The 144,179-nt window shown below is 42.3% G+C and overlaps 2 protein-coding genes across 2 annotated transcripts; both read right to left on the bottom strand.

Annotated features, from left to right (window-relative positions):
• Positions 1-40,125: 40,125 nt before the first annotated feature.
• LOC308259452 (5-formyltetrahydrofolate cyclo-ligase) lies at positions 40,126-110,362 on the bottom strand (the record flags this gene model as incomplete). The annotated part of the gene is made up of 3 exons (XM_080690470.1): positions 40,126-40,358; positions 100,928-101,189; positions 110,246-110,362. 3 exons carry the CDS (start codon positions 110,360-110,362, stop codon positions 40,126-40,128), a joined length of 612 nt encoding a protein of 203 aa, XP_080546596.1.
• Positions 110,363-124,005: 13,643 nt separating this feature from the next.
• On the bottom strand, positions 124,006-134,182 carry BCL2A1 (BCL2 related protein A1; the record flags this gene model as incomplete). The annotated part of the gene is made up of 2 exons (XM_080693147.1): positions 124,006-124,113; positions 133,763-134,182. 2 exons carry the CDS (start codon positions 134,180-134,182, stop codon positions 124,006-124,008), a joined length of 528 nt encoding a protein of 175 aa, XP_080549273.1.
• Positions 134,183-144,179: the final 9,997 nt, after the last annotated feature.

Genomic DNA, 144,179 nt, shown 5'->3' on the forward strand with positions numbered 1-144,179 from the left:
CACCACAGCGATTTTAGAGCATTTTTATCACTCTAAAATGAAATACCTTACCCATTAGTGGTTATCCTTCCCCCACCCACCCACCAGCAGCCAGCTCTGAACAGCATCTGAGGATGTAGCTACTCTGGACCTTTCATACAAATGGAACTACATAATCCATGGCCTTCTGTGTCTGGCTTCTTTAACTAAGGTCCACCCATGTTGTAGCAGGTACCAGCACTTTCCTCCTTTGCCTGGCTGAATAATACTCTATTGTATGGATATATAAAATTGTATTTCTACATTCATCTGTTGATGGATATTTGGGTTGTTTCTCAACTGAGGCTGTTTTTATTCTAGTTATCTATGCATGCTCATGTGTAAGCTTTCGTGAGGATGTATTTTCATATCTCTTATTTATTGGGTCACAAAATGACTCCAGGATAATATTTTGAGGAACTGCCAGTTAATTGTGCTAGTTGCTAGATTCTGCATCACCACCAGCAATGTAGGAGGGTTACAATTTCTTCACACCCTCATCACTTACTATGTCTTTTATTGGTTTAGCCATACAAGTGATTATGGAGTGGCACTTTGTCACTGATTTGCATTGACCTAATGATTAATGATTTGTGCATCTTTTCATGTGTCTATTGGCCCTCTGTGTATCTTATCTGGAGGAATATTTATTTAGATCATTTACCCATTTTAATTAGGTTATTTATCCATTTACTGTTGAGTTGTAAATTTCTTATCAGATATATGACTTACAGATATCTTTCATTCCATAGTCTTTTCACTTTCTTGAGTGATATCCTCTGAAACACAGAGTAAATGCTAATTTTATAAAGTCCAATATATTTACTTTTTCATTTGTCTCATTTGCTTTTGGTTTCATTTCTAAGAAGCCATTATCTGACAAGCTGCCTGCTGTCCTAAACTCAAGATCCTGTGTGGGAGAGGGAAACGGGGAAGGAGCCAGAGAAAGCCCACCAAGTGCAGTGTGCATTATGTCACCATCACTACCAACAGCATTATGATGTGGGATTATAATGCACCAACAAAAGTATAAAACAAACTTAAAAAAGAAACTATTTTCTAGCTCAAGGTGAAGAAGATTTACTTCTGTTTTCTTCTAAAAAATTTTGTCAGTTTAGTGCTTACATTGAGGTATTTGATGTATTTCAAGTTAGTTTTTGCATGTGCTATGAGGTAAGAGTCTAACTTCACTTTTTGGCATGTGGATATCCAGTTGTCCCAGCATACTTTGTTGAAGAGATAATTCCTTGCACGTTTATTTGTCTTAGCACCCTTATCAAAAAATTAGACATACCCGCAATCCCAGCACTTGGGAGGCTAAAACAGGAGGATCACAGATTTGAAGCCAGCCTCAGCAACTTAGCGAGAGTCTATTTTAAAACAAAAAGTAGGCTGGGCGTGGTGGTGCATGCTTGTAATCCTCGCACTTGGGAGGCGAAGACAGGAGGAAGGTTGGAAGCCAGCCTCGCTGGCTTAAGAGACCCTGTTTCCAAATAAAAATATAAAAATAGGTCTGGGAGTGTAGCTCAGAGGTATAAAGGTTTCCAGGAACCCCAGTATCACGAATAAATAAATAAATAATAAATAAATAAATAAATAAATAAATAGTAAAAAGGGCTGGAGTGTAAGTTGAAAATAGAAACCCTCTGGGCTCAAAGGTACCCAAAAATAAAATAGGACTGGGGATATAGCTCAGAGGTAGAACCTCTCTGGGTTCACTCACCAATAATATGCATACACACACACACACACACACACACACACACACACACTGATTTGAGAAGTCAACTGGCCATAAAAGTATAAAAGTGGGGGGGGGTTATTTCTAGATGCTCAATTTTATATTATTGATGTATGTGTTTATTCCTCTGTTATACCACACTTCTTCAATTATCATAGCATATTTTGAAGTTGAGACATATGACTTCTCCAATCTCTCTCCTCACCACAACCACTGCCCAGCTATTCTGGGCTCTAGACATTGCTATACATATTTTATGATCAGCATATCAATATCTGCAAAAACATCAGAATTTTTATAAGAACTGACCTTTTGTACATTTTGCATGTCCTCCCTCGTTTTGATTCATTTGGTTTCAATGATATGTTCATGTTTGGATATCTGGGTCAAAATGTACTTCATTGAGCTAAAGACATTGTGTTGTTTGCTCCTGTGATTTCTAAAAGACACCCCAAAGTTAATAAAGTCCCCTAATTGCCAGTGAGGCAAACCAGTCTGAATTCCCTACATCACCCATGAACTCACACTATAGACACGAAGGTGCAGAAGGCCTACGAGTGGTGACAAATCTCCTCTCCAACCCCCATTACACATATGCTCATCAACTAGAAACCCTGATTATTGCAATCAATATTCTGGGGACAGACATATACATAAATCATCCCTGTCACTAAATTATATTTGTCCTGGCATGCCTCTCACTTCTCTCAGTCTCTCTTTTTTCTGTCTGTCTGTCTGTCTGTCTGTCTGTCAGTCTGTCTCTCCTTTTCTGTCAATTTCTCTCCCTCACACACACTCACATGCATATGCACATGCACACACACGTGTTTGCACACACATACACACAGTTTCAAACTTTCACTGTGGAGAATTTAAACTTCTTAATAAGCTCGATCATGTGTAGAAAAATGCTTTTTTTTTCCTTTTTAGGATAATAGCTTCCATGAGGCGTCTGGCAAATGAATACTCAGCTATGGGGCTTCTTTAAATGATTGGTTTCTGATTGTACAGAAACAACTATGAACAAGGAATACATATTATATAGGCAAGATTTGCATGACAAATTAGACTAGCAGACCTTAACTTCTCTTTTCTTGGCAAAAACATGATAGGGTATGGCTTACTCTGATTAAACTTACACATTTGCATAGATTTCGGCTGTCTCTTGGCGAATTAATTACCCATATATCCAAATGCATCATGTAGAAAATGACTCTCACAGCTATGTCCTAATCATGGACTAACCTCGCTTTAAGTAAGTTTGGGTTTTTTCCTTCTAATGAACTTGAAGGGGAAGCTAGCTATGAATAGTTGAAATCCAGGCTCAGTCATAAACTAATGTTTCTTTGTAAGATTCATCCTTTGGATACCAAACTTTCACTTTGTATATTTCATACACAGTAACCATATTGCTGCACACGCAGACTTATTTCTACAGTTTCACTTGTGGTGCCTCTTTGTTTTAAAAAAGGGAAGAGCCAGGCATGGTGGCCCATGCTTGAAATCTCAGTACTTGGGAGGCTGAGGCTAAATTATTTAAATAGTGTCAAAACCACGGGTATAAGAGCACGTTAAAAATTTAACTTTGGCCGGGCGTGGTGGCCCACGCTTGTAATCCCTGCGCTTGGGAGGCGGAGACAGGAGGATCGCGCAGGTTCGAAGCCAGCCGTGCTGGCGTAAGAGACCCTGTTTCAAAAATATAAAATAGGTCTGGGAGTGTAGCCCGGAGGAAGAAGGGCTTCCAGGAACCCCAGTACCACCAAAAAAAAAAAAAAAAAAAATTTAACTTTGCAGCTGGGCATGGTGATGCACACTTGGTATCCCCCCGCTTGGGAGGCTGAGACAGGAGGGTCACACAGGTTTGAAGCCAGCCTCAGCTACTGAGTGAGGCTCTCTGCAACTTAGTGAGACCCTGTTTCCAAATAAAGTATAAAATAGGTCTGGGAGTATAGCTTGGAGGTAGAAAAAGCCCCTGGGTTCCACCCACCCCCAACACCACACACACAAAAAACTAAACTTTGCCATTAATTAGACCTAAACATCACTTGGAAAGTAAGAGATCTAACTTTCTGATGATTTTTAAGGCACCCTAGTGATTGTTCCTATAAATAGTGGCACCGCATCATCAGAAAAACCCAGTGCTTCTACAAATGCTAAGATAATGAGTGCCTTTCCTAGAGTTTCCTATGGACCAGAGGGCCACAGGAGGAAGATGCTAATCAGAGTGATGGAAATCAATTCAAGTGGGGTGTGGTGGCATATATTTGGGGACTGGTTTTAGAGGTGCTTTGTTCATTAATAATATTTTCTAAGCTGGCATATGCTTGTAATCCCAGTCCTGAGACAAGAGAATGGCAGTTAATCAGCCGACCTCGGCTATTTACTGACATGGTTTTAAAATAAAGAATAAAAAATAGGGCTAGGGGTATAGCTCAGAGGTAGAATGCCCCTAGGTTCAATCCCCAACACCACTAAATAAATAAATAAATGAAAGTAAGTGAAATAAAGTAATTTACATAAATGATGCTTAATAAGCTATTGTAGGAAAAATGTTATTTGTTATGATTGTGACAATTATCATTGTTGTTATTATTCTTATCAGTGTAGAAATCCAGAGGCCTCTATTCTGCTCTCTGGCTGTGCTATGTCTAGTTTTCTGATATTTTGTAGGTCCTTGTCCAAAAGTGACAGAACCTGGCCTTTTGCTTTGGGCTATATAACGGGCAGAGCAGGAATTCTATCTCACAAGAAAGAATAAAAGAAGCTCTCATCTTTCCTGAGTTGAATACAACAGGTCATTGGCCTTGAGTTTAACCTTTGGAGGTTGATTGCAAGATCTTACATTATCAATTTTTCAAACCCTTTTCCTCCCACCCTTACTGTCCTCTACCTACCTGTCCCCACTATCAGAAAAGCTGAGCCAAAGGTGGGATGGGCCAAAGCAAAGCAAAACAAAAAACAAAAAACAAGGGACAGAAAAGAAAGATCAAGGAGAGAATTGTTTTATGTTGTTGTTGTTGTTGTTGTTGTTGTTGTTGTTGTTGTTGTTGTGTTGAAATCTGGGGATGGAACCTAGGGGCATTCTACCTCCGAGCTACACCCCCAGTTTTTTAGTCTTTATTTTGAAACAGGGTCTCATTGAGTTGCAGAGGGCCTCACTAACTAGCTGAGGCTGTCCACGAACCGTGATCCTCAGGTTTCAGCCTCCCAAATGCTGGGATTACAAGCGTGCGCCACCATGTCCGGCGAGAGGAGTTATTTCATGTGAAGGGAGATCTATTTTTTTCTTAATAGACTTGACAGAAATATCAGTTGGAGTTGCTTCATCATCAAAGATGATGTCAGCTGTCATTGGAGCAGGGAGGTCTTTGTCTTGGAGTGTTGAGTCAGAGCATCAGGCTACTTGGTAGGGATCTTGTCACATGACATGCAGGGGATGCTGAACTTAATAACCTATAAGGTCTATAATTCTAGAGTTACTCGATTCAGTGTAAACACAGGTCTGGACACTTCTAGTATCTTAGAGTTGGAATGATCCTGAGCCCTACCTTTTGAAGGTCAAATGTAATTGTATGTAAATTATTGTATTTTGACTCTTACTTAGATGCCTCTTATTCTAGACCTTGAGAGATGCTCTAGTGACCAGCCAGGCCTCAGCCCTGACCTTCCCAAGGGTCCTGGCACTTTTCTGTTTATTTTTGTATGTGCTTGTTTTGTTTTGTTTTGTGCTAGAGATTGAGTGCAGGAGGGTTCTACACTCCTGTCCCTTTTTAATTTTTTAACAGGTCTCACTAATTTGCTGAGACTGACTTCAAACCTGTCTCAGCAGCCCAAGTATTGGAATTATAAGCATTTACCACCACATCACCACATCTGACTTTCTTTTTTTTTTGGTACTGGATCTTGAACCCAGGGACATTTGACATTTGAGCCATGCTTCCTGCACTTTTCACTTTGTTTGCTTGTTTGTTTGTTTGTTTGTTTGTTTGTTTGTTTTGGGTGGTACTGGGGGTGGAACTCAGGGGCTTTTTTTTTTTACCTCCAGGCTATACTCCCAGACCTATTTTATATTTTATTTGGAAACAGGGTCATACTAAGTTTCTGAGAGCCTCACTAAGTAGCTGAGGCTGGCTGCAAACCTGTGTGATCCTCCTGTCTCAGCCTCCCAAGTGCTGGGATTACAAGTGTGCGCCACCACGCCCAGCCACTTTGTTTATTTTTGAAACAGGGTCTAACAAAGTAGCTGAGGATCTCACTAAATTGCTGTCTGTCCTTGAGCCCAGGATCTTCCTGTCTCAGCCTCCCAAGCCACTGGAGTTATAGGCATATGCCACCACACCTGGCACAATAGCGCTCTTGTAGATGTGGCCCCCTCAATGAGACACATGGGGCACTGGGCTGCCTTCAGAGACTATGGCTGCTCCTGCTCCACAACAGCCATCCATGCTTGAGGCTAAGGCAGCCACTTCCCAGCACCAGGAGTGAGTCATCACCATGCTAGGAAAGGAGACGCCCAGAGAAGCATGGAGGTTCCACACTATAAGGAGGCCACACATGAAGGCTGGCATCCCACACCCCCTAGGAATTCAGAAGAGTCAGTAGCTTTCCAGGGATGCACTGGGGAAACAGCAAGTATGAAGGAAGAGGTATGTGCTGATGGGGACCTTCTTATGGAAGTGCACACCCTGTCCTGTTGTACTTTTTGGCCACCATCATTCTGGGAAGTCATCAACATACTCTACCTTCCTTTGACACTGCCCTCACTCACTGTGGTTCAATCCCAGCCTCCTGCACTCCACACCCTTATTGTCATCCAGGTCATCTATGACCTTGATGCTGCCAAATCCAAAGAACACTTCTCCAGGACCTTCCAAGCTGGTATATCAAACCTGACCTTTCCACAGCATCTGGAGGGCTAGTCCTTCTGATCTCTTTTCTTTGCTTTCTCTCAAATCTCTTTTTGTTCTTAATCCCTTCACACAATTCCTTCAACATCTATTGAGTACCAAATGTATGCCAGGCACTGAGCAACAGCACTGGAAATACAGTGGTGATCAAGCAGGCTTCTTTACAATCCTGCTAGAACCTGTCCTTCGATGGGAGTCACGTGTTCACCAAATAGCTTCCAAATTGCAACGTTAACAACTGGTTCATTACAGAGATACAGTGCAGCTAAGTAAGTCTATCCAGGAGAATTTGACCTGCTCAAGAAAGTCAAGAAAATCAGGGGGAGGATAAAATGGTGACTGTGGGACACAGCACGTCTCAGTAGCTATAACAAATGAAAATCTACTGCTGAAAAGGCAGCTCCTTGACAAGCAAAACAAAGCAGTGAAGATACATATGAATGAAAATCTAAAAAGGGAACCATGCTGGGCATGGTGGTGCACGCTTGTAACCCCCGCGCTTGGGAGGCGGAGACAGTAGGACTGCGCAGTTTCGAAGCCAGCCTTGCTGGCTCAAAAGACCCTGTTTCCAAATAAAAATATATAAAAAGTAGTATATAAAAAGTAGGTCTTGGAGTGTAGCCTGGAGGTAGAAGGGCTTCCAGGAACCCCAGTACCACCAAAAAAAAAAAAAAAGGAACCATGGCAGAATAATATCTAATCGTCATAATATGAAGTCAATAGCAAAGAGCATGAGTGTAAGGCTGACTTGGTGTGGGGGCTGGCTCCATCTTGGGCCACAGCCTGAAGCTCAACTGCCAGCTCCGCAGCCCCAAGAAATCGCGGCAAGAAAACCAAGGACTTGAGGTGAAGTAAGTGGCGGCAGAACTCCAACATTTTAAGTGATCAGTGCCATGCCTTACAGAGGGAGAAAAAGATCCAAAATCCCATACACTCACCAGAACCCTGCACCCGCAGCAGCACACTGCACCTTCTAGAGATGTAGGCCCTCAAGACAGTTAAGTATCTGTCTGTCTCAGCTGACAGCAACCCAGAGCAGCCCCAGGTACCCTGGTGGCTAAGATTTGGCAGTCCACCCTTGAGGTAGTCAGGTTATAACCTACAGAGATGCCGAAGAGACCCAGAGTGCCTTGGTGAAAGTACCCACACAGGTCACAGGGAACCACTCTGAGATAACACTGGACACCCTATGTAAGTGCAGGTAGGAAGGTGCAGGCCCAGGGCAGGAAAATGCAAAACCATGAACTTACATGGAACTCATTAACAGTGACTCCCACTGCCCTGAAACCCGAGCACAAAGTGGTGAGAGGTCAGAGAGGGACACAAACAACTTAAAAAGTGAGTCCAAAAACTGACAATAGGTTCCTGAGAGATTGGAACATGAAAGATACTGGAACATGCTCCAGAACCCTACTATGTATTCACTATCTCAACCAGACACTACTTTATTATATTTAAACTCTTACTCAACTTAATCATATCATCTACTTTACCCTATTCCTATACCCATCACCCCAGCTCCTCCCCCCTCACCTAACTCTCACCATTTTAAACAACACTACTTCCCCGTGCATGAACCAGCTATCACCTCTAAATCCCTACAGCTAATATTGCATCAGAGAGGTGATCCACGGGAAAGCATAACCAGACAACAAAGATAAACTAACCACAGCCAATAGAAGGAAACACTCAATGGACAGCACATCAAGGTTTAAAAACCGCATAGGTCACAAACTGTTCTGCCCACAACGCTGAGCTGACTTTTTATAAAAGTAGTGGCAGATAGAATACCTGACCTTAACACCTGAAACCCATCAACATCACCATAATACCAAGCAAAAGAAACCCCAGAGCAGCTCAGTATTTATGACCTATAGATAGAAGAACAGTGGAGTGACAGTAGACAGTCTTTAGGGTTAATATCAAAGTGTGAGTGGCAGCTGGAAGCATCTCTCCAAACAGCAATCTGGAACAGCACCTATCAACAACAACTCAAAAAAAAAAAAAAAAAAAGAAGAAGAAGAAGATGCCAAGACAACAGAAGCACAAACCCAAGAATTCTAAAAATATGAGAATTAGGAACAGTAAAGAAATAAGGGAAATCATGAATACTGACCTACAAGAAATGCAAGAAGGAGAATTTTGAATTCTGATCTTCAATATGAAAAAAGGCCTCACAGTAAGTGTGCAGGAAATGAAAGAGGGAATTGAGACATTAAGAATGAATCAGAAAGAGGCCTGGAATGAAATGAAAGAGTCAATAAATGAAATAAAGACAGCAATAGAAAGGAATTCTGGAAGATTCAATGAAATGAAAATCAGAATATCACTGTGAAAAGACAGTTCATTCATAATCGAAAGCACAGTCAACAGTATACAGAAGCCATCACAAGAACAGAACCTAAGCATCCAACAACTATGGAACAATATGAAATGTCCTAAAATGGATAAAAAGGCATTGAACAAAGGACAGAGGCACAGACCAAGAGTATCTGTAAACTCTACAGAGAGATAATTTCAGAGAATTCTCCAAACATGGAAAGAGACTTGGATATCCATGTATAGGAGACACACAGAACACTATTAAGACAAGATCAAAGAAGGACCTCCCCACACCATGTAATAATCAAAATGACCAATGTAGAGGCTAAGGAAAAAATCTTAAAAGCAAAGCAGTGAGAACAAAAGAACAGGTAACATACAGGGACAAAACAATAAAAATCATTCCAGAGCTTTACAACCCAAGTCATGAATGCCAGGAGAGACTGGTATGATGTAATACAGACCATAGAAGAAAAATCTTCCAACTAAAACTGCTATATCCAGCAATATATGATGAAGAAATAAAAGTATTTCAGATAAAAAGAATCTCAAAAAGTTAGTCAAGACTAAGACAGCACTGGAAAAAATATTTAAAGAAATAAATCATAAAGAAGAAAAAAAAAAGCAAATTTTAGACCAAAAAAGAGATGAATTAGATCAGCAGGGCAACTAAGCAAAGAAGAATAACATCATATCAAACAGATTATAGAGCAGAAAATGACAGAAAACAAATCATGTCTCAATAATAACACTGAATGTCAAAGGGCTTAATTCATCAATTAAAACACATAGACAGTATGAATTAAAAAACATAATCCAAATATATGCTGCTTACAAGAAACTCACCTTATAGCCAAAGATATTCATAGGCTAAAAGTGAAAGGATGGAAAAGATATATTATGCCAGTGGAGACCAAAAATAAGCAGGGGTAGAAATGCTGAAATCCAATAAAGCAGACTTTAAGCTAAAACACATCAGAAGAGACATGCAGGGAACTTCCTATTATTAAAGGGAACAATTTGGCAAGAAGATATAATGATAGTAAATGTTTATGCCCCAAATATGGATGCAATCACATTTGTAAAACAAACTCTTCAGAACATCCTATCTCAAATAGACCCAAATACAATAATATTGGGAGACTAAAACATACCACTCATACAACTAGATCGATCATTAGGGCAAAAGATGAGTAACAACAAACTAAAGAAAACTATAAACCAAATAGACCTAATAGACATATACAGAATATTTTAACCAGGAACAGCAGAATATACGTTCTTCTCAGCAGCCCATAGAACCTTCTTCAAAATAGATCACATCCTGGGCCACAAAGCAAGTACTAGCGAATTCAAAAGATGTAATATAATTTCCTGCATCTTTTCAGATCACAAAGGAATGAAAGTAGAAATCAACAACAGGAATACCAAAAGAAACTATATAACTACATGGAAATTGAATGATACACTATTAAATGTGGAGTGGGTAAGATCAGAAATTAGGGGAGAATAAAAAATGTCTGGAATTAAATGAAAATAGAGACACAACATGCCAAAATCTATAGGACACTTTAGAGGTGGTGTTAAGATGAAAGTTTATAGCATTGAGTGCCCACATAAGAAAAACAAAGAGTGACCAAATAAACAACCTAATGACACATCTGAAGGGCCTGAAAAACAGCAACAGTCTAATCGCAAAGCCAGCAGGAGATAGGAAATAATTAAAATCAGAACAGAAATAAATGAAATAGAGAATTAAAATAAATAATACAAATGATCAACAAAACAAAAAGCTGGTTCTTTGAAAAGATTAATAATAAGATTGGTAAACCTCTGGCCAACCTAACCAAAAGAAAGATATTCAGCTCAAATCATTAAAATCAGATATGAAAAAGAAGACATCAGCCGGGCATAGTGGTGCATGCTTGTAATCCCAAAATTCAGGAGGCTGAGACTAGAGGATTGTGATTCTTGGACACCCTCAGCTACTTAGTGAAGCTTTCTGCAATTTAGTGAGACCCTATTTCAAAATAAAGAATGAAAAATAGGGCAGGCGGTGTAGCTCAGAGGTCAAATGAGCCTGGGTTCAATCCCCAGACATATTAAAAAGAAGAAGAAGAAAAGAAAGAAAAAGAAAAAAAGAGACATCACCATAGACATTGAGAAAAATCAAAGGATTATCAGAAACTATTTTGACAATTTATACTCCATACACTAGAAAACATGGAAGAAATCGATAGATTTCTAAGCACATATAACCTACCTAAATTGAACCAAGAGGACATACCAAGCCTAAACCAACCAATAGCAAGCAAAGAAATAGAAGCAGCAATAAAAATTCTGCCATCAAAAAAAAAAAATCCCAGGCCTAGATGCATTTACAACTGAATTCTACAAAACTTTCAGAGAAGAACTAATTTCAATACTTCACAGTTTGCTCTGGGAAACCAAAAGAGATGGAATTCTTCCAAACTCCTTCTATGAGGCCAGTATCACATTAATCCCAAAACCAAATAAAGATACCTCAAGAAAAGAAAATTACAGACTAATATCCTTGATGAACATAGATGCAAAAATTCTAAACAAAATACTAGCTATAAACATTCAAAACCATATCAAGAGACTTGTACACCATGACCAAGTTGGTTTCATCCCAGAAAAGCAAGACTGGTTCAACATACATAAATCAATACACGTTATTTGCCACATAAATAGAACTGAGAACAAAAACTGCATGATCATATCAACAGATGCTGAAAAAGCATTTGACAAAATCCAACACCCATTCATGTTAAAATCACTGTAGAAAATTGGAATAGAAGGAACATATTTCAACATCATTAAGGCAGTATACAATAAACCCAAAGCCAACATCATATTGAATGGAGAAAAACTGCAAGAATTTCCTCTAAAATCAGGAACAAGACAAGGATGCCCATTATCACCACTCCTTTTCATTATAGTCCTCAAGACTCTTGCCACAGCAATAAGAGAAGGAAATCAAAGGAATTCAAATAGGAAGAGAGGAATTAAAACTATCCTTATTTGCAGATGACATGATCCTTTATCTAGAAGACCAAAAGAACTCAACCAAAAACTACTAGAGCTGATTAACCAATTCAGCAAGCTGCAGGATACAAAATCAACCTAAAGAAATCATCTGCTTTTCTATATGCTCACAAGGAATCCACAAAGAAAAAAAAATAAAACAATTCCATTCACAATAACCTCAAAACCAATAAAATACCAAGGAACAAAACTAACCAAAGACATAAAAGACCTCTAAAATGATAACTATAAAACATTAAAGAAAGAAATTTAAGAAGACCTTGGAAGATGGAAAGATCTCCCTTGTTCATAATAGGCAGAATAAATATCATCAAAATGGCTCTTCTGCCAAAAGTGATCTACAGATTCAATGCAATTCCTATCAAAATACCAACGACATTCTTTACAGACCTAGGAAAATCAATCAAGAATTTGATATGAAGGAATACAAATAGCCAGAATAGCTAAAACAATTCTAAGCAATAAGAAACATGCAGGAGGCATCACAATTCTTGACTTCAAATTAATCTACAGAGCAATAGTAGTTCAAACAGCATAGTATTAGCACAACAAAAGGCATAAAGACAAATAGAACAGAATAGAAGATACAGAATAGAAGATACAGTCAGTTGATCTTTGGTAAAGGGGCCAAATTCATATGCTGGAGAAAAGACATCCTTTTCAATAGATGGTGCTGGGACAAATGGCTATCCATTTGTAGAAGATGAAACTAAATCCTTACCTCTCACCATGCACAGGAATCAACTTGAGATGGATCAAAGACCTCAAAATCAGACCAGAGACTATGAAGCTATTAGAGAAAGGAATAGGTTCAACACCCCAACATATAGGCACCTGGTAGTAACTTCCTCAACAAGACCTCCAAAGTGCAGGAAATTAAAAAAAAGAATTAACAAGTGGGATGGCATCAAACTAAAACTGAATTGAATAGACACTCACAAAAGAAGAGATACAAATGGCCAATAAATACATGAAAAAAAATTCAACATCATTAGCAATCAGAGAGATGTAAATCAAACTACACTGAGATTACATCTAACCCCAATCAGAGTGGCAAGCATAAAGAAGTCAAATAACAAAAAATGCTGGTGAGAATTTGGGTAAATAGGAACTTTTTTACACTGTTGGTGGTAATGCAAACTAGTTCAGCACCCATGGAGACCAGTGTGGAGATTCCTAGAAAACTGGGAATGGATCCACTCTACGATCTGGCTCTACTACTACTGGGTATCTTTCCAAAGGGGTTGAAATCAGAGAACTACAATAATATATGTATACCCACATTCATAGCAGCACAATTCACAATAGCCAAAATAGGTAACTAACCTAGGTCTCCATCAACAGACAGATGGACTGCAAAATTATGGGAAATACACGCAATGGAATTCTACTCAGCAATAAAGAAGAACAAAATCATGTCATTCATAAGAAGATGGAAAGACCTAGAGAACATTATGTTAAGCAAGATTAGCCAAGCACAGCAAGAGAAAGGATATATGTTTTCTCTAATATGCTCAAGCTAGGGAGTATTAGGGATCCCAGAGGGACTCCAGATAATGGAGGGGAAACCTCAGCGAAGCCAGGACAGAAGGGCAGGGGAGGAAGAAGGCTGAGGTTCATTAATGGAAGAGTTACATGCGACTATGTGTGTACATGTGAATATAACATTGTTAACCTGGACACTCAGTATTGGGAGTGAGGGAAAAGTGGAGGCCGGAGGGACACCAAGTACTGTGTGTGTATACATATGTCACTGTCAACAGGATCCAAATTATGATGTGAGACTATAGTGCACCAATAAAAAATAAATAAAAATAAAGAAAGAAAAGAAAATTAGCCCTAGGGCAGTGGTAGCTGCTGGGCTCTGAAGGATGGGTGGCTATTAACTAAATGGTCACCCTGAGGAAGGTCAGGTGATTTTAGGCAGAAGGAAAAGCCCATGGAAAAGTCATTCAGAAGAAGGCTGGAAGGTCTAAGTTTTCTTTCCCTAGACACAGGGCCTGAGTCAGGGATTCTGGTGTGTGACTCATGGAGGAATGGCCTCAGGAGAAGGGAGCAAGAGAGGAGCTAAGCCAGCAGGTGTTCTCTGCTGGAGCCTAGCTTCAGCCTGACGCCACGGCCAGCTCCCCGTGGGAATGACACCAGAGCTGGTACCCCTTAAAGCAGGGGAATGGGCTTTTGTACTTGCTCCTATGTAAGCCAGTCATTGGCTATGGGCTTCCTGGGGAAGTAGCTCCCCTGTAGTCTGGGTGCCCAGCCCTGTAAGGAAATCTGAGGAGGCAAGCAACAATCGGAGCTGGAGCGGCTGAAATCCTACGTGGATTCCGAGCAGAAGGAAGCGCTTCTGGCTCCGAGGCCCTCAGCTAAGTGCTTCCCCATCTGTCCCTCTCACCCTGGGTTTTCTTTCCTTTAAAGTCTTTTCATGACTCTCTGGCTACTCACACACCTTATCTACATCTCCATCTCTCAGGCCCCAGGCCAGTGTTCCATTCAAGATGCAGCCCCATCTTCCTGGATATTGGGCTTATAGATTGGGTAACAGCATCATCTCCACCCCTCCAACAAAAGAAGAACAGAAGGAGTCAAGTTCAGAGAATCCTGGAAGTGCACGAGATTGATGAGGCTGGGAGGACAGACTAAGACTGGTCACCTGGGGAAGGTGGTAAGTCAGGAGCCACGGAAGTGAGTAACCAGGAGTGTCAGAGCTGAAGTGGAAGGAGAGCCCAGGGAGAGAGTGCCTCCAGCCCAGAGGCCAGCAGGACAGAGAAGCCTGGCGTGCTGGAGTGTGTGGCCACGGCAGAAACAGACATGGAAGAGTGGATTCCCCTGGGAAGCTGGCAAGCTGCCCATGGCGGCCCCACCACACCAGACTTGTGGGCTGTAGCTTAATAGAAGCTTTTCTGGATTTTCATAGTAACTCCCACTGAGCTAACACTCAGATTTTGTTTAACCATTAAACACCAAAGCAGAGAACGAAGCAAGCATCAGCAGGGGTTAAGATTTTTAACTATTGTTTAAATTACATATACATGTATATAGTACAACAAATTTTATCGATGTGCTCATGCTAAAATACACAGCTGTAACAATTCAACTCCATTCCCAGGCCTATGCAATTGTCACAAGCCAATTTCAGATCCTTGTATATATAGGATGAGACAAATATAGCAATCCTTTATCAAACAACCATTTTAAGCTTTGCATACTTTATTTACACAGTGCTAGGTTTTACATAAATCACCTTTTAAAATCCTTTGAACAATATCCAGGAAGGTATTTATTCTACAGATGAGAAAAGCGAATTTCAGAGAGGTTATCAAGCTGGCATGTGGCAGAAACTGAATATAAACTCAGATATTCATTTTGACCACAAAAAAAAAATTTACAACAGAAACATCAGATCTGGCATATATGCAAATGAAGTTGGTTCTGCTCAAATATGCCCCCTGGCAACCACAGAAGAGCCTTCCTTAGAAGGAGCTTGCTGAACCGAAGCAGTCTTTCCAACATTCATGGTACAGTCAAGGCAAAAGGCTGGAGCAGATTCTCACAATCATTGGGAACAAAAGGTGATTAGTCATGAGGGATGCAGGTGGGCTGAGAGCATAGTTATCTTCTTGTCTCCTCTCTATGGGGTAATATACTCTTCCCAACTCTGTCATGTGTGTCTCTTCCAACTCCCTGAGTTCAAGGTGGCTACCCATGCTGCCTCTCTTCCTGTCCAGTGCTTTTGGCTCAAAAAGTGGATATGTGGCCCAAGTAAGATAAATCAGAGATTCTCTGTAGGATTTAGAGAACCCTTCTCTAAATAAGAAGGTAACTGAGCCAAGGCATGGTGGTGCACACTTGTAATCCCAGCACTTGGGAGGCTGAGACAGGAGGACTGCACAGGTTCAAAGCCAACCTCAGGTACTTAGACTCTCAGCAACTTAGTGAGACCCTGTTTCCAAATAAATACAAAATAGGTCTGAGAGTATAGCCCAGAGGTAGAAAAGCCCCTGGGTTCTACTCCCAGTACCACAAAAAAAAAAGATAACCCTAATTTGGTAAAAAAGGGTAAATAATTTAAATAGTCACCTCACCAAAGATGACAAACAAGTGGCAAGTCAGTACATGAAAATATGCTTGATGTTGTTAATGATTGAGGAGATGAAATTTTAAACCACATTGAGATGCCCCTACATGCTCACTAGAAAGGCTAACATTAAAGACTGATAATATCAAGTGTTGACAAGGATGCATTGCTAATACAAAATGGCATATCCCCTTTGGAAAAGTTTGATGCTTCCTTATAAAATTAAACATGTACTGACTCTCCAGCTCAGCAACACTACCCCTACTTACCCATGATATATGGAAATATAATTTCACACGAGGCTTGTACTTTATTCAGCAATAGAACTCCAGAATCCATCAGTTACTGAAATGATAAACAGATTGTGGTATATCACATAATAGAGTACTACTCAGCAATAAAAATGGAAAACTACTGGCATATTGCAGAGTATGGATAATGCCTGAAAGCCTCCTGCTAAGTTAAAGAGCCAGCAAACAATCACAAAGAACCAACAGACATGCATATAGATTTCTCTGAAACTTACACAACACAAAACAATGAGAGAAAGGGAATTAGTGACAGCAGAAACTCGGTGCAGGAAGAAGCCCAATGACAAAGGCCCACAAGGGTATCTATCGTGACGGTGACGAGTGTCCTGTATCATGACCGTGGTGGTGGTTACATGACTATATCTTTGTCAAAACTCATCAAATTGTTCCTTCTAATTTTATAAATTGTATTAAATGTCTATTATCTCAATAAAGTTAATTTTCTTGGTACTGGGGATGGAACCCAGGGGCATTCTGCCTCCAAGCTACACCCTTGCTCCTTTCTGCTCCTTCCCGCTTCTCCTTCCGGTGGCCGCTTCCTACTCCAGACTCTCCCAAACCCTGGAGGCCTTCTTCCAGCTCCCCCGACTTAGCCCCATCTCCCGGCCATGAACCCTCACCACACCACGCCCTGCTCCTTCAGAGCACTTGCTGCAGGAAAGGTACACACCTGCTTGCTGGATAACTTGCCCCTTTCCGGAGCATCTCCTCTATTAGACTGAGATTCCAACACCAACAGAGTCCTTGAGCCACACTTCGAACGGAGGCTGAGGGGCATTCAATAACAGTAGTTGTGTAACTTTTTGAAAAAAGGTTTGAAGCCAGGCAGGCTGGCATGTGCTTGTAATCCCAGTACTTGGGAGGCTGAAACAGGGAGATGGCAGGCTCTCGCCTAACCTCAGCAACTTAGTAAAGCCTTCTGCAACTTAGTGAGTCCCTGTTCCCAAATTAAAAATAAAATAGGGCTGGGGTGTAGCTCAGAGGTAGAATGCCCCTGGGTTCAATCCTCAGTAGCATAACAATGGGAGGGGGTGAAATAACAGTGCAAGAGGGAAAATACTAGAAGAAAGTCACAGCAAAGACAGAGAAGGAGACAAATGCTCCTTTGGCCCTCCTTCACCTTCCCTGTGGACTCCTCTCACCCCATCCCACCTCTTTGCCCAGCCAGCAGACAAAGAACCATGCTGGGAGTTCTGGAGCCCATCTGGCTGGGGAACAGTCACTCTGCCAGGGCTCTGAGGACGCACCTGGTACTCGTCCAGCAGCAAAATGACTCCAAATAATAACCAGTGTGGCCAAGCCTTCTCGCTCCTCTCCCCACCCTGGAGCGAACCTCACCACATTCCAGTGCCATCTGCATCTGCACAGCCTGCCACACTCCCCCTGGCTGGAGGGGCCCTGTTGGCAGCAGAGGTCCTGGTCCACCGTGGGACCAGCACCCATACTAGGTAGGTGGGCACAAGTTGAACATATGATCTGGGTCAGGGACGCGGTACCAGGCGTTAAGTCCCATAGAAGGTGTAGGAGACAAGAAGTCTCCATGGGATGGTGGGAGAGAGGCCAGCTCTGAGTGAATCTGCCCTTAATTGAAAACTGCCCCATAACAATAAAGGGATGGTGTTGTGCTAGCACTGGGGGCATCCCAAATCCAGAAGATAAAACTGAGACAGGTGAGGAGTCTGGCTCAGTATCTTCAGGTCCAGCTTGGCTGGTATATCAGTCAGCTTTCCATTGCTGTGACAACATGCCTGTGGAAAACAGCTAAGGGGAGGGAAGAGGTGTTTTGACTCATGGTTTCAGAGAGTTCAGCCCATGGCCACTTGGCTCACTGATTCTAGGCCTGTGGTAAGAGTGGACATCATGGCTGGGAGTTGGGTAGGGGTCACTACATGGTGTCTGAGAAGGGAAAGGGAGGCCAGGGACAAGATATAGTCCCCAGTGAGCCCTTCTCTTCAACTAGACCCAACAGCAGTTTCCACCACCTCTCAGTAGTTCAACCAGCTATAAATCCATTAACAGGTTAATGCTTTTGTGAGATCAGAGCCTCATGATCCAAGCATTTCCCAAACCCCCACCTCCCAAAACTGAAGCCCTGGACCAAGCTTTCAACACTTTAAACACATAGAGCCTTTGGGGAACATTTCATGTTTACCCATGATGACTGGAGAAGGGGGACAGCTGTGGGTCCTCATGTACCAACCAGGTGAGGACAACAGGCCTAAATTAGCACAAGGCCATCACCCAAGCAAGGAGGGTGAAAACATAGGGTGTGAGAGGCCACAGCACTACTCAGCTGCAGCGGGGCCTTGGGCCAGACCCGGCTGCTGCATGTGCACTGGACCAGGCCCACTCTCCTCCCCAGGGTGCAGGGAACATCAGGGGGAAAGCAGAGCTCATAGTGAGAAGGTGTGGGTGTGGATTGCAGTGCAACCCTCACCCACTCTGTGGCCTCAGGTAAGTCACTGGACTGCTCTAAGCCTTCATATCTAGACAATGGGAATTGTAAACCCCGCCTCCCAGGGTTGAGGGGAAGATGTTCAGATAAAGAGTCTGTCATGCCAACCAACAGGCAAGGTTCTGGGGATATAACCTTGAGTGAAACCAGGCACGGCTATTGTCCTGATGGGGCCAGGGACTGGGGAAAGAGGTGGACACTAGGTGGCTTCTTTTATTATCACAAACTGAAAAAAAGTTCTAGGGTTAAAAAGCATGAGAAGCTGGAGTGTGGGCAAGAGGAGGCCTTGGCCTAGTGTGGGAAGGGAGGAGGTGCCGGGGTCTCCCAGGCAGATGACCGTGGGTGGAGTTCTGAAGTCTGAAGAGGGAGCAAAGGCCTGGGCAAGGGCAGAGAGCTGGGACCTGAGCAGCAGCACTTGCAGGGAGCCTGAGAGGAGAGACTGAGTGTGGAGGGCAGGGCTGGGATCCCAGAGGGCACCATAAACCCGACGGGAAGTGGCACCAGCATCTCAGGGCCGGCTTAGCAACCACCAAATGGCAACCTTCAGTATCACAGGTGAAAGTGCATCCAGCAGGAAGCAGAGCCCAATGCCTGCACCTTCTCTGGGGATGCTTCCTAGAGTATTCAGACATTCCCCAAGAGCGTAGCACAACCTCTATGGCTTCTCTTAGTTCCAAAATCTTTACCCCTGGACCCCCCTGTGGGGCATCAGTCTGTTTCTCCTGGGAAGCTTGGCAAGTCCTGAGGACCACGGGGTTCCACCCAGCCAGGGTTATCAGAGGGAGGATGCAGTTATAGGAGGTCCCTCACCCACCCTGCCCAGCACCTACCCTCTCTGCTCACTCAAAGGGACAGAGCAAGGTTTTTGCTCTCTGAAACCACCTTGTCCGATGACCAGCAGGGATCTTCATTATCTATTCACTGAGTTCCTCCTCAGGCTCCCTGGTGCGGCAGAGCCACTGTCCCTGCGCACCACAGCTGTAACTTCATAAAAAAGAGGATGCGGTACGACGGTCTCCATCTCTCAGCTGCTTTAGATTCCTGCATCCTCTGCTTCATCTCTCTCAGAGCGTGTGATTAAGCCAAAAGAGCCTGGAAAACCCCCATTCTGATCAATAATTCAAAATGCTGGTTTCCTCTGACATTTTTTTTTCATTACTAATCTCCGGGTCAGGCATTCATAAATTCTCCAGGATGGAATTCCCTGCTGGGGCACTAAAGTAGAATGAATGGCGTATTTGGGTAATTATGTATTTTTTAATTATCCCTCTCTTTCCCTCTAAGTGGCCAGAAAAAAAAATTGTGTATAAATAAAGGAAAATGTTATAGTCTCACGAGTTAGGCATTTGTAAAGAAGGAGATTCAAATGAGGATACAAATTAGAGAAGCAGGGAACATTTTAAGTATTTGCTGAGTCAAGAAAGACCCATTTAGAAAGAGGTGAAAATAGTTCAAGCACAGTTTAGAAATTCCTGACGTGACATTTCAGCTTTATAATGAGCATCGCTGAGGTGTCAGTAGCCTGGCTTGCTGCACACTCTTCCTCCTCCTCTGCCTCAGCCCGTCCTGCAGGAGACATTGCTGGTGGCTCAGCTGAGAGCCATTCTCTCCTCAGTATTCTAGATTAACAACAGAAGCCTGATTGTATGGCAATAGGTCCAAATAAGCATACCTCCCAATTCTATTGCAGCCAGGGGTGACCAGGACAATCAATCTGGCCAGTGAGATGTAAACAGAAGTCTACTCTATGGGAAATTATGGATAACAAACCTGACCCCACTAGCAGATGCCTGTCTTCACCTCGCTCACCTCCTCCCATCTGGGACACGGAAGTCATAACGGCAGAGTCTTGCAACTATGAAGACAGAGTCCATGTGTAAACAGTGGAAAAGCAGAGCCAGAGACTCTTACTTTCTCCCTGGAGCAGTTGCACCAGCCCTGAAAAGGCTTCAGTGGAATTTGTATCACGGGTCAAAGAAACTGCTGGGTGTTCAAGCCATTGTCGGATGGGTTTTCTGTTACACGCAGCCATTTCTTGACATTGGTACATTCACAGAGCTAAGTCATCCCAATTTACGTGAGCTCCCCTCTCTGCACCCAACAATGTCACAGACTCTGGAACCTAAGAGAAGGCTTCAGCAAGTCCTCGATGGAAAAGTGGCCCCACCTCTTAACCAGAGAGGATGATGTGTGCAGCTGTGTTGGCTCCACCCACCTGCGAGCTGGAAGTGCAAAGCTGAAGATGGTTTCCCGAAGCCTTGCTCTCCACAGCTACGGTCAAACCTTCTCTTATGGTTCCAGCCCCACAGAGCACTTGCTGGAGCCCTTGCTCCTCAAATCCCTCTACACAGCACAGTGTCTGGTGACCCAGGATACCTGAGCTCATTTGAGCTCATTACCATCCTTCTCAGAACAGCCTCCTGTCTAGGGCTGTCCAGCACTCCTCTCTGGCTTTTCTCCATACTGCACTGGATCTTCCACCACAGTCACTACTACTCCCTCTCCTACTCTGCCTTGTTGAGTCTGTTTCCACAGGACCCAGTCTGTCTTCCTTTAATTCTCCCAGTGACCTCCTCCAGGCCCATGGCTGTGCCTATGAGCTGGTGACTCAAACATCAACCTCTAACCCCTTACATCTCTTCTCAGCTCCAGCCTGATACTGCCACTGGGATGTCTTATAAGAATCTTCAGTATAACGTATGAAGACTTAAATTATTATTTCATGAAAGTCAAAACCATAATGAGATGCCACTTCTCATTCATAATGACTGTTACCAGAAAATACAGAATAACAAATGGGGGTCTTCCTGACTGAGCTCCCCACATCCTTTTTTCTCCCCCAGGACTCCTACTATCCATTCTCACTACAGCAACCAAAACAAACCACCCCCCCCAGCTTAATACCTTTCCATGGCTGCCAACTGCACCTCAAGTCCAAATGGTTTGTCCTTGCAGCTTCGTAGAACCCCGAAACTCTCCAACTACAAACCACATGCCCCGGGGTCTGCTATTCTCCAGCCAAAGTGGACTAGAGCAAATGAGAGCCTTTGCCAGTCCGTCCCCTCCCTGGAATGCTTTTCCACTGGTCTTAGTGTGAGACCAGCTATCTTATACTTTGGGTCTCACTTGAAAGTCATTCCCTCAGAGAGACTTTGGCCCCCTGACTAGAGTAGTCCCAGCAGGAATTCTCTAACACAGCATCCATCTGTCACTATGTGTCCGCTGTCTTGTTTAATGTGTTTTCCTACTAAACTGGGAAGTCCAGAAAGGAAACAAGATCTTTGTCTTGGTCACCACTTACCCAGCCAGTACCTGGCTCACAGCAGGTACTCTGTTAGTGTTTACTGACTGAATAAAAACACGGATACTATTAAATTCTCTTGACTCTGCTAGACATCAGCAGCTTCCACTCAAGATTAAAGTGATTTTCCTCTCTACCAACCTTAGCTACATGCAAAAGTTGTGCTTCTCCCCAGGAACTTGAGGCCTGTGGTCTGGACCTGTTAGTTCCAAAGGAAAGAATGCTTCCAGCAGCAATTCCACTGACCTCAGAGAAAAGTAAACATCACCCCAAGACAAAAACAGAGACTTCACCTGCTCCCCTGGGGAAAGGGCTGGTGGCTATTTTATTATATGTGAGTTGCTTGCATTGTGTTACACAGAAGTATGATTTTGTTGCTGTCTTTATGTGGAAAATAAGTATGGTTTAATTGATGAGTGTGGTGCCAGGTTGACAAAAGTGGACCACAGTGGCTTTCTGATGTGATAACTTGGTTAAGCTGAACTACATTTCCCAGAATTCCCCTTCCTCTGGGTTTCTGGTGAGGACAGGGCACACAAGAGAGCCTTGTAGCAGACCTGAAGCGAAGCAGTAACCATTTGTCTTTTACTTTGCCACTGATTTGACTCATAGCCAGGTCTTGCACCTGCTCTATCTCCCCAAAATCTGCTCCAGTTTCTCCAATTCCCAGCCAGCTATGTAATAGGGATCAGTTCCAGAATGAAGGGCCCTGGCTCCTGCAAAACACCCACGCTGTCAAGGTCACGAGTCTAGTCCATCCCTGTAGTCTCCAGCTTGTGCCTGTGAGTTTCCACATGTCCTTGTTCTCTCCTAATTATATCCACCTTCCCTTCCCAGCCACCTGGTCTGTGGATTTCAACCTGTAGCACCAAAAAGTCAAATTCTTAGTCCTGTAACAAACCAGATACCCCTACACACACACACACACACACACACACACACACGTAGGATCTCCTCATGGTTTTGCTCCTCTGATTGAACCCCTGACTCATACTCTTAGTACCTACTAAATGTGCATTATTCTTGAAGTGCTATGGGATGGATGGACATAAAACTGTCTAGAGCTCCTGTTAAAATGGAAGAAAAATGTGCTCAAATTAGTTAAACAGGAGGAACTAGAGATCAAAGGGCACAACAGGGGCATAAACACCATACTCTGTGGCCATAAAAGCAACAAAGACTTTGCAGACACCCAGACTGAAGTGTAATCCCGGCTCCACCACCTACAGCTGTGTGACGTTGGTAATGTCACCCAGAGTTGTCTTAGCTTCTACTTCCCTCTCTGGACGGGAGCTTCAGAGGAAGGAAAAGACACTACCTTGATGGGGGGAACATACCAGGAAAGGCTTCATATTAAAGGATGTGATGTTTCAACTGAACCTTGCGAGAGCACCAGCCAGCATACCGTTCTTCCATCTCATGTAGGAGTTAATGCATTTTCATGAGATACAGTGGGAAAAGGTCATTCTGCAAATATTCACAAGCAATTTCATGAAACAGTGGGCTCTCGTCCATCTGCTGTAACAAACTGGCTGCATAGCCTTAAGCACTCTGCATTCGATGAAATTATAGTTCCCACCAGGGATATGTCATATTTTTTGAGTCTGAAATGAAAAGATATACCGTATACTGTATACATAGACCTATTATGCTGGGGAAAGTATCAGTGCCAGTTTTGGTGTTTATGGAAGATCAGTGATAAATCAACCTATATAATCTACAACTGACTATCTCGTTTGTTCTTTAATGTTCCACTGATATTTTGATAATGAAGGAATTTCACATAAAACAAGTAGACTGATGAACTTTGATCTTTCCCATTATTGGATAATAAAATTGGGTATGTGCAGTAATTAAAAGGCTTGTGATAAAAGAGTAAATAGTTTCATATTGAGCTTCTCTCATAAACTGAGGAGTTCAGCTAGGGGAAAATAGGAATCAAAAACAGCCCTGAAGGCAGGAAAACTATGTGTGGGCCTTTTTGTTGTTGTTGTTTTGTTTTGTTTCGGTAGAAGAAAAAGTATTTATGAAGAAAATATAACATGCCAGTGAGGGCTAATATTATGGCCTGGGGGGGGGGGGTTCTGAGATAAAGATTTCAGTTTTAAACATTAAGCTTTGACTTGTGAGCAAGCAGGAAGTAGCTGCTTGATTTTTACTTAATGAGTTCATTTCTTCTGAGTTATCTTGAGATCGGCTCATCTATCACACATTCTTCATTGCTGCCCATTCTGCAGAAATGCAGACTTGCAACTTACACACAAGTCCACACGTGCCAAATATTGGTTTCTAGGCTTTCTAGTAATAGCTGTCATGTCTGCTTCCAACCTTCAAAGAATCTAAGTCTCTCCTTTGATAGCTAGGCTGGCTCTTATTCCTTTCTTCACGCCTCCACATCCTGGAATTTGACCCCCAGGACCCTGAGCTGGAAGCTACCACCCTAGGACATCTCCTCCAGCAGCTCACAGTTCTCTTAATCATTGCTTTTGGGCTTTTCCAGCCCTTCTCTTAGGCCTGTCTCAGTCTTGGTCTTGGCCTCCTAACACCAACCTTGTAGACTACCTGCCCAGCTGTATCTCAGCCACTATGTTAGGTCATTACACCGGCCATTCTGGTTCCTTTAGTTCCTAGCTCTTCATTGGCCTTTAAGAAGCTTTCCTTTGCATTAATTATAATAATAATAATAATAATAATAATAATAATAATGTGAGTTTTTAGATTATCAACTGATGATAAAAATAGCCAACAGCCTACAGAGTACTGATCTACAAGGTACAGTTGTGAGGATAAAACAATGGTTAGAAAAGACCTCAGGGAATGTTACAACATGAGGCAAGAGCCACCTGTTGTACAAATGAAGAGACTTTCCCTCAAAGAGCCAAGGTGACCTGTCCAGTGACTTAAGAGAACAACAGGCAAATTTAGGGCTAGAAAGCAAGCCAGTCTTCCACTGTGCTAGTGATCAGCATTCTTGTTTTCTTGTGCTCTTTCTTAATCATCATGTTTCTTAGATTTTTATATACAATAAAACAGATGGCTATGTTAACATTTGGTATATATTATTCCATTAAATTTTTTTACATCCTGCTCCCCATAATACAATTATTAGGATTTAATGCTCTGTAACTTAATAAAAAAAAACTTAGAGCATAAACATCCCCCCTCTTTATATGTGTGTCAACGATGTTTTTAATGCAATAGTGTGCAACTGGTATAGATGCACCAGTCTCCTACTATTCTATGGCTGCGTTTTATTAGAAAGCAGTTCTCACTCTTTAGTTGGCCCCCTTCCACTTAACATCCCTGTACTTACTTCCGCAGTTAGCATACATTATTTCACTGGGATAAATTCCCTAAGGTAGAATGGCAGGACCGAAGGTCATAGAAATTATACTTTTATTGCATTTTGACAATTTATTCTCCAGAAAACCTAAAAAAAATATATGCTCTCACAGCAGAATATGAGCATCACTTCCTTTGTATTATAGACAAAACATTTGTGTTTTATCATTTACTTTGTTTCAGTTCTTTGATAAAATGAGAAGTTAAATATTTCTCATATATTTATGTCTATTTGTGTCTCTTCTTTTCTGAATTTCCTGGCCATGTTCTTTGGGTTGAGTGTGTGTGTGTGTGTGTGTGTGTGTGTGTGTGTGTGTGTGTGTGTTACTGAGGATTTGACCCAGGGGTGTTCTACCTCTGAGTTATACCCTTAGCTCTATTTTATTTTTTATTTTAAAACAAGGTCTCACTAAGTAGCCTATGGACTTGCTATATTGCTGAGACTGGGCTTGAACCTGAGTCTGATATCATCCTTCTCAGCTTCCCAAGTACTGAGATTACAGATGTGCACTACTATCCTTTGTCTGGGCACACTTTGTTTTCTTATTGATTTGGGTAGCACTTACTAGGAAGCTCATATATTAGGACAATCAGAGAACTCTAAAGCGGGATGAATCTTCAAGAGTCAGAGAACTAGAAGAACTGTCTTACTAATGGCCCACACAAAAAGGAATTAGATAATTCACCCTCCTGTCTGAGCTCTTCCTCTGCTGAGCGGTGATCCAGGAATCTTCTGTGACAGGTGGGAAGGTACATGAGCGGGGCTACTGCCTCTGGGATTGGGAGGAAGAAGGGGTCTGGGACAGGGACCAGAACTGCACTGGTGTCCTCATGCCACCCATAGGCAGGTCAAGCCTAATTTGGAGAAATATAAGCAGATACACTTCAGCCCCCAAGGAAACTTACATTAGCAGAGGAAAGAGAGGGGACATGTGACTGCTCTAACTCAGGAACCTCCCAAGTCCTCTGGTTTCATCCCTGAGCTGACGTCAGGTTCCTTCCTAGAACAGGTTCCTGCTTCTACACAAAAGCCAGTGCAAAATAATTTACTTCTAAGAGGCAAATCATTGCCTCTTATACTGAACTGTTGGCAAAAGACCAATCATTTTTCATCTCTGATTAAAATGTCATTGGAAGAAATTAAAAATAATTCAGCAAAGGATTAAGTTTCCTTGTGGACTTAAGTGCATCTGTTATCGTTTGTCAGCTTTGGAAAGTTTCTGGTCTCTATCTCTAAAGATTATGTCTGTTCCATTTCTTCTTCTTTTTTTTTTTTCAGGACTCCAACTAGACATGTCCTGGACCTGTTCACCAGGTCCCTTTAGTCTTGTTCAGTCCTCTGACAAGCTACTGCTCAGTCCTTACCAAGTGAGGGTCTTTGTGAAAAGAGCTTGCTAGAACTATAGACTTCTTTACTTTTTCCTGGAAATTGTGGTTCAGCATGTCTGGGGTAGGGCCATAAAACCAACATTCTTAAACCAAGGTCTCAAGTGATGAGACTTTCTTATGATGTGGCAAAAAGTTGATTTTTTTCCCAGTGCATCTCATTTTAAAATCACCTGGGGAGATTAAAAGACCAATAACTAAGGAGTTCCATTTCAGCCTGTGACCAACTAATTTATTCAAATCAACTCTTCTACCAAGAACCGAGAGGAATGCTAAACAAAACAAAATATAATTTCATTTGAAAGCATCGAGGAGCTCTCATATGTGGTAAGGTCTTACAGCATCAAGATATCAGAAAGAAATGACAGAAAGGAACCTAATATTTGGCACAGCTTTTTGCCTTGAGGCATGTGTTGATGCTCAAGGAAAACCTAAAAGCTAAGAAGCCGTGCTTTTGATCAGTGAGAAAGACAAATGGAGAAATGACATACAAACTGGCAGCCAAAGGGCCATGAAGCTAAACAGAGACACGGTAGTTCGGCTGCCCTGGGGAGCAAAACTGAGTTCAGGGATCACCAAGAAAGAGACACCCTGGTATATACCCACAAAAATAAATAGGTCAACATTTGTGAAAAACAAAACCTGGCTTCCAACCTGCTCCATCCCAGACTCGATTATGACAATGTTCCCCACCCTAATTTCAAAAGGCAAAAGAAGCTGGGCCTGGTGGCGCACGCTTGTAATCCCCGCGCTTGGGAGGCTGAGACAGGAGGATCGCGCAGGTTCAAAGCCAGCCTCAGCTACTTGGTGAGGCTCTCAGCAAGTTAGTGAGACCCTGTTTCCAATTAAATATAAAATGCGTCTAGGAGTATAGCCCGGAGGTAGAAAGCCTCTGGGTTCCACCCCCAGTACCACCAAAAAAATAAAAAAATAAAAATAAGCAAACAGAAAAATCTTACAAGCAATTGAAGTTAAAAACTAAAATTTTAATTTATTGATTTGTTACTTAATTTGCTTTCATTATTTTTAATGGCCAATTACACCAGACCTTCTGATATTTGGACCAGTGTTGGGGTCTCCGCCCTGCCCCCACAAGAGCCTGCAGGCCTTGGGCAACAAGATGTTGCAGACATTCTGCTGCAAGGGAGGTGCTGCGGTTTGCCCCTTGGGCCACGCTAGGCCCAGGGCACTTCCGTACCATGCTCAGGGCATGGACAAACCTCCAATAGGTAGACAAGGGCATGGGCCTACCTAACCTTTACCCCTATTGGCTGGCTGCTTGGCGCGCTGGAATTCCCCCCACCTACTTTTGCTTTAAAAGAACCGCTTTGTTCCTCAATAAACGAGACCTCGCTTGACCTGGCTCCTGGCTCCGTGTGCTTCTTTGGTGCTGTCAGTACTCATCATCTTGTGCAGCCCCACCGCTGTCGGGCTGGTCCTGACAGACCAGGGCATGGGATAAAGGGAGGATGATTTTTACCAATGTATATTGTAAAGCACAGTATTAGTCCATTTTCTGTTGCTAATAACACAACTCCATGGACTAGGTAAGTTACAAAGAAAAGAGGTGTGTTTGCATTCATGGCTCTGGTCCAAGGTTGAGGGGCTTCATCTAGTTATGGTCCCTTAGCTGGCAGACAGCGTCCTGAGGCAGCTCAGGGTATCGATCACAGTAAGTCACAAGGTGCAGATGTGGAAGAAGGGCGTGTGTGTGTGTGTGTGTGTGTTCTAGTCTCTGTCCCTCTTCTTAGAACGTTGCTAGCAATATTCAGTCCTAAGGGCTCCTGATGACTTTATCTTGCCTGATCCTAAATACCACAGTTGGATTAAGTTTCCACCCTCTTGATACCTCACCACAGATATTAAATTCCAACAGCAGTTTCAGAGGGAACACACTATTCAAACCATAGTAAGCACTGCTAGAGATTTCAATTTAGTCAACCTGGGACAAGGTCCATGATTCAGCATTTTCTGTAATTCATCGAGGTGATTCCAAGGTAAATGTTCACACAATTTCTCAAATCCAAATCTATCTTTAGCCCATTATAACTAAGGACACTGAAGCCCAGCAGGGAAGATTGAGGTCACTGAAGGCTACACTGCAAGTCAGGGCAGGACCACAGAGGGCACACGGTGGGGCAATTCCAAGAAGCAGTTCTTACCTGGTACCTGCAAGCATCCCAGACCTCAGCAGGGAGGGCAGGTGCCACACATCTCTAAGGAAAGACAGCAGGAAGGAATTGAAAATACCTGATCGCTTCTACATGATAGACATGGCATGAGGCACCTTGACAGATTTCCTTTAATTCTAAAACTGAGCCTAAGGCTACACCATTTATCCAACTTAACCATATGCCAGATACTGTATTACATGCTTTATCTATGATCTCTTTTAACCTTTGCTACAAACCTATGAGGTAGATACTATTATTACTCCACACTTATAAAGAGGCACAGAGAAGGTAAGTACCTTACCAAGGTCACACGGAGATTAAGTGGGGTCAGGATCTGAAAACCATCAATCCTGATTTCAGAGTCTATACATATCTCCTATGTTATACTGCCACTACCTAGCTCCCCCATCCCTAGCCACCTACTAATTCTCATGCACTTACCCCACATGCTAGAAGGCTTTTTTAACCCCCCCCCCATTTAGATTTTTTTTTGGTGATGGGTAACCTATAGAGAAGGGACACAGAACCAGGAATTGGAAACCCTAGCTTATCACCCTGGCTCTGCCACTCCATTCTGTGATTTTCACCTAGGTTCCTTCCCTCCAGTAGCCACCAATGTCTTCAGCTAGTAAACACACACCTATCTCAGGATTATGGTGAGGATTAAATGCCTTTGGAAGCCAGTCAGTAGCCCCACAAGGTGATCTTCAGTGTGGCTGACATGGAAGGGATCAATTTGGGTTCTACTGTGCTTGGAAAGACCTGGGCGCTTCGTCTGCAGGGTCACTGACTACCGTGTGGATGGCTCCTAAGAAGCTGTATGGCTCAGCCTGCAGGGCCATCTGTGCTGCGGACCATGGTGTGCCGCGCTGTTCATTTCCGTGAGAGCTGACTCCTGCCGGAGGGGGACTCTCCTCTCCAATACCTGCGCAGCCAACAACTCCCCGATTATTAAATGGCTCGCCTAGCTGCACTTGTCTTATAAAATAGAAAAAGCAGCCATGCAGCTATCTCTAAGTTTTTCAATAAACTTGAAAATCTGATCATCTCATTCTCTGAAATTTTCCTTCTGGTGGCTGATATTGATAGGACCTTTAAAAAACTTTTATCTAAGCTTTAATAAAAGACTGAGGGATTAAATGGTAGGAAAAATGCTTTCACAGGTAATACTAATACAGGCAGGATTGCTTCTGAACTGTCAAGAGGATGAGGTGTGGGACCCTTCCCTCTCCCTCTCCGTTACCTCCTGTCTCATGGGAATGGAGGGGTGAACCCCACCTTCACCTCTTAAGCAGCTATCCTTCACCTAGCATCCCTAAGGGATTTCTATAATTTTTAGGAATCCTTTATAGCCCCTCAGCCCCTCGCAGAATGTTCCTATGAAAATGTCTAATAATCGTGTGACAGAGACCCTTTCTTTGCAGATAAGCCTATGGTAGAGGGGGGCAAATAGAGAGAGGGTTGGAAGGAGCTGATTCCTAATAGGCCTGACCAGAGAGGATGGGCTACAGCAGCTACCCTCATCCTGGCACAGGGCTCCCTGGTGGGAGGACCAATGAGACCTCTATAGCAGCCTCTCTGGCCTTGTGAGGACAGCTTAGCGTGATAAGCTAGCACAGATCCTGAATGGGAAACCAAAGCCCAGCTCCACAGGAAGGGAGAACTCTCTGAGCCTTCTGATCTTGGACCGAGCCACTGTCTTTTTATATCTGCCACAAATCCACAGAAGCCCTATGGACTCAAGTACTTAAGGGAACTCAAGACACCAGGTCCAAAGAGAGCCAGAAACCCTCCCTTCCCCAGAACTCTAAATGAAGAGCAAGGAACAGTGCACTGAAAGATCACGGGCTTTAAATTCAGAGAGGAGCTGGGTGTGGTGCATGCTTGTAATCCCAGTACTTGGGAGACTGAGATAGGAGGATCGAAGGTTCACGGCCAGCCTCAGCTACTTAGTGAGACCCTCTGCAACTTAGTGAAACCCTGTTTCAAAATAAAAAAAATAAGTCGGGCGTGGTGGCGCACGCTTGTATTCCCCGTGCTTGGGAGGCGGAGACAGGAGGATAGCACTGGTTCGGAGCCAGCCTCGCTGGCTTAAGAGACCCTGTTTCCAAATGAAAAACTAGGTCTGGAAGTATAGCCCGGAGGTAGAAGGGTTCCAGGAACCCCAGTACCACCAAATAAATAAATAAATAAATAGGGCTGGGGGGTAGCTCAGAGGTAGAATAATCCTAGGTTCAATCCGCAGTACCATACACACACACCAAAAAAAAAAAAAAAAAAAAAATCAAAGACTTGGTCCAGATCCTGAGCTACCATTCATTTGAAATATGGCTTTGGTTTTCTATAAAATAGAGATGGTGATACCTCATAGTGAGATCAAATTGAATATGCTAATATATGTAAATGAAAGTAGTTACTTTGCATGTCCATAGTCCTGGCTCCTGTGTTCCTGTGGAAGGCCTTTGGCTAGAGTAACACGCCTGTCCTACCTTACCACCTCCCCTCACACCTCCCTATGTCAGCTGGTAAGTTTTGCAGAAGGAAGTGAACATGTTCAGTCAGACCCCTCTGGTTTCTTTCTTCTGTATCTGACGCTGTGTAGAAAGTGTTCTGTTCACAAGCTGTGCTCCTTCCCCTGCTAGGAGGGCCAGCAGAGACCTAGACTGTGTGCTCTTGACTGGCAGAAAGATAGGTGTGTCTGCTTCAGGGGCGTCATGTCAGGAGGCGGCATATCTAAGTTACATGCATCCATCCATTATTGAGCAAGCTGATCTTTTGACCTACCCCCATCTGACCATGTGTCTCCTTTTATGTGTGTATATGGGGGGTACATTCCAAGAACCCCAGTAGATTCCTGAAACCATGGCTAGTACTGAATCCTAAATATACTATGTGTTCTCCTATTCATACCTACCATGAAGTCTAATTTATAAATTAAGCACAGTAAGAGATTAGCAATAATAAAATAGAGCTATATCAATATACCTTAGTGAAATTATGCAAATGTGGGCTCTCTCTCCCAAAATATCTTATGATATTGCACTTTCCCTTCTTGCGATGATATGAGATGTTGTAAGTCTATGTGATGAGACGATATGAGGTGACTGATGAAGGTATTGTGGCACAGTGTTGGGCTATGATGCTTCAGGGCACTGTGATACTGTGACAGCTGAGTAATAACACAGCTGCTATATGGTGGATATTACTGGACAAGGGGATGGTTCACACTGGAGGAGGATGGATTGAGACAACACAAGATTTCATCACACTACTCACAGCAGTATGCAACTTAAAACTTATGAATTGTTTACTTCTAGAAGTTTCCATTTAACACTTTTGGACTATAGGTGGCTGTAGGTAATTGGAAACCATGGAAAATGAACTAGTGTGCCATGGTCCAAGGGTCATGTGTTGCTTCTCTTTCCCATCTACTAATCCAGGTGGTTCTGTTCACAAGGCCCCGACACCCAACCGAAACTTGGCCAGATCCTCCCTCCCAGAATACTGCATACTAAGCAGAGATGCCTTGGTAGTATGCAAGAAAAAACAAAGTTGGTTTTTTGGGGGGTTTTTTGTTTGTTTGTTTGTTTGTTTTTGTTTGTTTGTTTGTTTTTTGCGGGTCTGGGGATGGAACCCAGGGGCATTCGACCTCCAAGCTACGCCTCCTGCCCAATTTTTTTATTCTTTATTTTGAAACAGGGTCTCACTAAGTTACAGAGGGCTTCACTATGTAGCTGAGGCTGTCTGCGAACCGTGATCCTCTGATCTCAGCCTCCCGAATGCTGGGATTACAAGCGTGCGCCACCATGCCTGGCAAAACCAAGTTCTGCCATGAAGACCTCTAATGTTGCCCTGCTTTATGTCCTTCCTGAGGCTTTTGTTTGGATCAATTCTGCAAACTCCCCAGTACCATTGTCATAGGTCAAGTTCCACAGAAATGGACTGAGTTGGATACGTGTCGATGGAAAGCTCATTTAAGCTCTCAGGAACAATGTCTGTGAGGGAGGGAAGGAAATAGGATTGGGCAGAGGCTTGGAACTGGAATGTAGCTGTGTAGTGCACAGGCCTCAGGCCAATTCCCCAGGGACCTGGAGCTGGGATGGCCCTTCATACTGTTCTGACATGAAGCCATGGGCCTGAGCCTTCATACCTACACAATAACCAGGTATTGGGTATAAGGTGCCAACAGGAAGGGGCTGCAACCTTGGGCAAGGTTTAACTAAGAACAATTGCACCGAGGGCCTCACCTCTGAACTGCTAGCAGACAACATCTTGTCATAGAAAAGCATACCTCAGCCTTGAAGAGGAGTCGGGAGGCATGCCATAACATCTACTACCCTGTCTCATAGTTCTTTTTTCCTCCTAAGTTTAGTCTAGCTTGAAAGCAAAATACAGCTGTATAAGTAGCTAATACATTCAGATACAAAATAATTCCAGACTACAAACTCCAATTTACCTCCTGCTCTTAGTCTTGCTCAACAGCATCTAAATCAAGGTTTATATGTCTACTTCTTGTCCCCTCCTATCCAAAAGTCAAAACAAGACCATAGACTCCCATCAATGGGAACATCATGCAGGCTGTGAACCAGTGTGGAGTTCTGCTTGACAATCAGTCTATGCCTGTTAGCTTTCCACTTAGAGTAACCATTTAGAGAAGGAGGTTAGTTAGATGGGACATTTCCCTTTGTATACCGTTTCTGCAGTGTCTTTAAAGCAGGGGCAGTGGGTGACATGTATCAATGGATGACACAGTCTAAAGAGAAGTAACAGTGACGGACATGTCATTTTAGCCTGGGTCCCAGGAAATCAGCACTCAGGACAAGGAACTGCATGCAGAAAGTAGATTTCGGAAAGCAATACTCAGACAAAAGAGTAGAGGCCTGGGAAGAGGGAAACAGAAAAGGCAAGGCCAATCTAAGGGTGAATTATCTAACTGGTCACCACTGTGGGCACTGGGACTGGTGGTCTCCTTCAGGTTGGAAGAGGAAAAAATTTCTTCCTTGGCTTCTGAACTGCACTGGTCAAGTTCTGCCCTCAAGATGTCAATATCTTCACACTTTCAGGCTTGCTCGTGCACCAGAATGACTAAGAGGGCTCTTGCCAGGCTCTTACTCAGATGTGACATTCCAGGGTTGAAAGCCATGTGGAGAGGGGCTGTATGCAGCTAATTTGCTATACCAATGGCTGGAGTAAATAAAAGTGCTCTGAGAGAATGTGCGTGAAGCACAAGAGGTGTTTACCACACACACATCCATGCAGATTTACCAACAGGTAGCCAGAATGCCTCTTGAACTATCACATTATAGCCCCAGGCTGTACTAGAAAAAAAAATAAGCGGTTAAGCAGATTCTCTGAAATAAAGGAATCTGTAGGTAAACCAAATGCTAAGTCATGTTCCTTCCCTCCCACATGATTCCTTGCCAACATTTCGAGCCAAGTAAAGGTCCTTCAAGAACATCAGAGTGTTTGCCAAATGAGATATTTGCCTTCTGGAGTTCTCAGACACCTGGCGTCACCACAGCATCTGGGAAGAGGGCAGCAAGAGTTCCTGGGAGAGCTCAGCACACGACTTCTGGCATTTGGGGAGGTAGCAGAAGTCTGAAAGTTGTGGACTGTCTGGAGAGGCCCTCATGAGGACAGCAAGAATGGGCAGCCAAGGAGCTGGTGACAGACACTTGTAGTTTAGTGGGCCAGGCAGGCAAGTAGCCACCTCAAAGAAAAACTAGACTTGAGCCTTTCTTAAAGGACCATAGCTAGGAGGGCTGCCAACTGGGGCTGGAAGACTTTCGGAGGTCAGCCAGAGAGTGGAATGCTACATACACTCCCAGCAGAGGTTCTCTGTCAAACCCACCAAGCAGCTCTAAGGAAAATCACCCGGGGACACGGCACTCAAGAGCCACTGATGGCCAGCTGACACTAGTGCTGACCCAGGCCAGCTCTGCTGCTTTAACTGTCAGAACCTTCAGAATTAGAAGGATGTGGATGGAGGAAACTGGAATGCTACAGCAAGACCCCTCCCCAGTGCTAAGCTGGGAGGGAAATGGGTATAGAAGAAACAGCACAAAGCTCGATGAGTGAAGTTTTGATCTATTTTTGCACTAAACGTGTGTGTGTGTGTGTGTGTGTGGTGCTGGGGATGGAACCCAGAGACTTTTTACCTTCGGGCTACACTCCCAGACCTATTTTCTTAGTGGAGCATCCTAACTAGCTCCTCTCTGGTGCGGTGCTTTTACTTTAGCATTGCAATAAGCCTTCTAGCACTGCAACTAAGTGTTCTGGCTCTTTATTTCCATACTAGAGGATGGAACTCAGGGGCATTCTACCTCCGAGCTATGCTCCCAGCCTTATTTTTTTATTCTTTATTTTGAAACAGGGTCTCACTGAGTTGCAAAGAGCCTAAGTAGCAGAGACTGTCCATGAACCACGATCCTCCTGTCTCAGCCTCCCAAATGCTGGAATTCTAAAAATGCGGCACCACACCTAGCATTTCTACCATAATAGTTTTGGTGTCCTACCATGCATCTTGCAAGGTCAGTAGGCCTCCCCAAGCAGTATCAAAACCTCTTGGATGGCTGGGAATCACATGCTGCAAAGATCTTTTTGACTGTGGAGCATCCTGGGCCACAACTTAGCTACGGCTGAATCTCCAGGGAAGGAGGATGGTCCCTATAACTAGTGTAGGGCAGACAGGAGGAACTCTGGACCTCTCTCAAGCTTGCTAAGGCTCAGTGATGGCTGGTAAGCTACCTGGAGACTCACACCCTACAGAATAATGTTTTTCACCACCTATTGCCCCTCAAGCAGGACTAAGTCAATGTCATGGTTAAGATCCAGGGAAACCTACCCTGATCTTGTAAGACACCCCCAGTGAGTACTCGTCAATTTTTTCTGCACCAAAAATGGAACACTCTTTTAAAAGCTCCATGGAAAGCTGAGCATGGAGAAAGCATCCATCTTCTTATGTGCCTGTTGTGCCCTTAGCAGACCCTTTGTCCTTTTTGTAGATAAATGCAACAATGGGAGCCATGAGGATCTTTGTCCTCTGGGTTCTAGTCCTGCTCCTTTGTTACCTGACAGAACATAGTCCTTTCACACTATTAGGATTCAGGAACGAGGAATGTCTATGGGTAGTTGTTACTGCTCTCCTGGCATTCTTAGGTCTTTATCCCCATCTAACTCATGCCACATTCTCCTTAAAGTGTAAAATATATATATATAATCTTTCCATACTCGATATCTTAGCCCTCATAGCCACCTTTCATCCATGGCTGCTGGGAGTGTTAGGGAGCTACATTGGTTTATCAATCGAAAATACCAGTGATATTTTTGAGTTCAACGTCCAGACCTTAAAGAAGAAAGCTCTCATTCTTTTTCTGCACTCTACAAATAGACCACAGTTTAGGCAAGATATATAAAACAAAACTGGGTTAATATATTCATACACACACACACACACACACACACACACACACACACACACACATATTCAGGAAACCAAGCTAACTTGGATTCAAGCCTTATGCTTAATCCTGTTTAAAAATGCACCCCTTTTATCTGCAGGACCTCATCCCTCCAGAAAGACCTCAAAAGGGAGGAAAAAGAGCTTAAGCTACTTACAGAGTTGGATTTTTCCCTTACCCCTCTTCTTCTGTCTTTCTGTACTAAGATAATTTTGCTATTCAAGGTTGCTTGGAGGTTTGTTGTCTTAGTCTTAGCTAAAATGTAAACATCTGAAAAGAAAAACTAACTCTTTGAATTCCAGGGCACTGTAAAACTTGGATAGATGATTTTAATTTGTTTCTTATTTTGTTTTAAAAGTTTACAAAATTCGCCAGGCGTGGTGGTGCATGCTTGTAATCCCTGTGCTTGGGAGGCAGAGACAGGAGGATCGCGCAGGTTCGAAGCCAGCAGAGCTGGCTTAAAAGACCCTGTTTCCAAAAATAAAATAGGTCTGGGAGGGTAGCCCGAAGGTCAAAAGGCTTCCAGGAACCCCACTACCACAAAAAAAAAAAAGTTTACAAAATGCTTTCAAAATACAAAGTTAAGAGAGAAATTAAAGCAAACGAGAAACTACTATGTAAAAATAAGAGAGAAATGTAAAAAGTACACGAGTGTGAGAAGTTTTGGTAAGAAAGAATAAAAAGTAAGAAGAGTATTTTAGGAATAAAGTTTATCCTATGATTGTCCCAAATGAGAAGAAAAGACTAGGATAAAATCAGAATGTTAAAAGCAAGTCGCAAAAGGTTTGAGTACATCACAGAGTGTTTGTGGAAGATGACACTTATAAGAGGAATACCACATGTATGACAAAGATGGTTATATTTAAAGATTATTTAAATGGTTTACAGTGAGGTTCTATTAAACCTACCTCTTTTGAGACTTCATACTCATATTTGGTCCATATTTACTAAATCATATGGTCAAGTTTGTCTCCAACAGGACTAAAGCCATTAAATTCCAAATGGTGCTCCAGATAGAACCACGAATGAACAAACACCAGGGTCCCTTGGATGGTCACGGAGACCTGAGACATTCCTACATGTGACATGTTGGTTGCATACCTCCCTAAAACTGATATATGGAGATGAAGTGGGGCAACATTCAAACTGGCTCATTTTCTCAAAATTTTATTGGCTATTTATATTGTGCTGTGGCCTGTGGTAGGTCAAAAAGCAACCCATGAGTTTAGCAGAGAGTGTATCTTTGAGGAGCTGTAGACCAACACAGAAATTAAGCATATACACGTGGGACTGAAATGCCACATGAGCAACTCAAGTTCAATGATCTCAAGAAGAACAAACAACTGGGGCCAAAACTGAGCTTCTCCCTGCATCAAGCTGTCCAAGCCTTGAAATATTATCAGTCTCTTAGTAAGACACTGATTAAATTTTGTTTTTGTGCATAGGTGGACTAGAACCTTGTACAGCTAGCCTTCTAGTTAAATTAGGCACAGTTAGTTCCATAGAATATACACCATAGACCTATATTGGACCTCTTATGTTTCCAAATCCCCAAGACTAAGAATTGCTTCTGCTCAGACCTAGTTGCTGTTTCTGTCCCTCCTACCTGGATTGTCCCTTCACCTGAGATCCTCATTATTCTGGCTCCATGTTGACCTGCATTTCCTAGATTGAAGGCTTTGATCCCAGCCTTTGCTTATGTTCTAGTCAGAATGACAATGTTGCCATCACCTGTATCGTCAGAAGGTCCCTCCCAATACCCTCTGCACAAAGAGCACTGTGTATTACTGATCACTAGGAACTGGCTCTCTTTCCAGGTGAGAGACTTTGCAACCCTCTGACTTTCTTAATTTTCAGCACCCTACCTTTTCTGGCTAGTTGACTCCGTTCTCTTGAGGAGCTGGGGAACAGACTCTAAATGCTCTCCTCTGGTAGAAGAAGAACACAGATTGAGTTGACTAGGGCAAGCAAAACTTAGCAGACCCGCAGCAGCTGAGGAATTTTAGTTTAGCCATTTAAAACCAACAGCCATGTCAAGTATATTAAGATACACCTTAACCTTGTAGTTGAAGTAACATTTAACAAGACTCTTAACTAGTATAAAAATGTGCCTTTATAGGTTGTAGAAATTCCATTTTTCTTCTATTTATCATCATACATCCTAAATTGTACAAATATACCTTGAGCAAAATTGACTTCTTTAAATTTTCTTTCCTGTGCATGAAATACAAAATTGTATACTCAGTATGTGAAGTTCTTTGCCACTCACAGTCTGGTGACTGTGACATGACATGACAATAACACATGTAAGATAACATGATAAGGTCAGCAGCCAAAGCTGTTTAAACTAGGGAAGGAACTTGCTTGGGAAAACAGGAAGCCTTTACACAGGAGGTGAAGCAATAGTGGAGTCTTGTACTTTTCCAGACAAACAAAAGAATTAAGTATTGCAGAAGGAATGCTCACATAGTGCCTAGGGCAGAAGTGGACAGAAATACTCAGAACTCGGTGCAAGAGAACACGGTGGTGGGGAGAGAAGAGGCCAGAGGAAGGAAGGGGGAGGCCTCTTGTGAAGGGCTGTAGCATACTCTAAGGCATCTGGCTGTTACCCAGTGGGCTCTGAACATCACCCACACACTCCCAGGAATGCTTCTTCATCAGATTAGTGTTTTATAAGATCACTCAGAAATAAACTGGAGGTAAAAGAGGACAGATATGAGATTCTTGCCTGGTTCTGCTTACAAGGGCTGAGGAGCTGGATGAAAGGAGAAGCAGGACAGTGGAGAGAGCAGATGTCAGAGTCACCTCAGAGGCAAGACCCACAGAGCTGGCAACAGGCTGAGACGGGAGGAGTGGAGAGCTGCAGCCACGGAGACTCCTGGGTTTCAACTTTCATTTTGGAAACAGAACCCATAAGTGAACAGGAACAAGTCCTAACGTATCAGACAGCAGACCTTAAACTCATAATGGGCTGACACATGAAACAGCAGCAATGGGAACCAATGAGTTGAATAAAATATTTAAATCACAAAAAGTTCCCACCTACTAACTACCAAGAGCAACAAAGTGGCAAACATAAAATTTCAGGGTAAATAAGTTGTGATAAAATGGCATACTATTCTCAAGGAACTTTGTAGCAAAACACATATCCTAAAATCAATACTCACCAAGTCTCCATATGCTTGCCAGAGACTGCCCAGGCCCCAAGACAGGACATAATAAAATACAGTGTCCACCCCCAGTGTGTTCACCCTCCTCTTATACCCTGAGGCAGAACACAGTTCCTCCTAAATATTTAAATTAAACTACAAAGCAGAAAGATCAACTTATCTCTTTAATACCAGAAATTTAGGCTGAAAATCAAATGATGATAGACCTCCATTTTAGTTAATATTCTAGTATTCACACTTTTATTGATTTTCAAAAATTGGTTTTATGTTAGATATTTTATACATACAATAAAAATAGTCAACTTCATGTGCAATTTTAACTAATATTTTGACAAGGGGAAAACACATTTATTTCTTTAAGACAAAACATTGATATGGCTGTCGTCACTTGGACTTAAGACGCTGTGGAGTCTTCGTAAAGGACTTCATCTACCTTCATGTCGTGTTCATCCACTGGGACCTGCGGGCAAATCTGCTCTTTGAAAGCCAAGGCCATGGTGTAGGGTTTTGTGTCCTGGAACTGCAGGCAGCGCTTCAGGTAGGTGTCATAGTAGCCCTTGCCCCTCCCCAGACGGTTGCCTTGTTGGTCAAACCCAAGACCTGGCATGAAGATGAGATCGAGTCCCCCTGTGGAAAAGAGGTACAAATTCAAGGAGATTCATGGTTTCTGCAAGATCACCTGGTGATGGGATATGGTTTTTATTTTTAATGACATCTATTCTTTCTCTGATTTCTAAAGAAATACATGATCACTATTCAAAGTCCCAAACTACCAGAGTAGTACCAAATAAAATGAAATAGTTACTCAGTAATTCAGTAAGTCCTTCATCCATCCTTCTGGTAGTTCCTTTACATATACCTATATAAAAATGTCAAGTTCCCAGGCCCCATTCTAGTTTAAGAGATAGGGTCCAAGAACTTCCTTTTCTCTTGCATCCAGGTGAGTCTACATAACTGTCGGTGTTGTGAACCAATGCGCCAGAAGTGGAGGAGTAGAAGAAGGTCAGGGAGAAGCTGGAAAGGACAGAGTTGTTTTTGAAGTCGGTGGGCAGGAGGTTAGCTTCTGAGAGTGCCGTGCACTTCAGATTACCTACTCCTCTTCATTCCCCTCCCACTGGAGAGGCAAGGCCAGGTGTCACGCTTCCCCAGATGCATGTGAGAGTGGGCTTTGACCTACTCAGAGACATTCTGAAAGCATTCAGTGGGACCCATAACTGGTCCTCTGACTAGGATCCCCTAAATAACACACGGAGAACTGGCCAGGTAATCATGGGTACAGAATAGGCTGATGGAACAGGTTGGAAGGGTCTTGAAGGCTACAAAAACCCACACTCAGTGATGGATACATGGTGATTCCCAAGAAGAAAGCAATAAAGATCATTAGGTGAAAAACCTCTGTGGATTTTATGTGCCTCTGGAAGGGAGGACAAGGTACCAGGACTAGCATGAGAGCCGTGGTACATATCTAGCCCTTGGTCTGCCTGGAGCCTTCCCGTAAAGATCTTGGCCTTCCGGAGGGCGTCCTACAGGCTTCTAGATATTTTACAGATTAGTCCTGGACTAGCCGCTAAGACAGCATTGCTGGCAAGACATCCCAGTGTCGGAAGCCAAGAACACTCTGGAACAGAGTGCAGGAGTAGAGAAGATCTACTGCCAGCTAGACCAGTGTCTGCCATCAGCAGCTGTTCTGACTTCCTGCTGAACCGTGAGGTGAACTCAGCTTCTCTCTTGCTACCAGAAAACACCTGTCAACCCTGCCTGCCAAAATCCAGCAGGGCAGATCTCAAGTTACAGTCATAACCTTTCTGTATAAACTTGCCTGTCTGTTCTGATCCACACTTACTAAAAGGGCCCTGGCCCCTGACCCCTGAGCTGTGTCTTTCCTCCCTGTCCCTGTCCAGCTCATATCTCTCTCTCTCTCTCTCTCTCTCTCTCTCTCTCTCTCTCTCTCTCTCTCTCGATGGACAGTGGCCTGTGCACTTAGACTTTGCTCCCTCCAGTCTCGTCCAGTGGCCAGAGTATCCTCAGCCTTGAAATTCAGCTGGTTTTTCTACACACACCTTTTAAGGTTCCAGCTTCTTTGCAGCGTGTAGAGGTCCTCTGGCTGCAGGCTGCAAAGTCCTCTGGGGAACAGTTCCTGCTCCTCAGGAGATGGCAGCTCAATTAACAAAATATGTGCATGTGTAACATACATTCTAGTGTAAGGCAGCAGTTTCTGTCATTTGCCCAAAAAGCAACAGAGATAACAGGTGCTAGAGACTTCAGCAGAGAGAAAGTAATTCTAGCTGATGGCCAGGGACGAACTCACCAGGAACTTTGACTTGACCTGGATTTGTAAAGCTACGTCAGCGTTGTGTCGGTACATCTCAGACATCAGGAAGGGTGGCATGAGCAGAGTTACAGGAAGGAAGGAGTGGTTTATTTGCTAGGGCAGAAGGATTGTGCGTAAGAGAAACAGAAGACTTGAATGTGCATTCCTCTTGTGCATTGCGAATGGGAGAATAAGATAGCGCACCGTTGGAGAAAACAGTATGCAGGTTCCTCGAAGAATTAAGAACAAAACTACCCTAGGATCCAGCAACCTCACTTCTGAGTATCTATCCAGAAGAATTAAAATCAGGGTCTCGATGTGTAGGTTCATGTTGATTGTAGCATTATTCACATTTCATGGGCAAAAGCAACCTGGGTGGGTGTGGTGGCACAAGCCTGTGATCCCAGTACTTAGATGACTGAGACAGGAAGATCTCAGGTTTTAGAATAGCCTCAGCAGTATAGTCAGGCTCTCAGCAACCTACTGAGAGTGTTTCAAAACAAAAAATGAAAAAGGGCTGGAGGTGTAACTCAGAGGTAGAATGCCCCCATGTTCAATCTTCAGTACCACATTCACACACACACACACACACACACACACACACACACAATGTGGTACATGTATACAATGGAATATTATTTGGCCCTGAAAAATGAAATCCTGCAAAATACTACAATATCAATGAGCCGTGAGGGCGTATGCTAAGTAAAATAATTTAGACACAAAGTGACAGACACTGGAGCTAAAGATGTAGCTCAGTAGTACAGTGCTTGCCTAACACGCATGAGGCCTTGGATTTGATCCCTAGCACTAAAAAAAAAAAAAAAAGACAAACAGTGTGATTCCACTTATATGAGGTAGCACAGTCATCAAACTTTTAAAAACATAAAGTAAAATGGCAGTTACCAGGAGCTAGAGGAAGAGGGAAATTGGGAGATGCTGTTCAATAGGTGCGGAATGTCAGTCATGGAAAAAAAAAAGTTCTAGAAATCTGCTGTACAATGTTGTGTTTAGAGTTACCCAACTTTATGGTACACTTGCAAATTTTAAGAGGGGAGAGATCATGTTATGAATTACTTAACACAATAAGACTGAGAAGACAAGGGAGCAAAAAGTAAACAAAAGGAATGTTCAGAATGTCTACCCGAGTCAAAACACAAGACAGAGAAGGCAGAATCTTGGACCATCTGCATTTAGGTAGCTGGAAAAGGAAAATAAAGAAACAGAAAGGTAATAAAACATTTTCAGTTCCCTCAGTGAGACTCAATCTTGCTCCCTCTATCCTTGTTACTCTCCCTGTATTCTGAGTCCAGCTTTAACTGAAGCCCACCTTACCCTACAACTAACTGTACCTGTGTCTGTCTACCCCGCTGGACAGCAAATTTCCTTGCAGGCCATATTTCTTCCGAGTCATTTTCACGCTTGAATTTTAATAGAATTCTAGACCAAAGAAACCCTGAAGGATGAGTATATTATCTGCAAATGAATGTCCTGGCCAGACATTCCCCACTTCGATTACTCCGAGGTATATAGATACGGATCGAGGAAGCAACATTATGGGATAAGAAAATAATGAAAGTATACCTTTATGCAGTCGCTTGTTAAAAGTGACCTCTACAATGTTGAAAAACAACAACAACAAAAAGAATGGCCTTTAGATTACTGGGTGGGTAGCATAAGGCTCTGAAATGGCCCTTCACAAGTAGGTAAGGGTCTGACATCCTATGTGGGATACTGGCTGTTGGACCCTTGGCCTAAAGAATTGCTACTACTTCTTCTTTCAACCCCGGCTTCAGCTTCTTCGGAGTCCCTTCTTGGTCTGCTCTTGCATCTGCCACCTGGTGAATCCAAGCATCTTCCTGTCGCGCGCAGTGACGACTCTTACACGATCTTCCTCAAGCAGTTTTATTACCCCAGGTTCTTGTACAGTTCCCGCAAATCTTCTTCCCGTAAATCTTCTCTTCTCTTCCCTTTCCCCCCAGAGATCTTTCCCTTATATAGAGCCCAACAGCCAATCAGCAGACTGTTCACGTGCACAACTCATGGCAACAGCCAGTCCATTGGCTGTTGCCCTATGGCATGCGGTGTTCCCGTGTATCTCATGCTCTTGTCGTCACTTCCTGAAAGCTGTTTACCACCTAAGTGCTCTGGGGAAGATTTCCGCTCAGCGCCATCTTAGCTCTCGGACTTACTGGCTGATGGGCGGGGCCCGTCACAGTTCCCCCTTTTTTGTTTTTTCAGACAGGAGAGGACAGAGGACTCAACCCCTGTATGTTTGGAAGGGGCTTCTAGGCCCACCACCTTTTGCCAGGGACGGGACAAGAATCAGTGGCAACCCGTATGCAGTTGAGCATGCCCTCCTCGGGATGCACCCTCCCGGGGTCCCGAGTGCAGTCCTAGCTGGCATCCTGTCATTAAGACTTTCCCATCGCCGCAAGCCATATTTGAGGGGATTGTCCCAACTCCATGGCTGCAAATGCCTGAGCTATGAGCACTTGATCTGTAGCGCGCTGACGGATTAGTTTTCTAAGACAATAGAGACATAAGATACACAGTAAGACCAGACAAAGACCAAGAGCACCCAGTCCAGCCCACTCTTTTAAATGACGAGCTGCTTGTTGGATCCAGGACATCAAGGTGCGGGCCATCACCGGGTCAACTTGAGTAGTATTGGTTTTGATGATCTCCAACCGCAACCGTCTTGTCAAATTGTCAAATTTCGATGACCGGTTATCTGTAGGATATGCAGAAAGCTCGCAAGAAAGATTAGCGGCAATAAACGCATTATCATTAATCATGACAAGGGGAGCTAAATCCGTGCAACTGCCATTTATCCCACAAAGAAGCCACAGATCAAATAGGTTAGAATGAAAGGCCATGGTCAGGCTCTAATAAGTAAAATTATAACCTGCAAAAGTAGAATTTGCTCCTGTGCCAATTTTAAGGGGAAAAGGTAAAAGGATTAAGCGGGGAAGAACTTGAGCAGAATGACTCAAAGGCAATAGAAAAGAAAAAGCAGTCAAAAGCCCCCATTGTGGATCACTTCCTATCCTTGGAATTCCACAGTATCATGGTCCCCAAAAGAATCAGTCGATGGCTCATCATCCTTTTGTTTCACCAGACGAGTCAGCCGCTCTGGAACCCAGACAGGATCGGCGCCGTTCTGTGGAAACACACAAACAGAGCCTCTGGCCCATGTGAGCACTGGGTCAGGTCCCCTCCATTGCCCTGTGAGGGCATCCTTCCAACGCACGAAACCCTGGCTCGTACCCGAGGGGGCAAAATGACGATCGGCAGCAGTCTTGCCATTGACATCTAATTGCAAAAAATTCAAAGTAAAAAGGGCTAAGGATAGGCGCTGCTTCGGTTTCATATTGGTTCCAATTCCCTCTTTTTGTTTTATCAAGCATTCTTTAAGAGTACGATGGGCGCGTTCCACAATACCCTGTCCCTGAGGGTTGTACGGAAGGCCATGCTTTAGAGTTATTCCCATCTGTGAACAAAAAGATGTGAATTTTTGGGAAGTATAAGCCGGGCCATTATCAGTTTTTATTTCTTTAGGCATATTCCATGCTGCCCAGGCCTCAAGGCAATGATTGACGACGTCATGTGCCTTTTCCCCGGCATGAGCAGATGCATGAATAATTCCAGAGACAGTATCTATGGAAACATGGATATATTTCAATTTTCCAAATTCAGATATGTGAGTTACATCCATTTGCCAGAGATGTAGAGGGAGCAAGCCTCGTGGGCAAATGCCCACATGTGAGGGGTGTAAAAAAGGGGCACAGGCATTACAGGTTTTTACAATTTCCCGAGCCTGATGTCGAGGGATTTTAAATCGCTGTTGTAATGTTTTAGAATTTACATGATATTGACGGTGAAATGCCTGTGCCTGTTGCATTTGAGTAAGAGAAAAAATCATATGTATCTTGGTGAGTTTATCTACTAGATCATTTCCATATGTAATAGGGCCAGGTAATCCAGTATGTGCCCTAACGTGCTGGATAAAGAATGGTGTCTTTCTTAAATGTATATAAATCTGGATTTGGCTAGCCATAGAATGAATAGGAGTATGTAAAGAGAGTTGACCCGCACATTCAAGCGATCTAACCAGATTAACCACATATTGTGAATCTGATAATAAATTGAAAGGAGAAGAAACTCTCTTAAAAATTTCTAAAACAATATTTAATTCAACCAGTTGTGGAGAGGTATGTGAATATTGGATGATAACAGGATCGCTTCCCTCTATTAGGTAGGCCCCCACACCAGTTTTGGATCCATCAGTAAAAATGTTAATTGCATTAGCTACAGGTTTGTTTTTAGTGACCAATGGGAAAATGAGAGGATGTTCCAGAACAAAATGTAACAATGGATCTTTGGGAAGATGATTGTCTATTTCACCACTGAAAGAGCACATAAGTATAGCCCAATCATCAATAGTGGCTACCAGCGTTTGTACTTGCAGAGCAGTGTACGGTACCACCAGCTTATCGGGCGTTCTGCCAAAGTGTTGGATGCACTGCTGAATGGCTTTAAGGGCAAGGCTTGCTACACTGGTGGGATAATATTCAACTACCTTTTGAGGGGAGACTTTGGGGTGAATCCAAAGAAGGGGTCCTTGTTGCCAAAGAACACTAGTAGGCTGTTTTTCAGTGGCCAGGATACAAGCCCATAATGGCTGTCCAGGGGTCACTCGACGGAGAGACGCTTTCGTAAGTGCTTGTTCTACTAATTGTAACGCATGGCGGGCCTCATCGGTAAGGACGCGAGGAGAATCTAATTGAGGATTGCCTACGAGCAGATTATATAAAGGTTTCAAGGCATGGTTAGGAATTTGTAAAAAGGGTCGAACCCAATTAATGTCTCCCAACAGTTTTTGGAAATCATTGAGGGTTTTTAATTGATCAGTGCGGATGATTAATTTTTGAGGCAGGACTGCATGGGGGAGAACAATGTTGCCAAGAAAGTGTATATTTTCTCCTCTTTGTACCTTTTCTGAGGCGATGAATAATTGATGAGTTTCCAAAATCTTTACAAGGTGACAATAAGCCTCCTCAAGTATGGAGGGATTTTTTGTGGTTAACAAAATGTCATCCATGTAATGAATACACCGAATTTCTGGAAATTTGGTTTTTACGGGCTCAAGAGCACTATTTACATATAATTGACAGAGGGTAGGGCTATTGGCCATTCCTTGTGGGAGGACCACCCATTCATATCTACTGTCAATTTCCTCTTGATTAATAGAGGGAACAGTAAAAGCAAAACGAGGAGTATCCGCAGGATTTAAAGGGATGGAGAAAAAACAATCTTTTATATCTATGCTGATAAGTGGCCACTCCTTCGGAATAGCAGAGAGGAGTGGAAGCCCTCGTTGGACTGGCCCCATAATCTGCATTTGGCTATTTATGGCTCGGAGGTCGTGTAATAACCTCCATTTTCCAGATTTTTTCTTTATCACAAAAATCGGGGTATTCCAAGGAGAGGTGGATGGCCGGATATGGCCTAACTGTAATTGCTCTTGTACTAATTTCCTTGTTACTTCAAGCTTTTCACGGGAGAGAGGCCACTGAGGAACCCATACTGGATCTCCCGTCTTCCAGGTAATGGGAATTGCCTCCTCAGTGGCTACTGCACAAAACCCAGTTCCTCGCGACCACTCTTTTCTTTAGTAGGAATTGGGCTTTTACGTCCCTGGAGGTGTTTTCCCAGCCCGTAGGAAGGGTGGTAGCCCTGGCGAAGGAGAATATTATGGGCTTGGGGGAAATAAGATGTATTTTGTAAGGAATATCCCATGTCCACTAATAAATCTCTTCCCCAGAGGGAAACTGGCAGCTCCAGCACATAGGGTTCAAACTGCCCCTTATGTCCCTCCTGATCTTTCCAATGTAAAGCCCTAGCACTGAGGTCAGGGGTTTTAGCATAACCCAAACCTCTAAGTTCTCCGGTAGCCTTTTGAGTGGGCCATGAAGATGACCAATCTTTACAGGCGATGACACTTTTATCTGCCCCAGTATCTAAAAGTCCTAGGATTTGCTTGCCTTCCACGTCCAAGGTTATCAAGGGACGAGTTCCCATATCAAAGGCAAGAGATATTAACTCATTTCCTGAAGAACCGAACCCACCAATACCGCGTCGTCCCTCTGCTGAAGGAAACATACCATGTAGACTGGGAAGCAAAAGTAACTGTGCCACTCTATCCCCAGGGGAAATGGCAACGATACCCCGGGGCGCTGAAACCATCACTTTGATGATACCGGTATAATCCTCATCTATAACCCCCGGATGGACTACAAGTCCTTTCATGGTAGAGGAAGACCTTCCAAAAAGTAAGCCAACAGAATTAGGTGGCAGAGGACCTTGAAAATCTGTTTCAATAATTTGAACCCCCATTTGTGGCGTTAATACCAGCCTGGAGGTGGCACAGAGGTCCAATCCTGCCGAACCTGGAGTGGCTCGCCGGACTGTTCCGGAGGCTGTAAATTGGGCCACTGAGGTGGCTGTGTCTCCATGGCCCCATACACCTGAGGGTTCCCATATTTTTGTGGGCCCTGGGAACGAGGGCCCGCCCTCCCGTTTTTTGTCTGAGTATTTGATGATTGCTTTCCAGTATAGGGCAAGGGGTTGCCATCGATATCTTTAACCGAACGGCACTCAAAAGTAGGATGCCTTCCTTTTCTACATCGACGACAATACTCAGGAGGAGAAGGATAAGATTGGGACGCCCTACACTTAGGACAATCTCGTTTTAAGTGTCCTGTCGCTCCACAGGAAAAACAATTGCCATTTTTGGTACTATTCTTACTTTGTTGTCCGGAGGCCTGTATAATGGCTGCAGCAAGTCCTGAATTGGTTAAGGGTCCTCCGAGTTCCCTGCACACCTTCATCCACACCTCTAGGCCTTTATGTTTGTAAGGAGTGATGGCCTGTCTGCATTCTTTAGTGCATTGCTCATAGACCAATTGTTTAATGAGCGGCATGGCCGCGTCAGAATCCCCAAAAATTCTTCCCGCAGCCTCTACTAGACGGGCAACGAAGTCTGAAAAGGGTTCAGTCAATCCTTGAGTAATCTTTGTAAGGTTACCAGATACCTCTCCTTTGTTAGGGAGGGCCTTCCAGGCCTGGGTAGCGAGTCTGTTGATTTGTTCATACACCTGTTGTGGATACCCAAGCTGTTGATTAGCAAATCGTCCTTGGCCCATCAGCATGTCTATATCCCAGGCTGAATTTCCTGCTGCTCGATTACGTGCAGCTTGTTCAGTGGCATATTCTATATAATAAGCTTTCCAATCCAAATATTGGCCAGGATTTAAGGTGGCCCTAACCAAATTTTGCCAGTCTCCTGGGGTCATGGCATAGCGATGTAAACTCTCTATTATTGCTATAGTGAAAGCAGCTGACGACCCATATGTGCGAACTGACTCTGCGAGATGCTTAACTATTTTAAAGTCCAAAGGCTCATGATAACGATTTCCCCCCTCCTGCAGCTGGAAAACTGGGAAAGCTTGATTTGCTAAAAAAATTCCCGCATCTCTCCACATCTGACTACTAAAAGAGACACCTTCTCCTGCTCTGGGCGCAGAAGGGTTATACGGAGGAGGCGAAATTTCCTCTTTAATCAGTTCAAAAGCTTTCACTTGTTTACAAATGGCCTCTAATTCCTCCTCAGATTCATCCTCCCCCTCTGACTCTGAATCCTCCTCACTGGCCACTTTAGAGGAAGTTGAACGTTCCTCTTTTACACCGTCTAAAGCTGCCTGGCCCTCCTGCACAAATCTTCTAAAGCGCCTTTCTTCCAAACAGGCACGAATCAGCCGACAAAGCGGCCGAGTCCCTCCTGTGACAATACCTTGTTCTTCGGCGCGTTCTACGTCTCTTCCCAATTTATCCCAGCTTGCTAAAGAAAGATTCCCTGATACTGTAAACCATGGCGCTACCCTATCTATTTGTTCGAGAAAATCTTGTATTGTCTTGTCCCTAAGCTTTAGGCCTCTACTTTTCAACAAAGCTTTCAATGCTTTATGCAATGGGTGAGATGGACTATTTCCCATCTTGTCGAATCAGGACCAGCCCGATTCTCTAACTTGCTTACACTAAAAAATATCCTCCTTAATGGAGCCCCCTTTGATCGGGGAAAATACAGCGCTGTTCCTCGCTTTTCCGCGAGCCTCGCTTATCCGCGAGCCTTATTTACTAAATATCCTCCTTAATGGAGCCCCCTTTGATCGGGGAAAATAACCCTCCGTAAACGGAGCCTCCTCCTCCCTTTTCGGAGTCAAGGAGTACTTACCAGCCGGCTGCCCTGGACTGCCGAGGTTCTGATCAAAGCGAAGGTCCCCGTACGGGCCAACCACTTGTCGCGCGCAGTGACGACTCTTACACGATCTTCCTCAAGCAGTTTTATTACCCCAGGTTCTTGTACAGTTCCCGCAAATCTTCTTCCCGTAAATCTTCTCTTCTCTTCCCTTTCCCCCCAGAGATCTTTCCCTTATATAGAGCCCAACAGCCAATCAGCAGACTGTTCACGTGCACAACTCATGGCAACAGCCAGTCCATTGGCTGTTGCCCTATGGCATGCGGTGTTCCCGTGTATCTCATGCTCTTGTCGTCACTTCCTGAAAGCTGTTTACCACCTAAGTGCTCTGGGGAAGATTTCCGCTCAGCGCCATCTTAGCTCTCGGACTTACTGGCTGATGGGCGGGGCCCGTCACATCTTCCCAAGCCTGCAATGCACTCTGCTTGGTTCCACCCAGTTGTTGGCATTCCTGAAGTTCTTCCTACGTCTTAGTGCTCTCACCACGTGCACTACCTCGTATCCATCTATCCCCCACACACACACAGAGCTGGGGCCCTTTATGTTCTTAAAACATTCACAACACAATGCTGACTGCTTTCCATCCCCAAAGGCAAAGAATCCCTACAGCATGAAGATGAGGTACGAGTTCAATACGCGTTCTTTGCACCTGCCAATCCCACCCTGTGGGCCAAGCCCACTAGTAAAGGTAGATCCTAGACTCACTCTAACATACCACAAAGTCGAAACTCGGTGGGGAAAACCGGCAAAAACCCTTCAGTCCACACGCATTTTTTAATTTATTTCTGTGTGTGGTACTGGGGAATGAACCCAGGGGCGGGCGTTGGTTCTTCCTCCGAGCTCTACTCCCAGCCCTATTTTATCCTTTATTTTGAAACTGGATCTCATTAAGTTGCTGAGGCTGCCCACAAACCCACCATCCTCCTGGCTCAGCCTCCCAAGTACTGGGATTATAAGCGTGCGCCATAGCCCGGCTACAAATTTTCTTCATACGATTCTGGCACGGCTCTGTTTTCAAATCAAAGGCTCATTGACAGAGGGCAGTGACCTTGGCACAATGTACAAGAAGAGACCTTCATCCTGATTTTGTTTAATCCCCATCAGGGTTACACCAAGATGCTCAGAAAGCTCTCTGGAAACCTGACTGTTCTGCTGAGTCAGCGTTGGCTGCTTGCCTTCCTCTAGCACCGCTGGCTTTCTGATGCAAACTTCCTCTCCCAATGTGTCTGCAAACATTTTCTTTTCATCTGGTTCTGCTCTGAAATACTGGCAAACCCTGAAGGCAATCTGGTGTGGCAATGAGGGGCCCTGAGGCCATGTCTGAGCTGTATGACCACAGGCGAGCCACTGCCCAATTCATGTTAATTTTTTTTTCATCTGTAAAATAGAGTTGGTTATGGAAGGTAAATCAGATAATACCTAAAAACTCTCCAGCAAAGCACCTATTTATGATTATTACGCTTAAAAACAAAAACGATTACAAGTGATAGTTAAGAACTATCAAGAGAGAGTTAAGGCACTATTTCTCAAACCAGCTGACAAGAAAAGAAATAGGGTTTCTTCAGACTTAAAGTTGTCATTTGCTTTTAATCAGATCTTTTACAATCTTACCTTTAAAACTGGCTCTTACTTATTCTCCCAGTTTTAGAATTCAGCAGGGACAAAAGGGAACAAGAAAAACCAAAGGAGACTAAGGTTGTAGAATAGGGATGAGCAACTTTTTCCTATAAATGATGAAAATAAATAATTTAGCCTTTGCAGGCCACATGTCTGTGTAATAACTGCTTAACTCTGCCAGATACTATTGGAAGAAAGGAAAACAATCTTTCTATGAAATTTACATAGTAACTGGCAGGCTTCTGTTTTGTAACTGTAGCTTAGGCATATATTTTGTAACTTTGGTACACCCATCTACATGCTCCACTCTGGGTTGTACTGGTTTCAAGTTTTTCTCTGCCCAGTGAAAACTAGTCAACCGGATCAGACTGTACAAGCCATATTCCAGCCAATGGGGAATGACGAAGTGACGTTCACATCAGGAGATAAAAGGCTGAGCAGCTGCCGCCCAGCGTGCTTGCACCCTTCTGCACAGAAACAAATTGCCTTGCTGAGGTACTTTTGATTCCATGAGTTTTTATTTTCAGCTTCTCTAAAATCTGTTTCTAACACCTGGGGGTGCATCCAGGATTCTGGACACTTGGGTGAGTGTCATGGGCTCCCCACTCGAGGGGGATGCAGCCTACTGCCTCCATGTGGTGGCCCTGGGTGCTGGAGACAACTTGGCAGGTCCCTACCTGGCTGAGACCTGGTGGTAAAAGTCTCTTGGCAATGTGGGAAAAGACCTAAGCAAATACTGCAGCCGGTATACAGCAAATACTGACAATCAAATAATTTCATGCAGAAACCAAGGTAAGAAACACCACAGGAGGCGATAATGAGCGTTGACTTCATGGCCAGGTCATTCAAGGGCTGTGGGAATGTGAATGAGGCGTGATTAAAGACAGGGAGCAAGGTGGAGTTCTGAACTGCGGGTCCACTTGCAGCTACGTGTGGCGTGATGGCTGCCCCAGGAACATAGCTAGGAGTTGTACCCATCTGCCTATCAGTAAGAAGCACCTGAGACTCCCTTGAGGAAGAGGCCCAGTGACAAATGAAGTATCTCGGCAGAGTACTAGAGACCTCTGAAAAGGGGGTGGGCCTCTCCTAACACTCAGAGTCAGGTGTCCAGAACAGAGAACAAGCAAAGTACATAAAGTTCTGATCAGAAAAAAAAAAAAAAAGAGGGAGAGAGCCGGGCGTGGTGGCGCACACTTGTAATCCCCACGCTTGGGAGGCTGAGACAGGAGGATCACACAGGTTCAAAGCCAGCCTCAGCCACTTAGTGAGGCTCTCAGCAACTTAGTGAGACCCTGTTTCCAAATAAAATATAAAATAGGTCTAAGAGTATAGCCCAGAGGTAGAAAGCCTCTGGGTTCTACCCCCTGTACCACCAAAATAATAACAATAATAATAATGATGATGAAGAAGAAGAGGAGGAAGAGGAGGAGGAGGAAGAGGAAGAGGAAGAAGAAGAAAAAGAAGAAGAAGAAGAAGAAGAAGAAGAAGAAGAAGAAGAAGAAGAAGAAGAAGAAGCAGCAGCAGCAGCAGCAGCAGCAGCAGCAGCAGCCGGGCATGGTGACGCACGCTTGTAATCCCCGCGCTTGGGAGGCAGAGACAGGAGGACCACGCAGGTTCGAAGCCAGCCGCGGGCGCTGGCTTAGGAGACCCTTTTTCCAAATAAAAATTTAAAAATAGGTCTGGAAGTGTAGCCTGGAGGTAGAAGGGCTTCCAGGAACCCCAGTACTACTACTACTACTACTACTACTACTACTAATAATAATAATAATAATAATAATAATGAAAATATTCCCTCAGACAGCCACCTGGGTTAATGCTTAAATACTGGGGAGAAAATCCAAGAACTTAGGGCAAAAAGAAACAAAGGATAATTAAGTGTTATTGTTCCATCTAGCCCCACAAGCCCCCATTACAGCTGGCTGTCTTTTGTCAGAAGTTAGGCCAGATGAGAATTGGATATATTAATTACAGATCAATGAGTGCTCATAAACTTAAGAAAAATTATTCAAAATACCTTCTAGTTCACACGATTTATAAATCTTTAACAAATAAGTTTATCTAAGTTTCATAAAGTTAAAGATGTTATTAAAAATGATTTTTATCCAGGTGTGGTGGTGCACGCTTGCAATCCCAGCATTTGGGAGGCTGAGACAGGAGGACTGTGGTTTGCAGACAGCCTCAGCCTCTCAGTGAGGCCTTCTGCAACTTAGTGAGACCTTGTTTCAAAAATAGGGCTGCAGGTATAGCCTGGAGGTAGAATGCCCCTGGGCTTCATCCCCAGTACTGCAAAAAAATATTTTTTTATTAAAAAAAAATTATATATATATATACATACATATATATATTATATATATATATATTGGCCAGGCTAGTCAATTAAGATTGTATTGGTTTATTAGGATGGTCTGATTAAATGGGAATAAAAAAATCTCAAATAGCAAAGTATTCAAACTGCACTGCGGATATTGATGTTAGCATTCGGCAAGTTGTACACTGAATTTTGAGGGGGAAAAAAGTAAAGCAGAAAGTTTTTATAAATTTGCATTTTGGTCAGAAAGGCATGTGTAAAACTGGGGTCCAGAGAGATGGGGTTCTTAAAAAAAAAAAGGTAAATGGCTGAAGGGACATCAAATGATAAAGGCAGAAGTTCATGTTATACACCTAGTACCACTCTCGCTTCCCCCTCACCCCAGCTCCTCTGAGGTGGACACACTCATTCACAAAGTAGATAAGGTCACTCTGAGTAAGGAAAGGTCCACAGTGGGCGAGGCCACAGAGACCCAGGGAGCTGCGGAGGAGGAGGCCCTACGACCACACCCTCCCAGCAGGAGATCATGGAAGTACAGGTACAGCCCAGTTAGACCACATCAAGCCGGCCAGGCCTTGAGCCCACCCAGGATCCCCGGTCACTATGGGCTGCCAGAATGTGGAGGACAAGCAGAGACTAAGGAGATGCGGGGGCTCCAAAACACCGAAAATGACGTCAGCGGCCGATTTGAGGCAATCTCACAACTGTGCTGAGTCTGCCATGTTCCAGGGGGTCAGCCAGAGTTAAAATTAAGGTGAGCTCAATGACAGTATTTTAAAAAAAGAAAAAGAGTTAAAGCAAAAGGAAACCCAATACATAAAAAAGAAATTTATTGATATGCGGATGTATTTTAATTTAAAAAAAAAAGGTTAAAAGGAAGAGGAAAGGATTTTGCATGACAATATTTTTGTCCTAAATGACTGAATTGTCCCATAGGGGAAAAGAAAGATGAGAACAAAACTGAAAGTTAAGCAAACTAGAGCGAATTCGAGGAAACTGCAAGTGATTTGTAAAGGATAAGACACATAAAAGAAATTGTATATCTTTGGTTATAATTAAGAAGAATTATTTAAAGGGTTTTCTAAGAGTTTCATTAAAGCTTTAACTCTATATTTAAAACAACTAAGTTTTCTTAAGATGTTGATCTTTTCCTTGTAAAATTTTATAAATAAATAAAAAAAAACTAGCCTAGAAAACATTATAGCCTGCTTTCCAGGCCATGGAAATGTTATGATAGCCACTGCCTGGAAAACAGGCTATAATGTCGATGCCTATTCATTAAAAAGGACTAGTGAGACTGAGCTTCTAGTTATTCAACACCTAAGACTTGAAAAAAAATCAGGAAATAAAAGGGTTAGGAAAACACATCCAATATTTTTGCCCCCGCCCTCCAAGGTCAAGTGGAACCCAGGGAATGAATGATGGAGTTCCCGAGGTTCTGTAAACTCTGGTAAGTCACCAAAGCTCCCCATTAGAGAGATGTGGAGACCCCCAAAACTGAGAACCACCCATTCATATTCTATGGAAGGAGGGACACTGGAGAGGGCAAACGTCCCCTATGCTTCCAGGGACGCCATGTGGTCAGCGAGACCATTGACCCATCCTGGCAGATGGCACAACTCGTAGAGGAAAAGCCTCACAAAGTCCCTCAGAGTAATTCTGAGGAGCCTTGACTGACCTTAACAGTAAAATAATTTTATAAAAAGTTAGCTTGGCCTCACGTAGGGCTACCCATTTGGTCTTGAATACCCAACAGAAAAGTTTAACCAGAAACAAGTGTTCTATTCTAGGGTAAAAGAGCCATACTCTTTTAAAAGACCAGCCACATAATTTAAATATCTTCTGACTCTGGCTCCCCTCTATATCCTACATTATAATTTATAGTGGTGCTTCTGCTTTTAGGCTCACAGAAGAAAGTATATGGCACTGGTGTCCAAAACTTGAGTCTTTATATTTGCAGGTCCAAGACCACCGACACCAAAGAAGAAACAAGACACTTGATTTACAGACGGCTCTGCCAAATACGTAAAAACAAAAGACAGATAGTCATGGATAACCTTTATAAGAAAATTATTAGTACCAGTGGAAAGAGTATTAGTAGTCAATATGCTAAATTATATGGTATGTTGTTTGTCTTTAAATGTAGAGTGAATTAATTATTTATATTGTATGGAAGGGACAGCTAAACAACTGGATGCCACCTGTCAGATGACATGAGAAAATAGACTAGCTCTATATATGGATGAACCACCCTAGCAAATGAGCTTGCTGAAAGCTCAGAAAATGGTTTGGTAAATGAAGAGAATAATGATATCTGTCTTGACATCCCTTATCATTGTTATAAGAATGATGATTCTGGTAAGATAGTGTATAGGAGGATTGTTCCAGGATTAATCCAGAGACTTACAGAGACTGCCATTACTAAACGGCCTCCAAAAATCGGATTCTACCACTATGAAAGCAGCCATTGATAATATATAAATGAATGAGCATAGCTGTGGCCCGATATAATTTTATTTACAAAAACAAATAGAGGGCCAGATTTGGCCCACGGGCTGCAGTGTGCTAACCCTTGACATAGATAAAAGGAGAGAGAGTTTCAGAAAAAGAGGAGCATTGACAGTACCAAATTAGTAGAATGGGTAAATTGGGTCTAAGAACTAGAAAACCATTAGAGTAGGAATAATTTAAAAGGTGAGAGATAAGAACAGATGCTAAGCTGAAGCTTCATCAACCAAAAAAAAAAAAGACCTAGGAATTACGTAAGCCTTGAAAGGAAGTGCAAGAAACATTATTTTTCTTTTCTTTTTTTTATTTTACCTCCAAGCTACAGTACCAGTCCTTTCTAGGATTCACGCCAGGCATGGTGGCACAGGCTTGTAATCCCAGCATTCAGGAGGCAGAGACTGGAGGACCGTGGTTCGCCAGTAGCCTCAACTACTTAGCAAGGCCCTTCGCAACCCAGTGAGACCCTGTTTCAAAAATAAAAAGACTAAAAACTAGGGCTGGGGGTGTAGCTTGGAAATGAATTGCCCCTGGGTTCCTTCCCGAGAGAGAGAGAGAGAGAGAGAGAGAGAGAGACGCTCACTAAATCCCATGCACTGAAATCCTCTTGAACCTAAAATCCTCCTCTCTCAGCCTTCCAAGTACTGGTATTCCAGGTAGGAGCCACTGAGCCTGAGTAGGAAAGAGGATTTTATAAATGCTTTTACTTATTCTTAGGTCTGAAAACTAGGCTTTGAGGATTCAGTTTACTTTCACAAAATATACTTTATAACTCTGGCCAGCGAGGCAGCAATCTAGTATGTATAAACTTAATATGTATAAAGCATGTTTATACATACTTTATAACCTTAGAACTCTGGCCCAGAGGCAGCCCACTAATGCCTCCTAGGATGCCCTGAGCTCAGACTCTGGCCTAAGCTTTTCAGAATGTAATCAGTTCAGCCAGTGGACAACTTTGCCCTAATGTGGAAAAGAAGGCTGAAAATAATAAGTGTTAGAACCTAGAAAGTACATAGAACTTTCTACTATACTTTCAACAGGTACTGCTATTATATACCCTCCTCTTTCTAATTTTTTTTTTGGGGGGGGTTGGTACTGGGGTTCCTGGCAGCCCTTCTACCTCCTGGCTACACTCCCAGACCTATTTTTATGCTTTTTAAATTTGAAAACAGGGTCTCTTAAGCCAGCACGGCTGGCTTCGAATCTGCGCAATCCTCCTGTCTCCGCCTCCCAAGCGCGGGGATTACAAGTGTGAGCCACCACGCCCGGCATCTTTCTAATTCTTTTTAACCTAACATTTCATGGTCACATCTTCTACAAACTCTTCCTCAGGAACTTCATGTGTCAGTACCTCCTCCAGTTACTCCTCTGCGCTACAGCCAGAGTTCTCTTCTCCTCTTGTAATTCTGAATGTGCCGTTCCTCCTGAAAGTTCATCTGTTTATCCAGCCTCCAGTCACTCCTGGTCCCAATCCTAAAATGAAGCCTTCAGCCTGGCTCCTCCTTGCTCACAATGTAGCCAACCACAACCTCTTAAAGATGACCTTCACTTTCCTCTTCTCCAGGTAGACAGAATCCACTGCCGGCTCATCCCCATTACCTTTCCACACCATCTCCCACAGCACCCTGGTAACTAACACCAGTTAAGTGGATTGATTCCCTGTCTCACAAACCCGCCTCATGATTTCCTGCCTGTGTGTCTTTGCTCCTCTTCTGCTGCTCTCCACTCCTCTGAGAGCTTTCTACTCTTTTCTTAGCCCAGCAGTCTTCATGTAACGAACTTCAGTGAGCCTGCCATCGAATCATCCCATCCACTCACTGTGGTGACCAGCTTTTATCCTACACAGCAAGAATGGCTGTGATCAGCCGGGCGTGGTGAAGCACCCACCCTTGTAATCCCAGGATTTGGGAGTCTGAGATAGAAGGATCACAGGTTCACAGCCAGCCTCAGCTTCTTAGTGAAGACCTTTGCAACTTAGTGAGATACCGTTTCAAAATAAAGAATAAAAAATAGAGATGGGGGTGTAGCTGGATGGTAGAATGTCCTTGGGTTCCATCCCCAAGTACCACAAAAGAGAAAAGAATGCCTATGATACATTAAGTAGTAGGAATCCTTATCCCCTCATTCCAGGAAGAATTTTTTTCCCCCTAGAGAGATGTTATGCTCAATTCTATTCACTATGAAAGAAAAAGAGTAAGAGATAAATGAGTGGCCCTTTGACCATGTTTATCTTAGTTTCCTGACTATATCCAGTAGTCACTTGTTCAGACCGTGCCGTGAGATGCCTAATTCTGAACCAAAGTGCAGCTTTTACAAGAGGAAAACAACACAGAGACCAGCATTCTTTAAATGCCTGTAACATGTTGGGCACCATGCTAAACCCTAAGGATCAGAGGAGGAAAAGGTTTTATTCATCTACCAGTAAAGTCAGGAAGGCAGATATCATCAGCTCTGTTTCATAGAACCTGATGCTCAGAGAGGTCACACTCGTCCTATGATCATTCAGCCATGAGATAAAGCCGTCCCAGGTGACTAGTGACTCAACAATTTACACTGCTCTCATTGCCAAAAGGTAGAGTGGGATTAAACAAACATTGGAGGGAACACGACAAGGCCGAATGCCTTAGAGACGAAGAGCTCTGCCTGTCCAGAGTGTACGGGATTCTAGACAGGATGCCCAGGCCTGATTCTCAGCACCATCATGTATTAGCTATGAAACGCCAATCAAAGCACCTTCACCTAACACTTAGAATGAAGAAGCATTATGATGTAGACAGTCTCTGAGCTATTACACCAAATGTCAACGTCATCGATTGTTACATGCCTACTGGTTGGGTCTTGTAGCAGATTGCAGAGGCAAAGGCACTTGCATCAAACATACTTCTAAAACATGAGGAAGCTGAAATCCTAAAATAAAGTGCAGGACCAGTAATTCATGATAGCTGTTGTGGCAGAATTCTAAAAAATCAATACAATATGCTTTGAACTTATTATGGTTGCCTTAGAAAAAAACAGATTGAAGCACAACCCCTTGAATCAATCCCTCATAGTAAGACAGTACAGAGTGTACAAGACAACAAACCAACCATTTAAGTGACTACAATGATAAAACATATTCAAACTCAGATTATATATACAAGCCGGACATTGAAAAATATATATTTCCCTGCAAATCCGTATTGCATTTAAAGAGTAGTCAACTAAACCACCTAATGTAGACTGGTGTTTTTTAAAATTATATTGTAAATGTACCTTCGCACTACCTGCTATGTTTAATCACAACATATTGTAGTCATGTGGGAATTTCCATGTAAAATCAAACACACTGTAGCAAGAATCATCTACTAAAGACATGATTTTCCGTAACTGATCATTCCTGCATTATTTCAAAATCCTTTCTTTCAGCACGGGCACTGGCATTTGCATCAAAATACAGGAACTGCCTAGCTTTAAAGCATCTTTTCAAAATACCAACCTTCTAGGGTGTATTCATTTCGAGTCACCCCTCCATGCCAGTCTGGTATGGAGCTGTATTTCTACTTTCTGTATTTCTATCTTTCTAATAAACTTCTTTAAATCTTCAAAATAAAATAAAATGAAATACCAACCTTCTAGCATGCCAAGGACAAGAGCCCTGTAGGCAGTCTAGCACAGCAGTTGAGTATGTGGACTTTCAGAGGACTGTCTCAGTTCAAATCTCACAACTACCAGTATTAGCTAGGAAACATCAGTCAAGTTACTGAACCTTTCCTTAAACCCTGATTTCTGGGATAGGAATGATAATATTGGATATGAAAAATAACAATACCTAATTTATAGAGTGACTAAGTAAAGAAATAAAGGAGGAGCCGGGCGTGGTGGCGCACACTTGTAATCCCAATACTTGGGGAGGCTGAGACTGAAGGATCGTGCAAGTTTGAAGCCAGCCTCAGCTATAGTGAGGCTCTCAGCAACTTAGTGAGACCCTGTTTCCAAATAAAATATAAAATAAGTCTGCGAGTGTAGGTCAGAGGTAGAAAACCCCTGGGTTCCATCCCCAGTACCAAAAATAGAAAAAAGAAAAAAAGGAGATGTGTAAAAATCTAGTAATTACTCTATAAATGCTAGCTTATATTCTACTCAGGGATGTGAGTAATGCCTTCTCTTTCTGCTGACTCTGAAAGTTACTTCTCTTTGAACCGTTAACACCCATCTTTCAGTGGAGATGTAATGTAGATTTTGTATGAGCCCAAACCACCTCCCAAGGCAGGCCTAGCTCTCCACTGCCCCCTTCTGCCAACTAGAAATGTGCAGGCGACAGACATCCTCTAGAGACATTGTCAAGAGACAGCTTCAGCCCTGAGCACAGCAGGAGCCATGTCTCTGACACAGAGCTGATGGACAAGCATTCGTCCATTACAAACAGCCCTGCCCTTCAGAGGAGCACCTTTTACAAGCCAACAACAACAGAGTTACTCTTCTACACAGCTTTTTGATGCTTTCACCCAGTGCCAGAGACATGTCCTCATTTCATTGGCCTGGCAGTCCCATGAGGAAGTATTTTTGTTACAGGGTGATGATCTCTCCAGATATAAATGTTATAAGGTGACTATCTCCTCCTCCATTCTTGCTTTTTCTGAGACACAGATTTCAAATGGAAAGTACAAATAGAAGCAGTATGAGATTTATTCAGGGAGGAGGGTACAGTGCATGAGAACGGGAAAGCCCAGATTCAAATAAAATTATAAAGGGGTTATATTCCGGAGAAAGGGTCCAAAAAAGGCAACTTCCCAGAGCAGAAAATAGCACAGAAGAAAGGGGTTGCCCTGCAGAGAAAGGGTATGGAACGAATACCTCTCTGGAGTGGAAAAATGGCAGCAAGTCGTCCATGTGTTAACCCCCCCCCCCCGACACACACACACACCACACATGTGCATTTAGGGAGGCCACTGTCTCTTTTGGTGCTACAATTTAGTGCCTCTGTGTACTACACTTTCACCATGTTGAAACCTTCCTCCTGGTGCCTAAGTGAACCCCGGGAAGAGGATATGCATGCAGTCAGCTTAGCCTTTTGATGGCCCCCAGGTTCTCTAACTGAAGCTAAGCAGAGTCCTGTACTTCCATTAATTAGAGCTGACTTAACTTTCCCTCAGATCTGTCCCAATCTTGCTCTACTCATTTCCATCTAGCTACCTAACATTATTGTCTACTTTTTCCAAGTGGGAAAGCCCAGATTCAAAGCGATGTTGTGAAAAGCCAGTGTCGTGCTGGCACAGAATCTGTAAGGCTAGATTTGAGCTCTGGTGCTCCCGTTGGCCGGGGAAGCATCAGAGTTCTTTGTTCCCTGCCTGGAGAGCAATCCGAATGAGCAACATTGGGCAGGCTCAGTCAGGCTGGACACAGTGTCTATGCCAGGCAAGTCAGGGCCACGCGGGGGACAGGCGGCACACGACTGGGGAAAGGGCAGTGGTTTAATAAAGGGATAACGCACATGGCAGGTAGCACTTAAGAAGTTACTCTGGGAAGCCTTGACCACCACTAGGCCTTAATGGTGTAAGGGATTAGGACGGGAACACATGGTGACGGCACCAAAAAAGCCACACTTAGAGGGACTGCAAGAAAGCCGTGTGAATGAGGTACCGGGGTGGGAGGATCAAAACCCCACCTCACTCTGCAGCACCTTCTCTCTCTCTCTCGCTCTCTCTCTCTCTCTCCCCCTCCCTCAGTGCCTTTTCAGGGTTGGGGGGCTGGGAATTGAGCCTGGGGGTATTCTACCTCTGAGCTACACCCCTACCCCCATTATTTTATTTTTATTTTGAGATAGGGTCTTGCTAGGTTGATGAAAGTCTCACTTGTTGCTGAGGCTGTTCTCGAACCTATGATCCTCCTATCTCAGCCTCCCAAGTACTAGGATTACAAGTATGCACCACCAACCCAGCTCCTTGGTGCCTTCTGATGCCATGTAGTTCTCTAAACTTAACCTTCTGAGCTCTGAGCAAGCGAAAAGGCAAAGTGTGGGTCTGCAGGAGGCTAAACAAAGAGGCATAGAAAAATTTAAACATAGTTATACCTCTGAAATTGTGAGCCCTAAATAAACCTTTCTCCATCCAAGTTGTGCTTGTTAGGTATTTTAGTCACAGCCATGAAAAAGATGACTAGTAGTAACTCCTTGTATATTCTGTGTGACACAGTCAAGAAAAAAAGCCAGTCACAAAAAGACAAATATTATATGATTAAATCAGATGTCTACAATAGTTAAGCTCAGAGAAATAAAAAGCAGAATGGAAACTGCTAAGGGACTAGAGAGAGGGTAGAAAGGGGAATTGTTTAGTGGGTACAGAATTTCAGGTCTGCAAGGTGAAAATTTCTAGAAATAATGTTGTACAATAATTTGACTATATTTACCACTACTGATGTGTTCACTTAAAAATTATTAAGATAGTAAATTTTGTAGTATCGGTTTCTTAACTACAGTAATAAAGAAGGAAAGCCAGGCATGGTGGCACATGCTCATAATCCCAGCATTTGGGAGGCTGAGACAGGAGGATGGTGGTTCGCGTACAGCCTCAAGACCCTTTGCAACTCAGTGAGACCCTGCTTCAAAATCAAAGAATAAAATTTTTTTTAAAAAAAAAAGGGCTGGGAGTGTAGCTCAGAGGTAGAATGCCCCTGGGTTCCATTCCCACTACCACAAAAAAAAATAAATAAATAAAAATAAAGAAAAAAGGAAGGAAGGAAAGAAATGAACAAACAAAAAAGAATGAAGCACTAGGCAAAGTCTGGAGGGCAGCCCATCCCATGGCACAGGTTCATGAGCTGTTGTGCTCAAGGAAGAATGGTTTACTCCTGAGAGCAGTGAAAAAGAGTTTCTTCAAATACAGAAATAAAATGGTAGTTTGGGGGCTTTTGCTATTTTTCTCATTTTTAGATGAGTCCTTAAAGTCATTATTCTAAATAATTACAGCATTGCATAATTCTTAAGTCATAGAAGCTTAGCAAAATAGAAACTTCCCTCTGGCTTCCACTTTTTTTTCACACCAAGACAAATGGACACTTGAAAGTCCTGCAACCTCTCTGCTTCAGTACATTTAACTAAAATGAAATTATATGGTACATTATATTTCTTTGCTTGCTCTCTTCTTCCATGCCTAGGAGGACTCATAGCTCAGCTAATACGAGCTTTGTGCCATCTAGAACAAATTCTATTACTGCAAGTCTAAGATAAAGTAACCTATTGCTTTCAAATAATAGCACCTGCATTTTATATAATGTTCTTTTCCAATGAATTCCAAGTGGTTTTTTCACTTCAGCTAGCCTTGCTATTTGCTTCAATAAGTCTTTTCTGGTGGGTAAGAAACTTGCTCTTGAAACCCTTAATGTGCTCTGAAATTTGCTAGAGCAGCTTAAAAAAAGGAAGGAGAAAAATGATTTCAGAAGTTTGCACCTCAATCAGAATTCAATTAAATCAAGTCAATAAATAGCCATTAATAATAACTCAGTACATGGAAGGTTCTGTTCATAGGACAAAGAGAAAAGCAACTCCTAATAAAGACCAAACAATTTGGTTAAATAAAAATGCACTTACTAGTTTTTGGGGTCTCTTAAGTATAAGATCATGTTATCTATAGAGATCATTTCAGTTCTTCTCCTACTTGTACTCCTTTGATTTCCTTCTCTTGCTGTCCCATGCCTGGCAAGAGTCTTGAATAGTATATTGAACAGGAGTGGTGATAGTGGGCATCCTTGTCTTTTTCCTGATTTTAAAGAGAATTCTTACAGTTTTCTCCATTCCGTATGATTTTGGTTGTGGGTTTATTGTACATTGTCTTTATGATGTTGAAGTAAGTTCCTTCTAACGCCAGTTTTCTACAGTGTTTTTAAATGAAGGGGTGCGAGATTTTGTCAAATTTTTTTCAGCATCTATTGAAATGATCATGTGATTTTTGTCCTTAGTTCTATTTATGTGGTGAATTACATGGATTGTTTTTCATATACTAAACCAGCCTTGCATCCCTGGAATGAACCTGTCTTGGTCATGATGTATACTTTTCTTGATATGGTTCCCTGGAATGAACCTGTCTTGGTCATGATGTATACTTTTCTTGATATGGTTTTGAATGCACGTTGCTAGTATTTTGTTTAGAAATTTTGTGTCTAAGTTCATCAATGATAATTGGTCTGTACTTTTCTTTCCTTGGGCTTTCTGTATTCAATTTTGGTATTAATGTGATGTTGGCTTCATAGAATGTGTTTGAGAGAATCTTGTCCCTATTTCATAAAATATTTTGAGAAGTTTTGGGATTAGATCTTCTATAAAGGTTTTATAATATTTGACTGGGAGTTCATCTGGGCCAGGGCTTTTCTTTGATGGTATCCTCTTTATTGTTGTTTCAATCTCTTTGCTTGCTATTGGTCAGCTTAAATTTTCTACACCCTCTTCAATCAGTTTAGGAAGATTGTATATGTCTATATGTCTAGAAATTGGTCAATTTCTTCTAGGCTTTCCATTTTGTTGGAGTATAGTTGTCGTTGGTGATATCACCTTTTTCATCTCCTATCTTAGTAATTTGGGCAGATTCTTTTGGTTCGATTGGCTAATAATTTATCTAATTTGTTTATTGAGAAACCAGATTTTGTTTTGTTGGTCTTATGTATTGATTTTTTTTATCTCTACTTCATTGATTTCTGCCCTGATTTTAATGATTTATTGTCTTCTAGCTTTGAGGTTTGACTGTTTCTACTTTTCAAAGGCTTTGAAGTATGTCCTTAGGTTGTTTATTTGGTGATTTTCTGTTCTTATGTGAGTGTTCAGTGCTATGAATTCTCCTCTTAATAATGTCTTCAAAGTATCCCAGGGATTTTGATATGTTGTGTCTCTATTTTCATTTGATTCTAGTACGTGTTTTTTTTTTTTTTACTTCTTCCTTTATTTCTTCTATAATTCAGTCCTCATTCAAAAGTATGGCATTCAATGTTCATGTATTTATGTAATTTCTCTAGATTTTCTTATTGTCAATTTCTACTATCACTTAATTATGGTATGAAAAGATGCAAGAAATTCTGTCACAGTTTTTTAATTTGCTACTGCTTGCTTTGTGGCCAAGGACATAGTATGTATTGTGTATTCAGCTGTAGTTAATAAATTCAGCAAAATGTCTGGATTCAAAATGAATCTAAAAAAATCAGAGGCTTTTCTATATGCCAATCGTGAATCCACTGGAAAAAAATTCAGAAAACATTCCATTTATAATAACCTAGAACTTAATAAAATACCTAGGACTAAATCTAGTCAAAGAGGTAAAAGATATCTACAATGAAAACTATAAAACACTAGAGGAAGAAATTGAAGATTTTAGAAGATGGAAAGATCTCCCAGGTTCTTGGATAGGCAGAATAAATATCAAAATGAACCTCATACCAAAAGTATTCCTATTAAAATACCCTGGTCATTCTTCACAAATCTAGAAAAACCAATCCTTAAATTCATATGAACAACAAAAGATCTAGAATAGCCAAACAGTTCTCGGCAATAAGAACCATGCAGAAAGTATCACAATACCTAATTTCAAACTATACTACAGAGCCTTAGTAATAAAAAATAGCATGGTATTGGCACAAAAAAACACACAAACCGCCAGGCGTGGTGGTGCACGCTTGTAATTCCCATGCTTGGGAGGCAGAGACAGGAGGATCGTGCAGGTTAGCCGTGCTGGCTTAAGAGACCCTGTTTCCAAATATTAAAAAAAGGTATGAAATAGGTCTGGGAGTGTAGCCCGGAGGTAGAAGGGCTTCCAGGAACCCCAGTGCCACCAAAAAAAAAAAAAAAAAAAAAACAAAACCCACAAACCAATGGAGCAAAACAGAAGATTCAGAAACAAATTAAAAGGGACCAAAAACATACCCTGGAAAAAAGCCTTTTCACCAAATGGTGTTGGTAAAACTGGTTATCCATAGGTAGAAAAATGGAAATAAATCCCACCTTCTCTCCCTGCACAGGTGTCAACTCAATATGGATCAAAGATCTGGAAATTAGACCAGACTTTTGCAGTTATTTGAAGAGGGCATAGGACCAATGCTCCAACATATAGGCATGGGTAAAAACTTCCTCAATAAAACCCCCAAAGCACAAGAAATTAAAACAAGGATTAATACATGGGATTATATTAAACTGAAGAGATTCTGTACAGCACAAAAAACTATTGAGAACCTTAAGAGAAAGCCAGCAGAATGGGAGAAGATCTTTGCTAACTACTCCTCTGAGAGAAGACTAATATCTAGAATATATAAAGAACTCAAGAGTTGGGCATGGTGGCACACTCTCGTAATCCCAGCATTCGGGAGGTGGAGACCAGAGGATCATGATTCCCGAACAGGACAGCCTTAGCTACTTAGTGAGGCCCTGCACAATTCAGTGAGACTCTGTTTCAAAGAATAAAAGACTAAAAACTAGGGCTAGGAGTGTAGCTCAGAAGTAGAATGCCCCTGGGTTCCCTCACCAGTACCAAAAAAACCCTCAAGAAACTTATTGCCAAATAAACCATATAATCCAATCAAAAATGGGAAACTGAACGAGACATTTCACAAAAGAAAAAATACAAATGGCCAATAAACATATTAAAAAATGTTTAAAATCATTAGCAATCATAGAGATGCAAATCAAAACTATGAGATTTCACCTAACCCCAATTAGAATGGCAATCATCAAAAACACAAATAATAATAAATGCCAGTGGAGATGTGGAGAAGTAGGAACTCTGATATATTGGTGAGACTGCAAATTAGTGCAACCACTTTAGAAAACAGTGGGGGAAGGTCCTGAGAAGAATGGAAATGAACCTACCATATGATTCAGTTATACCACTCCTGGGTATCTACCCAAAAGAACTGAAACCAGCCGGGCGTGGTGGCACGCGCTTGTAATCTCCGCGCTTGGGAGGCAGAGACAGGAGGATCACGCAGGTTCGAAGCCAGCCGCCCGCGCTGGCTTTGGAGACCCTGTTTCCAAATTAAAAAGTATAAAAAAATAGGTCTGGGAGTATAGCCTGGAGGTAGAAGGGCTTCCAGGAACCCAGTACCACCAAAAAAAAAAAAAAAAAAGAACTGAAACCAGACTATCGTAGTAACACATACATATCTATGTTTATAGCAGCATAATTCATATTTGTCAAACTATGGAACCAGCCTAGGTATCCATCAACAGATGAGTGGATTATAAAATTATGGGACATACAACAATAAAAAGAACAAAATGATGCCATATGCACAGAAATGAAATGTGTTCAGAGCCAGTGAACAGTTCCCTTTGGAAGGATTTATGAATGAAATAAAAGCATGACCAGAAGGATACATTTAGACCAAGATGAAAAATGCTTCCACCAGAAAAATAAGAAATCTATTTAATTCTGCAAGTGGAACCAGTGGATCCCTTGATCAGCCCCTGAAAGGAAAATGAAGTAGACACCAGAGGCTACAGTGAGCCAAGCTGAGTCTCTAGGAAAACAAAACTCTACTGGATGTGGGAAAGGAACAGGATGAGCAAATGGTATCATTGTGAGATTCTAGGAATGACCAACTAAGTCTTTGCTGCAATTTTAAACTCTTCATAGACTATTCCTAAACAGTCTCATTCCTAATAAAATTTGCTATAAAAGTGTCCACTGTGAGACTGGTGAGAAAAATAAACACTTGAAAGTTACCCAATAAGGCAAAGTTTTCCTTTTGCTAAAGGGTATGCAATGGACACAAAGCCTAGGAAGCATGCACCCAGAGCAGGAACTCTGCCTGGCTTCACCCTTGACACCATCCTGCCCCTTGACCTGATGGGTGATGCCTTGGGCTCACAATTCAGCATGATTACACATTTTAACTTTCTAATCTCATCCACATACAGCACTGTAAGCTGAGGGTTTCCAAAAATTTGAGAGACAGAAGCTAATTTTAAAATGGGGGCAAAAAGGGTGTCATAAAACAGAAGTTAACACAAAATGGAGATGTTGTTGTTTGCAGTTTGAAGAAAATATTTTATATTTCTTATACCATCAATTCATATTATAGCAAAAATTTATAAGGGGGATTCCTAAGAAGGCTCTTACTGATCATGTCTCTGGGCTACAAACAAGCCCCCATACTCCAGGCACCAGTAGGCTATACCTTCACTTATCAAACAAGACAAATGATTTTCCCTTAAAGTCTTCTGAGGTCTTAAAAAGAGTGCATAGATAAGTATATATTACATAGTAATATATAGATAAGTATATATTAGTACATAGATAAGTATATATTACAATAATATTCTGATTTCCATCCCTTTGGAAAGATACAGAGAAGTGGTATAGCTAGATCATATGGTGTTCCATTCCCAACTTCCTGAGGAATCACCACACTGATCTCCATAGCAGCTGTACTAATTTGCAATCCTGCCAACAGTGCAGAAGAGTTCCTATTTCTCCACACCCTTGCCAGTATTGATGGTTGTTTGCCTTTTTGATGTCTGCCGTTCTGATTAGAGTAAAATGGAATCTTGGTGTAGTTTTGATTTGTACCTCCCTGATAGCTAATGATGTGGAACATTTTCTCACGTATTTATTGGCCATTTGTACCTCTTCTTTTGTGAAGTGTCGATTTAGCACAATTGCCCATTTCTTGATTGGGTGTTATTTTGGTATAAAGCACATTTCACAACAGCCAAACTATGGAACCAACCTAGATGTCCATTAACTGATGAGTGAATTACAAAATTATGGGATATACACTCAGTGGAATTCTACTCAGCAATAAAGAAGAACAAAATAATGTAATTTGCAGGAAAATAGATGGACCTGGAGAACATTATGTTGACATTAGCCAGTCACAGAAAATGAAGGGTCCTCTGTTTTCGCTCATATGCAGAAGCTAGAGAGTAATTAGGATACCAGAGGAATGTCAGATAATGGAAGAGAAACTCCAGCCGAGCCAGGGAGGTGGTCTAGGGATGAGGCGGGGAGAGGGTATCAATGAAGGAACCATTTCCACTGATAGTATGCATATATGTGAGAATGCCAATGCCAATCTCAATGCCCTGCATGGGGAAAGGGGGAATGAGGAGGGAGCCAGGGGAAAGCTCACCAAATATTGTGTGCATGTGTGTCACCATCACTATGAACCACATTATGATGTGAGACTATAATGCACCAATAAAAGTATAAAAGAAGAAGTAGCACAAAGGAGTTTCTCTTTAGAAATAGAACTGTTCTGTATCTTACTGTTGTGGTGGTACCAAGAATCTATACATGTTCGAAAATTGCATAGAAATGTGCATACATACACCAGAATGAATACCTGTAGCCAGGCAAGGTGGTGCCTGTTTGTAATCCTACTACTTGGGAGGCTGGGACAGGAGGATCAAAGGTTCATGGCTAGCCTCAGCTACTTAGTAAGGCCATCTACAATGTAGTGAGGCCCTGTTTCAAAATAAAGAATAAAAAACAGAGCTGGGTAGAGCTCAGTGGTAGAATGCCTTTGGGTTCCAACCCCAGTTCCACACACACAAAAAAAAAAATTTAAAGAATGAATACATGTAAAAATTGATGAAATGTTAATAAAGTCTGGAGATTGCACCCAGGTCAATTTCCTGACTTTTGTGTTGTCCAAACTTTTGTAAAATGTTTCTATTGAGTAAAACTGTATGAAGGATGCACTCACCGCAGCATTTCTGAAACTTATCATTTCAGAATAAAATGTTTAAAGTTTATAGGAAGCTCAGTGTGGTGTTGCACACCTGTAATCCCAGCACTTGGGAGGCTATGACAGGGGGATCACAAGTCTAAGGACAGCCTCAGAAAATTAGCAAGACCCTGAGCAACTTAAGGAGAACTTATTTCAATATAAAAAGGGCTGGGTGTATATAGGTCAGAGGTAGAATGTCACTGGATTCAATCCTCAGTACTAAAACAAAACAAAAAATCTTTAGGAACACATCTCACACTTTGACTTCCAACTCAGAAAGTTTAAAATCAAATCAACCTTATCTACTCTTATATCTTTTTTTTTTTTTTTTGGTGGTACTGGGGTTCCTGGAAACCTTCTACCTCCGGGCTACACTCCCAGACCTATTTTTATACTTTTTTATTTGGAAACAGGGTCTCTTAAGCCAGCATGGCTGGCTTCAAACCTGTGCGATCCTCCTGTCTCCGCCTCCCAAGTGCGGGGATTACAAGCGTGCGCCACCACGCCCGGCCCCAAATATACTTTTGTTGGCACATTGTAATCTCATACCATGATGTAGTTTAGAGTGAAAGAAATACACAGGCACACAGTAGTTGGTGAGCTTCCCCGGCTCCCTCCCCGCTCCCTCCCCCTCTCCATACTTGGTATTGAGATTGGCATTGGTAATTTCACATATGTATCTAACGTCAATGACGGTGCTTCTTGACTTTAAGCTCTAAATAACCTATTCACCACTTGTCCCATAAATGTGCCTTCCAACTTCTGAATATATCCTGCCTTTTGAATCTCTCCACTTTTGCAATTCCGACCTTCCTTTAGGCTCAAAAAATAGTTACTTCATTCACCTTCACACCAGAGCACCGTTTTAGAGCTGTATGCTAGATGCTTCTGTGCATCCCAGAAGGTTCCTTACTCCTCACTAACAATTAAATGGCCCATGGCCTTTTCAACTAGCAAAAGGTGAGTCAGGCAAATAAAGGAAGAATACTTCTTTGAAACTGAGATTTTTGTCCACTTTATAACATTGTTTAAAGCTGCCCCTAAGTGGTCTCCTGGCATCTTTGCCCTGATTTTTCTACTGGCCTAATGTACAGCAGCAACAGTATTTTTTACTTGATATATTTATTGAAGCAGATTATAGAGTACTTGATAGCATGCTTCAGCATAGGTAGAAATTAATTATGTATAGTATTCCTCTCCAATACAACCAATGGAGCTATGTGCAGAGACAGGGTGGGTGTTATATAAATACTGATGTTGACATATATATATGCTAAGTTCCACAGTCGGTATGAAGAACAAGACATTAGATCAGTAATTCTACATTTAAGTAACTGTTTTTGACCAGCCACTTTCAATTAGTTTTACCCAATTATTATTATAATCCAAAAATCCAGCATCTTATTCCTAAAGAGTGTCTAAACATATACCTACTCAAACAAATGGAATGGCATCTGTTTCCCTTTCTCCAAAATATAACTTTTACACTGAATATTTTTGTTCATGTTCTCCATGATTTTGGTGTCTAGTCTTAATCAGACTTTAAGAGGAAGTCTTAGAAACAACAACACCTGGGTTTTAATCTCACTCTATAGACAAGTCATTCCCCACCTAGACCTGTTCCTTATCTACAAATGAAAGATGGGCTTAGATGATCTCCAAATTCCTTCCAGTTCAGATGATCCTCAGAGTGCCGTTAACGTGACTGCGGGATGTAAAAACATTGGAGATTGCAGGCAAAACCACCACCTCATATAAATAAATTTGTGAAACACTGACATCTGCTGGAAATTGAGAACACTACTCAAACCCTCTAAGAAGCAGCCTTTAAGAAAGAATAGAGACCTCATGAAAATGAGGAGAGAGAGACCAGCAGACCAGTGAAAGAGCCAGGAGAGGGAGGAACAGGGAAGGAAAAAGACCAAATAAATGTTTTTTTAATTTATTTTTATTGGTGCACTGTAATCATACATCACACTGGACTACAAGACTTGAGAGGATATACAAGCACACATCATCCAATTAGCCCTCATCCAGTCCCCATCCCATTCCCTCCCCCTCCCTTGATCCCATGCTTGTTTGGTGATTAACTTTGATACATTTGTTTATGTACCTCCTGTGTTTTAAAGAGGCTCCATCCTCCCCTATTCCATACCCTCTGATTGGTCACCTTAATTGCTTCACTATAGGGCCTTTTCTATAGCTCAACCACTTCCTGTTGCCCCTTTCCTCCTAGTTATTGCTGATTAGGGGAAGCATCTGGTTTTAATTTTCTGTGATATTTCTCTGTGCATGCCACGTTGCAAATACCGATCCCACTCTTGACGGCCCCAGTTGTAGCCTGGCTACCCGGTGGACTGATCCAGACCTCGCTGGCTCAAGCAGCGGCCTTGCCTCATGGGAGGCCCCGATTCTGGTCTCGCTGGCCCCGACACCAGCCTAACCCCTCAGCTGGCTCCAATCCCGGCCTCGGAGGCCCCAGCACTGGCCTTCCTCACGGCAGGCTCCGATGTTAGTCAATGGCCCCGGGATCGGCCTAACCCCTCAGCAGGCTCCGATCTAGGCCTCGGAGGCCTCAGTAGCGGCCTTGCTTCACAGAAGGCTCTGATGCCGGCCGCTGGCCCCAGCACTGGCCTAACCCCTCGGCAGGCTCCAATCCTGGCCTCCGAGACCCCAGGACCGGACTTGCCTCTCGGCAGGCTCCGATCCCAGCCTCTCTGGCCCCAGCACTGGCCTAACCCCTCAGCAGGCTCCGATCCCGGCCTCGGAGGCCTCAATAGCGGCTTTGCCTCACGGAAGGCTCCGATGCCAGCCACTGGCCCCGGCACCAGCCTAACCCCTTGGCAGGCTCTGATCCCAGCCTCGGAGGCCTCAATAACGGCCTTGCCTCACGGCAGGCTCCGATGCCAGCCGCTGGTCTTGGCACCGGCCTAACCCCTTGGCAGACTCCAATCCCAGCCTCGGAGGCCCCAGAACCAGCCTTGCCTCGCGGCAGGCTCCAATGCAGGTTGTTGGTCCCGGTATCGACCTAATCCCTCAGCAGGCTCCAATCCCGGCCTCGGAGGCCCCAGTAACGGCCTTGTCTCACGGCTGGCTCCGATGCCGGCCTCGCTAGTTCCAGCACTGGCCTAACCCCTCAGCAGGCTCCGATCCTGGCCTCGGAGGCCTCAATAGCAGCCTTGCCTCACGGAAGGCTCCGATGCCGGCCACTGGCCCCAGCACCAGCCTAACCCCTCAGCAGGCTCTGGTCCCAGCCTCGGAGGCCCCAGCACCGGCCTTGCCTCATGGCAGGCTCCAATCCCGGCCACGCTGGCCCTGGCACCGGCCTGACCCCTCGGCAGGCTTCGATCCCGGCCTCAGAGGCCCCAGCACCGGCCTTGCCTCATGGCAGGCTCCGATCCCGGCCTCGCTGGCCCCAGCACCGGCCTAACCCCTTGGCAGGCTCCGATCCTGGCCTCGGAGGCCTCAATAGCGGCCTTGCCTCACAGAAGGCTCCAATGCCAGCCGCTGGCCCTGGCACCGGCCTAAACCCTCAGCAGGCTCTGATCCCGGCCTCGGAGGTCTCAATAATGGCCTTGCCTCACGGCAGGCTCCGATCCTGGCCACGCTGGCCCTGGCACCAGCCTGACCCCTCAGCAGAATCCGATCCCAGCCTCGGAGGCCCCAGCACCGGCCTTACTTCACAGCAGGCTCTGATCCCAGCCTCGCTGGCCCCAGCACCAGCCTAACCCCTCGGCAGGCTCCAATCCCGGCCTCGGAGGCCTCAATAGCAGCCTTGCTTCACGGAAGGCTCCGATGCTGGTTGTTGGCCCTGGCACTGGCCTAACCCCTCGGCAGGCTCCGATCCCGGCCTCGGAGGCCCCAGCACCAGCCTTGCTTCACAGCTGGCTCTGATTCTGGCCGCTGGCCCCGGCACTGGCCTAACCCCTCAGCAGGCTCTGATTTGGGCCTCGGAGGCCCCAACACCAGCCTTGCCTCATGGCAGGCTCCGATCCCGGCCTCGGAGGCCCCAGCACCAGCCTTGCCTCACAGCTGGCTCTGATTCCGGCCGCTGGCCCCGGCACTGGCCTAACCCCTCAGCAGGCTCTGATTTGGGCCTCGGAGGCCCCAACACCAGCCTTGCCTCATGGCAGGCTCCGATCCCAGCCACACTGGCCCTGGCACCGGCCTGACCCCTCAGCAGGCTCCGATCTCGGCCTCAGAGGCTCCAGCACCGGCCTTGCCTCACGACAGGCTCCAATCCCAGCTTTGCTGTGTCCGTCGCCGGCCTCACCCCTGGGCAGACTCTAATCTGAGCACCCTCTTCACCCAACCATTTGTCCCACGTTCTCGAGGGTGCATGGTGGTAGCATTTTGCCTCTGGGGTCATTACTTCAAAGGTTCCAGGTGTAATGCATCAGATCTCTGCCTTCCCTGAGTACTGGCTACTGCCATTGCCACTGCCTCCACCATTTCAATTTTTTCCCAACCTCTTTTTCCACTCTGAATGTTGTCCAGTGTTCCTAAGCATGCACAACAATAGCATTCGACCTTTGGTGTAATTTCTCCAAGAAAAAAAATAAGGTTGATAGGCTCCGATTTCTGCTTCTCCTGAATACAAGTCTCCACCACCAACACAGAGACCGCTTTCAGCACCACCTTTCTCCTTGGTCTCCGCTAAAGTCTCTCTCCTTACAGGTGATGTCCAAGATTCTTAACAATGTAGAAAAGAAGCAGTCCTCCTTAGCGGGGAATTTTTCCAATAATTCCAGTTCATTTGGATAAGTTTTGTCTGCATCTCCAGTATCCTGGCATCCCCCACGGCCTCCTTGACCCCTCTCCGATATTTTCCTTTTTTCTTTTTCTTTTCCTTTTTTACAGGGTCCTTCTGGGTGGAAAGGGGGTCGCCTAGGCGTGCCCCACCAGTGCCTGCCCACCCCCAGGGTCAGGGCCAGAGGCCCGGACCACAGGGTCCTTCCGGGTGAGGAGGGGGTTGCCTAGGGGTGCCCCGCCAGTGCCTGCCCACCCGCCCAGGGTCAGGGCTAGAGGCTCGGTCCACAGGGTCCTTCCGGGTGGAGAGGGGGTCGCGGAAGGGTGCCCCACCAGCACCTGCCCACCCGCCCAGGGTCGGAGCCAGAGGCCCGGACCACAGGGTCCTTCCAGGTGGAAAGGGGGTCACCTAGGGGTGCCCCGCCAGTGCCTGCCCACCCGCCCAGGGTCGGGGCTAGAGGCCCGGACCACAGGGTCCTTCTGGGTGGGGAGGGGGCCGCCTAGGGGTGCCCCGCCAGCACCTGCCCACCCGCCCAGGGTCGGGGCCAGAGGCCCAGACCACAGGGTCCTTCCGGATGGAGAGGGGGTCGCCAAAGGGTGCCCCGCCAGCGCCTGCCTACCCACCCAGGGTCGGGGCCAGAGGCCCGCAAATAAATGTTTTATGTATGTATGAATATACCCCTGCAGAGCTCACCTGGCATGCACAATTATAATGCACTGCATTGCTTTTATTTTTCATAAATTAAACCCAAATTGTAAAAGTCAACTTGTTTGAGACTAAATGTTCTTTCAATTTGCTTAATGAAGTGTGTGTCCTTAAATAAAGTGGTAGCTTGGCAATTAAGAATTTTCAAATTGAAGTCATGTAGAGTGTTACATATCTACATGGCTTCAAAGTTACTGCAATCATGGTATATTAGAGAACTACTTCAGTAATAGGTTCTCTATTAATAAACTTTCTTTTCTTATTAGAAAATTTGTAATGCTAAGATTTCATCAGGACAAGCAATATGCTTTGATATAAAAGAAAATTATGTTCCATAAAAGGTGTTCCATTTTGTTAAAAATAAAATTAAAAGTCAGCTTAAATTTAAAAATAATAAAATTCATAATTTATATATTGTCACCTAGCATTTCACTAGCAGCATCTTTATACCTACTAATGCTTCTCTATACAATATTCCATGAGTTAAGTAAAATTCTTGAGGGAAAATGTCGTGAGGGAAAAACTAACAAAAATATTCTCAAGTTCATCTTAAAAATGAGTATTTAAGTATAGTTTAGGGTTGGGAGTTATCTCAGTGGCTGGGAACTTCATAGCATGAAGAAAATCTTGGGTTCAATGTCCAGCACGACAAAAAATTAAAAATTACAAAGCAGAATAATTAGCTAGATTATTTTAGCAGAACTTCACACACATAAAAAAAAATTCGTACATGAAAATGATGACATTTCAAACCAGACGAAAAGAGTACATTATTCACTAAATGGCATTGGGACACCTGACTATTATTTATAAAAATTATATTTCCTCACTATACAAATCAATATAAAATTCAAAAATTTATTTTAATTTTAAAATAAAATAGGATAAAACAGAGACTTATATAATCTCAAGAATAAAGAAAATCTCCAAAAAATAACGCCTGATGCAAAAAAAATCATAGCAAAAGATTGACAGACTTAACTAGTAAATTTTTATTTTTTTATTTTTTGGTGGTTCTGGGGGTGGAACCCAGAGGCTTTCTGCCTCCGGGCTATACTCCCAGACCTATTTTATATTTTGTTTGTAGACAGGGTCTCACTAAGTACCTGAGAGCCTCACTAAGTAGCTGAGGCTGGCTTCGAACCTGTGCGATCCTCCTGTCTCTGCCTCCCAAGTGCAGGGATTACAAGCATGTGCCACCACACCCAGCAGTAACTAGTAAATTTTTAAAACATCCCCCAAACAAAAACATACACAATAAAGAAAATTTCAAATAGTCTGCAGCATACATGACAGAATAATGGATATTTAATAATCTAATGTGTAAAAAATTGTTATCAACCAGAAAAAAAAAATGAAGAACACCAAAGAAAAAGCAATGGAGCAAAGAATAGCATTTTATAAAAGGGACATTAGAAAAGTTAAAACATGTAAAAGCTTACATATTTTGTCTTTTCCCACAATGATCACATTTTATCCATTATATTTCAAAAATAAGTAAAGAAGAAATTAAAACAAAATTTGAAGATTATTCTTTTGATTCATTCTTCAAAACAAAGTCAGAAACAGTAACATCAACAAAACCAAGTTACCTCTAATGTTGAAAATCCAAGCAGTAGAGGCTGTAAAATACACCAAATGAATTTCTTCTAATGTCAATCACCTTTTTCAATTATCAATGATGTTTCCTCTTGCTATGATGCACTTTTTTTGAGAAACTTATTTAAAGGGGCATATTTCTTCCTGATACTATTGCAGGTTGAACATCCCTAGTCTGGAAATCTAAAATCTGAAATGTTCCAGAATCTGAAACTTTTTATTGCTAACATGAAGCCACATGTAGAAAATTCCACACCTGACCTCAAATATGAGCCACTAAGAACAAAACACTGGCACATTAAGAATATTATACAAAATTACTGTCAGTCTGTGTCTCACTTATGAGACATAAGTGAGTTCTGTGTTTAGAACTTGGACCCACACCCAAGGTATCTCTTTATACAGGCAAATATTCCAGAATCCAAAATACTTTTGGTCCCAAGCATTTTGGATACAGGACATTTAATCTGTATTCATAATTAGACTTAGATCTGATAAAATTGCCTTTCTGATGCCTTCCCAAGTGATTCCAGGCAAAAAGAACCCTGGGTCAAATTGGTTATGTCAGACTAAACATTATTTCTGGGTGTGTCTCTAGTTTCAGAATGAAACTAGCATTTGAATTGGTAAACTGAGTAAACACCCTCTGGATATGGGTGGACATCCTATCCACTGAGGGACTGAGTAGAACAAAAGGTAGAGGAAGGGGCTGTCCTGTCTTACTGCTTTAGAGACAATGCCTCACTTCATCTCCTGCATAAACCACCTGATAAAAAATAATTGTCAAAAAAGAGGATAGAATTGAAAAACTTAGATGCAAAAAAATAAATAAAAATCCAACCATAAACTACTTATAAGAGGCATAGCTCACAAAAAAATGACAAAGTTTAAAACAGGACAGAGCCAAGATTATATTAAAAAGAGAGAGGGAGAGATGTACCAAAACTGATAAGATAGAATTCAAGACAAAGGTTGTTTAAATAAAAAAAAAAGGCTGATCTATAAACATTTTAAAACCCACAAATAGGGCTAAGGATGCAGTTCAGTGACTGAGCATTTGTCTAGCATGCATGAGGCACTGGGTTTAAAGACAAAATCACACTAAATAAATGAATATATCCACAATTAAATGCAATCATTAAGACTTCTGTGCTGAGAAACATAGTGTTGAAACAAACATACAATAGAAAACATGTTAGGAATTAAAGAAGTTAACAAAACTGTAATCATGGTGGCAATTATTTCCCCAAAGTTCTGCATGTATACATCAATACAATTAAAGATATTGAGGGCGGAGCCACACCGGGACCATCTTCCCTTGCAGCACAGACTCCAGAGAAGAGGGGGACTCAGAACTGAGCTGAAAACCAGAGAAGAGATACGCCGGCCTCACGGCTGAGGACGCAGCAACAGCGCCATACTGCCGGCAGCAGCGGTGAGTTCACCGGACGGCTCCAGATCAGCACACTCAACAAGCCACCAGGCTCTAGAGAGGAGGGATGGACAGTGAGCCGAAGTGAGCAGCTGTGGAACAGCCAGGCGGAAATCAGCAGTTTTTTTGGAGCAATGAGTGTCTAAAACTCCCAGGGGCCAGGCTCAGCACACCCTGCAGGGACTCAGAGCGGAGTTCAAAACGAGAGAAGAAATACGCCAGCCTCACGACCGAGGGCATGACAGCGGTGCCATATTGCCAGCCACAGCAGCAGTGAGTTCAACGAGTCCACTACAGCTCCATCAGCGCATTCAACAACCATGAGTCAAATTGCGGCCCCTAGAGGAGAAATCCCAGTACTGCACTCTTGCGCAGATAGTCTCCCTGGGTCGGAGATTTTTGCAGTCCAAACCAGTGGGCAAGTGACAGCATAAGAGATATCACACCATAGTTGCAGCTCCCCGTGGGAGAATGCCCAACCTGGCACCCCCATGCTCTAAAACAGCCTCAATTGACTCCCTGGGTCTGAGACTCTGCAATACAACCCAGTAAAGGAGTAGTGGGGACTGAGATACCACAGACTCGAGATCCAGAGCACCTTAAGTGAAGTTGTAGTGACCCAGGGAAGAACCCAGAGAAGGCACAAACTTCTGAAATCATGGGAAAGAGAAATAACAATGGAGCAATGAATGCCCACAACCCCACAACATCAGAACCTGATAACACAGAAATTCAGAGATCTCTAGAAGATCAAATCAGGAAAAGAACTGTAGAAATAATAGAGGACTTTTGAAAAGAATTCAGAGAGAGTCAAAAAGAAATAAAGGATGCAATCAGTGAAGTAAAGGCCTCAATTCAAAGTATAAACAACAGATTAGACCACATGGAGAATAGAATCTTGCTCCTAGAAGATGACCACTCCAAAAATGAACACATAGTCTCTAATTTAGAGGGAAAAAAATCCAGCAGCAGGAATTTGATATTGAAGAAATATGGGCCCATTTTAAGAGAGCTAACCTAAGAATAATTGGAATAGAGGAGGGAAAAGAAGGTAAAACCAAAGGGATCAATAATCTCTTCAAGGAAGTGATAGCAGAAAATTTTCCAAACATAGAGCAAGAGGTCGATACACAGGTCCAGGAAACTTATAGAACTCCCTTTAGACAGGATCGGAGAAGAGGATCCCCACGCCACATAATTGTCAAAATGACTAATGTAGAGCCAAGGAGAGAATCTTAAAGGCAACAAAAACAAAGGGCCAAGTGACATTCAGAGGCAAACCAATTAGAATCACTCCAGACTTCCCAAACCAAGTTATGAAAGCCAGAAGGGCTTGGAGTAACATATTCCAAACTCTGAAAGAAAACAACTTCCAGCCAAAAATTTCCTACCCAGTAAAACTTTGTATCAAATTAGATGGGGAAATAAGAAGCTTCCATGACAAACAGAAACTAAAGGAATTTATGTTTCAAAACCAGCACTAGAGAAAATACTCAAGGAGATTAACTGCAAAGAAGAAATAGGTAATACATGCCAGAACCAAAGAAACAAGATTTCCCATCCAGCAGATAACTAAGCTAAGAAGAATAAACAGTATCTCAAACAGAAATAAAATCTTAACATGTTAGGAATTAAAAATTATCTCTCTATAATCACACTGAATGTAAATGGCCTCAACTCCCCAATTAAAAGACATAAAGTGGCAAAATGGATTAAAAGCCAGAATCCATCCATCTGCTGCTTACAAGAAACACACCTTAGAAGTAAAGATAGGAACAAACTCAAGGTAAAGGGCTGGAGCAAGGTAATCCATGCTAATGGAACTCGAAGACAAGCAGGAGTAGCAGCTCTGATATCAGACAAGTTAGACTTCAAACCCAAACTTATTAGAAGAGACAAAGAAGGTCATATTTTACTGGTAAAAGGAATAATCCAGCAAGAGGAAATAACAGTAATCAACATCTATGCCCCAAACATAGGTGCAGCTACTTTCATAAATCAAACTCTTTGTGACATGAAGTCACACATAAATCCCAATACAATAATACTGGGAGACTTCGACACACCTCTCACAACACTAGACCAATCTTCCAGACAAAGGGTCAGTAAAGATGCCTCAGAACTAAAGAACACCATTAACCAAATGGACCTGTTGGACACATATAGAATATTTCACCCAACTACAGAGGAGTTTACATTTTTCTCAGCTGCTCACGGAAAATTCTCCAAAATAGATCATATCCTGGGACACAAAATGAGCACTAGCTAATTTAAAATAATGTGACATACTTCCCTGTGTCATTTCAGACCATAATGGAATGAAACTAGAAATCAACTATAAGAAGACCCAGAGAAACAACATAAACAAGTGGAGACTGAACACCACACTTCTGAATGAAGAATGGGTCATAGAAGATGTAAGAGATGAAATCAAGAAATTTCTAGAAACAAATGAAAATAAAGATACAACATATCAAAACCTCTGGGACACTTTGAAGGCAGTATTAAGAGGAAAATTTATAGCACTGAGTGCTCACATAAGAAAAACAGAAAATCTTCAAATAAATAACCTAACAACACACCTCAAAGCCCTTGAAAAGCAGGAATAATTGAACCCCAAAGCCAGTAGAAGACAGGAAATTATTAAAATTAGAGCAGAAATTAACGAAATAGAGAATAAAAAAAATACAGAAAATCAACAAAACTAAAAGCCGGTTTCTTGAAAAACTTAACAAGACAGATAAACCACTAGCCAACCTAACTAAAAAAAAAGAGAATCAACCCAAATTATGAAGGGATGAAAAAGGAGAAATTACTACTGACAGTGTAGAAATCCAGAGGATTATCAGAAACTACTTTGAAAAACTATACTCCAACAAAATGGAAAATAGCGCAGGTTTGAAGCCAGCCGCGCTGGCTTAAAAGACCCTGTTTCCAAAAAAATATATAAAAATAGGTCTGGGAGTGTAGCCCAGAGGTAGAAGGGCTTCCAGGAACCCCAGTACCACCAAAAAATATATATTGATTGCTTAAATGGTAATATGTATGTATGTATGTATGTATGCATGTATGTATGTATATGAGGGATAACAAGAAGGTAATGGGAAAGAAAGAGGAGGTAAAGGGGAGCTAGAAAGGGGAAATAGAACAGGGCTGTAAGGAGGGGTGGGAAGGAAAAGGCGGAAGAACTGGACTTCGCTCTGCATCCCTGCAGGTCCCCCTCCACACACTTTCTCACGTCTTCTTGGCCCTTGCTCCATGTGTCTCCACAGCCCACCCTGGCCTGCCCTTGCTCCTTCACCATCGCCCTTACCAACACTGCCAGACCCCTGCAGTCTGCCCACTGGCTGTACTCCCAGTCCTCCAAATCCCCAACCTCTTAGCTGGACCGACCTCAGTGGACACTGGAAAGAAAACAAGTCAGATGAACAAACTACAAATGTTTCAGTGAACTTTAAAGCCAGGAGTTGCCAGCCTAGATCACTTGCCAATTGCAAAATGCCGGGCAACTTAGCAAGACCCTGCTTCAAAATAAAAGATAAAAAAGGCTGAGGGTAAAGCTTGGAGGTAGAATGCCCGAAGTTAATTCCCAGTACAGAAGAAAAAAAAAGAAGAAAATAAAAGACAGAGACTATGGCTTTAAATCTGGACTCCTAACACCTTCACCTTCATTTCTCTGTCCAATTTTACGCTAGGCCTCAATTCTTAAAAGGATGAAAAAAAAAAAACCTATAGTATTGTGATTTTAGTTCACTATTGCCTACACAGCTAGGTAGTTTACACAATGTATTTTGGACAAATTAAACAAAACCTACAGAGAGAGATTGTTAGAAACCAATTAGAGATTGTACTCTCTGGGGCAGGGGAGCAGGGAAGGCCCCAGAGGGAAACACGCAAGGAATGCTGTGTGCATGTGTGTTTCCTCACTCTGAACTTCACTGTGATGTACAATTACAATGAACCAGTAAAGAAGTTTAAAATAAAAACTTGACATAAAACATCACAATCGCCAGGCGTGGTGGCACACACTTGTAATCCCAGCATTTGTTCGGGAGGCTGAGATAGAAGGATAGCAGTTCGCAGACAGCCTCAGCTACTTAGTGAGGCCGTTTGCAACTCAGGGGGACCTTGTTTAAAAATAAAGAATAAATAAATTGGGCTGGGGGTGTAGCTCAGAAGTAGAATGCTCCTGGGTTCCATTCCCAGTACTGCAAAAAAAATAAGTAAAAAAAAAAAATCACAATCTGTTTTACATATACAACACACACACACACACACACACACACACACACACACACTCCTAACTTAAACAAAAGTTTCTTTCCTATTTTTCCTATTTCCTTCTTTTTTTTTTATTGCTGCTGAAATGAATTAAAAAGCTACTACTGAGTCATGGCTTTAAGTTTGAAAATAAGTGGTCTAGACAATAAACTAAGTTATCTCAAACCTTCTTATGAATGATCCCAACTGCCTGTATCACTACACCCAAAGAACACTTAAATTTTTACAATGGATTTTAGTGCTTTGACTCAAAAGAAAGAAAAAAAAACACCTTTTGTTTCTGTTCAGTTTTCATCTCATAGGTTCCCTACCACTTTATCCAGTGGTAATATAGTAACATAGTAGATCCCCTTATCTTTGAGGGACACATATAAAGAATCACAGTGGATATCTAAAATTTCAGATAGTACCAAACCCAATATATACTATGATTTTTATATGTAAATGCCTATGATAAAGTTTAATTTACAAATTATGCACAGCAAGAAATTAATACTAACTAGTAAGAACAATTATAACCATATACTATAGTAAGTTACATAAATGTGTTATCTCAAAAAAATCTTACTGTACTATAGCACTTTGTTTTTTTTTTTTGTTTTTTTTTTTGTGGTACTGGGGCTCCTGGAAGCCCTTCTACCTCCGGGCTACACTCCCAGACCTATTTTATATTTTATTTGGAAACAGGGTCTCACTAAGTTGCTGAGAGCCTCACTAAGTAGCTGCAGCTGGCTCCGAACCAGCGCGATCCTCCTGTCTCCACCTCCCAAGCGCGGAGATTACAAGCGTGCGCCACCACGCCCGGCTGTACTATAGCACTTTGTACCCTCAGTATATGTTTCTTTTTCCTTTTTGTAACCTCAGTATATGTTTTTTTTTTCCTTTTCCTTTCCTTATTAGGATAAGAACTTTCATCTTTTCACTTAAATGAAGCACTTTACAGCTTCTCTTTAGCATATATGAATTGCCAACATCTCCATTCTTTTGGTTTGTGGTCATTTTTATTTTTTTATTTTTTTGTGTGTTACTAGGGGTGGAACCCAGGGCTTTCTACCTCCAGGGTATACCCCCAGACCTATTTTTTAAATATTTTATTTGGAAACAGGGTCTCACTAAGTTGCTGAGAGTCTCAGTAAATAGCTAAGGCTGGCTTCAAACCTGTGCAATCCTCCTGTCTCAGCCTCCCAAGCACTGGGATTACAAGTGTGCACCACCACACCCAGCTCTGTGGTCATTTTTAAATAAAGGTTACTTGAATACATACACTGGGAAGCCACAAGAGTGGATCTGATAACTAATTCAGCTACAAAGTAACTAATAGGCAGGTAGTATAAACAACATGGATATACTGGACAAAGGGATGCTTCATGCCCTAGGTGGGAAAAAGACTAATGTCTCAAGATTTCATTACGCTATACATGTGCAAGCAGGTGCACGATTTAAAACTTATGAATTGTTATTTCTCGAATGGTCCATTTAATATTTTTGGACCATAGATGGCTAAAGGCAAACAGAATCATAGAAAGTGAAACTGCTCATAAGAAGGACCTACAAATATTAGCTTGTATTGCGCATTTGTTTATAAATAATTTATGCAAATCTGTTTTTATAGATGATTAGCATAAAAATAAACACTAATGAATTATATGCTCTAATGTTTGCATTCCTTTGCACTTGCAACCATTATTTCATTCAACACATAATTGCTAGGTATGAACTGTATGTGGTAGTCAGTTTTCCATCCCTGTAACAAAATACCCAAGACAGTTTTCCATTCCTGTAACAAAATACCCAAGACAATCAACTTATACAGCGGAAAAGCTCATTTTGGCTCACAGTTTTAGAGGTTTCAGTCCATGGTTAGGCAGACCCATTGCTCTTATCAAGACAAGGCAGCTTATCATGGCAGAGAGTATAACAAAGTCATTCATCTCATGAGAGGGGTGCTAGGATATGAAAGAAATAGAAAAGGTGGGGCTGGTCCTATTATCTCCTTCAAAGGCACACCACCAATTTCCTAAGACCTCCCACTAGGCCCTACCTCCCAAAGGTCCACCACCTCCCAGCAAAGCCATGACCTGAGGACCAAGCCTCCAACACATGGGCCCTTGGGGGACAGCTAAGATCCAAACTAATTAGGCATGGTGGCACACACCTGTAATACCAGTACTCAGGAAACCAAGGTAGGATCACAGGTTCAAAGACAGCCTCAGAAACACAAGACTTAACAGCAATTTAGTGAGACACTGTTTCAAAATAAAAAGGTCTAGGGGTAGGGCTTGGAGGCAGAATGCCCCTGGATTCAATCTAAGATAACAATAAATAAATAAATAAAATAAATAAATAAATAAATATTCAAAGTATAATCCGGGCATGGTGGTACTTTCCTGTAATCTCAGTACTTGGGAGACTGAAATAGAAGATCACAAGTTCATGGCCAGCCTCAGCAACTTTGTGAGACCCTGTTTCAAAATTTAAAAAATAAAATAAAATTGGGCTAGGGTATAGTTCATATTCAGAATAACCTGATTTCTAGAGTATAGAATTTTTAAAAGGATATATAAGATATTGGAAAAAGTGGTAGCTCAAATTCACCAGTACTGTGTTAAGCCAAACTCACTAAGAAAAATGTCTAAAGACATGTTTCTCTTAAGGGCAAAAGGACTGCCCAGTAAAAGTACATGAAGGCATACACTTAACACAGAGAATAACTTTCTAACCTTTTATAAGGTGGTCTAAAATAGAATGGGCTTCCCTGTTAAGTGATGGGTTCCTAATCCCTGTAAGTATAAAAGTAAAAAGAAAAATGGTTTAAATTACATATATGGGATTTAACACAAAGCACACTGAGATGTCCTAACACAGGAAGAAATGCATAGGAATGTCATGGGAGAAGAGACAATTCTGTGAGGTCAGAAGACGTTCTCAGTGACAAGAGACCAGGGAAACCAACTCAGGACTGGCAGGGTCCTTGGCTTGTGTGATGAAAACAACTTCAGCAAAAGCAAGTCAGAGATTTCGAGATTTATTGGGGAAAGCAAGAAATGCACAATCGAGGGAAAATGTGGGCCAGCTCCAGAGTGAGAGACACCGCCTTGGAGGTTCATGGCTCTTTTTCAAGGGAAACCTGTCGAGGTGTGGCAAGGGAAGGTGTGTGAGGATGGCCTCAGCCCCAAAATCATAGGGCTATGCTCTGGTCACCTTCCATCTGGGGTGTTAGGCCCATCTTCTGGGCCCTGGAGGGGGCCTCACTGTGTAGCCAACAGGTATCCCTTCTGCTTAAACTACCCACAGGTGGAATGGCTAACAAAGAGTGCCCAAGGAAATCACAAGTGAGTGGGCTTCCTGTTTAGATGGTCAGGTCATCTTTCCAGATCTTTTGTGTAACAAAGTCATTCATTTTATAGAGAGAAAGGGTGGGGTTGGTCCTATTATCTCCTTCAGGGGCACACCACCAATGACCTAACACCCCTCTAGGCCCAGTTGATGAATAGTATCTCCCTTACTTAACTATTCCTAGGTGATAATTTACTGATTTCAAGATATTTTACAAGTGAGTGAATTTCCAGCATTCCCAGCATGGTGTCAGCCATCTTTCCACCTTTTGTGTGGCCTGGCTAAACCAATCAACATATATTCTTTTGAGGATAGATAACAGAGTGGAGGAGAATTAACCTAAGTGAGTAAAAATTTGCAAATTCCCCAGCAATCTGGACTGACAAGTCTGGCTTGAGGAGTGACTAGCTTGAGAAGTTTTAGCACAGGCTTCCATATTAAAGTTACATTTTCCTTATCCTTCCTTTGTTTTCTTGTTTTGTTTTGTTTTGAGGGGGGTTGACTTTTTTTTTTCACTACTAGGGATTTAACCCTGGGGCATTCTACCTTCAAGATATACTCCAGCCCTATTTATACTTTATTTTGAAACAGGGTGTCACTAAGTTGTGGAGGCCCTCACTAAGTAGCTAAGGCTGGCGGAGAACCTGCGATCCTCCTGTCTCAGCCTTCCAAGTGCTGGGATTACAAGCGCATGCCACCACGCCTGGCTTCCTCATCTTTCCTTTATGTCTCCTTATTTCTACCATGCTATCTAAGGAAAAGTACATTAACTTAAGAAATCTAAAGAGTCTTCTGAAGGAACAATATTTATGCCAACTCGTAAGCATGATCAATATTGCAACAGGCAGAGAAAGAAGACGGTCGTTCAAGCTGAGGGAAGATAGTACGCAAAGGCAAGGGGACCCTCCCAAAAGCAGGAGGAAAATTTTAAAAATACCTCTTTTCCTCATTTTTGAATCTTACTACAGAATCTAAGCTTATTTTCTGATGAAGGCAATTTTCAAGTGGTACAATTAAACACTCTAGCTGAGTTAAGGTCAGTTTGGAAAGTGTGACGGGTAAGGAGGTCACTCAAATAACCCACACCAGAAAATCTGACTCCAGTATTTGCCAAAGTCATTGAAGGCAAAGGCCAAATTTTATTTACTGGCATAATTTCCTTGAAACCAACTTTTGTCCTGATTTTTCAATGGAGAAAATTCCCTATCTCACTTTTCTGGAAAAAAAAAAAGAACATGTTATATATGGCTCATTTTATTTCTACTGCTTCTCTGAATTGGATATATACAGAAACATATAAACCCAATAGACAATTTAATGTCTCAATTAAAGGTGTTAAAATAAAATGGAATTGGAAGATCAGTTTAAATGCCTGAAGTTCTACATGTAGAAAATCTTAAGTCACCTGGGTTAGTTCTTTTAAAGATACTTAAGTGTTCAATAGCACATTCAATGAATCATTATGGCTGAATAGAACATTTAGCGGGCTAACCATCTTGGCAAGAATAACAGGCCATAACCCCTAAGGAAGTATCTTTTAATCTAAATGGCCTGGGAGTTAACAAGAAGTAAATTACCACTTTCTGAAATGAGGATATATTCTTAAGTTGCTGCTGCAAAAGATAAAATAGATAACTCTGGAACAGGTCCAAGGAAGCCTATCATGAGTGCACTTAGCTTCAAATGAAAGGCCCTGTTATAAAGGAAAGCCCTAGCTGTATTTCCAGTGTATTTAGCTGAGTACATAATGACAAAAAAAAAAAAAAGCGTAAGTTCATGACCAGTGTATTTTTAGATAATTGTGACTAAGTGCAAATTCTTCCTTGGGAAAATATAACAGAGTTCTCACACATACAACTACCAAGGGCACCTGTTCAGTGAGTGATGGTTCTGATGCAGTAGGCTGTCAGGAGAGAGGAGGAAAACTCAGGCAGCGAAGAAATCTTAATGAATGGGGTGCTAAGAAAAGAGATAGCACTTCAGAGGGCACTGGGGTGGGAAACAGGAGAGCCGGGTGTCCTCCCACTTTCACTGTCAGCTCCTGTGTCCTTGGGGAAGTCGTGTGACTTCTCTGGCTGCAGTTACACATCTATAAAGGAGGAAGGTGGATGTGCAGGGCCAGCGAGGTTTGCTCTACCTTCCACGGTGCCCGGATCTGGAGCCAATGGTCTCACCTGTCCAGAGAAGGAAGTCACCTAAAACTCCTGCCATGGCAGATGGAATAGGCAAAAGCACGTTCCCAAATAACAATTGCTTTGATTTCTTTTTAGTGAGGATAACTGATTTTAAAAGTTCAAATATAATCAATGACGGGGATTTCTGATGAGCAAAAGAAACACATGTCAAAGCATTAGAAACACCACATCCCGGCTACACCATGTAAGATCTACTACAGCTACTTATTTCTTGGCTTCATAAAAATTAAACAAAAAAAAATTCCCATGAGCATGTGACAATCATCGGTGTGGTACTAGTGTTCAAATCTCCACAGGCTGGACTGAGAATGCTGTAATGACCCAGCAGTTGTTACCGTCTAATTTCATGTTCAGACTCAGGAAGCAACACAGACCTTCAGTCTCAGAGTTATTACATATATTCAGCATAGTAAAAAGGAGACATGGCGGGTCCATCATCTTCATCTCATTGGGGTCTGTCGTTTGCAAGCGCCACAGAATGAGTAAGTCACCTGGAAAGAGAGGAAAGGCAGCCTCCCATTTTCCACCAAACTTTGATGCTGTACTGGTCCCACAGACCCAAGGCCTACGTGTCAACTCCTGGTTCCCCATCCAGGCACAGCAGCAGCACCAGCAGACAGGCAGGTATACACTCCACATTTATCTCAACTCGATGGCTTCCCAAAACCAGTGTTAGGAGAAGGGTATTTCTCCAGGCAGGCCTGACTCAATCCAGGACCGATGCTAAGGATTTACTCACAAATGCCAAATAAAAATGCAACAGCATCTATAAAACAACTAATTCTGCTATCTTAAATGTCCCTATGTACATGCTTATAATTTTTAAATCTAGGTTTTCTTTCGTGGCTATTCAGTACTAATCGCTTATTCATTTGCATAAGCATTCTTTGAACTCATAATAAACATCGTCTTCACCTCAAGAAATTTCTATTGAAAGTATACAGCACAAAGCTCATGATGCCAAGGATGCGATGACTTACAGGGTCTCTGTTCCTATAGAAACTAGTTCTACCAGCAAAGAGAAGAGATATACTCCTGAGAAGAATTAATAAAACATAAGGATATATGTGAAATGCCCAGTATGTAAGAATTAGAGAAGAAAGAAATTAGTATATTGGGGGCAGCCAGGGAAAAAACTGACTGCTTATTATTAATAATAATTATTATTAATAATAACTGATCTCTGTGACATGACAGACTGCACTAGGCACTTTATCCACATCATTCATGCTTCATTCTAACAACTATCCCCAATTATTATTATTATGATTATCCCAAATTTCATAACAGTGTAGATAACTTGTACAAAAATGTATGTGAAGAAAATTAATATGACTAGGAAACAAATATGAAGTTTATTTCAATGAAACAAATATGAAGAATCAAAACTGATAGCTGGATAAAGCGTTACACACCTGTAATCCTTGTACTTGGGAGGCTGAGACAGGGGATCACAAGTTCAAGGCCAGTCCCGCAACTTTGTGAGACTGAAAAGTAAAAAGAGCTGGGGGGTATAACTCAATAATAGAGTACCCCTGGGTTCAATCCCCAGTACCAACAAAACATATCTATTGACAAAGGAGAGCTGCAATTAAAAAGAGACATATAATTAAAAACATTAAGGAAAACTCTCACAATACTAGATAACTGGACAGGTGGAAAAGAGGCAAGAATAATCCCATGTTCACAAACTGACTACTAACAGGAACGGGGGGGAAAAACACAAACAGAATGATAAGAAGGAATCGAATCTGTGTTGAGATTAAGGCCCAGTGGGACATATCCGTGGTCAACAGAAGCCAAGCAGGAGAGCACAAAGGACACAGCCCTGTGATCTGCCAGCGAAAGTGTCCATGAGAACGGCAGGTGAGTTAATCCACAACAGCGGGGACAATGTCTACACCATCCCCTGCTGATTTCTTATCACACGTCTCATAGACAGGGGGTCGGAAACACTTTCTGAATAAAGAATTTTGACCCAATCCAAATGTTGTCAGTCTGTCCTCGTGGATATGAAGACTTTGATCAAACACCTTGATGAGATCCATACCCACTGTCTTTATTATATTCTTGTAGATGTCATAAAGCCCTCGTAAAGAAAGAAATGAAGTATAAAAGAATCTCATGCAAATTACTTTCTGTGTAACAATCCTGACCTTCTCAAAAGTGCTGCTCTTAATCAACCTAGAAGGGTACATTCAAAACTGTCCCTAGCCGGGCGTGGTGGCGCACGCGTGCAATCCCAGCATTCAGGAGGCTGAGACTGGAGGATGACGGTTCGTGGACAGCCTCAGCTACTTAGTGAGGCCCTCCGCAACTTAGTGAGACCCTGTTTCAAAATAAAGAATAAAAACAATAGGGCTGGGGGTGTAGCTCAGAGGTCAAATGCCCCTGGGTTCCATCCCCAGACACGGGGGGAAAAAAAAAGAGAGAAAGAGAGAAAGGCAGATTGACTCCAAAAGACACTAATCCCGTCAGAGCTGCAGCTAGTTTTCTGTGTACTGTTCAGTTTCTGGGCTAACACAATTCCATTTTTGGTTAAGCCAGTTTGAATTAGACTATGTCCTTGCAATGAAATGGTTTCTGGCTCATCTAATTGCCCAATAAGCCCTCGCTTTGAAGATAAATTCAGTAGAGAGACAGCCTTCTATTTCATTTACTAATTAGCTTATTTTTTCTATATACATAAAATAAGAATACTTTGTCTGAAATTTTTCAAAACTAAAAAGTTCACTTTTCTCCAAACCAACATGAGCAAACCAGAAAGATAAACAGACTACAAGGACTACACCGAGGACAATCTGAGCTCAGATCGGCTTGTTCCGAACATTGTGAATCTAGATTTATGCTTTAGCACTGAAATTCCCACATTCTAAGCTGCAACTGCACAGTGCAGAGTGTGATATTAGGAGATAATATATAGCAAAGACTGCCTACTCAAACAAATCCACAAACAGCTTTGGGGGGCACCCAGATTGCAGTTCCAAGAAACTAAGGTATAATTCTCTATTCTTTTGCAACTCAGATCACCAGTATCTGTCAAGAAAAGCACATGGGGGAAAAGCCACTGACATCATAAATACAGAATATATAAGTACTATGAAGGAGAAACAACTAAACAACCAGTTTTGGGAGTAGACTTTTTACTATTCATGACCAATCTCCAAACTTCTGTTTTCTATGTTTTGTTTGTTTGTTTGTTTGTTTGTTTTCGCTACTGAGGATGGAACCCAGGGGCATTCTACATCCAGGTGACACTCCCAGCCCTATGTTTTATTCTTTATTTTGAAACAGGGTCTCACTGAGTTGCAAAGGCACCTCACTAAGTAGTTGAGGTTGTCCGCAAACTGTGATCCTCCAGTCTCAGTCTCCCAAATGCTGGGATTACAAGCATGCACCACCATATCAGGCTTCTGTTTTCTATGTTTTCAATATTCAGTGAATTTGCATGTGACATTTACATTTGAAATATACTACAAATTTATATTTGTTTTATCAGTATTCAATTTCTATCTCCCTAGCTACAGTATGGGTCCCTGGAGGTCCCAGACCTTATCTTTAAAGACCTAAAACAGTGTCTAACGCAAATCAAATACTGAAGAAATGTCTTGTGGAAATTTATCGAAACAAGAACATTTGGCTAGCAAAGAGCTTATCATGTAATAAATAATTCTGCTTCCTTGCTTAAAAATAGTAAACTGGGAGTGGTGGTGCACACTTGTAATCCCAGCATTCTGGAGGGAGGCTGAGACGGGGATTGCGATTCGCGGACAGCCTCAGCTACTTAGTGAGGCCCTCCGCAACTTAGTGAGACCCTGTTTCAAAATAAAGAATAAAAATTATGGCAGTGGGTGTAGCTTGGAGGTCGAATGCCCCTGGGTTCCATCCCCAGACCTGCAGAAAAAAAAAATAGTAGTAACCACTTATTGAATAGCTTCTATGTGCTGTTTCAAAACCATACACGGGCTTGGAGGCAAGATGAAGACTAGGGGAAGCAACATATCTCAGTTGCTGTGAAACTCAGAACTCAATCACTGTGAAGGCAGCTTCCTGGCAAGAGAAAAGGGCAGGGAAAAACTGAACAAAGCAGCAAAATATTGAGCCACGATGGAACAAAAGCTAGAAGACAGAACATAGGAAAGCAAAGTACCACACGTGCCTCATCTGGGGAATGGACCAGCCAGTGGCCAGCCACACCATCTTGGCCTGACTACTGCCAGGACTGCTAGCACTGTGGCTTCTAGAGACCCCCAGCTAAGATCAACAACATGATGTGAGATAAGCAGCTGCAAATCTTTAACATCATAACCAGTCAGCACCTCACTCCATGCTCAAAAGAGATCAACTGCCTAGATGACCAGCCAGAACTTGTGGCAGCAGCAGCTCAGCCCAACTCTCCATCCAGAGATCCAGAGTGGTGCTGGTAAGTTAACTACCCACCTCAGCAAAAGACTTCCCAGCCCAATAATTATGCTATCAGGAATAACAAGTATGATGTCAGACAAATTAGACTTTAGCCCTAAGCTTATCAGGGACTAGAGTGGGCCTGAGACTTTTCGGTTTACCCCTGTGAAGATTGGGTTGGAGGCTACTGTCAGACACAGCAGAGGCTCGGGAAAGGTCCAGAGGCCCTTGCAGGGCCTCCAGAGATTGTCACAGGACATTCAGTTGTGGCACCTGGAAAGAAATCAGACCAACCCAACACTCTCTCAAGAAACTCAGAGCCCCCACGATTCATTGGACACCAACCACTTGTGTAGGCAGAGAGGGATGCAGGCTTAGGGTCTGTGGAAAGCACAGAGCCCCAATGGCATCTGTTGCCTGCATAGGCAGAGAGAGACACAGGGACAGGCCCTGTAGAGAGCTCAAAGACCCAGGCATGCAGTATGGGAGGCACCAATGGCACTCAGCGCCTGCACTGACAGAGAAAGGTACCAGGCCAGGGTCCCAATCATTGCAGGAGACCCAAAAGTGGGGCTGCAAGCTGACTTCACTGCTATAGGTTAGGGAGCAAATGAGAACACTTGTAACATGCTTGAGAACCTATTACAGTGAGTAGAAATTAAACGACTGAAAGTATGCACACAGATCCAGGAGGACTGCAAAGGCCAAATCTGCTCTATACTTATATATTTGTAGGGGTTTTTATGTGGTTGTTTTGTTCTTTGCTTTTTTTGTGATTATTTGTTTCCTCTCTTCCCCATCCCTTTTACAAGCTGCTTCTTTCTTTCCTATCTACTCTCTTCTCTCCATCCCTTTTTTATTCTTTTGTCTTGTAATAAATTCATTTCAAATGACTAGACTCTCTACCCTGGCTACTAGAATCCTCCTATATATTCATTATCTGTAATTTCTACCCCATATTACCTTACTACACTCAAACTCTCATTCTACATGATCCTATCCTATACTTTACCTGATTCCTGCACCCATTACTCTGGCTTCTCCCTCCTCACTCAATCTTCACCATTTAATACAATGCACCTTGTCCTGGTATATACCAGATAACACCTCTAAATCTCTACTGCTAAAATTGGACCAGAGAAGTGTACCACCAGAAAGGACTCTCAGACACTAAGGACAAACTAACCACAGCTGACAGAAGCAACTGCCCAACAGCCCACATAGGGCACAAATTGTTCTGCTCTGAGCTGACTCCCTAAAACAGAAGTGACAGACAGTACCCCAAACCTTAACACCTGGAACCCATAAACATCACCACTGCAGCAGGCAGAAGGAGCCCCAGAGTAAATGCAACTCAGTACTGATGATCTGCAGACAGAACAACAGTGAGGTGATAGGGGACACAGTTTTCAAGGTCAGTATCAAAGGGTGATTAATATACAACAAAGAACAGAGAATACCCATATAGTAGAGGCTATTCAATTATAAGGCATACCTAGTGGTAAATATCTACCTCCACAATAAGATACTATTAAGAAAGAAAAAAGTAGACATAGGAAACCTACAGAGAGAAAGCTATCAAAAGCAACAAAGATATAAACTTAAAAAACCGGAAATCATGAGAAGAATAAACAGCAAAGAAACAATGAGCTCCCACAATCCTATAATAACAAAACCCGCCAATATAGAATTACAGAGATTATCAGAAAGACAATTCAGAACTTTAATAGTAGAAATGATACAGGATTTCCAAAAACAATTCATAGAGAGAGCCTGAAAGAAATGAAGGAACAAAAAACCAATATGACACCCTGAACAAGAATCAAAAAGAAGCCTTGAAGGAAGTGAAGAATGTAATAATTGAAGTGAAGGCATCAATACAAACTATAACAGTAGACTAGACCACGTGGAAAATAGAATCTCACCTTCAGAAGATGACCATTCCAAAAATGAATGCATAGTATATAATTTAGAAAAAACAATTTGACAGCATGAATTGGACATTGAAGAGATACAAGCCAATTTTAAAAGAGCTAACCTAAGAATAACAGGCATAGAATAGGTAATAGAATTTGAACCGAAAAGACCTAATAATCTTTTCAGAAAAGTAATATCCAAAATTTTCCAAAAATAGAAAAAGAGGTATAGAAACTCCATTAGATACAATCAGAGAAAAGGTTCACCATGCCACATAATAATCAAAATGACTAACATAAAGGCCAAGGAGAGAGTCTTAAAGGCAACAAAAATAAGAGATCAAGTGACATTCAGAGGTAAACCAGTAAGAATAACTCCAAACATCCCAAACGAAGTTATGAAATCCAGAAGGGCCTGGAGTACCATATTCCAAACTCTGAAAGAAAACAACTTGCAGCCAAGAATATCCTAACCACAAAAAATATCTCTCAAATTCAACAGAGAAATAAAAATATTCCATGACAAACAGAAGCTGAAAGAATTTATGACTTCCAATTCAGCACTAGAGAAAATACTCAAAGAGATTAATTACAAAGAAGAATTAATAAATAAATGCCAGAACCTAAGAAACAATAATTTCCACCAAACAACCAAGCAAAGAAGAACAAATACTACCTCACACAGAACTTAACTCAAAATGTTAAAAATTAAAAATCATCTCTCAATAATCATGATGAATATAAATGCCCTCAATTCCCCAATAAAAAGACATAAAGTGGCAAAATGGATCTAAATCAAGAATCCATCTATAGTCTGCCTAAAAAACACAATTTAGAAGATAGTCACAAACTAAAGGTGAAGGGCTATAGCAAGTTAATCCATGCTAATGGAACTTAAAGACAAGGAAAAGTAGCAATTATGATATCAGACAAATTAGACTTTAGGCCTAAGCTTATCAGAACAGACAAAGCAGGTCATTTTTATTTGTAAAATGAACAATTCAGCAAGAAGAAATAATAATAGTTAACATTTATGTACCAAACATAAATACAGCCACTTTCATAAAACAAACTCTTCAGAACATTAAATCAAACATAGAGCCCAATACAATAATACTGGAAGATTTCAACACACCTCTCACACCACTAGATTGATCTTCTAGACAAAAGGTCCGTAAGGATGACTCAGACCTAAAGAACATCATAAAACAAATGGACCTATTAGACACATACAGAATATTCTACACAACTACTGCTGAATTCTCATTTTTCTCAGCTGCTCATGGAATTTTCTCCAAAATAGACCACATCCTGGGCCACAAAGCAAGCACTAGCAAATTCAAAAAATGTGACATAATCCCCTGAGTCTTTTCAGACCACAATAAAATGAAACTAGAAATCAACTATAAGAAAACTCAGAGTGACCACAAAAACACATGGAGACTGAACACCATACTGCTGAATAAGGAATGGGTCCTAGAAGAATTAAGGAGAGAAATTTAAAAATTTCTATAAACAAACAAATATAGAAACACAACATATAAAAACCTCTGGGATACCTTGAAGGCAGTATTAAGAAGAAAATTCAAAGCACTAAGTGCTCACATAAGAAGAACAGAAAATCACCAAAAAATAATAATAATCTAATGATACACTTCAAAGCCCTTGAAAAACAGAAACAGTCTAACCCCAAAGCCAGTAGAAGATGGAAAATTATTAAAATCAGAGCATTTTAAAAAACTCCAGCACCCTTCATGCTAAAAGCACTGCAGAGAATCAGAACAGAAGAAATATAACTCAACATCATAAAGGCAATATACAATAGCCCCAAAGTCACCATTATATTAAATGGAGAAAAATTGTGAGAGTTCCCTCTAAAAAAAGAAACAAGACAAAGATGTCCATTATCATGGACATCAGTACCTGAGACTCTAGCCAGAGCAATAAGAGAAGAAAATCAAAGGAGTACAAATAGGAAAAGAAAAACTAAAACTATCCCTATTTGTAGATGACATGATACTATACTTAAAAGACCCAACAACTCAACCAAAAGGTGGATAGAACTGATCAACAAATTCAACAGTGTCTGGATACAAAATCAATCTTAAAAATTCAGAAGCTGCCAGGCGTGGTGGCACACACTTGTAATCCCCACACTTGGGAGGCGGAGACAGGAGGATCATGCAGGTTCGAAGCCAGCCGCACTGGCTTGAGACCCTGTTTCCAAATAAAAATATAAAATAGGTCTGGAAGTGTAGCCCGGAGGTAGAAGGGTTTCCAGGAACCCCAATACCACCAAAAAAAAAAAAAATCCAGAAGCTTTCCTATATGCCAACCATAAATCCACTGAAAAAGAAAATCCAGAAACACTTCCACTCAGGATATCCTCCCCCAAAAAATAAAATACTTAGGAATAACCTAACCAAGGAGGTAAAAGACTTCTACAAGGAAAATTATAAAACATTGAAAAAAGAAAAGAGACCTTAAAAGATGAAAGACCTTCCATGCTCTTGGATTGGCAGAATAAATATCATCAAAAGGGCCTTTCTTCCAAAAGTCATCTAAAGATTCAATGCAATACCCATTAAATTACCAAGGTCATTCTTCATAGACATAGAAATATCAGTCCTCAAATTCATTTGGAACAACAGAAAAAACAGAATAGCCAAAGTAGTTCTGAGCAACAAGAACTGAGCAGGAGGTATCACAATACCTAACTTTAAACTATACTACAAAGCCATGGTAAAAAAAAAATATATATATATATATGGCATGATACTGGCACAAAAACTGACAAAATGGGAGAAAATTTTTGCCAGCAACTCCTCCAATAGAGGGCATATCTAGAATATAAAGAGAACTCAAGAAACTTACCACTCAGAAAACAAATAACTCCATCAAAAATTGGGGCAGTGAACTAAACAGACACTTCACAAAAGAAGAAATTCAAATGGCCAATAAGTATATGAAATATTGTTCAATATCATTAGCAATCAGAGAGATGCAAATCAAAACTACCCTGAGATTTTACCTAAACCCAATTAGAATGGCAATCATTAAAAACATAACAACAAATGCTGGCAAGGTTGTGGAAAAGTAGGAACCCTAGGACGTTGTTGGGGAGATTGCAAATTAATGCAATCACGTTGGCAAACAGTATGTAGGATCCTCAGAAGAATTGGAATGAACCTACCATCTAATCCAGTAATACCACTTCTGGGTATTTACCCCAAATAACAGAAACCAAACTAATGCATGCATATCTGTTCACATCCACACAATTCACAATTGCCAAACTATAGAACCAGCCAAGATGTCCATCAACAGATGAACGGATTATAAAACTACAGGATATGCACACAATGGAAGTTTACTCAGCAATAATAAAGGACAAAATTATGTCATTTGCAGAGAAATGAGTGGAACTGGAGAACATTATGGTAAGTGATATAAGTCAGTCACAAAAAGTAGAATGTCGGGTGCTCTCCCTAATCTGGGGAATCTAGGGGGAAAATGGGACACTGGTAGGCCTCGAGATAAAGAAGGAAAAACCTTAGATGAGTAAAGAAGGCAACTTAACAGAGGGGAATGGGAGGGGGGAGAGGGAAACACTCTAATGCACATGATGTTCATTAACAAACACATCAAAGTCAATCACTAAGCCCAACATGAGAAGGAGGGAGGGGGCAGGGAATGGGGTTGGAATTAGGAAAGGGATAAAGGAGTGATGCTTCTACCATCCTGTACCTACTAATATGTATGATTACAATGCACCAATAAAATAAATAAGTAAATACTATACACAGATGATTAGAACCCCAACTAAGTTAAAAGGCAAGATCGCACTCTTCCTGCTCTTCCCACTGCTGAACCTGAATGAAACTAGATCAAACACATCAAGGCTCAAGGGGACACATTTTAGCTTAACTCAAGCACTACAGAAGGGAAATACCTGTTCTAAATGGAATGAGTTGCCTCCAGAGGAACTAGTGGCTGGAGGAAAGCAAGTAAAATTTCATCAAACAAGCACACTTTGGAGATGATGCAAGCAGTGAATGAGCTGTTCACAGAGTGGACCAGAGCTGGAAACACTCTGGGCTCTTCCCACAGGCCTGACAGTCTAGAGAAGCAACTATTGTATAGTAATGTCAAGGTCAACAACTTCCTGTATTTCCTTATCGTACAAGCCTGAGCTATCCCCAAGATATGCTACATTCACTGTCTCACTGCATCAAAATACTTGCAATCTTTCCCCTTGAAGATATGAAAGAATTTTATAATGTTGACATTCATTTGGTCTACTGATACAGGACACAAAGTATGTATATCTCAGTGTATTTTTGGTGCCTACATATCTCAGCAAATCCCAGGACTGAAAAATATAGAAGTTAAAGTAGCAAAGCAGGTAAACCTTTAATCTTCCCCTCCCTCTCCGTTATATTGATCTTCTAGGGTATGGTGTTAAATTTGAAAGGATGAAATTACGATGAGAATCCATAAAATTGTTCTGGATTGTCTTTGCAATCATTTAAAAATATATACTTCTAAGACAGGTCTAAGGGATTATATTACAAAAAAAAATTCCTTTAGCTTATTTTACTTTCAGCTCTTCCCTTAATAATTATAAAATCACCCAAGCGGATCAACCAGTAGAGAAAGAATAGTGGGACCGGGAAACTGAGATATATTCAGAGTGGCTGGAACTTACACTATGAAGTGGGAGAGAAGAAAGATGTAAAAATGAGCAGGGCCCAGATTAGGAAAAGCCTTGTTAAGGAATGCTTACTTCAAACTCAGGACAGCAGAAAGCCACTGAAAAACTTTAAACAGGGGAGAGAAGTGGTCAGATTGATGTTTTAGAAATCCTGTTTCAATCACTGTGTAGATAGTGGATTAAGAGGGAGGTGAGGATGAAGTCACAGACAAGAGGAACTTATTAGGAAGGTGTTACACTAACCCAGGCAAGAGAAGAAGGCAGCTAGCTGAGACTTGGCCACAGACCGCATGTGAGGCATGACAGAAAGAGAAGAACCAAGGATGATGGAGATTTCTGACATGGCCAATTGGTTGGGTGGTGGTGCCATGCACTGATATGGGCACTTGGTAGAGATGAACACATGGTAATCAGAGTAGAGTGGAGTATGATTTAGCTCAGACCATGTTGTATTTGAGATGCCCATGTGACACACAAGTAGAGATATGTAGAAGGCAGTTAACAGATCTGATCTAGAGACATAAGTGCTCCTTAGCATTAATACTAATACCTTTATTACTCCACAGACATATATATATATATATATGTATATATATATATGTATATATATATATATATACATATATATATATATATATTTTTTTTTTTTGGTAGTACTGGGGTTCCTGGAAGCCCTTCTACCTCCGGGCTACACTCCCAGACCTATTTTTATATTTTTGAAACAGGATCTCTTAAACCAGCACAGCTGGCTTCGAACCTGTGCGATCCTCCTGTCTCTGCCTCCCAAGCGCGGGGATTACAAGCGTGAGCCACCATGCCTGGTCAGACTATATTCTTATTAAATCACAAGAAATGGAAAAATTACCCACAAGATTAGGGCACATGCCCCCAAGAAGGAAATAACACCTTGATAACTTACTATGACAGTTTATACTTCACAACTCACAGATGGTATCACATTCTAAACCAGGAAATTGGGTGTCTTGAAATATATGTGAAACATAAATGTATTTTTACAGGAAAAGCAATTCCTCCTGACCCAAAAAGAACAGGCAGATAAGAGGTCTAAAAAAAACTTGTCAAATCCTAAGATATCAATTCTAACACCAAAAACACTCACCTGTAGACAAAGCATCCTCCCGAACATCACCCTCACCAGGCTGATGAATATTCCAGGATGTTTTCGGAAATAAAGAAATTTCTTCAGGTGATGCTAACTTCACCATATCCATGTGATTGCTGTGGAATTGGTATCGAGGCACAAAGCAGGTTTTGCCTTTTTGGAAAATGTCCCTGATGATCTCCTCTGTCTCAATTTCATCTTGCATGCTCAGAAAGATGGAAATTCTTTTCGAATTTTGATACTGACTGTGGGCAATCACCTAAATGGAAAATGATACCAATTATAATTTCTAAGATTACTCTTTTAAAGACTAGCAACCCCCCTTAAAAGTTTCTCCCTTTTCTCCCAACCTTCTCCAACTTTCTTCACTTTCCACAAGAAAGAGGAGTAGTCTGAAAAGTTAGACAATGCAAAATCCTGAAGCATGACTTTTAGTTCAGGATCCAAGAATTACTTCACCTGATTCCTTTATCCCTCTGGTACACCTACTCTGATAAGTAAAGAATTATTAAAAAGTCAAGCCGGGCATGGTGGCGCATGTTGTAATCCCAGCATTCCGGAGGCCGAGACTGGAGGATCGTGGTTCACAGACAGCCTCAGCTACTTAGTGAGGCCCTTCGCAACTCAGTGAGACCCTGTTTCAAAAATAAAAAAGACTAAAAAATAGGGCTGGGGGTGTAGCTCGGAGATAGAATGCCCCTAAGTTCTATCCCTAGTACCACAAAATGAATAAATAAATAAATAAATAAATAAATAAATAAATAAATAAATAATAAAGCCACTGAGAAGACCAGATGTCTGTCTCAAGAATTCCAGGCTTGAGCCCCACCTGCCCATTTTAGTGGTCTCCAGTCATTTCATGTGCTTCTCCTAGAGTCTTTATTTTATCTATGAACCTTATCTGCCACAAGTTTCTCTACTCTTGGAACTGCTGGTTTCTCTTCTCCTAAAGTCTACCCATTTAAAACCTAACGCAAAGCTGGGCGTGGTGGCGCACGCTTATAATCCCCGCGCTTGGGAGGCGGAGACAGGAGGATCGCGCAGGTTTGAAGCCAGCCGCGCTGACTTAAGAGACCCTGTTTCCAAATAAAAATATAAAAAAAATAGGTCTGGGAGTGTAGCCCGGAGGTAGAAGGGCTTCCAGGAACCCCAGTATCACCAAAAAAAATAAAAATAAAAATAAAATTTTTAAATAAAAATAAAACCTAACTCAAAGCTGGATATGGTGGCACATGCCTGTACTGGATAGGCTGAGACAGGGCAATGGTAGTAGGTTCAAGGCCAGCCTCAGCAACTTAGCAAGACCCTGATGACTTAATGAGACCCTGTATCAAAATAAAAATAATATAGGACTGAGGAGTATAACTTGGAGTTAAAACAGCCTCGGTTCAATCCCCAGTACCAAAAAACAAAAGGCCCAAGTCAAGCCCTAACTTTCTCTGACTTCTGCAGAGCCCTCCATACATTACAGTTGTTATACAACGCAACAATTCAATCTGTATTGTCATGAGTTGACGACTAATTAGCTATATGCCCATTCAAATGTTGTACTCTGAACAAGTCTCTACATTCCCTGAGGCAGAGACCATGCTTTATAATTCTCCATCAGCTCTTCCACCCCCATCCCAGTCTTTTAAAGTGTTCACTAGGATGAGAGGCTATGGAGATCCCAGTGAAAATAAAATCCATATTCAGCTGAATATTCATCAAGCAGAAAGAGGCCGAATTTTGCTTATGACAAAAAAGTTAATCTCGGGAACTTACTTGTTCAGAAATTAGTTCTTAGCTCCCTTTTCTGTTCTCTCATGTCCTCCAAACTAAGAAGAAAAAGGTACTACAAAAGTAGCTCTTGTGAATATGATACAGGTAGGGACAAGTTATTCCTAATAAAACGAGAAAGAGAAAATTTAAGTTGATAGAGCACATCAAATCAGTGCCAAGGAAGTTAACTCCTGTTTCTAAGAAGCTGTACAGCTATCATGAGGCTGGCACAGGGGAAATGTGAAACCCAGACTTAGGGCAAGGCTGGGGCTTTGGGTGTCCAAACATTATTGAGAAAGTTAAATGCCCAGCTGAGGCTGAGGCAGAAGGATGGCAAGTTGGTGGCCAGCTTGGGCAATTTAGTGAGACCCTGTTTCAAAATAAACCAAAAAGGGTGCAGTGGGGAGGGAGATGACAAGGTAGCTCAGTGGTAGAGTGCTAGCCTACCACAAGGCCCTGGGTTCATCCCCCAGGACCACAAATAAGAAGAGATAAAGTCTTTAAAGCAGAATAGAGAAAATCAAGAACTGAATAAGCATAAGAAAGATCAATTAAAATTCAGTGTGAGACTCTGTATTTTCTCTTCTCATTTACATGACATTTGTAAAGAAACACCAAAAAATCCACTAGAGCACTGAGAACAAAAGAACAGATTTGATGAATTCCTCTGAGAGTGAATGAGACAGTATTTACAGACAAAGCAGATGACAGCATTGTGAGAACATGGATGTAGAGGAGACAGAACACATCCCTCCCTTAGCACCCCTACCAGGGTGACTGCTAAAGGCAGAAGAATTATCTAATACAACCTCAATCCTAAGTATGTGTAGACAATAAAGGACAACCAAATATTTTGAAAACCCAAAATACAAAATAAACTAATAAGGTGTAGGGGGAGAAAGCAGTGGGACACTGAGATAATTCAGAGAAAAGAAAAGTTTCCTTTGAATTAGTAGTCTCAGACAAACTCAAAAAGATAACTGTATCCATAAAACATCAACAGATTGTTAATGGGAAAGACGTAATCAGAGATCGAAGAAATAATGATTAAATGTGATTAGCAAAATGAAAAAAAATTAGGAGAAAGCATTAGACAGGGAAGGAAGACAAAAACAGAAAAAATGAGAAAAAGATGTTAAGGGAAGCTCAATCTAGGATATTATTATCTGATTACAAAGAATTCAAGAAAGGCAAAAAAGAAAAGGATCAAAGATATAATAAGTAAACTGAATGGAAGCCATAGGTAATGAGCAGAATGAAAACATAATTTTAAGTTTAGAATTCAGACAGGTGTGGTGGAGCACGCTTGTAATCCCAGTACGTGGGAGGCTGAGACAGGAAGATCAAAAGTTTGTGGCCAGTCTCAGCTACTTAGTGAGACCCTCTGCAACTTAGTGAGACCTTGTCCCAAAATAAAAGGTAAACTTAGAATTCAATCAAATATAATGATAAAATATTTTAATGTATAAAGTTTCTAAAAAGTTACATATACACACCAATTTTTTTTTTTGTACTGAGGATTGAACCCAGGGTGGTCCTACCTCCAAGCTACACCCCCATCCCTTTCTTTTTTTTTTTTAATTTTAGATCTGAGTTGCTGAGTGTCTCACTAAATTGCTGAGGTTGGCCTCAAACCTGTGATCTTCCTGTCTTAGCCTCCCAAGTACTGGGATTATAAGCAAGCACCACCGTGTCTGGCCCCCTAATATTTTAAGAAAAGTACTTGAGGAATACTGTAATAAAAAAAAAAAGAAAATATACAAGAGAGAAAGAAACAATTCTAACTCAGAAGAGTAAGAAGAAACCCCAAGGCAAGAGCTAGGCAATGAAACAGAAGGCAACCAGACCAAAAGAAAGTGGGGACTGGGATGCCTTGAGAAAGAGAGAGGAAAATAATTAATTAATTAATTAATTTAAAGAAAAAGAGCCAGGCATGGTGGCGCACACTTATAATCCCAGTACTTGGGAAGCTGAAACAGGAAGATCTGAGTCCGCGGCCAGCCTCAGCTACTTAGTGAGGCCCTCTGCAACTTAGTAAGACCCTGTTTCAAAAATAAAGAATTTAAAAAAAAAAAGAGAGTGGATAAAATTTAACAAACAACATGAAAAAGAATCTGCTGACGCCAGGCATGGTGGTGCACGCTTGTAATCCCCGCGCTTGGGAGGCTGAGACAGGAGGATCGAGCTGGTTTGGAGCCAGCCTCACTGGCTTAAGAGACCCCGTTTCCAAATAAAAATATAAAATAGGTCTGGGAGTGTAGCCCGGAGGTAGAAGGGCTTCCAGGAACACCAGTATCACCAAAAAAAAAAAAAAAAAAAGAATCTGCTGATAACATAAAGTTATATTCTTTTTGCCAAAAAATAAAAATAAAGGCAATCAAAAGCTTTTGGAAAAATATAGGGCTAAATTAGATACATGCTCTCCATAGGAACAAAGCAATACATGGCATGAGTTGAAGCAACTGTAGGATAAAAGACCAGAGAATATATTTAGTACTGTCACTGAAACAATCCTCTCCTAGCCACACATATCTAGTGAGCTAAAATTATATATTTTTCCTTATATATTCAATCATGCAACTTGGTTCTACAGTAAATACAATCTATGGAACCAAAATTCTGTAAATACTATCGATTGGAATTCAGGTTTGGAAGGGATATACAGTAAGTGCTCAGTAGACTCATTATAGTTACAAAACAGGTTTTGGGGGGAGGGATTGTTCGTTTTTAATTTTTTGTGGTACTGAGGATTGAACCCAGGGTCTCTGAGCTACCCCTAAGCCCTATTTTATTTGAGACAGTTCTCACTAAGTTGCTACGGCTGGTCACAAACCTGTGATCCTCTATCTCAGCCTCCCAAGTACTGGGATTTCAGGCAAGCACCACTATGCTCAGCTATAAAACAGAATTTAAATGTAAAACTTGGCCAAATGTGGTGGTGCACACCTGTAATCCCAGTACATGGAAGGCTGAGACAGGAGGATTACAGGTTCAAAGCCAGCCTCAGCTACATAGTGAGACCCTCCACAACTTAGTGAAAGCCTGTTTCCACATAAAGAATAAAAAAATAGGGCTTGGGGGTGTAGCTCGGAAGTAGAACAACCCTGAGTTCAACCCCAAGTACTGCAAAAATTTTTTTAAAATAAACAGATATAAAACTTGACAATATCACAATATAAGTATCATAAACTGATAGAACGGAAAACAAATAGGGAAGCACTAATTTTTTATCTTATTTAGCGATTCAAGACATGGCATAGAGCTGAATGTCTTTCTCATACATTATTTTGCTGATAAATTTCCAATTTTTTTTTTTGTATGTGTTATACTGGGGATGGAACCCGGGGCATTCTACCTCCAAGCTACACTCCCAGCCCTATTTTTTATTCTTTATTTTGAAACAGGGTCTCACTGAGTTGCAAAGGGCCGCACAAAGTAGCTGAGGCTGTCCTTGAACCGCGATCCTCCTGTCTCAGCCTCCCGAATGCTGGGATTACAAATTGTGCCACCACGCCCGGCTTTCAAATTATTTAAAAGGTGCTATGCTGAGCTGGGCATAGTAACATATTCCTGTAATCCCAGTACTTGGGAGGCCGGGACAGGACAATCGCAGGTTTAAGGCCAGCCTCAGCAACTTAGCAAGACCCTCAGTAACCTAGTGAGACCCTGTTTCAAAATAATAAAAGGTCAAGAAGGTAGCTCAAAGATAGAAAGGCCCTGGGTTCAATTCCCAGTGTAAAAGAAAAATAAAACAAACTTTACTGAGTATTTCAGTATATTAAAAAAAAAATCACAATCTTACACAGTCATGCTTCAGGTCATAATTCACTGATTGGTCATACAATGAGTTGTAAGTTACAATCTATGTTTTTAAATGAAATATAAGTTCATTTATTATAGGAAGAATTGTAAAACATTTGCTTTGTGTGTTTGTATGAGATAAAATGCATTATTACTGAGGGTCATGGATCTTAATTTTCTCTCTCCTCCTTTGACCCTGGCTCTTAGTTGCCATTCTATTGCTGCTAGCTACTCTGCCTCTATATAGCTATTATTCCCAACTGGAGTGTATGGATTCTAATCTTTTACAGACACTATTCAGGAGGGTAAACAGAAGGATCCCATGAGGTCAGGGGTTCAAAGCCAGCCTGGGACTGGCGGCATAGCCAAGACTCCATTAAAAATAAAAAATTAAAAATTAAAAAATTAAAACTTCCATGAACAAAGAGCTAAGCAACTTATTTTCTCTAGGCCCCTTCATAATCTGCTCTAGCTCCTACATTATTTGTTATGCTTAGTAATGTTAAACACCACTATCTCAAAAATATATGAGTCTCTATCGAGAGCCATCTTAGAACTGCACACAGATTTAACGTCTTGGACCAGCACAAGCTAAGTACATAGTACTGGCCGGATGGGATTTGTCCAAAAGTGGACGGATTCCAAGTAAACTGATGGAATCGATAAGATGGTGGTACGTGATGCCATTCGCAGTAATGTTTAACCCTTCCTTCCTCTAAGCTTGTCACATGACTGCCTCGCTGTCCTTCCCTATCTCAACCTGTGACAACTGGCTGACTTCTGTGTTTAATCATCTTTTATGATGCCTTGTTTAAACTTTCTACCAAAGAAAAGTGCTGGCTTCAGGAGGACAGGAGATTCGAGCTATCTCCTCTCCAACCACCCCAAATGTCAAGTACCAAATATATTAATTTTCTCTAAGTTATGTATTTGACTCAAGAGACTTCCATGTGAGAGGCTTCTCATCAGCAGCAGTTTTCTGTGGTAAGTCTATGTAGCCAGTAACATCCACTACAAGTCCCCTCTCCTTCTAGTACTCTCTAACCTCGATCCAATCAGTTGCTGGGTCCTATTATTCTCAATGCACAATCTCCCCAACATATACTTCCTAAAAGAACTACCAAAAATGTGTAAAGCACTGAATATAACCCTTCACACATAACTTTAACTCTCACAATGGGGCTTTGTAACTATAATTGGATATAATTTCATTTTATAGTTAAAGAACAAGAGGTTCAGTGAGATGAGGAGATTCGTCCAACATTATTAACAGTAAAAAAAAAAAAAAAAAAAAAAAGTTACATCTGTATAGTCCCAAAGTCCATGCTGAATAGACTGTGCCACAGGGCATGGAGGCTCAAGATTTTGTAGTCCTAGTACCAGGGAGGCTGAGACAGGAGAATCAAAGATTCCAGGCCAGCATGCAGTAATTAGCAAATCCCTGTGTTCAAACTTAAAAATAAAAGACAGATCGGGTTTAATCTCTAGTACCACAAAAAAAACTCCCTATCCCTCCCTCCCTCCCTCCCTTTCTCTCTCTATCTCTCTCTCTCTCTCTCTCTCTCTCACACACACACACACACACACACACACACACACACACACACACACAGCCCTCTCTTGCCTAAATATCCCTGCAAATGTTCCCCCACCCCATCTTTCAAACTGGAAAGTTTATGTCAAATGTTTTCCTATAGAAAGCTTCTAAATCCTCCTCTCTGAGCTTATTTCCACAACATTGGTGCTTACCTTTCACATATTCTGCATTTGCTTTGCATTTTTTATTCACTTTGCGTTTTTTATGCACTAACTGTTCTCTTAGAGTCTCTGCTCCTCTAAGACAACAAGCATTACCTTTTGTATTCCCACAACCCAGTACGTAACAAAAGCATAGATGTTTAATATATTTGAATAAATCAGTTAAGTTTTAAACTAAATTCTATACTCTCTGCACTTACTAAAGCACTTAGAAATGCTTTCCTCATAATTGCCAAAATTCTTTGATTTGAATGAAAAACATCTGTAGAGATGACTCATGCACACCTACCATGTAAAAAAAGAGGAGGTGTGAAATGAGTATTGTTTTGCTGCTTTACCCCACAGGAAACTTGAATTTGAAAAATTAATGTGTGCAGTATTGGAAAATTGCTTTGGTATTAATTTCAAAAATGTAAAAAGTAGTCAGGGCCTGGATGCTGTGCAGGCACTCAGGCAGGGAGGGGAGGCAGCTGTTACAGTGCAGAGTTCCCCTCTCCCTTTGCCCTTCATCCTAATGATTAACCTATAGTAAAGCCTTAGAGACAAAGCCTTTAGCCCTAAAAATGTATAGAGGCAATCAGTGCCTCTGTTTACCTCCTCTCCTCTATGACCTGGCCTGGGTGTAGGAAAGGTAAACTCCATTGGTTTTGAAGCACCCTTAGTTAATGAGCAAATAATACTGCCCAATACAATGGAGGCAAAGGCCTGGTAGATTCTTAACCCCTGCACTTAGTGTGTACTGCCCGGAGACAAAGAGGTAGCACCTGGCTAAGGAATAAGTTACCAGCCCATTGCCTTGGTAACGCCGATAAGATACCAATACAAAATCTATTTAAAGGCTGGGGGTCCCAGAGTTCCATTTTCAGGCTCTCCAGCGTGCATGTAGCATGCTATTTTCCCTTTTTTTTTTCTCTATTTCCTACTGATTCTGTAATAGAGATTTGTTAAAGCTGCACCAAGCTGCCTATTCGTTTTTCCTATTCAACAAACTTTAGTTGAATAAGAAAAAGAGCCCTGCCACCATTTAAACTGTAACAAGTGGATGATAAAAACAGGGGTAAGAGCAACATAAAATTTCTTAGAGCTGCTAGTACATTTACACATGGGACATTGAATTTTTTTCCTCTGGTTCAATAAAAACTAGTCTCTCAAATATTTTTAGAACCCACCTTCACAACAACAAAAAATGACTTCTTTTTTGCGGGTCTGGGGATGGAAACCAAGGATAGTTGACCTCCAAGCTACATCCCCTTCCCCATTTTTTATTCTTTCTTTTGAAAAAGGGTCTCACTAAATTGCAGAAAGTCTCACTAAGTAGCTGAGGCTGTCCGCGAACCTTGATCCTCCAGTCTCAGCCTCCAGAATGCTGGTATTAACAAGCTTGTGCCACGACGCCCGGCTATGTTCACCTCCTCTTGAGAGAAGCATGGGATTGGAGGCACCAAGACACAGCCCCGGCACTCCACATACACGTCTCCAGCCTTTCGTGGGTCTACATCATCTTAAGGCATTCCTCAGACAAGGAATTGCTTAGGTCTCAGGTCACTTTCCTGACCTGCCGGGACCCTTCCCAGCTCATTCTCCTGAAACTCACCGAGGGCACCAGCGCCCTCCACCGGGACTTCCGGTTCTCACCGTGCATTCGGCACCCCCTTCACCTCCAACACCACAAATGCCATCTACCCTAACTAACCGCCCTCCCAGAGAGAAGTCTAGCGCCCGCACCCTCGCTCAGCCTCCCCACTCCACCGCTCAGCAGCCCCTCCTCCCGCCCATGGCAGCCACGGTCCCCATCAGAGGCCCGCAGGAGACGTGCGCGCCGCAGGGGCGGGGCGGCGTGCGCGCTCCAGGGGACTGCGTGCGCCCGAGGGGCCGTGCGCGTGCGCGTGCGCGCCAGGGAACTGCGCCTGCGCCTGCGCCTGCGCCTGCGCAGATCCACCGGCGCGCAGAGAGGCGCTGCTTGGCGGCGATTCCGGGCTTCTCGCTGTCTCGCACCTTCTGGGTCAGCAGGCGGGACTGGCGCAGCCGCTCCTCGGCGCTTATGGCTCGCAGACGCTGCTTCAGTTCGGCTCGCAGGCTCCGCTTGGCGCCGCTCGCGGCCGCCGCCGCCATCGCCCCAATGCCACCCCGGGGCTCGGCCCCTGTGCCCCTGCCGCTCGTCGATCGATCGGCCAACCTAGGGCGATGGAGCTGGGCGGGGCGAGCACACACACCCCTCTCGCTTCCGGACGACGGGCCCTGGCGCCCTACGCCCCCTGCAGGCCGCCTGGAGAACAGCCTAGGACGAGTTAGCGAGGGGTGCTTGGGGTTGGTGCTCCGGAGCCACAAAGTGGCCCAGCACCCGCAACCGCGGCACCTAAGCCGAGCAGGTGGTACTACAATTGCAAGGGATGCCCCAAAGGCAGCCTACAAACTGATTTGGTACAAACTCGTTGCCGTGTGTTGTGCAATGCTGGGCTGTAGGGCTGGAAACAAGGGTAAGGTGTGTGCCCTGAGGGAGCTGATCATTAACATGGACCTGACTTGTACTTATCAGAATGTACTGAATAGCAATCTACAAGCTGTAGCACTTTCATCAGCTTTAGTTCACCAGAAATATTCATGGCTCACTCGGTGTCAATACCAATCGCAAATTCTTCCATTCCGAGCTTAATTACTAACAGCTATAACACTCAAGTCGCACATCATACTTTGCACAATGAGAGAGATGACAGAAAGGCTAAGAAAGAGTTAGTAGGAAGAGCAAAGGCAAGAGGCAGATAAAAGCCAAGCGTGCTGGCGCATGCTTGTCATCCCAGTACTTAGGAAACATAGGAAGAGCACAGGTTCCAGGACATCCTCAACAAGTTTGTGAGACTCTCAGCAACCTGGCAAGACCCTGTTTCAAAATGAAAATAAAATAGGACTGGGAGTGTAGCTCAAAGGTAATATGCCCCTGGATTCAATCCCCAGTACCAAAGACAAAAGAAAGCAGATACAAAGGTGAGGAGTCACTGCAGGTGGCCGGGCAAGATTACAAACCAGCCTAAGAATTTGTTCAGAGTTCAAAGCTGTCAGGATAAATAACTTATCCTAGGACAGGTCCAGATGGCAGGCAGTTTTGAAGTGGCCACATCAAGTAGGGTGATTAAGCTGGGCTGAAGGGACAGAGATGAGTCAGGAGCTCGGAGCCTGTCAACCCAGCTGTACATTCACATGAGGGGCTGATGGTCAACTGTGATGCTGTATCGCTGGCCTAGGTCCCTCTTTTTTTATGTGTTTCAGGTGAAGAGGTCACACCTGGTGAGATTTGTGTGTGTGTGTGGTACTGGAGGTGGAACCCAGAGGCTTTCTACCTCCAGGCTATACTCCCAGACCAATTTTCTATTTTATTTGGAAACAGGGTTTCACAAAGTTGCTGAGAGCCTCACTCAGTAGCTGAGGCTGGCTTCGAACCTGTGTGATCCTCCTGTCTCAGCCTCCCAAGCGCAGGGATTACAACCGTGCACCACCACACCCAGCTCTGGTGAGATTCTTAAACCCAGGTATGGTTTCTCTGATACAGACTCTATATGCCCCTGTGTCCATGTACTTCTGATGTAATTCAAAAAGTTCACCATTTGTCTTTTCTGGTGCAAAGAGTGGTACCAAGGATCAAACCCCTTGGAGTTCTACCTCAGAGATACACTCCCAACCCTTTTTTTTATTTTTTATTTTGAAACAGAGTCTCACCAAGTTGCCAAGGGTCTCATTGAGTTGCCTCGAACCTGTGATCCTCCTGTCTCAGCTTCCCAAGTACTAGGATTACAGAGCTGTGTTAACACGCCTGGCTTGTCTTTTTTTTTTTTTACATGTCTGGGGATGAAACCCAGGGGCATTCGACCTCCGTGCTACACCCCTTGCCCTAATTTTTCTTCTTTATTTTGAAGCAGGGTCTCACTAAGTTGCAGAAGGCCTCACTAAGTAACTGAGGCTGGCCACAAACCGCAATCCTCCTGTCTCAGCCTCCCGAATGCTGGGATTATAATGTACCACCACTCCCGGCAGGAAGGCCATTCTAGAAGGATGAGCAGGAGTTTGAGCACCACAGGAAGACTCACACATTGGGGAAAGAATGTATGCTTGACACTGTAGGGTCATTCTTGAGCAAGGAAAATATAAGGTCAAGCTGTTTACAGGAGAAGTAGATTGTGAAAGGCTTGCAGGCCATTGTAAGAACCCTGTAAGAATTTGACATTTACCAAAGAGGTAGAAAACTGCTGGAGAGTTGCGAGTAGAGAGGTATCATAATTTGGTCTTATATTTTAAAGGATCCTTCTGACTGCACCTTGAGAATACAATGGAGAAGATTAAAGGAAAAAGCAAGACCAACTAGCAAGTGACTGCAGAGTCTACACAAGAGATGTGGGGTGGCCCACATTAGGATGGCAGCAGTGGAGATAGTACCACCTGATATGTGGAATATATATTAACGATAGAATTACTTGCTGATGGTTGAATTGTGTAGTAAGATAAAAAGAGTCAGAGAATCTAAAGGATTTATAGCCTCAGTGAGTAGGAGGATGGAGATCCCATTAACTGCAATGGGAAAGGATTCAGGGGTTAGAAATTTGAAGGGGTAACAAAAATCATATATTCAAAGTTAGACATAGTTAACTTGATATGCTTGGTAATCATTCAAGTACAGGTCAACAGTTGGAGATATATATATAGAGAGAGATATAGATAGATAGATAGATATAAATATAATGTCTGGAGTTCAGAGGAGAGGTCTTAGATATGAATTTAGGGGGTCATAAGAATATGATTGCTCCTTAGGGTCATGTTATTGAATCTAGAATGTGAGTTGTAGATAAGAAAGAGGGGGGAAAACAAGGACTAGCCAGAACCCTAAAATATTTCAATATTTGGGGTTAGGAAGTTCAATGTGGGGAGATATATCAAAAGAGACATAGAGAGTGTGGCTAGGCCGGGCGTGGTGGCGCACGCTTGTAATCCTCATACTTGAGAGGCTGAGACAAGAGGATCACGCAGGATCGAAGCCAGCCTCACCTACTTAGCGAGACTCAGCAAGTTAGTGAGACCCTGTTTCCAAATAAAATATTAAAAAATAAGCCTGGGAGTATAACCTAGAGGTAGAAGTCCCCTGGGTTCCATTCCCAGTACCGAGAGAGAGAGAGGGGGGGGGGAGGGGAGGGGAGGGGAGGGGGGAGGGGGGAGGAGAGGTAGTGAGATAGAAGGAGAACCAAGAGAGCAGCATCCCCAAAGTCAAATAAAAATATAAAGAGAGTGTCACCTACTGCATCAATATCATATCCATGTCAAGAAAATCAAAGACTGAGAATTCATCCTTGAACTTAGGAGAGAAAAGGTCTGAATGTAAGAGTTCATAAGACAATTGGAGGAGAGGAACTGGAGACAGCAGGGGTAGAGGGCTCTTTTGAGCAGTTTTTCTATGATGATGCGCAGAAAAATAAAGTAGTTGCTCAGAAATTGTGTGTGTTGTTTTATCATGTTTTTTATTTTATTTTATCATGTTCACATATTTTCTGTTGTTGTTCTTGTTTTGAGGTGAGTCTCGCTATATTGCCCAGGCTGGTCTTGAATTCCAGTTCAAGTAATTCTTCCACCTCATCCTCCCAAATAGCTGGGACCACAGATACATGCAACTGCTCCTGGTCTTTGTTTTGTCTCCTCTGTTTTATTGGTTGGTTGGTTGGTTGGTTGGTCGGTTGGTTGGTTTTTACCAGAAAAGAAATCACAGCTAATTTGTGTGAATAGAAATTGCATGAGGTAGTAATCGGAGAGTAAAATAGACCAAAACAGGTATCCATAGGCAGATATGATGAAGAGAATATGGGATAATTGTCAGGGAAATAATAAGCTGAAGCCAGGTGTGGTGGCGCACTCTTGTAATCCCCGCGCTTGTGAGGCTGAGACAGGAGGATCGCACAGGTTCAAAGCCAGCCTCAGCTACTGAGTGAGGCTCTCAGCAACTTAGTGAGACCCTGTTTCCAAATAAAGTATAAAATAGGTCTAGGAGGATAGCCTGGAGGTAGGAAGGCCCTGGGTTCCACCCAGTATAATAATAATAATAATAAGCTGAGACAGGCAGATGTGGTGTCTAACACCTTTAATTCCAGTACTTGGGAGACTGAAAGGATTGCAGGTTCAAGGCCAGACTCTGTAACTTAGTGAGACCCTATTTCAAGATAAATATAAAATAGGGTTGAGAGCTTAGCTCAGAAGGTACAATGCCCCTGGGTTCTATCCCTGGTACCAAAAAAAGAAAAAGAAAAAAGAAGAGCTGGGTGTGGTGGCACACGCTTGTGATCCCAGCATTGGGGAGGCTGAGACAGGAGGATCGCAGTTCGCAGACAACCTCAGCTACTTAGTGAGACCCTCTGCAACTCAGTGAGACCCGGTTTCAAAATAAAGAATAATAATTTTAAAAAGGGCAGGGAGTGTAGCTCGATGGTCAATGCCCCTGGGTTCCATCCCCAGACCTGAAAAAAAAAAAAAGGAAAAAAGAAATAGCAAGGAAGCTCAATGGTAATAAAATTGTACCATTTAGATATCCCATTGGCTCTGCCAGTAAACAACAACAATAACAGCAAAAAAAAAAAAAAAAAACTGGGTGACAGTGAAGCCGCAGCTAATAGCAAAGTCATAGCAGGACAAGGTACGAACAGAATTGAGTCGGGCGTGGTGGCACACCCTTGTAATCCCAGTGCTTGTGAGGCTGAGACAGGAGGATAGCACAGGTTTGAAGCTAGCCTCAGCTACTTAGTGAGGCTTTCAGCAACTTAGTGAGACTCTGTTTCAAAATAAAGAATAAAAGCCTGGCGTGGTGGTGCACGCGTGTCATCCCTGTGCTTGGGAGACTGAGACAGGGGGATCGCACAGGTCCGAAGCCAGCCTCAGCTACTTAGGCTCTCAGTAACTTAGTGAGACCCTGTTTCCAAATAAAATATAAAATAGGTCTGGGAGTAAAGCCCAGAGGTAGAAAGCCTCTGGTTTCCACCCCCAGTACCACAAAAAAATAAATAAATAAAAATAAAAATAAAAAATAAAGAATAGAATTGAGTGCTACCATTGAAATTGTGTCCAAATAATTGTGTCCCAAGTGTTTATGACACTGATCTCTTTCCGTGTACACATTATTGTTTTGCTCAAACAGCAGAGTCATCCAGCTTCTGCTTTAAAACAGTCTGAGGGAACATTGGCCATAGATTTCGATCTCCTGGGAACTAGTTTCAATTTACTCTGTTACGATAATACATCATAGCCCTATGCTCAGTCAGCTGTCTTAAAATGCTGCCCGTGCTCATAAGGCAGATGAACCTGACAAACTCACCAACACTGTAGAAAAATGGTTTAGCCACGTCCAGTCCTGATGCTGTGACCTTAATAGCATCTTTTTAGAAAAAAATAGCCACAAAGAGCTACCGATGATGAGGAGTCTGTTTTATATTCACATTCTGTGGGAAGTTACAACATTTCTCTGTGAGCAGCGTTGCACCCTTCACAAAATGTCTCCAGATCTAAAATAGCGGGAATCCGTGGAAGTTGGGACACGCCTCCTGGGAGGACACACGCCAAGGGGGAGGGGCGACTGTGAGTCCACCGAGGTCCCCGCTGCACACCCAGCTGGCCTTCACAGTCTCAGCTGGTGCAAGGGGTGAGGAAGGAGGAGTGGGCCTCGGTGGCAGCGTGAGATTAGAGGAAGTTGGGCAATGAGAGGAAGCCCTATGGAGGGAGGACCGTCATAGATTGAGCATCCTCCGCCAACGCCCCGTGCTACCTCTGACCTACTCCCAACTCTGTGACCTTGGGCAACTTTCTTACTGGTCTCGGGCTTGTTTTCTTTCTTTTTTCTTTTTTTTCCCCAACAATAAAATGGAGACAATATCTTCAAATGGAAGACTAAAGGAGATGAGCCAGATTATACATGTAATCCCAGGTACTCAGGTGGCTGAGAAAGGAAGGTCCCAAGTTCAAGGACAGTCTGGACAGTTTAGTGAGTCCCCATCACAAAATAAAATCTAAAAGGCTGGGATGTAGCTCAGTGGCAGAGTGCTTGCCTAACACATATGTGGCCACTGGGTTTAATTTCCACTGCATGTGTGTGTGGACACACAGAGAGAGAGAGAGAGAGAGAGAGAGAGAGAGAGAGAGAGAGAGAGAGAGAGAGAGAGATATTAAAAGAGATTGTGTATCTAAAGTCCCTTAGCATGTTGAAGCCCTGTATTCAATCCCCAGCACAAATAAGGTAAAATGAAGTTCCTAGCACATGGTAAACAACTAGTAGCCATTGCAGCTTCTACTGAGGACACGATGTTCTACATACCACAGTCTCCGCTTCTCCTCCCCCAACACAAATTCATCTCCAGTCCCATATTCATATTCTGTTTCTTTCTCTCTCTTGTTCTCTCTTGCTCTCACTCTTGGTACTGGGGATTGAACCCAGGTATATTCCACTTCTGAGCTATGCCCCCAGCCCTCCTTTATTTTTTATTTTGAAACACGGACTCACTAAATTACAACATTAGCCTCTAACTTGTGGTCTTCCTGTCTCAGCCTCCCAACTATTCATATTGTAGGTGTGTGCCACCACACCTAGCTCGTGTGTGTGTGTGTGTGTGTGTGTGTGTGTGTGTGTGTGTGTTGCAGTACTGGGGATGGAACCCAGGGGCATTCTACCTCCAAGCTACAACTCCAGCCCTATTTTTTAGTCTTTATTTTGAAACAAGGTCTCACTAAATTGCAGAGAGCCTCACTAAGCTGCTGAGGCTGTCCCCGAACCTGTGATCCTCCTGTCTCAGCCTCCCAAGTACTGGGATTACAGGTATGCACCATCACATCCAGCCCTCATATTTTTTAAACAAATATTTATTGACCTCTTGCCAGGCTCTGAACTAGATTCTGAGGTCAAATGGTAAACCCAAAGAGCCTGAGTTCCCCCCAACATGAAATTAACTAGTTCTCTGTTCAGGAAATAGATATTATTACTTTTAAAATCAGACCACCTTAACACTGTAATTGAGATAGTGGTATTCTGAGAGACTCTTGGAGGAGGTTTTAACCTTGCAGGGAAGGCATTCCTGAAGCAGGGGCCTTGGAGCTGGAATCTGAAGGGCAGGTAAGCAATAATCAGCTCAGGAGGAGGGAAGTGTTCCCAGCAGAGGCTGCAATGTGTGGGAAGTGTGTGGCAGAAGGTTGAAAACAGCTCAAGAAAGCCGCAGAAGAGACAGATGGCCGAGGAGCACACAATTGAAAGGAAGTGGGACGACTGAAGTGGGTACTAAACCATGCAGGGAAGTCTACCGGAGTGTTAGCCAGACTTTTTAGTTCACCATGACAGAGTCATTTTATTTTATTTTGTCTATTGTAGTACTAGGGATCCAACCCAGGGGCATTCTACCTCAGATTACACCCCCGGGCCTTTTTATTTTTTGTTTTGAAACAGGATTTCAGGTCACTGAGAGTCTTGCTAAGTGGCTGAGGCTGGTCTTGAACCCGTGATCGTCCTGTCTCAGCTTCCTAAGAACTGTGATTATAAGAGTGTACCACCGCGTTTGGCTGACAAAGCTCTTTTAAGTGATAAGGGGAAGATAATAGTTCTTCATGATTTCATTTGTGACATTAATATTCTACTTTTTAAATTTTTTATTGGTGCATTGAAACCATAGATGATAATGAAGTTTATATAATAGAGACATACATGCGCACACACTTGGTGAGCCTCCCCCATCTCACCATACTCCCTCCCCTGTACACTACTGAGATTGGCATTCATAATTTTGTATATGTACATTGTGTCAATGAAACGTTTCCTTCATAAAGTCTTCCCCCTCTCCCCCTGCCAACCTGCCCTTGACCCCCTCTATCACTCCACTGGAGTTTCTCCTTCTTTGTTTGGAGTCCCTTTTGTAAACTTGATTTCTCTCTAGTTTCCATATCTGATTGGAACCATATAATACTTTTTTGTATGTGACTGAATGATCTCAGCCTAATATTCTCTAGTTCCATCCATCATTTTCCTGCAAATGACATAATTTTGTTCTTTGTAAGGCTGAGTAGAATTCCACTGTGTGTATTCCAGAATTTCATAATCCATTCATCTGTTGATGGACACCTCGGCAGGTTCCATAAATGGGCCATTGTGAAGCGTGCTGCTATAACCATAGATATGCATGTATCACCGTAATATTCTGGCTTCAATCCCTTTAGAAAGATACCCAAGGGTGATATAACTGGAGCGTATGATAGTTTCATTCCCAGTCTTTTAGGAATCCTCCACACTGATCTCCAGAGTGGCTGCCCTAATTTGCAATCCCACCAACAACATATTAGTTCCTATTTCCCGCTAGCGCCCCCACCCAGCCTCAAGCAACCACTGACCAGCTTTCTACCACTGTATAAGATGCGTCTTCTGTCAAGTTTCATGTGAACAAAATAACACACTATGTACTCTTTGGTGACTGGCTTCTTGCACTCAACATATTTTTGAGATTTATCCATTATATTCTATATCAATAACCCATTCTTTTTTGTTGCTTAAAAGATGCCATTTTATTAAAAAATCCATTTTATGGGTATTTTGAAATTGGTTTATCCACTCCACTATTGATAAGTATTTAGAAATTTTTCAGTTTGGGTTATTATTGTGATTGTTATTTTATTTTTTGTGGGTACTAGAGATTGAACCCGAGGACATTCTACCTCAGAGCTACATCCTCAGCCCTATTTTATATTCTTTATTTTGAAACGGGCTCATTAAGTTAGGAAGAGCCTCACAAAGTAGCTGAAGCTGGCCTCAAACCTGCGATCCCCCTGTCCCATCCTCCCACGCACTGGGATTACAAGAGTGTGCCACCATGCCTGGCCATCAGTTATTATGAATACAGCTCCTAGAATGACTTGGGCATATGTTTTCATTTCTTTTAGGAAAGTAAGTGAATGAGTTGAATTTCTGGGTTCTACAATATATCTTTACTTTTATAAAAAAAAATTCCAGGCTATTTTCCAAAATAGCTATAAAAGTTTATATTGTTACCATAGTCCCATAAAGATTCCTAGTTATCCCACATTTTCTTCAAACTAATGTTATTGTTGGTCATTTTTATTTCAGCCATACTGGACAGTATGATATTTTCACTTTCATAGACAGTGTCTCACCATGTTACCTAGGCTGGCCTCCAATTCCTGGGTTCAAGTGATCCTCCTGCCTCAGCCTCCTGAGTAGCTGAAACTACAGGTACATTCCACCGACCCCAACTAGAATTGTGGTTTTAACTTGAATGTCCTTCATGACTAATAGTGCCAGGTGATCTTTTCCATGACCATTGGCCATTGGCATATGTGCTTTTGTGAAGTGTCCAGAGCTTTTGCTCATGTTTAAAATTAGGTTGATGGTCACCCTGTTATTGAATTGTTAGACTATGGTATATGTTCTGGACACAAGTCCTTTGTCAGACCGTAACTTGGCATTTGTTATCTCCCATTCTGCAGCTTGCCTCTTTAAGAGATTTTGTTTCATTTTGTTTGTCTGTTTTTTTTTTTTTATCTTTATCAAGACGTAATTCAGATACCCTGTTTGAGTTCTAGATGGTGTTGTTAGGTAGGGAGATAGAAATGAGAAGCTTGGGGCAAAATTGGAACAAACCTTGGGGGAAAACTTAACCAGGCCTTCAAAATAGAAATATGGGACTCCTCCTAGCTGGGCTTAGAGAACAGGGTTAGAGAATTACAGAGATGTCAAGAGGCTAAACTTAATTGCACTCATAACCCCCTGCAGAGTTTCAATTAGACATGCAAGGGAAAGTTTCCAACAAAGTGAAAACGAAGCCTTAAGATGCATTAAGGTGTGGAACATAAGGATAACCACCCACCCACCCAAATAAATACTCATGAGAAAGGAGACCTGAGTGAATGAGGCTTTTCACCTCGAGAGCACCTCGCCATTTTCCACTCCAAACATGGCCTGTTGTAGACCCTTTCTCTGGGAGGTAACTCTCTGTTACGGTGCCCCTACTGGGCTCCAAAACTCTAACAGTGTGAGATATAGCCGTGGGTTCTTGTTCTTAGCTATCTTAGAAAAGAATAGCCAGAACTCTTTTTTTTTTTTTTTTTTGCTCTGAGCTTAAGCATTTTTATTATTACAAAGACAGAAAGAAGGAATAGATATTAAATTCCTATACCAGAGGGGGTGAAGGGGAGTAACTTGAAAATAAGTTACTGAGGTTTTTGGATACAGAACAGTTTTTATAAAAATATGTCATCCTTTATCTTGCTCAACCAATAATCTTCTGACCCAACTAGATCTGCCTCTTCTCCAGGGCAGGTCTTTTGATGTGGGAATTCCTTCCCTTAAGGCCTGCCCTGTCTCAGGTTCAGACTCTAAGCCTTTATTCATGCCGCAAATTGTGTTAATTGATTATCAGAGTCAGAGATCTCTTGAAGGCTTGTGGCATCCTCCTGAATCCTTGGGGAATTTTTGCTTGTCGGCTAGAAGTTACTTGCCTTTAAAATGTAAAGGCCTTGGGCTCCCTCTATTTTCTTGTTAATCACCTTTGGTGCCTGGACCACTGCAGGGTCCCTTCCCTGTCTGATGCCTGCCCTGGCACCCAAGCTCTAGCTTTCTAATACCAAAGCTATTTTCAAATATATTTTGAAGCCATTCCCAAATACTGGTACATTGCTACCACAGCTATTTTCAAATACATTTTGAAGCCATTTCCCAGTACTAGCACACTCTCTTTATCACAGCCTTCTTTTACACTGTGCCCCCAGTTCCTTAAACAAAACTCTCATATTCTCCTATTCAAATTTTCCGTTGAACCCTTTCTCTCAGAAAAAGCAAGAATTGAGGAAGAGATTACTGCCTGGTAACAGTGTCTTTATTTTTATTTTTTTCATTTTTTGGTGCTGAGATCAAACACAGGGTCTCATGTACACTAGGTTAACTGTTGCGGGGGTGAAACATGCATGGTGTGTGTATGGGGAGAAGTAATTCCCCCACCACCACCACACAAACAGACAAACAGAAAAACCGTGGATTCTTGCCTAAGCTAAGAATAAGTATTCATCGCTTGGACAGCTGCTGAAGATTTAAAGAAGTTTATTAAAAAGATAGAAATATAGAGATAGTTACAGCCCTGTGCCGGAGCGGGGCACAGGGGGGCAATTTGAATGAAAATGCCAAAGAACTCCAGTTTACTGAGTGTTTTTATTCTGCCCAAGTTCAGCAGGTCCCATTGATTTTGGAGATAATGCTACTCCTTATCTCCAGTCCGGGCTGTGCTTCTGCTATCTCTCCAACCAGATTTAGGGCCGGAGGGGGAGGCATTTCTGTCTCCAGACACAGGCTTTTACCATTTGTCTTATCCCCCAAAATGTGTGAAATTGTTCTTAGGAATGTAAAGACACATTTTTTTCCTGGCTCCAGCCTTCCTTCCTTTACAAATGGAAAGTACAAGTCTCTTCTTCCTGTTAGCTAACCCTGGCTTTCTTAGTAAAGAAGATATATTTTAAAATTGGAAATCTTTCTCAATACTGACACATTAATAAAGTTTAAAACCTCTTCCCACTACCAGTTCATTAATGATGTCCTTTTAAGAGCAGAATGAGCTGAGCATGGTGGTCCTTGCCTTTAATCTTAGTACTTGTAAAGCTGAGACAAGAGGAATGCAGCTCAAGGTCAGCCTCAGCAACTTAGCAAGGCCCTCAGCAACTTAGTGAAACCTTCTTTCAAATAAAATAATTTAAAGGGCTGGGAGTATAGCTCAGAGGTAGAACACCTCTAGGTTCAATTTGCAATATGAAAGAGAGAAAGTGAATAATTTTTGGAGTGTTTGTTGTGGCAAGGTGTCACCATATTGCCCAGGCTAGCCTGGAGCTCCTGGGCTCAAGAGGGCACCCATCAGTTTCCCAGATGCTAGGACTCCAGGTGCACATCACCACACCCAGCTCAAAGTAGAATTTTAAAATGTTGATGAGATCTAATTTGCTTTTTCTTTTCTGGTTCAGTCTTGTGGTGGTGGTGGTGGTGGTGGTGGTGGTGGTGGTGGTGGTGGTGGTGGTGGTGGTGTTGGTGGTGGTATGGTGTGGTGTGTGTGTGTGTGTGTGTGTGTGTGTGTGTTTCTAAGCAATCATTGCCTACTTCAAGGCTGTGAAGAGTTTCTCCTATATTTGTTACAGTTTGAGAATATGTTATGGTTTTGGGGAAACTGTCCCCAAGGACCCCTATTAGGGTCCTGGACAAAATTTCCCTCAACACACACACACAAAAACACAAAAACAGAAAAACCGCGGGTTCTTATCCTGAGCTAAGGATAAATACACATTAGCCCAGACTCTTGCTGAAGATTTAAAGAAGTTTATTAAAAAGGTAGAAATACAGAAGACAGTTATAGCCCCCTGCCATTCAGAAATGGTGAGGGGGGGGGGTTGAACGAATTCACCAAAAATTCCTGTATGCAGATTGTTCTTATCTGGACCAAGTCTGAGGCAGGTCCTTTGATATGTAGATATCCTGCCCTATCTCTAACCCAGGTATTCCGCTGTCTCCAACCCAACCAGATCCGCCCCTTCTGGGGCTGGGGGAAGCTCTGTGTCAGGCACAGACCCCCACACCTTTTGTTACACTCCAGAATGTGTTCAGTTGCTTCTCCGGAATCTGGGATTTCCTCACATCCTAGAGGAACCTTGCCTCTCTATAGAAATGTAAATAGGTCCCTTTCCCTGAAGCTCCTGACTTTCTTTACTACCAAAGATATATTTAAAATTGGAAATCTTTCCCAATACTGATACATTAATACATCTTGAAACCTCTTCCCAATACTGGTACAATATTTTCTTGTAGAAGTGGTGTAGTTTTAACATACACTGAGGTCTATGATCTGTTTCAGTTTAATTTTTATGTATGAAATGAGGTAAGTGTTGAGGTTTATAAAAAAAACTTTTCCCCCAAAATAATGTAAATTAATAAACAAAACACCCAATGTGGTGTGTTTTTAAAGACCAGGTCACAGACCAAACCAGGAAGGGTCACTGATTTCCCAACTTCACATTGCTAAAGAGGTCACTGTAGTGTAAAAGCCAGATTTTGTGGTTTCTTATGTAACTGTGTTCCAGCTAGCCTAATATGCACTTTCTATTATATCTATTCCTTACTATCACTCCCACCACCTAGTTTTCATTAACACTAAGGGAGTGGGGAGGCCTTGGTAGGAAGAGGTAAAAGGAAATCTTACCCTGCCCCCAACAGACACAGCCCCAGGTGGCCTGGGCAGTTGTATCTCAGATTCCGTAAGCCATAGGTACCTTGGCCACCAACACTTCCCTACTGACTTGCCCTGGCCACCTTGCAGATAAATCCTTAATTAACAGAAATCCCCTAAGAGCATGTACAGGGCCTGGGAGGGAGGGGCTCTGGCTTCTTTATTATATCTATTAACAGCTTCCTAGGAAAGGTAAAGCAAGCCCTGAGGGATAGAGACTGGGGGAGGGGTCAGGAACAAGGTATAGGGTTCCTATATTGCATCAGAGTTGATGACCTAAGAACTAGAACCCAAGTAAACATTGAGATACTGGTCACTGTCCCTTATTTAACACGCAAGTCACATATAGAGACACATACATACAACTTATTTATTAAAATGGAGACATGTCCTTGACTCTGGAAAGTCAGGTTACATCATCAAAGTTGTTTGTGTAAAAGTCTCAGCAGTACTTGCTGGCAGCAGGTATCGCAAAAGCCAGTGTCCTTTTGGTCAACAGTATTGCTTCAGGAGAGCCAGCATTTCACAGATCTGTCCTGCAATTCCCAGAAAAGTCAGCCAACCAGATTTAGATTCAAATTTCTTTACAAAGCCATTTTCCTATGAGGGAAAAAAATTTAACATTTTAAAAATCAGCGGAATTTGCTGAAATAAAAAGTAAAAACAATTCTACTTAATTTTACAATTTTACTTATAGTTACTCTTCTCTACTTTCAGTATTCATACTCTTATTTCTTTTCTTCCTTGTTCCCTACCTCCAATTCTAGGTCCCTCTCAAGCAGTATTATATTTATAAACTATCACATGATAATTATGAGGATTCAGAGTAAATCTTAACTAAACCAATCCTTCGGAATCTATGAAACACTTGATGATTTTTTTCTATCGCAATTCATTCTGAGGACAGTTTAAAAACAGCAACGTAAAACAACCCAATAAATTGTACACTGTATTCAGTTAACTTGCAAGCTATGATCATGCAACATTCTCACTGAAAATCACTTCTAGCCAAATTTCCTCTCTTATTCTAAAATATAAGGAAACTGAGGACCAGAAAAAAGTAAATTATCTATGCTGGGCATGGTGGTACATGCCTGTAATCTCTGTACTTAGGAGGCTGAGACAGGAGGATCGGAGGTTCAAGGCCAGCCCTAGCAACTAAGTGAAAACCTGTTCTAAAATAAAAGGGGTTAAGGGTGTTGCTTGGAGGAAGAATACAACTGGGCTTAATCACCAGAACCAAAAAAATAAATAAATAAAAGTAAGTTACCTACGGTAACCCAACTCTTTAGTGCCTGGACCGGGATGCAAACACTTAACTTCCTTCTAGTCCATATGTTTTCACACAAGCACCAAAAGAATTAGAAAACTGTTAAAATAACTTTTTAAACACTTATCAGCAACTATTGGCCTTGCATCTTGCTGGTTCCAGAGTCAGGGGTTACAAATGCCTCGTGGTAGTTTATAGCCTGGATAACGAATATTTAAAAGTGAACTAAGCATATTTTTTTGCTAGTTGAAGAGACAGGAGGGCTTTGTGGCCCCTTGGAATCATCTTTCAGAGCATCGCTGGCAGAGCAGGTCGGCACCAGACAGGGGAGTTTTCCATTTGATGGATTGCCTAAGAAAGCCAGCTTCTGCCTACGCGTTGATGGAGGCTGTGCTCAGAGGCACACTCTGTCCTGCCCTACTGCTTCTCCTTCCTCTCCTGCTATTACACACTCATGGATTTCCCACACATTCTAGGTATGTAGACACTTCCCTGTTCCCCTTCCTAGAATTTTTCAAACCCTTATTTGGCAAGTATAATAAGACCCTCTAAAATGATTTTTTTTTTAATATTATAACAGTGACCATGGGCAGATAATGTCTTTTTTTTTTTTTTTTTTTTTTGGTGCTGATGATTGAATCTGGGAGTGTTCTTTCTCTGAAGGAGAAAGAACCTTCAGCCCTTTTAATTTTTTATTTTGAAATGGGATTGCGAGAGGTTGCTGAGAGTCTTACTAGGTTGTTGAGTCTGTCCTCCAATCTGCAATCTTGCTGTCTCAGCCTCCCAAGTACTAGGATTACAGGCGTGCAACACAACATGCACCCGCTCATATCTTATGAACTAATCAGTCCACAGTTAGAAATTAATCATGAGACAATCTTCTAAAATGCCGGAGGGAAGTACATGGCTATGCAGAGGAAGCCTACCATGTTCATTATAAAAGGACTTTTTTTTTTTTTTTTAGGAAGATTAATGGAGAGTGAGCCCAGGGGCATTCTACCTCTGATCTACACTCCCAGGTCCTTTTTTATATTTTGAATAGGACCTTGCTAAGTTGCCAAGTCTGGCCCCAACCCTTTCTTTCCCCTGTCCCAGCCTCCCAAGTAATGAGATTATAGGCATGTACCACCACACTTGGCTCAAAGCATCATTTCTAAGAAACAGAAAATAAAAAAACAGCCCAAATGCCTAACAACCGGGAATTCGTAAAGCAAATTATATTAATTCAGTAAATGTTCTGCAGGCATTCAAAATATTAACCTGGAATATATGAAGCTATGTTGAAAGTATTTGTAATATAATAAAATAAACTTTTACGTATGTCTTCATTATAATTGCATATAATGTCTGCTGTAAATATGTGAGGGTAGTGAGAGTGATTTTTTATCTTTTCAGAATATGTTTTTCAAATATATTCTTTTCAAAATATTTTCTTTAAGAATAAAAATTAAAATTTGAGAGGTAGTTGGAAACCAGATGGTGCAGCCCTTCAAGTTCAGGGGTCAGGACTTGGTGCTTTTGTTTTCAGGTAAAGAAACATCTTGGAGAGATTTGCTTATGCCAGGACATGATCTAATTCAAGTTTATAAAGAATCACTCCTCAGCTGGGTGTGGTGGTGCCTGCCTGTAACCCCAGTACTTAGGAGACTAAGACAGAAGAATCAGAGGTTTGAAGCCAGCCTCAGCACCTTAGCAAGATCCTGTATCAAAATAAAAAGGGACAGGGGTATAGCTTGGAGGTATAATGTTCCTGGGTTCCATCCCCAATACTAAAGATAAATAAATAAAACAAAAATAAATCACTCTTGCTCTTATGTTACACAACAGATCATAGCTGGGACGGATGGAAACAGAGATTGATAGGAGCCTACTGACAAAGCCAAGCGAGACAGGAAAACAGCCTGTACACACTGGATGTACAGTATTTTGAAGGTGCACCAACAGGACTTGCTGACGGATAGGATGTGGGGTCTGACACGAGGAAGAAGTCATGGCTAATGCCCAGTGTTAAAGAGCTTTCCCAAAGGACCTGCAGAAAAAAGTATTTTTCTCTAATTCCTCTGTCAATACCATGTATTTATGCATCACCTGAATTATCTCACCTTACTTTCTACTAAGTGATTTTAAATGCTGAAGTTAAAATTCAAGAGATATAAGAAGAATTTGACTCTCAAATCTACTTAATCAAAGGATAAATACCAACACATAAGCATGTATCCCCTCACTGCAAGATCTGTAGACCTTCTGTGCATGCCTTCCTTGGCCACACTGAGCGCTGGGTCAGAACTACAGGTCTCTGGATGCCGATTCTGCCCATTCATTTGGCCTCAAATTGCCCAGGTCATTGTTTAGAGCAAGAGAGAAGGAAGAGACGGAAAGAAAAAGAGAAAAATAAATAGAAAGCAGGGAGGGGAGAGGAAGCCAGGAAAAGGGAAGGAGAGAAAGAAGAAAAGAAGGAGAAAAATGGGGGAAAGAGGGAACCTCTAGGCCTAACTTTTATGACCCAAGCTTTAATATTCTGGTTATTTGAAAAGCACCAACTCTGTACATTCCTATTTTCAAAGGGGCTTTCTTTTGGTATTTCAATTTTTTTCTGAGAATTATATATATATAACTTCTTGGAGTTTCCCATACAACCCTCAAAGCTGCATAGTACTTAACAGTTCATGAAGGGCTTTTACAAAAATGTTCTCTAGTCCCTTACCTTCCCTCCTAAGGTAGTTATTATTGTCTTCATTATATATTATGTATAATGTGTTATTCTATTATATCATATATCTTTTGTTTTGTAGTACTGGAGATTGGACACAGGAGTGTTCTACCACTGAGCTACAACCCAGCCCTTTTTCTTTTTTACTTTTAAATAGGGTCATGCTAAGTTGCCAAGGATTGGCATTGAATTTATGATCCTCTTGCCTTAGTCTCAAAGTACTGAGATATACCGCGCTTGGGAGGCTGAGACAGGAGGATCGCACAGGTTCGAAGCCAGCCTCAGCTACTTAGTGAGGCTCCCGGCAACTTAGTGAGATCCTGTTTCCAAATAAAATATAAAATAGGTCTGGAAGAATAGCCTGGAGGTAGAAAGCCTCTGGGTTCCACTCCCAGTACCACACACACACAAAAAAAGTATTGAGATTACAGATATACAACACCATACCTGACTTTTATAATACATATTGCATAAGTAATATGAGTCATGGGGTACGTCAGTGAGTTACCTAGATTATACTTCTAGTTAGCAAGGGAAATCAGGATTTAAATAAATAGTTCCAATGTTAAGTCAATGAATCATTCCACCCACAAATTTTTGTTGGGTACCTTCTATGCAATCAGCCCTATGCTAAGCAGGAGGTGTGCAATAGATAGGCAGTAGACATGATTTCTCCTGCGTGGAGCTAAGGGCCAAGTACTCTTTCAACTCCAGCAGCACATACTCAGACGAGTGCTTCATTGAGAGGAGAAAATGTAATGGTGTTCTTAATATCTATTCTGTGCTCCCATACCACATTTTTGATCCAAAAGTTTTCATAAAGTCTCTGGGAACTTTTTTGTTTGTCTATTTATTTTTGTTTTGTTTTGTTTGAGGTACTAGGCATGGAAACCAGGGCATTCTACCTCCTAGCTACATCCCCGATCCTATTTTTTAGTCCTTTTATTTTTTGAAACAGGGTCTCACTGAGTTGAGAAGGACCTCGCGAAATAGTTGAGGCTATCCGCAAACCACGATCCTCTGGTCTCTACCTCCCGAATGCTGGGATTACAAGTGTGCGCCACCATGCCCAGCCTCTCTGGGAACTTTGAAAATGTAGTTAGGTTATACATCATGTGTTTGATGACCAGTGGTTTTTTGAGGTTTTTTTTTTTCCACAGAAGAGAAAAAAGAGAGAAGTTGGTGCTCACTTGATAAACTTGTGTAATACCTCTTTCCTCCTTCGTATGAGCCATCTGACTGGACTAGTGTAGCCATGTGGTTGTGTATTTCCCATGAAATGAACCATTCAAGAGTGACTCATTCATGTGAAAAGATCTGTCAATAGCACTATTTGGGGGAGAGAGGAGCAGTATTGAATCCACAGTCATTCTACCGCCAAGATACGCGTCAGACCCTTTTTATTTTTATTTATTTATTGTTTTGAAATAGGAGCTTACTAAGTTGCTGAGGGTCTGGCTAAATTGCTGAGGCTGACCTCAAACATGTGATCCTTCTGTCTCAGTCTCCCAAGTCCTGGAATTACAGGCATGTGCCACCACACCTGGCCTCAACAGCACTCTGAATATGAAAGATAGCAGTTTGCCATGTCTATAGGTACTGACTCAGAACACCGCCCATCACTAAGAGGATCAATGTCTCCCATGAGCTGAGAGCAGGGTGTTAAGACTGCTTTGAAATGACACATAACAAGTGTTTCTATCATGTCCACAACCTAAGCTTGGAACCTGCCTGGGACTTTTCGAAGGATGAGTGTATGCGCAGGCACAGTGTGCATTACATCTTCACTGAGGGTAGGTTTGTCTGTCCTGCCATGCTCCTGCTTACAACTACACTGCCCCCAAAGGTGAATACATTTCTGGAAATTCTTAGAGATCTTTTCACAACCTCCATTCATTATGAGTTCCAGGAGCTCAGGAAATTTATGGTGAAGAGGTTAAATGTCTAAGGAGCATATATTTACTGTGAGTTCCAAATACAGGCCAGGCTTACAGAGATTGTGCAACATAGCTCCTCTGTAGACTCATACGTGACTCTCTATGCTGGAGAACAGTTGCCATCACTTGAAAACTGCACAGTGCAACTGAAATTTTACTGAGTCCTTCAGCATAGCTACCACAGCCAGCCAGAGAAAAACACATGGTCAAACATCTCACACGCTTCACCCTGCCCAAAGCCAGGCTGAATTAAAAAGGAAAGTTCCAGGAAGAAGAAAGTGACCCGTAATTAGGCAAGAAGGCCTTAAACAAAATGGAAATGGCATTAAGTAAAAGATTCATCAATTTCATCGCATCACACTTCTAAATATGTATAACGACTGATAACATCTATAGTTTTAAAAGGTCACCAACGAACTAGAAGACAAACATGTGCCACATAGAAATATAATATGTATCCAGAATATCCAAAGAATGTCTATAAATCACAAGAAAAAGACAAAATAATATGAAAATGTGGAAAGGCAATTTCTTGAATAAAAGTTTTATATGGTTAGTAAGCATATGAAAAGAAGCTTAGCCCAGCCGGGCGCGATGGCATACGCTCGTCATCCCAGCATTCGGGAGGCTGAGACAGGAGGATCGCGGTGTGCGGACAGCCTCAGCTACTTAATGAGGCCCTTTGCAATTTAGTGAGACCCTGTTTCAAAATAAAGAATAAAAAATAGGGCTGGCCAGGCATGGTGGTGCACACTTGTAATCCCCGAGCTTGGAAGGCTGAGACAGGAGAATTGCAAAGGTTCAAAGCCAGCCTCAGCTATTTAGTGAGGTTCTTAGCAATTTAGTGAGACCTTGTTTCCAAATAAAGTATAAAATAGGTCTGGGAGTATAGCCCGGAGGTAGAAAAGCCCCTGGGTTCCACCCCCAGTACCACCAAAAAAAAAAAAAAGAGTTCTGGGGGTGGCTTGGAGGTAGAATGCCCCTGGGTTCCATCCCCAGTACCAAAAGAAAGAAAGAAAGAAAGAAAGAAAGAAAGAAAGAAAGAAAGAAAGAAAGAAAGAAAGGAGGGAGGGAAGAGAGATAGAAAGGAAGAAACGATGCTTAGCCCTATTCATGATCAAGGAAGAAATTAAAACAAGATGCTTTAGATCTACATTATGGTACTTGGGATTGAACCCATGAGCACTCTACCTCTGAGCTACATTCTTATCCTCAGTCTATCCCCCCTTCTTTTGAAACAGGATCTTGCTAAGTTATCACACACTAACCTTGAACCTGCAGCCTCCCAAGTACTGGGATTACAGGTGTGCACCACTGTGCCTGTTTTACGTTAACCCACTAAATTGAGAAAATAATGACAAGATTGCTACAATATAATACTAGTTCACTAGTAGAGAGGGAAACACTGAATACTTTACTAGCTCCTGATGGGAATGAAACTTGGTAGAGCCACTTTGGAAGGCAAGGATCTAGTAGATTAAATAAATGGGCGTACACAATAAGCCAGAAAACACCCACTGTAGAACACACACACATGCACCATGGAAGAGATGCATAAAGATATTCAGTGAAGCGTTGTTTGTTATAACCAACTCTTGAAATATCCTATATCCATTAGCTAGACACAGCCAACTACTTGATAACATTTACATACAACAGAATATATAAAGTATATATATAGTATATTCTTTGGGAGAGCAGGTAAAAGAGATTGAACCTTTCAGCATTCTACCTCTGAACTACACCCCACCCAGTTTTGTTTTTTTTTTAACAGGGTCTTACTAAGTTGCCAAGGATTTCCCCAGTTGCTGAGGTTGGCCTTGAACTTATGATCCTCTGGTTTCAGCCTCTGAGGTACTGGAATTACAGGAGTGCCCCAGTACACTTGGCTGAAGTGCTCTTAAAAAAATACTATTTTAAATGACTTTAGTTGGAAGAAAAATTGAAAACTAAGTACCTTGTAATATTTTTCATGTTTTTTGTTTTGTTTTTCAACAAAGAAGTACTATGGGATTTCGGGTATTATTCGATGGTGGAGCATGTGTTTAGCACACGGGAAGCTCTGGATTTGATCCCCATCACCAAAAAACAGCAATAACAACAAAAACCTGTTAGCAGGCGTGGTGGCCCAGGCCTATAGTTCTAGCTACTCAGAAAGAGGAGGCAGGAAGATCCTTTGAGACTAGCCTGGGAAACATAAGAACAAAAAAATAAATAAATAAAAGCCAGGCATAGTGGGGCATGCCTGTAATCCCAGTACTTTGGAGACCAAGCCAAGACAGGAAGATCTCATGTTGGAGGCCAGCCTCAGCAATTTAGCAAGACCCTCAGCAACTTAGTGAGATCCTGTTTCAAAATAAAAGATAAAAGGGGCTGGGGGTAGAGCTTGGAGGTAGAATGCCCCTGGGTTCAACCCTTAGTACCACAAGAAAAAAAAAGTGCTATGTGTATTTCCCATGGATATATTTAATAGGCATTTTTGCATGGAAAATGGTAGATAACAATGATAATTGCTTGGGAGAGGTGAGAACTAAAGTTGAAAGTTGTAAAGAAGCTCCACTGGGACATAATGCTTTAAAAAAATATAATAAACCAGGCATGGTGGCCCACGCTGGTAATCCCAGTACTTAGTAGATTAAAACAGGAGAATCATAGTTTCTAGGGCAACCTCAGCAACTTAGCAAAACTTTGTCTTGCTAAAATAAAAAATAAAATAAGGCTGGGGGTGTAGCTTAGAGGTAGAAACCCCCTGGGTTCAATCCATCATACAAAAATAGAAGTAAAAGTATTAAGTATATTGGGGCATAATGATAAGCATATTTATCCAGCTAGGAAAGTCTTTTAACCAAAACAAGTTCCAACACAGGTCCCTATACAATCTTGGCTTTTTGAAGCAACCATAATGAAGTGATTTTTTTTAATTTTAAAATTATTGAATAAAGGTTCTTGTTGGTGATAGGTTTCTTTTATCAACATGCTTTAATAGAATTTTTATATTAGAAAAAAATCAGCTGGGTGTGGAGGGCCTCACCTGTTATCCCAGGAGTTGAATAGGCTGAGAAAAGAGGATCACAGGTTCAAGACCAGCTTTAAAACTTAGTGAGACTGTCAGCAACCTAGTAAGACCCTGTTTCAAACATAAAAAAGGGGCTGGGGGTATAGCTCAGAGATAGGATGCCCCTGGGTTCAATAACCCAGTACGAGAGAGAGAGAGAGAGAGAGAGAGAGAGAGAGAGAGAGAGAGAGAGAGAGAGAATGAATAAAACTTTCTGGGAGTGGTGGCGCACACTTGTAATTCCTGCACTTGGGAGGTGGAGACAGGAGGATCGCGCTGGTTCAAAGCCCGCCTCTCTGGCTTAAGAGACCCTGTTTCCAAATAAAAATATAAAATAGGTCTGTGAGTGTAGCCCAGAGGTAGAAGGGTTTCCAGGAACCCCAGTACCACCAAAAAAAATTATCAATTTTAAGTAATGATGATTTTTATCATACTGCCTTTTGCCACATGATAAATACCTATATATATATATATATATATATATATATATATATATAGCAGCATCTAATACCAACTCATTCTGCACTGATTTTACATTGTTGTGCGCCTGCACTGCTGATTCTGAAGATACACTAGGAAGCTGCTTTATCGACCTCCAAATCTCACTGCTGTAGTTCACTACTGTTAGAATTAAAAATCGGAAGCCAGTCCTTGAGAGGCTGAAACAGAGGATCATAGTTTCAAGGCCGGTGCACCGTAACTTAGAAAGAATCCCGCTTAAAAAGAAAAAAAAAAAAGGCTTGGGGTATAGCTCTGAAGTATAAGGCCCCTGGGTTCAGTCCCCAGTAACAAAACGAAACAAAAACTATCAAACAAAAAAGAAATAGTAAAAGAAACAAAAACTGGAGACTCAAGTGGTTTCCAGCTATGAAATTCTAGGATTCATTGGAAATGAACCAGAAAGGTTATTGTTTAAATTTATAACAAACCATCCAAAGAAAATAAAAAATCTTTAGGTAGGTTTTTCTTGTTTTTGTTTTTCTTTGTTTGTTTGTTCCAAGTCTGGGGACGGAACCCAGAGGCATTTGACCTCCGAGCTAACCTCCTGCCCTATTTTTTATTCTTTATTTTGAAACAGGGTCTCACTGAGTTGGAAAGAGCCTCACTAAGTAGCTGAGGCTGTCTGCGAACTGCGATCCTCCGGTCTCAGCCTCCCAAATGCTGGGATTACAAGCGTGTGCCACCACGCCCGGCTTCTTGTTTTAATTACCAAGGAAGCTCTCAATTCCTACTCCATAGTAAGTAACAGTGAAAAATTTTGTTTCTGTAACACATACCCAGCCTCCGTTTTGCCTTATCCAGTCTCCTGTGTTATTCATAACGAACTCAGCCACAAAATAAGAAATCTCCTCGTCAGTTTCCACAGCCGGGGCAATCGGCTCTTGAAGAAGTTTCTTGATGAGAACACCTCCAAAAGCAAATATGGTCACAATCCTCCCCCAGTTAACAATGCCATCTTCGAATTCCTTTTCCATCACCTGGTTGAATATAATTCTGGCAGTATCCACAGATGCCACATCAAAATTGTCCAGGTACGGCTTCAGATCCTTTTCGACTTCTTTTTGCATTGAGAAAGCAACGTTTTGTAACACCCTGGACGCTTTGCTCTGACCAGGGCTACGCTGTGGTGTCTGCAGGACGTGTCGCAGATAGTCCTGAGCCAACGTGTGGATGTATCTGAACTCACAGTCAGTCATCTTCTCCTGCTGAACGGTCATCAAAGCAGGCTCTCCTGGAGTCCACAGAGGCAGAGGCAGGCTGGCCTTGGCAAGGGACTGACACACCATGATATCTGGAGGCTGGCGGAATTTCTCTTTGCATCATGGCCTAATATCCTTCCTCCTGTGGGTTTCGTGCGTAGGCTGTATGTGAAAGAGAAAGTTTCAAGAGTAAAAGAGGAAAATGTTTTAGACAGAGGCCACTTCCTCATCCTGTGATTCGGTGTAAGACAGCATAAATGTGAGTAAGTGGGTGGGATGTAAATGGATGCAACTCTTGTGAAAAAGTTTGGCAGTTCCTCAAAAAGCTAACTGCAATATTAACAAAACACCCAGAAATTCCATTCACAGAGACAGTGAAGGAGTTGGAGATGTGCCATCTAAAACTATGCTAAAGTAAGCCAGGTGCGGTGTCACACCCCGATCATCCCCATACTTGAAAGGCTGAGATGGGAGGGTTGCAGGTTCAAGGTCAGCCTCCACAATTTAGCGAGACCCTCAGAAACTTTTGAAATAAAAAATAAAAAGGACTAGGGGTGTAGCTCAGAGGTGGAATATAACCCCAGGAAGGGCCATTTGGCCTGTCATTCCAACATGCAACAAGCCATAAAGATTCTTTCAGGAGGTATGTCCTTCACCAACTACAGCTAGAAAATAGCCTTGACATCCCAACCCAAAACTATATAGCTCTTAGTAACATCCCTGCAGTTTACTGCCCTAGTCCAGATACCTGTTTGTCCTGTCATTCCTCAAATAGATTGTGTTTTTTTTCTCTAAAACGTATGAAAGCCTCACGCTTCGGCCATTGCTTGAGGCTTCACTCTCTTGTGGAGGTCCTCATGTAATATGATAAGTGAGATTAGTCAGTCACAAGAAATAAGAAATAGGATGCTCTTCCTAATATGCAAAAGCTAGGGAAAATTGGTCATAGGAGGAACTCTAGATGAAGAATGAGATTCTACAGATGTGCAAATAAGGCGACCTGAGGGGACGGGAGGGGAAAGAGGGAAATCCTCTAATGCACATGATGTACTTTAACAAACATGTCAAAGTCAATCACTAGGCCAAGCATGAGAAGGAGGGAGGGGGAGGGAATGGGGTGGGAACTGGGTAAGGGCTAATTGGGTGACATGCCCATGTATGTCTCCACCATCTTGTATCCCATTGAGATGTCTGACTACATGTGCCAATAAAAAAAATTTAAGTAATAAAAAATAAATAAAATAAAATAAAACCTTTATGCTTTTCTTTTAGAAATTGTTTGGCATTTTGGGTTCCTAGACCAGCCAACGAGAACCTATAATAACTAAGGGGAAAGTAGAGGAACCCCTTCTCTCCCCCTATGGTATATACACAAAAGAATTGAAAACAGACATTTAAAGATTTAAACAAAAGATTAAGATGGGCATGGTGGCTCATGCCTGTAATTCCAGCACTTGGAAGGCTGAGACAGGAGGATCTCAGATTCCAAGCTAGTCTCAGCAATTTAGTGAGGCTGCCAGCAACTTAGCAAGACCCGGTCTCAGCCTCCCAAGTACTAGAATTACAAGCATGTGCCACCATGCCCAACTTAATTTATATTTTTTCAGGCAGGTAAATTATCCAGTGTATAGGTCAGTTATTGTGAGGTTAGAAAAAGGACCAGAATTAGAATTAGAGGGCCTGAAATCAGTCCTAGTCTTCTTCCCTTTCTACGTGGATCCTGATCCTGAGCTTTGGCCTTTAAGAGTTGAGGTGAAGTTAAAAGGGATGATCTGTTGGGTATAGAGGCACATGCCTGTCATTTCAGTACTGGGGAGGCTGAAACAGGAGGATTGAAGGGCCGAGAGCAACCTCGGCAATGTAGTGAGACTCTCTGCAACCTAGTGAGACCCTGTTTCAAAACAAAAAAAAAAAAAAATAGCCGGGCATGGTGGCGCACGCTTGTAATCCCCGCGCTTGGGAGGCGGAGACAGGAGGATCGCGCTGGCTTAAGAGACCCTGTTTCCAAATAAAAATATAAAATAGATCTGGGAGTGTAGCCCGGAGGTAGAAGGGCTTTCAGGAACCCCAGTACCACCAAAATATAAAAATAAAAAAATAAGGAAAAGGGGTAGGGATGTAGCTCAGATATAGAATATACCTAGGTTCAATCCCCAGTAAAACACACACACACACACACACACACACACACACACACACACACAATGATCTGTGTAATGCATCTATTACCATGGCCGGTAAAATGTAGGCACTTAATCAATGTTAGATTCCCCTCATTTTTTATGGACTCACAAGGAATTGGCTTCCCAGTCATTTCTACCAAGTGAACGCATAACTTCATAAGTGCACAGTTTGAAATGAAAACAAATCTGTCATTTTATGTATCTTTGGCAGTAATTCTCAAAAGAAAAGAAAACTTGATTGAGATGGTGAAATTAGTGGCTAAAAGAAGCACTGAGGACTTCAGGGTGGATTTCAAGTCTCTTCATCAGAGAACATAGCAATTAAGGCAGCCACCAAATGCTTGGGAGAGGTGGAGAACCATTCCTATCTGACAGCTGAAAGCTTGAGAGCCAGTGAATGGATAAAAAGGAGACAATTCGCAGTCCTTGAAAACATTCAATTCACTTTTTTCTCCCATCCATATATAGAGTGACTTGATTCTTCGCCTGTGTCTGTGGACAGCTGCAAACAGGAAAAAAATCATATTTAATTTGTATTTCTGAACTGTCACCATAGGGTTCAGAAGGAAGAAAGAGCGGCTACTTAGGATACTAGCTAATGGGGACGTGTGGAGCCATGAAAATGCACTTCTCAGACCTATGCAGCAGCGTCGTAAACTAAGGGTCCCAGGAGCTGTGCTCTGAATTTGTCACTGACTTTGAACTGAGGGCACATGTCCCGCAGGCTCTTCCCAGGCAATAGCAGCAAGGCAGGAATATTAAGACAGATTTCTGTAAGTCAGTCTCCTTTGGCAGGTAACTGTGGGTTAAGGGCTCCCCATCAGCACTGCAGTTTAAGGCTTCCTTTCTTCTCTGTCTTCTTCACAAGGGTCAGCCCTGAGTTGTCATCTGGCAGCTCACTAGCCTCTTTTGCCCTCTCCCCATTTCCCTTCACAAGCATTTTTTCTCGCCAAATCTTCTACACGTCCATCTAATCTCTTCGTGGCATTTTCTTCTTGAAATTCCTAGATTGACCTGGGACCCAAATAGAAAAAAGAAGCGTAGTTATGTGGCCAAGCTACTTCTCTAGAATTTTCCCTGGGAAAGTCCTCCTAGACTATGCCCGTTAGCCTACAGGAACATGAAGCCAAGGACAGACTGCGTTCTTGCCTCAAATCATCTTTAAGCATCATAAGAACTGTCCAAAGTTCTCTATTTCCATCCATTTTCCTGAGAATGATTTTGTTCTTCTTCATAGCTGAGTAAGACTCCATTGTGTGTCTATGCCACATTTTCTTATTCATTCATCCATTGGCAGACACCAGGGTTGGTTCTATAGTTTGGCTATTGTGAACTGTGCTGCTACAAACATGGATGTCATTATGGTTATATAGAGAATGCCCTCGGAAGAGTTCATGTATGAATGCTCGGAGTTGACATTATAACGTTCAGTTAAGTCAGGAGGGTTGTAATATCATCAGAGAATTAATCCATTGTAATGGGTTTATTGAGTGGTAACCTAGAAAGGTGGGGTGTGGCTGGAGAAGTCGGGCCCCTGAGGGTGCGGCCTTAGGGACTCTTGGAATCCCCTTGCTTACTTGTTCTCTTGCTTCTTGCCTTCGTGATGTGAGAGCAGAGCCCTCTCCCTTTCTTTCTTTCTCTCTCTCTCCTTCCTGCCACCGTGCTCTGATACCCACAGACCCTGGCCTCACATGGACTGAACCCAAAATCTCCAAAAAACTGCAAGCAAATAAATCTTCCTCTGTGTTGCATGGTTGCTTGTTTGGGATTACAGAAGCGAGACTATTGACCAGGACAGAAATGTGTGTATTACTATAGTATTCTGACTTTAATTATTTTGGAAATATAAGGAGGGTTGTTACAGCTGGATCATATGGTGGTTCCATTTATGGTCTTTTGAGGAACCTATGGATGGAACCAGAGAACATGTGCTAAGTGAAATCAGCCAGTCTCAGAAAGTCAAGAGTAATATGTTTTCTCTCATATGTGGAAAGTAGAGAGAAAATAGGAAAGAAATAGACTTCATAGAAATAAAGAGAGAAAATGGCCAGAAGAATAATGGAAGGGGATCCAAGGAGAGAACAAAGGAGGCTTGAGGAAGGAACATACAAATAAGATTATGTTCATTTGTGAAGGTATCACTCCGATCTCACTAGCGTGTGCAGGGAGAAAAGAGCATGATCACGGGGTGGAACGTGGAAGGAAGCACACCAAGAGATGCTGTGTGTGTATATGTGAATGTATCATTTTAAATATCACTACAATGTATAATTACATCGCACCAATTAAAATCCTAAAAAGAAAACATCAAAATAATGGGAGAATTGAATTTTCTTTTCTCCATTACATTCCCACGATTCTGAACATTTTCTTAACTGGTGCATTGTAGTTATACATCTTAATGGAGTACAGGCGGTAGAGGCATACATGCACACCTCACTCATTGGTTCTGAACATTTCTCAAAAGATAATAAAGGCATGTATCCTAAGAGCTGCAATTTTAGCCAGGCATGGTGGTGACGCCTATAATCCCAGGGTCTCCAGAGCTTGAGGCAGGAGAATTGAAAATTCCAGACCAATCTGGGAAACTTAGTAAGACCTTTTCTCAGAATAAAAAATAAGAAGGGCTGGGGGTGTAAGTGGTACAGTGCCCCTAGGTACCACACACACACACACACACACACACACACACACACACACACACACAGTAGCGAGTTAGCATTCTGAGGTCAGAGTCTATCTTTCTTATCTTTCAACCCAAAGTCTGAACTTGGACCCAGGGAAAGCAAGTAGTTGATCTTTGCTGAATAAATGAAAATACATTTACATCACAGCTAGGTCCAATGATAATTAGAGCTTTACATTTCTATCTTCTGGATCCAAAAATGAGTTACTTTAAAAGTTCTTAAATGAGCCGGGCGTGGTGGTGCACGCTTGTAATCCCCGCGCTTGGGAGGCGGAGACAGGAGGATCGAGCAGGTTCGAAGCCAGCCGCGGGCGCTGGCGTAGGAGACCCTGTTTCCAAATATAAAAATGTAAAAATAGGTCTGGGAGTGTAGCCCGGAAGTAGAAGGGCTTCCAGGAACCCCAGTACCACCAAAAAAAAAAAAAAGTTCTTAAATGTTGTAGCCTCCTTAAATTTATTTAAGTGATTTTTGTAATCACTTTTCAAGGATAGATGGGAGAGCTAAACACAAAGACTTTTCAGGAAAAAAAAAAAGCAATTTTTGCATAAAAAGTGCAAAAAGCTGGCCGGGCGTGGTGGTGCCTGCTTGTAATCCCAGCATTTGGGAGGCGGAGACTGGAGGATCGCGGTTTGTGGACAGCCTCAGCTACTTAGTGAGGCCCTTCACAACTCAGTGAGACCTGTTTCAAAATAAAGAATAAAATATTGGACAGGGGGTATAGCTCGGAGGTCAGATGCCACTGGGTTCCATCCCCAGACCCGCAAAAAATATAAAAAAAGTGCAAAAACCTTTGGGTGGAGCGGGATGGAAGGAAGTGTGAGTCAGAAGCAAATGGCTGACCAAGAAGCAGGTGTGAAGACATGGGAGGTGTCCTTCCTCAATACCAATAAGATGTGAGTCTGTGTTCACTAGGACCTAGTATACCAGCCTGTAAGATTAGTTCCCAGGTCCTCATTCTCTAAGCTGCTTGCTCTACGTGTAAAGTTAGTCTAAAGTTGAATCTGCCCCAAGTACACTCTGAGCTTTTCAACCACAATGTGTGAGATTTGGAAACCACATGTAGTTGGTACTAATGTACCAATAACTACGTTAGATTCTGGAGACGAAAATCCCTGCCCTTGCTGGAATCACATCCCTAAAATCCCAGTACTTGGGTGGCTGAGACAAGATGATTGCAGGTTCAAGTCCAGCCTTAGTGATTTAGAGAGTTCCTCAGGAACTTAGCAATAGCCTGTGTCAAAAAAAAAAAAAAAAAAAAAAGGCTGGGGATGTAGCTCAGAGGTAGAATTCACTTGAGTTCAATCTTCAGTGCCAAAAAAACAAAAATAAAAATTCTGCCCTCAAAGAATTTTTAGTCTAGGATACACTACACTGTCCTCTAAAGGAACTGCAGAAGGGATGCATCAGAGGACGTCACTGCAGTAACATCAATACAGAAACATTTCCTGGTTCCCATGCCAAGGCTATCAACCCCTGCGTGAGGTCCTGCAGCAATTCTGAGGTTCTAGGAAATGCACATATGTGACCCTGACCTGTGGTGGGCTGAGCGGGCAGGCTGGTTGAACAAGGGATAATGATGGAAGACAGTTCACCAGATCTGTCCATACTTCACAAGTATCCTGGCCTATTGGGTGGAATGTAGCTCAGTGGTAGAGAGTCTGCTTAGCATGCCGGGGGTTGGATGCCCAGCATCCTCCTCTCCACACCCACAACAAACAAACCTATGACCTGACCAAGGCTTTCTCCACGCTTGTTTTGTCCAGAATTTTCTATAGAAGAAGCCTAAGTCCTCTCTAGAACTGAAGGAATTGCTAATGTCTGTCCTGGGAATATCAACAATACAACAACTATGTATCGTCATTAGGATGATAGATACTCATATAATGAATTAAGAATGTCTTCCTTTTGTGAAGTGTTTTGGACTTTGTCTGGCAATCATTGCATATATATATGTGAACTACAACTTCATGTGTTTTTATTTTGCTTGCATAGGTTGCTACATTTATATAGGCATATTTCTCTTATCTACTGATTTATGATGAATCATCGCCTAAAATCTCTATGACATAAAACAATAATCATAATTTTTTGTGATCCTGACATTCTGACAGGGTTCATTTGGACTGGTTGGTGCTGTTGCTTTTTTTTCTTCTTCTTCTTTTTCTTCTTCTTTTTTCCTTTTAGGTACTAGAGCTTGAACCCAGAGGCAATCTACCTCTTTGCTACACTTCAGCCCTATTTATTTATTTGTGGTGTGTGTGTGTGTGTGTGTGTGTGTGTGTGTGTGTAAGTGATGATACTGGGGATTGAACTTGTGGTCATTCTCCCTTTGAGCTACACCCTCAGTCTTATTTTATTTTTTTTAAGTAACAGGGTCTCACTGGGTTGATGAGAGTCTCACTACTTGTGAGGCTGTCCTTGAACCTGTGATCCTTTTGTCTCAGCCTCCTAAGTACTGAAATTACAGGTGTGTGCCACCATGCCTAGCACCTAGTTCTCTTTTTAGAATTTATTATATTTATTTTTATGGTACTGGGAATTGAACCCAGGGGCATCCTATCTCCAAGCTACACCCCCAGTCCTTCTTTTTTTAAATTTTGAAACATGGTCTTGCTAAAGTTGTTGAGGCTAGCCTCAAACCTCTGGTCCTCTTTTCTCAGCCTCTCAAGTACTAGAATTACAGGTCTACACTACTGTGCCTGACTTAATTTCACATATTTTTAGATGGTGCATCTTCAACTCCAAGACCTATGAATGAAATTTCTGGGCTTTTTTTTTTTTTTTTTTTTTTGCTATCCTTTAGTTATATATTTTTTAATTTGATGTCCATTTCTCAATGTCTGGGATTTTACTAAAGCTACAAAGAGCTGAGACTGTCTTGCTCTGACCAGGAAACAGAGAACCGTGACTGCCCAAGGGTAAGTTCTGATGAAGAAGAGGGCAGAACCCTGAGATCACCCTGGCTAAGTAGCCGAAAAGTCAGCTTCCCTTTTTGCTAAAGGGGAAGCTAAAGCTTGCTGGGCTTTTGCCCGTTCTAGAGGAGGTGACTCAGGGGAACTCCCACCCCTGCTTTGCTCTCCATCACCTCTGAACGTAGCATGTCCACTTCCCCACGCCCAGGTCCCGGCCAGGGCTAAAAGAGGCCAGAGGAGAATGATCTTCAGTAAAGGCATAATATGAACACAAATGGGAGGGAGGGAATATGTACAAGAAACCACCTGCCTACACCCCATTGCGGCCAGAAAACCCACTGGGGGCAAGTCGGCCCCATCCCCACCCCAACCCATGCAGAAAAGCCAGGCGCCCCAGGTCCTGTGTCAAGGCCTCTGGTAGGAGTTTGGCTTCTACCTAAGGAGATGAATCTCCAGGAAATCCTGTGGATGCAAGCAAGCAGGATCCCCCCCCCCCCGATTTTTCTGTTGCGTTTGGAAGCAAACTTAAGGGAGTACTGGAGAGAGTAACTAGCTGTGAACCAAGAGAGCTGAGAAGCAGGGCCAGAGAGAAGTCATAAGACTTCACTAGTAAAGTAGAATGTTGTTGTTGTTGTTGTTGTTGTTGTTGTTGTTGGTGGTGGTGGTGGTGGTGGTGGTGGTGGTGTGTTGTGGTGTTGTTGTTGTTGTTGTTGTTGTTGTTGTTGTTATTGTTGTTGTTTGGGGGGCATTGGTCCTAGGGATTGAACTCAGGGGCATTCTACCTCCAAGCTACACCCCCAACACTTTTTATTTTGAAACAAGGTCTCACTGAGTTGCTGAGGTTCACCTCAAGCCTGTGATCCTCCTGTCTCAGCCTCCCGAGTATTGGGACTGAAGGTGTGCAGGGGAAAGGAAGCCAGGAGAGAGGTCAAAATTATGGTTGGCCTCATACGTGCCAAACTACATGAGTACGACAGGCAATAATGCAATAATTTCACTAATTCCTCCCTCTGCATCCCTTCCTGCACACCTATGTGTGCAGAATGGCCTTCCTCACCCTACCTGGATCTCGCTTTAATATCCGAGTGGCTTTTTCCTCTCACAGCTCAAGATCCTGCATTGCCTGTGGAGAGGAGCCCAGACTCCTAAAAGGCTCTTCGTAGTCTGATTCAGTCTCCCACTTCAACCTAACCTCATCCCACTCGTCGGCAGTGCCCACCACAGCACAGCCAGGTGCTTTCCTGGCGCGAGCAATTTGCTTTTCCTGTTTTCTCATATTAAAAGGGCTGTTCTCTCATTCCTGTGTCACTGAGGATTCTCCATCTTTAATTCCCAGTCAGATAAAGCCTTCCCTCTTCACCTCAGCTGGGGAAAATGCCTCAGTGTGTGCTCCCACGGGTATCTGTGCCTGTGCAATGACAGGTTCCAAGGTGTGGCTTCTACTAGACCCATTGTGTTCTATACTGGCAGCTCTCCAGAAGACTCTCTTACTTATCCTTTTTGTTTTATTTATTATTTATTTATTTATTTATTTTGTAGAGGAAATGAACACAGGGACATTCTACCTGAAAGCTACAACCAAACCCTTTTTATTTTTTATTTTTATTTTGAAGCTGAGTCTCGCCAAGTTGCTGAGGTTAGCCTTGAACCTGTGATCCTCCTGTCTCAATCTCCCAAGTACTGGAATTCTAGGTGCCCACCATTGCTCCCAGCCTTCTTATATACTTTTGATTCTTTTAGAAAGCCCCATACAGTGTCTGGTACAGGAAAAGTGCATGATGAATGCTTGCTGAATTATTACCATTGCCAGTGATGTTGCATATTTTGTAAATGGCCGGCTTAATAATCAGGCTGATTCTGTGGTCAATGTTATATTAGCTTTTCTTTTTATTTATTTATTTATTTATTTATTTATTTATTTTTATTTTTTATTTTTTGGTGGTACTGGGGGTGGAACCCAGAGGCTTTTCTACCTCTGGGCTATACTCCCAGACCTATTTTATATTTTATTTGGAAACAAGGTCTCACTAAGTTGCCGAGAGCCTCACTAAGTAGCTGAGTCTGGCTTCGAACCTGTGCGATCCTCCTGTCTCAGCCTTCCAAGCATGGGGATTACAAGGGTGCGCCACCATACTTGCCCTTTTTCTGTTGAGTTTTACCGAACAAAGCAAAAGCAAAATTTCCTTCTTTCCCAAAATGTCATCTTAGGGGA

This window comes from Muscardinus avellanarius (genome assembly GCF_963383645.1).
Source record: "Muscardinus avellanarius genome assembly, chromosome: 3".
Classification (NCBI taxonomy): domain Eukaryota; kingdom Metazoa; phylum Chordata; class Mammalia; order Rodentia; family Gliridae; genus Muscardinus; species Muscardinus avellanarius.